At 46.6% G+C, this 140,589-nt stretch overlaps 5 protein-coding genes across 13 annotated transcripts; all 5 read right to left on the bottom strand.

Moving 5' to 3' along the window:
* Positions 1 to 19,044: 19,044 nt before the first annotated feature.
* Positions 19,045 to 26,331, bottom strand: TXN2 (thioredoxin 2). Of its 2 annotated transcripts, none has more exons than XM_040061529.1 (4): positions 26,264 to 26,331; positions 25,668 to 25,852; positions 24,540 to 24,663; positions 19,045 to 19,808 (listed from the first exon to the last, which is right to left on the bottom strand). In XM_040061529.1, exons 2-4 carry the CDS (start codon positions 25,850 to 25,852, stop codon positions 19,692 to 19,694), a joined length of 426 nt encoding a protein of 141 aa, XP_039917463.1. In that variant the 5' UTR covers positions 26,264 to 26,331; the 3' UTR covers positions 19,045 to 19,691. The 2 variants fall into 2 exon arrangements, with proteins under 2 accessions (XP_039917463.1, XP_039917464.1); XM_040061530.1 differs by having other exon boundaries at positions 26,156 to 26,283.
* A 139-nt stretch (positions 26,332 to 26,470) lies between these two features.
* Positions 26,471 to 36,292, bottom strand: FOXRED2 (FAD dependent oxidoreductase domain containing 2). Of its 4 annotated transcripts, none has more exons than XM_040061527.2 (9): positions 35,202 to 35,885; positions 33,550 to 33,801; positions 32,817 to 33,086; positions 31,963 to 32,129; positions 31,163 to 31,328; positions 30,419 to 30,660; positions 29,131 to 29,301; positions 28,320 to 28,377; positions 26,471 to 26,679 (listed from the first exon to the last, which is right to left on the bottom strand). In XM_040061527.2, the coding sequence occupies exons 1-9, from the start codon at positions 35,852 to 35,854 to the stop codon at positions 26,670 to 26,672; spliced, it is 1,989 nt and encodes a 662-aa protein (XP_039917461.1). In that variant the 5' UTR covers positions 35,855 to 35,885; the 3' UTR covers positions 26,471 to 26,669. The 4 variants fall into 4 exon arrangements, with proteins under 4 accessions (XP_039917461.1, XP_039917458.1, XP_039917459.1 ...); XM_040061525.2 differs by lacking the exon at positions 26,471 to 26,679 and adding an exon at positions 36,210 to 36,292 and having other exon boundaries at positions 26,698 to 28,377; positions 35,202 to 35,747; XM_040061526.2 differs by lacking the exon at positions 26,471 to 26,679 and adding an exon at positions 35,994 to 36,060 and having other exon boundaries at positions 26,698 to 28,377; positions 35,202 to 35,747.
* A 208-nt stretch (positions 36,293 to 36,500) lies between these two features.
* EIF3D (eukaryotic translation initiation factor 3 subunit D) lies at positions 36,501 to 43,913 on the bottom strand. Of its 2 annotated transcripts, none has more exons than XM_040062666.2 (15): positions 43,824 to 43,913; positions 43,385 to 43,518; positions 43,036 to 43,081; positions 42,531 to 42,667; positions 42,348 to 42,433; positions 41,809 to 41,881; positions 41,558 to 41,673; positions 41,218 to 41,350; positions 40,598 to 40,745; positions 40,233 to 40,363; positions 39,701 to 39,786; positions 39,345 to 39,474; positions 38,723 to 38,865; positions 37,677 to 37,957; positions 36,501 to 36,656 (listed from the first exon to the last, which is right to left on the bottom strand). In XM_040062666.2, exons 2-15 carry the CDS (start codon positions 43,505 to 43,507, stop codon positions 36,643 to 36,645), a joined length of 1,647 nt encoding a protein of 548 aa, XP_039918600.1. In that variant the 5' UTR covers positions 43,508 to 43,518; positions 43,824 to 43,913; the 3' UTR covers positions 36,501 to 36,642. The 2 variants fall into 2 exon arrangements, with proteins under 2 accessions (XP_039918600.1, XP_039918601.1); XM_040062667.2 differs by having other exon boundaries at positions 41,558 to 41,670.
* A 14,927-nt stretch (positions 43,914 to 58,840) lies between these two features.
* Positions 58,841 to 110,842, bottom strand: CACNG2 (calcium voltage-gated channel auxiliary subunit gamma 2). Of its 2 annotated transcripts, XM_040062364.2 has the most exons (5): positions 110,531 to 110,842; positions 109,849 to 109,994; positions 63,840 to 63,923; positions 59,960 to 60,100; positions 58,944 to 59,531 (listed from the first exon to the last, which is right to left on the bottom strand). In XM_040062364.2, exons 2-5 carry the CDS (start codon positions 109,988 to 109,990, stop codon positions 58,996 to 58,998), a joined length of 903 nt encoding a protein of 300 aa, XP_039918298.1. In that variant the 5' UTR covers positions 109,991 to 109,994; positions 110,531 to 110,842; the 3' UTR covers positions 58,944 to 58,995. The 2 variants fall into 2 exon arrangements, with proteins under 2 accessions (XP_039918297.1, XP_039918298.1); XM_040062363.2 differs by lacking the exon at positions 110,531 to 110,842 and having other exon boundaries at positions 58,841 to 59,531; positions 109,849 to 110,100.
* Positions 110,843 to 124,233: 13,391 nt separating this feature from the next.
* On the bottom strand, positions 124,234 to 135,195 carry IFT27 (intraflagellar transport 27). 3 transcript variants are annotated; one of them, XR_005700703.2, is made up of 8 exons: positions 135,113 to 135,195; positions 131,399 to 131,478; positions 130,277 to 130,336; positions 129,556 to 129,615; positions 128,474 to 128,591; positions 128,035 to 128,144; positions 127,230 to 127,842; positions 124,234 to 127,128 (listed from the first exon to the last, which is right to left on the bottom strand). XR_005700703.2 is itself a non-coding variant. In XM_040063417.2 (8 exons), the coding sequence occupies exons 2-8, from the start codon at positions 134,446 to 134,448 to the stop codon at positions 127,744 to 127,746; spliced, it is 549 nt and encodes a 182-aa protein (XP_039919351.1). In that variant the 5' UTR covers positions 134,449 to 134,453; positions 134,735 to 134,791; the 3' UTR covers positions 124,234 to 127,743. The 3 variants fall into 3 exon arrangements, 2 of the variants coding, with proteins under 2 accessions (XP_039919351.1, XP_039919350.1); XM_040063417.2 differs by lacking the exon at positions 135,113 to 135,195 and adding exons at positions 134,427 to 134,453; positions 134,735 to 134,791 and having other exon boundaries at positions 124,234 to 127,842; XM_040063416.2 differs by having other exon boundaries at positions 124,236 to 127,128; positions 127,741 to 127,842.
* Between the last annotated feature and the right edge of the window lie 5,394 nt (positions 135,196 to 140,589).

The raw sequence follows: 140,589 nt of genomic DNA, 5'->3' as shown, positions 1-140,589 counted from the left end.
GCACATGTACAGATCTGGAGAATGTCACAATCTGGTGTTGCTAAGAAGTCTGAGCTCTGCTTTTGCAAAACTTGAATCCTTAGTTATTTCAGTGCAGATTCATAAATAGAATTTCTTTAGAAAAGCAGCTCTGAAGTGGCTTTAATAGATACACCCATACAAAGCAGCAGCTATAAATGCAGATGAGAGCTTGAAACGTTTTCAGGTATTGTAGCAAAAGGAAGTGGCTCTTTGGAGGCGGGTCTGTAGAAGAAAGTCATGTATGTCTGTGGACTTTGTGCCTCTGAGCAACCTGAATTTTGTCTGCAATTTAAGCACCATGTATTTATCAGCACATAACTTCCTTTTCCCTTTATACCATTTTTTAATTGTACTGCTTCCAACCAAATGCCACATCCAAACTGTGAGAGTGTGAAAGGTGGAAAGCCATCTTAAGAGATGTGGAAGGAGTGAAAGCAAGTGATGTTTCCCCTGAGGGGTGGGAGGGGTGTGTGTGTCAGAGAATAAATGAAATGTGTCCCAGGTAACTTGTCTCAGAAACAGTCAGAAGCAGATGTGAGGAGGAGAGTAGTCCTTTTCTTACAGAATGATGTTACTCTTAGCATAACTACCCAGCTTCTGGCATGGCTGTAGAAAAGGTAAGGCTTAATTGGCTCACTTTCATATGTCAAGAAGCAATTCCATCGTACCCTCTCCATCAGCAAACTGGTTTAAGGTGTTGTCTATTCTACAGATAGACATTTGGTTTTAGTGCTGTGACATAGCTTACCACTGCTCCAGCAGTGATAGTGAAGATATTTGAAAAGTCGTACTGTACACTGGATCACTGAAGAACAGCTAAAAAAAGAAGGTCAAGAAAAAAAGATCAGTTCACTGATCTAGTTTATAGGCCCTCAGAGAGATGCATCAGCACAACTGGGAGGATTAAACTGAGGCACTGTGATGGGAGTTTTTTAAATTGACTTTGCTGATGGAGAAAATTTAAGAAGGAAATATATGTACACCCCAAGTCAGGGGAGGAAGGGAGGAGCTGCACCTGGCATACTCTAGCATCTAAAACAGTTATTCTATTTTTCACCTCTCCCCAACCCTCCACCCACACAGTTCCATGCGAACAACCTGCTGAACTCCTGCTCTTCCACTGTGGTTCTTCCTTCAACTTTAGTAAAAGAGGAACATGTTTTTACTTTCTCAATATATTAATGACAAGATCTGCTGCTAAAAAACCATTTACATACAGCATCTGTGGTTATTTGGGATACCATTCAGAAGCACACTTCTCTACTACTGTACTGCAGTAAGTATATTTATTACATGCCAGAGTCTCTTCTTTCAATAAAATGCAAATGACACCATCTTGTAGAAAGGACTCTCTTGGGGAAGCAGGTTATCAAACAGCTGTGCTCTGGCTGAAGTCATGAAATATCCTCAGATGAGGATATCCTAGATGAAAACTTCTGTCTGAGTCAAAGCAAAACTCTTTTTGGAGCTTGTGAGTTCTTCCAGTCCCTGAGATAAGATTACAACTCCATTTGGCATGGTTACAGACAGCACATTCCTGATCTGACATACTAAGAGTAATGGCCCAGAGCTCTTTACATCCAAGAGGTACCTCTGCCATTTAAATGGAACCACAGTGCTATGCAACAGACATTTTTTAGTTCATTATAGCCTCTTCCAAACTGTTTCCTCTAGCCCCGTTCTCTTGCTGTTCACTATGTTCTATTCAGCTTTAAATTCAGAAAATCTTGCATCCAACACCAGTATACAAAAGGGCCAACACGAATGCAAGCTATACAACAAAAGAATCTTTGTTGCAAAACTCAGATTTGGAATTTGGGTTTCCTGCCTTGTGCCTACCCAGCATAAAATATCATGTAACCTGCCTTTAAAAAAGCACAGCAACTGTTGGGTTTTGTTGTTGTTTTTGTTGTTGGTTGTTTTGGGGCTTGTTTTTGTTTTCTGAAGAAAACAATCATTTTCACACCATCTGCTACACCTTAGCTCCTTCAGTTAATTCAGATAATTCAGCAAGTACAAAATTTTAAGCTTGTCTGCCCTGGCCTCACAGCTCCCTGGTTCAAGGATTGCTAAGGAGCCTTTATTAACATCTCAAATACCTCCTTTTCCTTCTCTTTCTCAGAGGGGGTAAGAAATCCTTCAGATTCCTGAGGTCAGAAGGGCTTGGGGGCATTCCTCCTACCAGAGGGTAAGTTGAAATAATAGCATCCTTCCCTGCCCCTCTGTCACACTGCACCTGTCATACTTATGACAAGCCAGGCTTGGGTGAGGTACCTTCTAAGGAAAATACACTTTAAAGAGACAGACAAATCCATCTAAACACTGTTTAATTCACTCTGATAAGACAGGGCTGTGGAGAGCTTTCTTCCACTTTTACTTATATTTTCCTTCTTTATGTCTCAGGTTGCGCCATGTTTTCACAGAACCAAGAATTCAGTAGCAAAGTGATTGTGCTGTAACAAAAACAGGACTTGGTTCAGAGAAGACGTAAGAGTGACAGAATTTAACTACACAAAATTTATTCATTGTTTTTATTGCTTTTCAGCATCAGTCACCTTTACAGACTTCTAAACAATATCTATCATCTAGCTGAATGTTCACTTCCCTCTTCCTCCACCAAGATGTATTTAGTTCTTCTTTTTTTTTAACACCCTCCTTACAAAAAAAACCAAGAAAGCACCCCTACTTTCAGCTTGATGCTTTTCCTGAGGTTACTGTGTGAGATTCTTCTCCACTAATGGTGCCTCTCAGTTTATCCCATGTCTACTGTTTGTTTTTGGGCTCAGCCTGCTACAGTAATCAAGGCCAAATATTTGCTCAAATGAAGTGGCCCTGTGGTTCTCATTTCAGGAAGCTGGCTGAGGACAAAGTTAAACTAGCTTGAAATTCTCTAGTATGCCCAAGAAATGTTAAGAGCAAGGGATTTTTCCAGCGTTGTAGAAAGTAATCCAGATTCCCACTGTAGCTTTGTTGTGGGAACTGCAGGAGAACTAACTCGTTTATAGGCTGTTCCAATTAAAGACACCACTTCTGTCTGCCAGAAACCAAAGTCGGTCCAGTCAAACCCAAACTTTGCGATCATTCTGTAAGGCTACAACCAGAAAGAAGACACAATGTGAAGTTACTCAAACATTCATTCTCCCTCTTCTGCAAGGCTGAAGCCTACATTTTTCTGATAAGAGGAGGCTACATCCTTTGTGCTTGCAAGTCAGTGGCAGGTCTTATAAACACACCCACAGATTCTCAGCATAACGTATTGCAAGCTCTGTGCAACTGGAGCCAGTGCATGCTTTGCTTAACAACCCCCCTTCTATTTCTGCCAAGATTCCCTCCCACATTAAGGACTTTTTTCCTGCTCCCTTGAGAGTCTCCTCAATTCTCCCAGCTCCTCCAGCTTCCTACTGTCAGCATGGACTGTTCTCTACAGCTTTGCTGGTCAGCTCTGCCTTTGGGAGCATATGGACCAGTGCAGGAAGCTGGGGACAAAGATCTGTGCATTACTCTTTTTCTCAGCCCCGTGTTTGAGTCAGGGGGATGGACCAGAAGAGTGAATTGACAGTGCTGACACAGAAAGCAGAAAATTCACCAGGACTCCCTGAGACATTAGGTTTGAAGCATGTGAGAAATTGCCAACACAGATAGGTGATGTGCCATCACTGTGGGAAGCCTCTTTTCAGATGAGGTGAAGATGAGCTCCATTTAACACAGTCACCCTTCTCTTCCATTTATCAGATCATCGTTTCCTGGGATTACTCTGGAACAAAGAAAGCAACTCACTGGGCATCCTGTGTGATTTTATAACACACCGATTCTGGTCAAAAATCAATAATTCGCTGAGTAGCAGGTTTCTGAGCTGCCCAGGCTAGCACCTGCTCTTGCAATTTCTCAGCTACCAAGAGACAGGAAAGTGTTAGAGGAATCAAACCCACAGGACAGAGGGACTTCTGGAGTTCCTTCATGTGAGGTAGTAACTTGTGTTAGGCCAATATGAAAGGAGTCCTACAAGCACTGCTGCCTTCTGGCACTGGTCCCAGGGAAGGAAAAAAAAAAAAAAAAAAAAAAGAGGACGTTAAAAGGTTTCCTATGGAAGAGAGTATTATGAATATTATTTGGACTTTGAGTTATAAACCCAAGCATGACACAGACCTAAAGCACAAAATAAGGTAGCACTGCTCTCTTCTACCTAATGGGGCAAGTCATTCAACCTGTTATAAATCCTGTCCTCTCCCTCCTTGACTTTTCTATTTGTACATAAAGTTAAAGCATCCTTAAGCCTCTAACTGCTCTACCACTCTCCTGATTACAGCTGCATCTAACACTGAACTTGAAACACACCCCTGTACCTAAGTTTGCGGCTAATTGCGAGACACTGCAGAAGCCTGTAATTCTTTGACTCTTTATAGAGGAATGTACATGTATAAAAGCCTTTTGAGTTTTCATAAGCCGCCCCTTAGATGTGGGATAGCAAAATAAAAAAAGATGAAAACAAGATGCTCACCCGATGATTCAGCTTTCCTGCAAAGTTCCTTCAACCAGCCCTCATAACCCTGAAAATAATCACCCCAGCCCATTTTTCCTGTGGGCTAGAAACACATCGGCAATGAGGATCATAATTTAAGGTATTTTTGTTTCTACTAGGAACTAATGAGAAAGAGCATTACATGGAGAAAAAGAATCATATGCAGAAAAAGAAAGAGGGCATGCATATGTTTGGTATTGTTGGGTTTTAGTTTTTGAGGATTTTCTCTTTTTTATTTGTTTTGTTTTTCGTTTAAGGAATCTTAATTTTAGTTTAGTTTAAATCAGGCTTAGCTTTGCTAGGGGACATACCAGCTGTCTCCAAGCTCTTTTTATGATGATCTCTCTTGTACCTTAATTGAGAAAGCAGGGTGTGGAAGTTTCAACAAAGGCTCCCCTTTGTAGTGTGTTAATTAGGCACAGGAGTTAACAAAACCCCTCAGTTATAAACAATAACCTTTCCCCAGGCTTACTTTCATTTTCCTGAGGTTTCCTTAGGTTTCCAGAGTGGACAAGACTAATTTCTGAAATTAGTCTTCTAATTAGCAAGGGAAAAAAAAAAAAAAAAACGACAAAAAACCCACCCACACCAAACCCAAGCAGGAAAATAAGCAAAGCAGAAGGAAAAACACCACTATAATTAGAAGAACTTAAAGACGCTTTTTTTTGGTGCTTCTTCAGGATACAGGAGACCAAGGTCTTTTAAGTTCAATGTAAAGTCCCCTCTAAAATTGAAAATCTAGATTATGGTCCCCTGGAAGTGACTCTGGGTGTAAATGCCTGGGGATGTGAAAGTACGTGATCGAGATTTGTGTGCCCTAAAATGATTGCTACCCTCACCCCTGCAGGAGGAGGGAAGAGAGGAAAGTGAGAATGGCAGCAGTTTTTCCAGACATCTCCTTGCCTGCCTGTGTCCTGGCTGGCTGCTCAGCATGTGCTCAGCTTGGGACACAACAGCTGGGAAGGGAGCGGTCCCTGCCCTCCTCCCTGATGGTGCTGACCTCACCCTTTGGCACTGAGCTGTCCCCAGGGCAGCACCAGCCACCCATGCACTGGGACTCTCCTCCTCCTTCCTCTGCCTCCTGCCAAGGGAAGGAGCAAACCCCAGGAGCTCGGGGCTGTCCTTCTGCCTCAAAGAGATGCAATCTCGATTATGGAAAACTGTACTATAAGGATAACTGTCATCTTAACACCAAACATTTTCCACCCTGTGTTAGCATGAAACCTCTCACACTGCTGCTCTCTAATCTTGTTTTTTGTTCAATTTCTAGAGAAAGGTCGAGCAAGACACATGAATCGATGGTATTGAGAGAAGCACATTATGATTCAGTCTCTGGTTAGTATCACACTTCTCTTGTTGCCTCTGATAGTGCTGTTTGCCCAACACCTTTACGACATAGAAGGCACCAGATACTCAAAGTTGCCTTTGTGTCCAAGGAGCTGCCCAGAAAGCAGGGGAGTAACATCTGTGTGGGTCAGGGGAAATAGTAGCTTAAGTTACATTCCCAGTGGGGGATGCATAACCCATCCTGCAAGCAGACCTGGAAAAGACTGTCTAGGGGAAATCTCGCAACTCTTAGTGGCAGCTTCCCAAGCACAGCGGTTCTTATTGGGAACTTGCCTCTCCTCTCTGGAAGGGAATGCAGATAGCCTAGGGAAGATAGGCATTCTGGCCTTTACTGCTGCACATCAAACTACTCTTCCTTTCTGTGTTGCAGTAGCACAGACTGATTCTGAAGCCAAGGCCCTGCTGCTTTCTCCAAAGAGCTTTCAAGTTCAGACAGACCAGGAAAACTCAGTGTGAGAGCATGATCAGAAGTGAAGAAGGACTGAGAGTGGCCTCAATGCCTGCAGCAGGCCCCAGGCAGGAAATATGTTCAGGTACTACCCTGACTGACCAGGCAATCAGGGAACTGAGGACCCCATGGCAGCACAAAGCTACTGCACGTACAGTGGAAAATCTTTAAACTGCTGTAGTTGGGGCCCACAGGAAACTTTTGGGAAGTGTGTGCTGGGTCTAAGACAGGAACCAAGAGAGTCAGTGTTTAAAGTATGCACTGACAATGAATTGCTTCATTACTTAGACAAAAATTGAGAAGGGGGAAAGGGATAAAACTCAACCACATCAGGAAACAGGCAAATAATTGTCTGACAGATACACCAGGTCTCCTGATTGCTGGTCTAAGACTTTGCTGCTGCGCAGCTCACAGTGTCTTACTCATCATGATCTCCTTCCAGGAGACATCAAGGCCTTCTCTGCGTTTAGGTATGGATCTCACACAGTGGAAAATAAGCAAACAGAAACATAGGGCTGCTTGCTATTTTTGCTAAGTGTCTTATTTTGCCCTGATCTACTGTTTTGCATTCCCCTCCAACAGGGTTTGCTTACCCCGTCCATATACCCAAAATTGAGGAATGAAAGTGACACCCTTCAAACCAATGAAACTTTTGGCCCATGAGCTGCTGAAGAAAGACACACAGATGGGTGGACCACAGCCCCTCTCCTGCAGCACTTTCTAAAGCAATTAAACAGTCCCGGGCAGGAGGCTTTCTGCAAAGGCCAAGGCAAGGAGTTGTGCAGGGCAGAGCACCTGGAGAAACTGGACCTCATGACCTGGACTCGCACATCCATGTGCAGAGACATGGGATACACTGCCTTTCTGGTGCTGGAGTGGGGAGAGGAGCTCTGGAAGCTGCAGGCAGGAAAAGCCTGACTTGGGAAGAGCTAAGCAGGTAACAATCATACAACTATTTATGGCTCTTTTTTCCTTGTGACAACCGCAGCCTTATAAGGGCAAGAGCGCTCCAGTCGGGGCAGAGCTGCGGAGGTGGAGCCTCCTGGGGCACTCCTGATGTTTGCTCCCAGGCTATCTGCCTGCCCAAGCCGCTGACCTCCTTCCCGGGAAAAACCCTGGGAACCCTTGTTGAATCCAGCTGTTCAGATTTCAAACTACAGAACGCCTCGTCTCCCCTCCCCTTCTCCCCATGCCTCCTGCTAGCTGGAGCTGTGGTGAAGCAGAGACGTCTGCTTTTGTAATGTTGTGGATATCAGGGAGCACTGAGTTGAAGAGTGCCCCACAGCTGACGTGGGAAATATATTCTCGTCTGGTTGTGACAGTACTGAGAATCGGAAGAAAAAAGAAAGAAAGAAAAAACAAACAGTCCTCCCCATGGCCCCTCAGTGCTGTTTGTTGGACACAAGCGAGTGTGTGAAAGGCTGCAGCTGGACAATCTGGTGCACAAACTCAGTTGCAGATCATGGATGTGCTTCAGAGCCCCCCAGTAATTCTGGCTGAGCTTCCAGTATGTGTGTTGGGTTTTTACACATTTCAGCCCAGTCCAATCCACCCAGCTGAACTATGCTGGAAAGGGTTTGCAAATAAAACTGAACATAAACATTCTAAAAATGTCACTGTCATCAGATAAGGTTGCTATGCACATGAAATTCCTGACATGAGTTCATTAAACCAAGGACATGAAAAGTAAGCCACATGCATATGTTGCCTGAGATGGGGAGGAGGGTATGGTGAGTGGAGATTCCGGCTGCAACTTTATTTTTTAGCATTCTACCAACCCATAGCCATCACTCTGGTGTAACTCAATTTCTCCCAACAGGAGGAAAAAAAAAAATTACAGTACCCACCTCCCTTTGTGAATACTGATGTGATTTGGAAAGGAGCAGGAGGCAAGGGTTAGCCATGCCACTTGGGAGCTGTGGAAGGCTGGTTTTCCAGAGGGCAAAGCACACACTGACAAAGCCAGGCTTCAGCAGCCATCACCAAAACCAGTCATATTTAGCACTGCAGGAGGCAGTTATCTCTGTGTTATGAGAGGAAACAGGCACTAAGAGCTTCCTCTATGATACACTTCTCTCATAATTGGGGCTGGCTTTGTCTTGGAGAAATGCCTGGGCTAGATGCTCCTACATGAACTCATCAGTTCTCAGACACCCCAGTTTGCAGAAGTGCCAGATGTAATGACCTTCCCTACCACCTACTGAGTTGTTATAGATCTCACACCACATATTTTAAGAGAGGGTCAGGAGCTGTGAGAGCAGTCTACAGATGGGAGTGATTTCAGGAGATGCCCTCTCCTAAGCCTACCACACAGCCACCCTTTATCTGCTTTCTCTTTTTCAAGAAAGAGGAGCTGTGCACACTTTGCCCTGGGCTGAGCAGCATGGGTTAGATTAACCTGCAAAGGTGGAACATCGTGTTCTCAGCTTCTCAAGGGTCAGGGTTGGCGTTTGACGACTGAGTGAAGCCAAACCAAGTCTGAACTGTCCCTGAAGGAGGATTACTCCCCTCCCTCCTCTGATCTTTACACTCCCACTCCCAGTCTCAGATGACAGACAGCTGATTCAGCTGGAAACAACCCTGAATCAAAAGAAAGACAGATGTTTCCTGTTTGATAATTTCCTTGGTACATTTGACTATGTGCCTGCTACAGAGGTGCTGAAAATGCACAGTCATGAGCAGCCAGACCCACAAGCTGCTCAGAAACTGAGGGAACTGAAGCTTAGTAGAGGCCAGAAAGCCTCCTTTTCAGGGATATTGGGAATGAATTGAATTCAGTTGTGTGGCTGGTCATAGGTGTTCTTATAGTGTCCCACATGCATGTGGTTGCAATCAGTATCTGAATTAAAGAATATCTGCTATCAAATATGTGCTATTACCAAAACCACAGCATCATTTAGCATAAGAGGTAATTTTGGCGGTCTCTAGGTCAACCATCTTCTTGGAGCAGGACCAGCCTTAAAGTCAGATCAAGGTGCTTAGGGCCGTATCCAACTGGGATTTGAAAAACTCAGAGGATGGCAATTCCACCATCTTTTCCCTCTTGTCCTTCCACACTGGCAGTGTGGCTTTACCTTCCACATAACCCCCATTTGGGTAGTAGAAGTCGGTGGTTAGACAGTCCCCGTCATGAGCTTTCTTGTCCCTTTGCAAACTGACTCAGCTCCCTCAGTCCCTGCCCGTGTGTCAGATGGTCCAGTTCTCTTGGGCAGCTTCATACTTCTGCCCTGGAGTTGCTCCAGTTTGTGCGTGTCCCTCTTGCAAATGTGAAGGACTATCCTGAAGCAGCCTGAGGAGCCAGAGCAGGTGTCTCTGCCTCCTTGTAGAAGCTCAAGTTTTTGAGTGTGAGCATTGGGGTGTGCATGCACAGCACCAGCATTTGTCCATGTGTGTACACAGCGTCACAGGGCAGCTGTGCATCCGCCTCTCAGGTAAATATTGACTCTGAAGTTTAGGTCATAAAAATGGGTGCAAAATCACTCAAGGCCCTGGAGCTGTGGTGGTTTTTGTAAGCAGAGCTTTCTTGCAGGTTGCTGTGTGAATGTCATCCACACTGAGTCCCAGGGATGTCTGAGCATGGTCCTGCAGCAGCCCTGAACCTTAGCAGGCACAGATCTTCCTTCTCATTATTGTTGGAGAAGATGTTTACAGTCAGGTTTTAATCTGGTCAGGTAGCTTCTTGATTACTCACTTCTCAGCTATTACTCTGCTTCAGTAACCCTGAAGCTCAGGGAGACAAGGTGTACTAGGCAGTAGCCAGGTCTGGAAGACAACAGAAATAATTTTCTGCTCTGGTGATGTTGCCAGAGGGCAAGCACATCACTGCTTTGATGTCATGAGCATGAGGCACAGCCTTCAGAGCATGAAAAAGAACACCCATTACTCAGGGGACGAAGAGGTGTTTTCGAAAGAGTCAAGTGAAAAGGGACACTTCAAAACTTTACCTGCTTGCTGTCTTGGGGATACGGTATGCAAAGCATTGCATAACTACAAATCAGCAGTGCCTTTTGAAATACTGGGATTGTGGCTTAATGAACAATCCCTCTGGTGTCCTGGTACTGTGGTGTTGGTGGACTGGGCAGGGTGGAGCCAAGGCTGGGCCAGTGACTTCCCCAAGCCACAGAGGTAGCAGCAGCAGGAGAAAGCCCTGAGGCACTGGTTCTCAGCTGGCCACATCCACTCCTCATTTTACTGCAAGAACTGCATCAAGCCTCTGTCATAAGGAGCTTTGGTGCTGCAGCCCAGGGTGCTTGGATGCTTGACACAGAAGGAGAAGGGGTGTTGGGTAAAGGCCTTGGTGTTAATCTCCAGGCTGGAGCTGTAGTCTTACAAAGAAGAGGAAGCAAAGCAATGTAGCTTGCTATTGGGAATGGAGATGTAAATCTGGGTTAACAAAGGGTGAGGGGCTCAAAGGTCTGACCCAGATCAGAGTCAGGCAAAGTTTGTTCCCCAGCTATAGAAAATCATTACAGAAATGCAGTAAAACAAGGTTGTACTACAAGTCAAGGGCAAGAATCACCAGCTGTTTATGTCACTCAGGTCCCTTTACTCTGAAACAATTAAGGGACCGCTTAGGTGGCATGAGGAAAATATATTCAGGTCAGGTTTGAAAGGCAGAATTTGTTCCAGGGATCAACATGTCCTTTTGAGACCCTTTTGTACATCCCAAAAGCAAGGCAGAGAGGTGAAATACAAACTCAGCTGATCTTCCCTATCAGCTTCACATCTGGATCTACAGGACCCAGCTGGGATCCCCTGGGTTGTGTTGGGACAAGAAGCTGTGTCTGCACCAACACCCCTGCTGGATATAGGTTAGAACGTCCAAAATACGTGCACAGCCACCATGAGCCATGGGACCTTGTTCTCTGCCCAGGGCAAGGTGGCCAGTCCCGCCCAGCTTGGCAGCCTGGAGAACCTCACCAAGGCTTATCTGGTTCTGTGCCCTCCTCCCTCCCCAGACATACCTCCAAGGCCACATTTTCCTGCTTCATCCCAAAGGCTTATTTTTCTTATTTTTAAACAAACAGAGTTGTGTCTGTTTTGATTTCTAGAAGAAGGTTAGAGGGAGGTCAGAGCTGACATCTGGGCTGGAGATAACATTCCGTCTAATTAGCAAGCCCTGGATAATGAGGGCCTTCCTGTCCCATCTCCCTCCCCTGATGTGAGAATGCATAGTCAACGCAGGCTGGTGCAGAAATGGGGCAAGAGAACACCCTGTAGGGCACCATTTCATCTTCTAGTGTCCCCAGCACAAGCTCATGGGCTGCTGATAGGTGCCCGTGGGCGATGGCTGGAGGCTGCTCCTCCTTCATTTTTATGAGGACACCATCTGCAGGTACTCAGCCTATGCTGACTCTTTCCAAGGCATTGGCTATGGCTTTCCAAAGTGCCAATGGTGCTGCCATCCACCCTCTCTGCAAAGCAGGGTTTATGGATTTAGACACCCTGGGTGCTACCTGTGCTGCTGTGTGTCACAAGAGAAGACATCGGGAGACACAGTATTGGTGGGAGACAGATGGGATGAGGACAGTGAGGTTCCTGAAGCATATGGCTGGGCTATCTGCTGCCCTTCCCTCAGCCTAGGGAGCCGTACATTGGCAGTTCCGTCCCTGCTTTAGGGAACTGGGTCATTTATCAGGGCAGTGCAGCCTGCCAGGCTGACATGATACAGCTGTTTGTGCACAGCAGTCCCATGAAGAGGAAGCAGCCATGGCCGGAGTCAGCTTTGGCTGAGATGCTGGGCTGGGCGACAAAGGGGCAGAAGTGCTGGGGGACCCAGTTTGTGAGGCTCCTGCAATTTGTAGACATAGCTCCCAGCAGCAGGGCAGGGAGATGCTGGAATAAGGCCTGACTCAGCTGGGACAGAGGCTCCCTGGCTGAATCACCCGAGTGCTGCAGCTCCCCCACTGTGGGCTGCTGGCGCTTTTGCAAAACCCCGGGAGATTACAGGCACAGGCAAGCGTGGCAGGGGCTGAACTGCAGCCAGGCCCTCTCCAGGTGAGATGATGACAACAGGCGCATCCGGTCCATGAAAAACCCCGGCTGGCGCCCCTTAGCAGAGCCGGTGACACACCAGCCTCCTTGCCTCATCAGCTCCATGGCAGAGGGATTTTCTGACAGCAGATTCAGATTCCGCCCTCAACGGAAATGCCACAGCTTGTTGATTCCTTGGAGGGGACGTGACCATCATTTCTGGCCTCAGTATAAAACCCCAGGGAGGGAAACAGGGCTTGGGATGTAACAGTGGCAGAACTTAGCTATCATGACCCCAGCTGCAAGCTGGACAAACGAGGCTGGGAACAGTGCCCTTGGGTCAGTCATGTGCTGCTGGCCACCACGGGCTGGACACAATGTCACAGGGGCCACAGCGTTGTGAGGGAGCAGCAGAACAGGGAGATGACAGCAGCCTAAGGAGTTTGCTTGCAAACATGGCCACATGCTGCCAGTTTCTGTGCCGCAGGCTCCAGTGAGACCAGCAATGATGGGTCCCTCATGTTCCTGCATCCTTTCATCTCAAGGATGCTGCCAGCTTCTGCCTTCATGTGCAATGCCAGACAGATTAAGAAAACCCCAAATGTGCCTCCTCCTCAGAGATGTCAAAAAAATGAGAATAGAACTTGATACCAAGGCCAGGAAAAGGGAAACAAGAAGTAAACAGTGTTCAGACAGGTACAAGGAGGTTGGAATGCTGGGCAACTGCACAGTTTAGCATGAGAAATGCAGTGGTAGGTATGAAGCATCAACCTTTAATCTTGCCTGAACTCTATGAAAAGTTTCCATGCTCCTGCCAGGATTTTAGGATGAAGCCCATGGGACCTGGCCTGGCTGGGAAGGGGAAGCTAGATCCCCTCAGGTAGCGAGGTAAGCTGAAATAGCTAAGCTGAAGGATCAACCCCTTGAGAGCAGACCTGGCAAGCAAGAAGGAGGAATGCAGGGGTTTTGTCTTGTAGCTTCCTGACAAGAACTGGCACAGCCGTAAACACAATTGCCGAACAATAAGGTCTCCTGTCCCAGCAGCTGCTAAAGCTGTCACCTGGGAAGCTTCCTGCAATCAGCCTGTGGCAGGACAAAAAGGAGTTCCCACATGCTTTCCTGCAATTTGTCATATGTCTGATCTCTGCTCTGCTTAGTGCCTGTCATCCTCCCTTCCCCCAGAGCCATCTCACGCTCCAACAGGAGGATGTGATTATGAAGACCAACCTCTGGTGCAGAGCACACTCATTGTTCAGCCTTGCTTCTCCAAGAAGCAAGAAGTGCTCTTTATGACTTCTGAGTGACCTTACAGCCTCTCCTCAAAAAGTATTTCCCTTGGACTGGTTCTGCAGGGACTGGGTGGACTTCCTAGTGCCTCAGAGATCCACAACCCTCTGCAGATCCTCTCTGCCTGCCACGTGTTGAAGCTCCAGGGTTTACGGTGACCAGAACTGGCAGGACACTGCCACTGTCTTCTTTTTCAGACCACTGCACCTTTCCAAGGCGTTAATCTCTGGGTCTGAGCAGTGACATCCTGGATCTCTCCTCACGGTTAAGTATTTTTAGAAAGTTTGAGCTCAGACTATGCAGTCACTTCTGAGCTATGCCAGGACAAAAAGAAAACAACCACTTCTGCCTGAACAATACCAGTACAGAACAAAAAGCCACTGTAAATGAGGCTTTTCGGCATCACTCAAAACTAGCCAAGCTTTGAAAGATGAAACTCGCAGTCAAAAAAAAAAAAAAAAAAAGGTTCCTAGTGAACAAGTGAACAGAAAGAGCTTTGACAGTTTACTTAAAAAGCCGGATTAAAGCAAAATGATGTTATATAAATACCAGCAGGCATGCTGGAGCTTGCATCACTCCCTCTCCATCCCGGCCACTGCGACAGCCAGACCCAGGGCTGGGTTTGTTACCTGCTGCTGCCTGTGCCATGGCCCCGCGGGGAAAACCACGCGCAGGGAAAGGAGCCCTGCAGTCCCTGCGCCCGCGGCTACGGGCGCTGGGGGGAAGTGTTATTGCCTCACGATGGAGCAAGACAGCAACCCCGGGGGATGCAGCTCCATGTGCAGAGCCCGCTGGGACAAACACCCTCTCCCTGACAGCTGTGTGGGACTGGCATGGATCTGCAGCTACGCGGGTGACCAGAGGTCACCATCTCTGGAAAACACCGACATCTCTGGTGTATGTTGTACCCCCTGGGTGACTTGAAGTATTTCTGAGGACTCTTGCTGCAAAAATTTCCTGTTTTTCAGGAAATTGCTCAACCACTTGTCCACTCGTAAGAGAGATGGAGCCAGGGTGCCTTTAGCAGCAGAGCAAAGAGAAGCTTGTAGAGCCTGAGAAGGGTACAGGGAGCTCAGCCTTGCCTTGGGTGGGAGAGCCAGCAGGCTGGCTCCTGTCCTTTTCTGTCAACAGCTGCAGCTGCTGGGACATCTGTGAGTCACAGAAACACTCTTGGCACTTTCCACAACAGAGGGCAAGAGTATGGGAGTAGATAAACATATATTTACATATACACCTCCAGGGACCTTATTTCACAGACCTTATTTCATGCAGGCCATGGAGAAAACCCATCAATTTTAGTGCATTTTTATTGTGTATCATGAGAGCCTAGGAAGTCAGTGTGAGCTGGGAAGTTTGGTGCTTCCCTGTTGCCTGCAGCTTCCAGCTGTCCTCCACTGTCAGGACAGAAGTGGCTCCAGTGTCCCCCTCTGGCCTCTCCTTGTAGGATGTTTCTCTGTCTCACTGCCCACCCTTGGGCAAGGGGCCCCTTGCCACCAGGAAGGCAGCCACAGGGTTTCTCCTCACTCCATTCCTTGGGGTGTGGGTGGACGCATTTTCAATCTCTCTTTGTACGTCTCATTTTCAGCCATTTGGCTTCTCTGGTGTAAGAAATTTTGGGATTCCCCTGCTGCTCCTGCCTCCATCCTTCCCTGACTGATAGAATGCAGAGAGAAAAAGCAACCAGGCATGGCTCAGCACAGCAGCCCCCTCCACACTGCATCCAGCCTGTGGTTACCACTCTCCTGAGAGTTGCAGTCTTTGGGTTTTGCCTGTGAAAGGTTTTATGGAGAAAAGTGTTGCTGAAGTTACAGAGCTGCAGAGGCAAAGAAACCACAAAGCTCACAAGGGCACCCCACATCCTTGAAAAGAGCAACAAGACATGGCAGAACACCACCCCTGTGTGGTGAAGGATGGTGTCCTGGTTGACTGGGATAGAGTTAATTTTCTTCCTAGCAGCCAGTGCAGTGCTGTGTTGGATTTAGTATGAGAATAATGCTGATAACATACCAATGCTCTACTTCTTTCTAAGCAGTGCTTACTTTAAATCAAGGACTTTTCAGTTCCCTATGCTCTGCCAGTGAGGAGCTACACAAGCAGCTGGGAAGTAGAGCTGATCTGAACTGGCCAAAGGGATATTTCATGTCATAGGACATCATCCCCAGTATATAAACTGGTGGTTACCTGGAAGGAGCTAATCACTGCTCAAGGACAGGCTGGGCATCAATCAGCCAAGTGGTGAGCATTTATATTGCGCATCACTTGTTTCTCTTGTTTTCTCCCTCATTGTGTAGTTTCCCTTTTCATTACAGGTATTATTATGTTATCCTTATATTTCAATTTATTTAGATTATTAAACTGTTCTTATCTCAACCCATGCTTTTGCCTTTCCCCCCCTTATTCTCCTTCCCATCTCACCAGGAGAGGTGTGATTGAGCAGCTACCTGGTATTTAGTTCTCAACTGGGGTTAAACCACAGCTTGAGCCGGGGTGTGTTGCAGGGGCAGGTAAGGAGGATAGGAGACTGTGTAACAGTTGATCAAGTCTGGTTTTGGTTTGGAAATGAAGCCTATGGTAGTTTTATCTTATCTTTTTATTGACTAGACTGTTGCAGTTGCTGTTACTTTTTAACTTGCAGGAAACTCACAGCAAGCACTTGCCAGCACTTAGCAGTAGTTTCGAACAACACTGAGCTTATTTAACATTGCTGCAAACAGCCTTGCAGGGCTGGAGAATTTAATTCTGTCTGAATCCCGTAATTTACTTGGATGAGAAAAACGAGGTGTGTGAGGGGAAGCTTAAAGTAATTAACAAACTGTTCGGGCCAACAGCCTGGCTGGGCTGGTGAAAGGTTCTGCCTAAGGCAGTGTCAGTGGGGGCCATTTCCCTGTTGACACTGAGCTGGTCTTTGTTTTGTTCTTCGCACAGGAGGAATCACGTCTGTTGATAAAGCAAAGGATTTACTGGCCAGGTACCAGGCTGAGGTCAGACCTCACTGGAAACAAACTGGCCCAAACTATCCCCTTCAGAGGACCACATATACACAGCCCACTCTGTGCTGCAAGCCAAGCAACCTGAGTTTTCCATCTTCTAACACCTCCAGTAGAGAAGACAGCAAAGCTCTCCCTCCCTCCTCACAGATATTCACTATGAGGCAGAATAGCTGGAAATTAACTTGGGAGCTCAGCAGGTAGGCACAAACATCTTGGGGAAAGGAGCAGCTGTTATGGCTCGATACAAATATAAACCAAACAGAAACTAATGGAAAACCTCTGCTTGCCTGTAATCAGGTGCCTTGGACAAGACTGTGAGGACAGAGGCACTGTGCCTGACCCTTGGGGGAACCTTGGCATTGGGTCCAAAACATGCATGGGGAAGAGAAGTGGGCTTAGCTGAGCATTACTCCCCTTAGGATGGCAGTGACTGCCACGTCCTCTTAAAATAGAAACAAGGAACATTAAGAGTTGAGAAAGCTACTATCAAATAGACAGGCTTGGGTAGGAGAGAGAAAATGCTTGACAGATCAGAGGAGGATTTGATGTGCTTAACACCAAAGGGAAAACAAACTGCATCCTCGCTGGAGAGAGGAAACATTTTCCCAGCTGACATGGAAAGAACAGCTACTGTTGAGGAATTACCCATTGCTTCACCTCCCTTCAATTGGGAAAGACCAACATCACATTCAGGTGACATGAAAATTGCTTTGCAACCCCTCTTTAACCACTACATAAATACAGTGCTGGCACTGCTTCCCTGCTTGCACTGCTTGTTATTAACACCACTGTGGGAATCCCTGAAGCCTTCCCCAGCACCCGGCAAACAGGGAGCCGAATTAAAAAACCTGGCACAGAAAATATCCTTTTGCTCTGAGTCCTGTCCTGTGGTGGAAACCTTGCAAAGTGCTTGAGGAATCTCAAGGGGTCCCCAAACCCCTCCTCCTACTGCCCACCTGTTACACTGTTCTGAAGGAACAACAAAGGAATGTTGGAATCTGAAGGATTCCCACACAGCACCATGTACATGGGTCTTCAGCATTTATCTCAAAGAAACAGTTGTGGCTTTCACATAATGCACCCTTAAGTGTGCTGGCACTTTAACAGCGAGTGACACTTTAGCTCTGCTTTTCCTTAGAAGGAAGCAATCAAATAACTATTTTATACTGCCCCATAATTACACAATGCAAAGTTACTGTGTTTTTTCCTGTTCTGTAGGATGGTAAGGCAAGAAAAGTTGATTATTGTCGGGTATGTGACGCTGTTCCCCTACTTTTCCTGCTTGTGCAGGAAAATGGAGTCTTTACTAGAAGTGTTTACTGAGCAGGAACACTGAAACTGCAGGGGAAATTGCCCAGGCTGAAACCCGAGGTCAGGAGCAGCACAGTCTCTGTGATCTCCCGGAATAAAATGAAATACCGGTTTTTATTGATTGTAACTGACCAACAGTTCTTTGCCAGATTACATCCAAGTGACATCACCTCTAGCAGGGTGCCAGCAGTGAGATCAACCCAGCCCAAATGGGAGGCAACCACCTCAGGAGACCAGTACCACCTTGTGCTGTGGCCCAGGCTCCAGGGTGACAGAAGGAAGTGGGAGCTGTGATGCCAACTAGCAGCACTGCAGTTGCAGCAGGACTTGGATCACCACTCCCCTGGCTCCTTCAAAGGTCATAAATCGTTACTGCAGAGGTGCAGAAAAAAAATTACCTGGCTGCTCATATGCTAGGGAGGTGAAATGGAACAAAGCCAAAGCAGATTTAAGAGTGATGGAAGGAAACAGAAGCTGTGGCAAAAAAAAAAAAAAAAAAAAGAAAAAAAGCCTGTACATAGTTATTAAGCACTTACAATGTTCTCATGCAGCTTAGATAAGCAAGCTGGAATTAAATAGTACAGCAGTCATCAGTGCTGGTGCTGTACTCTGCCTGCAAGCACAGGAGGCTGGGAGCACTCAGAAGCTAGGTTGGCAGGAAGCAGGTGTATGTGAGGAGGAGAAGGAGGAAGAGGTTGGAAAGGCTAAAGGCTGCTTAGATAGAAGCCTACAACCGGCATCCTTAGTCCAATGGTCAGGGCAATTGAAGTCAAAAGCCCTTCTGGCAGGGCTCACCTGTGGGAGCACATTTAATTATTCACAACAGGGAGAGGGAGGCTCTCAGGCTCCACAGACAGGGGAGGGGTGAGAAAAGCACATGGGGACGGAGCACAGCTCAGGTTCCTTGTGTGCAATGAGCAGCTGTTCATCTGTGTGTGAAAGGCGAGTCCTCCCTCTGGCCCCCTGGATCCAGCAGCACACAAAGGGGGTCCTACAGGCAGCACTGAAAGCTCCATGGAAGGAATTCCCTACTTTGTTTTTCAGCAAATTACCTTTTAGTAGGGATCAAGTCATAACCTGCACTTTCCCAACCCATCATTAGAAACTGTTCTGCTGATACTCCCAACTCACCTCTCCGGACAGACAGATTTGTGAGAATCAAGTTTTATTCTCCCAGCTAGACAGTAGTCACTGACTGAAGTTCACTACTGCAGACATACAAAGGAAGATCCATAAAATACTTCTCCCTATTTTCTCTTATAAAATTAACCCATGGATTAATGGGAACCCACGGACTTGTGGAGGAATTGTACCTGTCCCAGCAACACAAGGACAGATGAAAAAAGAAACAGGTTTCACAGACAAGGCAGAGGCATTCTCAGCTTTAAATGAACCCACCCAGGGCAGGTATGTACCATCATCTTGCAGGGAGCAGCTGCCCTCTGCTCTGGGCTATCAGACGTGAGGCAAAGACAAAAACATTCCTCCTCATAACTCAGCAGCAGCAGCTCTGCACGTCAGCTCTTGGCTGATAAACACAGGCTCCTAATCCCAGCCTAATTCCCCGCTTGAGAATAAGCAGCCCTGCTCCTCAGCGCCCTTTACAACTACTGTTGCTCATGAGAAGGGGGAGAAGGAGGAAGAGTTACAACATTTTCCATCTCCTAAAACCACCAAAACAGAAGAAACCCCCGGGTTGTAGAGGGCAGGCAATTGACCTGCCCTCAGCTCTCTGCAGGCAAGGAATGCACAACATGGACATGCCCAGAGGCAGAGGTACAGCCTCCCTTTTACTTCAGGCTCCAATGAGTTTCTTGAGGAATGCCTCCAGCTGATCCTCATCCTTTACGCCCACAAATTTATCCACGACGTCTCCGTTCTTCATAGCCAGCACAGTTGGCACTGCTGACACCTGGGGCAAGAGAAACAGGAAGACAGGTGAGCAAAGCCTGCAGGAAGCCACCTGCACCTGGTCTCCCAATGGAAGTCTAAGGAAGTAGCTACAAGGGAGCTGAGCATGCACTGCTCTAGGGTAAGATGTCCACTTGCAAGACAGGCCAGCTGAGCTCCATGTTTCCCCTCTCCACACTGACTTACACCACTCTACTCAAGACAAGGCTGAGCTACTTTCTGAGTTTAAATATGACAAAATTTTTAAAGACAAAACCACAGTTAATACAAAGTTCCTCTCCAGTAAAAATGCTTCTTCTCCTTCCCTTTTGTCCTATCATAAATAACACATCTCAGACATAATGACCTTTGGACATTTTACGGCCAGGGTAGCATCAGACTTGGACCCGTGCTCTTCTCCAGACAGGACTGGAGCTCTAATCCTACCTGCCCCACCATTGCACAGGCAGATTTCCTGTTCCATCATATTATGGCAATGACAATCCCCTCCAAGCTTTCTTCCTTTCCCACTTCTGTTTTCAGTGGTTTATCTGGTCACAAACCCGTGGTCATTCACTGCACATCCCTGACGATTACGTAGGAACTGAAAAAGTCCCTCTGACCAGAGCTAGCAGGCAGCTGAGCTGCTCTGGGCACTGCTTTTTTAGCTCAGAACAAAGTTTTCTGGGAATTATCCATGAGAACAGTGCTGGAAATGACAACACTCCTCAGGGACTTGCTGGTTGATTGGTGACAGCAGAGACCCCAGGGACATGACTGAAAGAAGGAACAACCAGAGGTTGGAGAGCTGCAGCAATGGAAGATCTGATCACATTCCTGACCCCACAGCTTTGATGCCCTTATCCCTGCAAAGTCTCCCCCCAAAACACATCATGTCCTTATCCCGCCCGCTGACTCTCCAGCCTGCAGGGCCTTCCCATGTGCACTGCCAGCCCTGTTGCCAACAAAGACCTGCAAATCCTCTGGAAACTCATCAGTGGGCTGGCTTTTCTCCCACTGGAGCCTGAGTTGAAAGGGACATTTTGTCTTCCCTTCCCACCCGGTTCCAGCTGGGCAGCCCAGTGCAGCTCCCCACAGTGTCCTTCAGGGCTTGTGCAGTCTCATCTGAAGGGATGGGAGCGTCGGAGCTGCTCAATGCACAATCTTCAGCACCTCCTAGTGACTGCAGGGAGCAGATCCAGAGGGCTTGGGCCCTAGCACCAGCGATGGCGCCAACACATGCCCTTGCGATTTTAGGAGAGATAAAGGATGCATTACACCCAGCTGCTTCCTCCCTGAGAAGGGCTAACCCACTGAGCCTCTCTCTGGTTTGCACAGTGGGTTAATACCAAACAGAGTTGCTCCAGTCCCATCCAAAAAAAACAAGAGCTGGCCCCTATTAGGGCCAGAGTGAGGAATAGGCAACTCTTGGAAGCTCTATGGAGATGCAGCCAGCACCATGTTGCCAGGCCCTGCAGGCTGACCAGTGCACCCAAGAGCTTCACAACGTCTCAATTTCTTTCCCTCTTCATGCTAGTGAGCAAATCCCAAGAAAGAGTGGAAGGTCTGGGGCTGGTGCTGCAGGGCCAGACGAGAACCAGGGGCACGTAACAACTTTCCTCTGCTCATGCAGAAAACATGCTGTTTTTGTCAGCTTCCTTCCTGCCAGCTGCAGCAAGGGTAGCCTATTAATGGAGCATGTACTTTGTTTTGCTGGTTGAGAAGAAAATGTAATGAGAATTTCTAGAATGCAAAGTTGAGGACATTTTTTCTTTTTTTTTTCCCCTGTCTTTTTTTGGGTCCCATCTGCACTGAACCTAAACAAACTTTCCTCCTCCGTGAAGAGCATTTCTACAGAAAAAATCAGTCTGCTTTTGATTAGTGTTGACCACATAAATAAACAAACAAACATGGTCATCCTGGTTATTCCTGGCAACACCCATACCAAGGGAATTCTCTCCCATTTGAAACTTTTATACAAGTTCAGATGCCACACAACAGAGCAGGGGGAAGGACTTCACCCAGGCCTCTGAGTGAGGGGGTAACAGGATGGAGCCCCATTGATGAATGACCATCTCTGTACCTAGCAGCTCTCCTAAGCTGCCCACCCACAGTGGCCAGAGAAGGGGCTGTCCTTTCCCAGTCATCACACATAGAGGCAACTGGCTAAGGCAAGAGATGAATCTAAAGAATTTTAAGAGACTGCAGATAAACAGGTATATTTCTTCTCCCTTTCTGTTCTTGAGGCACAAGGTCAGGAGCTGGCTGGAGCAGTGGAGAAAGGCCACATTCAGAGATGAAAGGTGTTAGATAAAATGAGGAGTCCCCAGAGAAAGCACTTTTCTGCTGGGCATAACAGGACAGGGAAGGGCACTGAGGACATTCCTAGTTGCAGGAAATGCATTCGTGCTTTGTGCTAAGCTGGAATGGCTGAGAGCCAAGGGCAATGGGGCGGGCTGCTTGTATAAAGGAATGCGCCAGCATTCCTGGGCTCTTCCAGGGGGGTCACCCTCCCGGTGCCTCCCCCTGCTGCTGATGAGGACATTGTGCAAGCAGGCAGCAAGCTGGGGGCTGCGTGTGTGCCTGGGCAGGGGAATAAACATGGATGGAGGGAGACTTCCTGGCAGCTAGTGAAGGAGTTATGGGGGTGGCATGGACATTGAAAACCCCCAAACAAAGATTTCCTCGGCGTGCAGACATCTGATCCCCAATGGAATGGCTTTAAAACAAATGTTTTCTGATCTCCTCTAAACACCCCATGTGGTTTTCCCAATCTCTCACTAAACACTCTATTTGGTCCCTCTTTAATCTCGACTTGGTGCCTTCCCATCAGCCCTGACATTTCTCCTTAAATGGCAACTTCCCAGAAGATGAAGCAAAACCAAGCACATGCTCAGCACATGAACCAAACTTCTGCCTTGGAAAGGATGCTCCAAACTACGGAGATCTGAGCAGAAAATTCTGTCAAGGGACAGTGTTTCAGCCACGGGAACAATGGCCAAGACAAGACACACACACCACTCCAAAAGTGGAGGAGGGCCTCTTGCAAAACAAAAACTTCATCATGTTTGTATATAAGGTTCCAGAATGAACTGCTAGAAGCTGACCCTTCCCTGCAGCCTCAGTCCTACCTGCAAACAAACACACACAGGAGGCAGTGCACCCTCAGCACCCATGCAGGGAGGACAGGCAGCACGTCCTCAAACCTGCAAAACTTGTGACTTTCAGCCTCTTTTCACAGACCTTTTTCTGCATGCACACACCCCGCTTGTCATTTTCCACTCATCTGAGATTATCCTCTTGTAATCCCAGCTAATTCTATCTACTGGAAGGCTTGGAACAATACATGAGTTGAGCTAATAATCTCTATTCTCTTTTCCTTAGAGTGGCTGCTACCAGAGCTTTCCCTGCATCTATTGGGATTTACACTCTTTTAGATCATCACTAAAACCACCTCATCCTCTTCAACTTCTCACCAAAACCCTCTGCGCTATACAGCCTTTTGTGCTTTCAGCAGCCAGCACTGCTCAGGAGCCAGCAGCCATCTTCCCTGGCCTGGGGTGTATCTGCCAACATGCCTCCATCCTGGAGAGCACTGGAGGCTCTCATGCTGAGCTTGTGGGAGCTGCAAGTCATGATTGTGGCCACCAGCTGTGTGGGCATGCCACCACAGCACAGGCAAAAAGGTCTCCCTGGGGAAAGAGTGGGAGGGAACAAGCTGTTGCCACTTCCATCTCCTTCTGGCTTGGCAAGGTGTGGGAATGGCACACAGCATCTTCTCCAGGCTCAACAAAATGACAGCTTGCACAGAAGATTTTTCAGGGCAGCTTGAGGAGCTTGCTGTGCTAGCTGTCACCCTGAGAGCAGGACTTCATTTGCAGAGGGGGAGCAGATCCATCTGTGTAATACTCAAATGAAAATGAAGCATTTTTTTTCCCTGTAAAACATAACAGCAGAATGCCCCAACTCCATGGGCAGAGTGGTTGTTTCCAAGGAGAGACAACAGAGGCAAGCAGGGCCCTCAAAGGGCTTTTTGTGTTTCTTAAACTACCTAATCACTGACAGAAGGGACAAATAAATGAATTATGTAAACTAAAGCCATGGCTTTCTCCAGTCATTCTACTCCTTCCTGGGAGAAAGGCAGCACAGGGAACACACCCAGCAGTAATGTCACACACTAGTGCAAGCACCAAGGTTCTCTCCTTTCAAGAGCAGGACATGTGCTCCTGTTGTTTATGTGGTTTTTCTGACCTGGCTTCTACCTGTCCAAACAAAACTCAGCGTGTCTCCTTGTGCTGCAACTTAAGGATGGGGGTGTTATGACCCAGCTAGACATCCTGAACAAGGAAGGAAAAGAGAGGATGGGCTGGTTGCACAAAGAACCGCGTTCAGCAGCACAGCAGAGTAGGGCTTGTAACTTCATGTTCTTGTCCTGCACCTGAGCAGCCCCAGCTGGCAGCAAAATGCTGTGTGTGCTCGAGGCCAGGGAAGTGTTTACACTGACAGACACGTGCAAGGCCTAGAGGACACCTCCCTGCAGAATTAGAGGTGGGGATACTGGGCATGACCAGCGGAGCTGGAGCAGAGCCAAGCAGCAAAAACCACCTACTGACAAGTGACCCAACGGATCGGGAACCTGTAGGCTCTGGGCTTCCCCTCCCCTCCAACGCAGCCGCTGCACAGGCACAGCCCTCCCCAGGGAGGCACCTTTGCACTGCTGGCTAAAGAAAGTCTGTGCTCTTCCACCTCCTACCTCGTACTCGATAGCAAGGTCTGTGTGATCATCGATGTCCACCTTGGCCATCAGCACCTTCCCCTCCAGCTTGGACACCAGCTTCTCTAACCTGGGGCCTAGGATCTTGCAGGGACCACACCACCTGATGGAGCAGGAAGAGAGAGGGGACATTAGGAGAGGCAGGTGCAGCCATGGAAGGCATGGTGGTACACCAGTGCCTTTACCACAATTGCTGTTCCACTCAAGAGCCATCCTGGAAATACAATTCCTGAACCACAGCATAGAAAAACACTTCTCTCACAAAGGAAATGTCAAAGGTTAAGGAAGCTCTGTATCCAGTATTAGGCTTCAATTAATTGTTCTCTCCTCCCTGGATGATCCCAACTAATGCTCACTTTGGTTTGTCAGTTGGTTTATTTAGAGCAGAAGTTTTTTGCCTGTTTTGTGTTGTTTATCCCAAATCAGCTACAACAGGCTCACATAACAGTACTGGAGGACTATGAAAATACATGAAAAACCCAAAGATAATCAGTATTGTTAATAGAGCAGATAACATCTAGGAATATTTTTACTGGCAGGCAGATGACAGTGTTTTTATTGATGACAACTGCTGTCATTGATGTCACATGGCTGTTATTAACACATAAAGGCATTTGCTATAAAGAGCCTCAAAACCATACAGCTTTAAGAAACATGGAATGAAACACCATAACAATGGTGAGGCATAGCAAGTGCAGAGCTCTCAGTACCTGTTAACAAACTTGAATGTTTCTAAGAGGATGTTCCATCTGTGAAGCCAAATAGGGCAGATATCAGAGCTTTTTCCTGAGACACCTTTTGTAGGATGATGCAACACGGGGGCTGGGGTGACACCTGAACACCGGGAAGGTGCAGCTATGCCACCCTGGGAAATGCTTTCCTGGCACTCCTGTTTGACACTGCTGCAGGGTGTGGCTGTGAGGGGAATCTTCATGGATTGAGCCTGACTGGCAGAAGCACTTTCAACAACAGACTCCACACCTTGGGAAGCCCTCAGGCATGCTCCCCTAAGGTGTGCCCGGAGTGCCACCACATCAGGAAAGTCACAGGGACACACCTGCACGGGTAATGGTGGAGAGGGGTGCAAGTGCCACGAGTGGAACTTACTGCGCATGGAAGTCCACCACAACGGGCTTGGGGCTGTTCACCACCCGGTCCTGGAAGTCGCTGCCGTCCTGCACGTTGAAAGTGCTCCTGCGGCCAGCGGAGGTGCCAAAGGCCCTGGAGTGGGATGCCAGGGGCCCCCGCGCGGGGAGGGAGAGCAGCCGCTGGAGCGCCAGCCTCTGGGCCATCTGTGGGGAGAGTGCTTGGTGGGGGCGGTGCACCCCACGGCTGGCCCAACTGCAGCAGCGCCCTGCTCTGAGTCCCCTCGGCGGGATAGTCCCCAGGCCAGGAGGTGTCCAGGAGAGAAGCTTATGGGATAGGACATGGGAATGCTTCCTGCCCCTGTGCCCAGCTCCTGCCTCCTCTCTGCGGCTCCAGCCCCACAGCCACGGGGCCCTCAGCTGGACCCGGCCCCCTCCCCGGTTACAGGAGACAGCTCCAGGCAAAGGGTCCTCGTTTCCCTCAGCCCCGCAGAGCAGAGCTGCCCTCACCGCCCGTTCCTCCCCAGACGCCGGCGCCCCACTGCTCCCCGAGCTGAAGGCAAGAGGGTACAGCCGGGAGGGCCCCGCTCCAGCCCCGGGCCCCCGTCCCGTCCGCACCTTCCCGGGAGCGGAGGTGACCCACACACAACGAACTTCCGCCCGCCGCCCCGCCCGCCTGCGCTGATTGGCCGCCACAGCCGGAAGGCGGCTACCACCGGCCGCCCGCCCTCCCAGCCGATTGGCAGCCGAACCAAGGGCCGGGCACCTCTGATTGGCTGCTGTGCCTTTCCTTTAGGCCATTTCGCTCCGCCCCTGGAGAAGGATGGTGGGGATGTCACGAGGGACAGACCCTGGTTGCTGATTGGCAGCGGAGCTTTCAATAGGCTCAGCCGGAGTCGTGGCGCGTCTTCCGCACGTGGCGCAGGCCCGGCGGCCCTGGGGTTATTCCCGGTCCCGGGCTCTCCGGCTAGCCGCTCTCTTCAGCCTGAGGCTAGGCAAAGGGCCGCGTGCTTCACCTGCTTCTTTAAGCTTTCCTGGAAACACACAGCTCTACAATGCCCCAGACAGCAATTAACTGTGTTCCACAACGCACCCACCCGGGCAGGGCCTCAGGACCAACTTGCAGCCCTACAGTCGGGGTGACCACAAATCAACATGGCCCACACCACCCTCTCCAACTGTATGTGAGCAGGCACTATCTTCCAGCAGCAGCAGCACAGCCCAGTATTCTCAAAGAGACGAAGAACTCACCATCTCTTCCTTGACCTCTTCTCTCCAGCCTCTCCAAGGAACTGGAGTTTTACTGAAACAGCAGCTGAATTCAAAGGATTGGGAGAGCTTTAGGTACATGTAAGGTACAGCCCCCCTCAGTTTGGAAGCAATAGAGCATATTTTTTAATAAGCTAAAGGGTTGGAAAACGTACGGAGATAAAAGCCTGTTCACTTTCATCCCTCTATTTCCTACAAATCACAGGGACGTCATGAGGTCAAGCTCAAAAGTGCTCTTCCTTTGCAACTTCAGGCCCATGGAAGGAGTCCACAGGGAGGTGACAGGCAAGGGCAAGTGGCTCACAGAGGGAGCAGTAAAGTGCAGACAGCCTCCCTGTCAGCCCCTCTAGGATCTCGAGGTGACTGGAGTGGAATAACACAGAGGCATTCTACGGAGCATTTCAACAACATCAATCTTTCTTGATAGGACATAGTGCAAATAGGAGAAATATTGGTCATGCTTTATAAAAGACAGGCTAATCTTCGAGGCTGCTTGGTGGAAGAAGAAAAAACTTGAGGACAGCAGAGCCAAACTCAGTCTCTGTGTCCCAGGCATTCCAAGCAAGCTACTCATCTGTCACGAAGGAAAAAGTCCCTTGTAGTGTTCTCCGGAAAATTATAAATTATCTGACCTATACAGTAACTAAAAAAAAAAAAAATCATCTTTCCCCACTCGAGCTACAGCCCAAGCAAATGCAGGAAAACTACCAGGAAGTTTGCCTGAAGTACCACTTCAGCATTCAATGCAGAAACAAATCTTCAAGTATACACAGCGTACGGCATCCAGGGACCAGAGAACTGGCATGGGGCTGCCACAGGGTGTGAGCAGGTCACCTCCGAAGGGGGACATGACATCTGAAGTTTCCCAGGCATTCCTGCACTCACTTCTGTGGCCTCTCTGTCACTGCAGATATTGGTCAGTGAGATAAACACAAACACCATCTTTAGGCAACTCTGAACTCTGCAAGGACAACATGGGAAGCTCAGCATCACTGGATTTTGATCCCTCACTCAATCCTTCAGAGCATGTTGGTCCTCTTTGTAACAGCAAGATCTGAGCAGGTCTTTGGCAACTCACAATCAGTGGAAAGTATGGGGATGGAAAAGGGACACTGAAAAGGGCAGAATCCTGCTGTGGATCTCTGTTACAGTACTGTCACAAGAGCACCTATGGATTTCAGTGTGGAGCAAGAAAGGTTAAAGCTCATCCTTGGCATTAACAAGATGCTGCAGAGGACGAACTGGTATTTCATGATCTCTCATCAACTGCTCCTGTGACCCATCATGGCTGTCAGGAGGTTTGTCATCTGAAAAGTCTGTGTGAGTGTAATTCTGGAGCAGCCCAGCCTGTACCGCATGGTGCCGGAGCTCCTGGCTCCCCACTAGTCCCTGCATTCTCACGTACCCTTGCTGGCAGGAGGGAGGCAGCTTTTGATGGGTGAAGGCAAACAGGAAACAGGACTCTGCAGAGGAAAGGATCAAAAATTAGAGTCAGCAAAGATACCCTGTAGGGAAATACTCCCATCAACTATCAGGGACTCGTTCAAACCAAAAGGCAGAGAGGATGAGAGAAGATGGCTGGAGTTTCCCATCCGGTACCTTGCCCCGGGTGGCAGCACAGTAATTGACTTAATTCTGCAGAGCTGACGAGATGCAGAGAGGGATCCCCAGTCTGCACAAAGAGAAAAAGGAGCTTGCATCCATCTGGGATCTTCTTTGTGACACAAGATGGCTTCCCTCTGCGTGCCACATGGGTTTCCTGCAGGAGGGTCCCACACCAGTCTTAAGACCAGGAAGGGAGGCAGCAGAGGCTCTTTACCTCTTACATCACAGCACTTCCATTTCCCATGGGAAAGCAACCCAATCACCAGTACATGAAATCTAGTACACAATGGCACAAAGAAGTGTTCAGATAATGAAGAAGAAAGGAAAGCTGCAGCTAGATAAACGATTGAACTAAACATTATATGCCTTTCTCTAAATCCTGGCATGCCTGGGCCAGTCTTTTTCTAATTGTGAACAAGAGCAAGGACTCTTTGGGAATACCACAGACAGAACAACTTTGTACCATCTGGTGAGTGCATTGAGGAGGTGTGACTGACAGTGAGACAAGCAGCTCACCACAGGAAAATCTCAGCTATTTGCAGAGATCACTCCTGGCACTTGTTCCTCACATTCCTCCTCTTCCTGCCACTTCGACCCTGTGCACAAATTACCTGCAAAGAAATTGCGCAGGTCGGTGCTGAGGCAGTTCTCCAAAAACCGCCTCAGCGGCAGGATGTGAGCATTCGGGGCTGTCCAGTCAGTCAGAAAGTCCTCCACAATGTGATGGATGGCATCTGGTCGGGGCAGAGGCCAGTCTGGGTGATGGAGTCTCATCTCACGCTCTGCCAAGAGAACATTAAGGGAGTCTCTTAGAAACAAAATGGCATTAAAAAGAGCTTGGGGAATGGAAGGCAGCTGTGACAACTGTTTCCGCTTTTGTCCTGACCTTCTAATCCGTTACTTTCATTTGCAATCCCCTCTGCTAGCTCTGTCCTCAACAGCCTTGCTATTGCACAGCTGTCTTCTATCCCTGCCTGTAGCATTCCTGTCATTTCACTCCTGTTCCCCCTGGGCAGCTACTGCCAGATGGACTAAGCTGCGTTTAATGCTGCTACCCATCATGCTTATTTCTGTGCAAGGCAAGCTGGACCCTGACCCTAGATTTCTGGAGATGAGGATTTCAACACACTCATTTCCCAAGGAAGGCTACTCTGAGCCTGTTTGCTGCTGGATAGAACACTCCTCTTCAAACCCTTGCCTTTGGCTGCCTCTATGTGTGTGTGACCTCTCAGACCAGGGCCTGCCAGAGAGCAGCTTTCTCTTGGCAGCAAGATGGCCAAACAACAACAGCCCAGCCTCATCTGTCAGGCTCTGCAAAACACCCACAGGGTGTCAGCAAAAGGGAAGAACTGTTCCTCTTTTTGGGCATGGGGAAATTTCCAGCATGCCTGTTTGTTCCTGTTTTCAAATGTAAGGTCTCTGGTACAACCCCCTATATCGGTCTTAACGATGGAACTTTCTTGCCAGCTCTCTGTTGCTACAGTCTGTTAGCCTTCTGAATGTTTATATTCCGTAGTCGAGTTTTCTCATGCTTATAACATAAACAAGAGTTGTTTTTCACATTCCTTTCTGATGAGGGTCAACTGATTGACTTCTAGCCTGGCCAGTGGGATGGAGAGGTGGTAACCTTGTTCTCCAATCCCTGGTCATTGTCCAGAATCTATATATGTGAGGTTATCATAATAAAGTTAGCCTTCTTGCCTTGGAGTCAGTGAGTGTGAGTATCATTTCTCTTCGTGTCCTCTAGCGACAACTCTCACCTTCCTTTTCAGCTCAGTGGTAGGGGGTATCTCACAGGAAAGGGGAATAGTGCTTTCAGGTACTACCCCCACTTTGGCCCTGATTTATCCTTATCCCTCTTCATTTTGGTTGTATCACATAATTAGCAGGAAAGCTTACCTGTTGGGAGGTGTTTGTAATAGTAAATAACAGGGTGTAAAAAGTTGGACTGCCAGGCATGCTGCGCCTCTCCCACAGCACGGTTGTAGTAGAAGACATCCTTGTCGGCCCCAGAGAAATTCCTCCCATACTCCATGATGATGACAAAGAGCCCGTTGCCAGCCTTTCTTCCTGTCTGCATTTCCAGCTCGGCCAGGACTCCAATAGGGTACTCTTCCAGGTATTCAAATGCTGTGGCATTCCTGGGAATTGCAAACACCATCAGAATTTTCCACAAGAGAAGGCCAGCTGGAATCCAACCCACCCTCAGCTAGTCAAGGCTAAAACCAAAAAGTCATCAGATAGCAACTTTGATTGGTCATTACAGATCCGGGATAGACTTGATGCAGAGCTTATAAAGGCGGCAGACACTGTTACAGACACCATTGTTTTCATGGGATTATGGGATTCTCTCTACAGTTGCACTGCTCAAGGAAAGTTCCCCCCTGGGGTCAGTAAAAAGGGCACTACACCTCTGAGCCTAGAGGGAAGGTCTGGACCATTTCAGCTCTTTAAGAGGGAGAAATAGTCTGCACAATTGGGCACCAGTTGCAGCAGTGCTACAGTTTTGGGGTGGCTGCCTATGTGATGGTAACGTCCTTAGGCAGGAACAGCACAGTATGTGTGGTGGCACCACGGGAAACAATGGTAAAGAAACAGAAATGAAATTATGGAGTGCAGCACTGGGAATAATTACTCACTCACTCTCTCAGCAGTATGATGTCAGCCAGGACACTGAACATCTGGTAGAGGCCTGAGGCCTCATTCACCCTCTTGATGATGGAATTGGTCAGCTGTGTAATAGGGTAGACTGTGGATGGCCAGGGGACACCGTGGTGACGGTTTTCCAATAGGCGATGGACTGCACGAGCTAAGACATGGAGAGAAAAAAAGTCAGCTTATTTAACAAACCCAAGCTTATGCTTTAAGAAATCCAATCTCTGCACTGCAGCAGGACTCAATAAACAACCTTTACAGCTCCTCTGTGCTCAGGATCTCCCACCCCAATCACTGGTAACTGCAGTGGAGATGCCCTCTGAAAGCTGATGTGATGCTAAGCGGTGGGGGAGGGGGTGGGGGTGTCCTTGGAGATATTTCATTACTACTCGGCAGTCCTTTAATAAGGATGGGTATACACACATAAAGAAGGAAATTCTCTCTACTGCCCACAGCTACTGGGTTTTAACTCCACAGACCTCTCACCCACAGCCTGTCACGAGGCAGAGCGTCTGGCAGGAAGAAATCTATTGTGTTACATAAATAACAGACAGCAGGCAAGAGAGACACAAGACAAAACAAAGACAGACAACCACAAACTTCATATATGACCCCAAGTCACTTCTTCCCCACTTCAGATGATGCAGCTGCAGCTTGACTGTGTTTTGTCCTTTTTATTGCCAGAACAAGACTAAGGGCAACCTCTTTTCCACAGTAATCTATGGTTTGTTCCTTTGAAGGGCGGAACAATTTCCACCTCTGCCCTCTCTGTACACCCCAGTACTCACTTGTATACCGGAATCCGTGGATGAAGCCCCCAGCAGATTTCCTGAAGTCAACTGAATGGCTAGCAGTGCCAAGAACAAAGAGCCCCCGAGTGCCTCTAGACTCATAGCTGGGTTTGATTTGAGGATACTTCTTAATATTCCCTTTTCCTGGCATCATTCTCAGGGATCTGATATGCAAAAGAGAATAGCAGGCTATCAGGAAGGAAGGGAGTAGAAAAACAAAAAGGGTAATGATACACATTATATTGCAGCCACTGCAAGATTCTGTTTCATACTGCCACTTCCTTCAGTGGTGTTTACTACTAAAATGAGGATTTTTGGAAGAAAACGGTATTCATCTCAAGACAGCCCTGGACAAGATTTAATTATCAGCTGAGCCACTAACAATAAATTTTGGAAGACAGCGAAGATAGCAGTATCATTTCTACTGCAGGATTTACCAAGGTGGAATGAAGGTTGCATCCTCAGGGAATTTGTTTTTGCCCCCAGACAAAACCTTTTTACGGCTTTATCATCCTCATTTCAAAAAACCCCAAACGTTGCTAGCCTTGTCCATGTGATCTGGCAGGTCAGGATGTTAAGTTCTAAAGATACACACTTTTCTGTGTCACTCAGGTCTCACTGCTGCCATCTGTGCAGCCTTAGAGCCCATCACTCATGGGCAGTGACACACACTCCCACTGGGACACAGTCTTACCTGCAGGATAAACAAAGGACTGTGCAGCGCCAAGCAACTTAGAGCACACAGAGGTCTAAACAATGCTGCCAGGAGAAGACCTGCTCTTCCTCTTCCTCCCTGCTCAGGCCCTTCAGCCTAAATACCTTCTTTCATGGAGATCCTGGTTCTCCCTCACCTATTATAGATAGAGAAGTCAAACTTCCAGCCCAGGCAGCGGATGACACGGTCATAAGGTGCACGGGTGGCAAAATTGTCCAGTTCATCCTGAGGGAGGGTGATGGAGTCAATGCCTGAGCTGATGTTCCTGTTCTCCAAGTAGAACCGCAGTGTGATGTGCAGCTTTCCCTTTTTGTCCTTAACAATAGCCAGATCTTCCAGGTCACCCTCCAGAAGCCCATCTAGAGATTTCAGCTGGTAGGTGTCCAGCAGGCCGTTGTTAATTGCTCTATAGAAAAATACAAGAATGTAAAGAAGGGAGGTTCTGTCTTAGCTGCTGAAAATGGGATCATTTATCAGGTGTCAACTCCTCTTTAGTGTAAAGGTTATCCCCAGAGCCTCAGGGCTCAGAGGAACAGCACAGTTAACAGAGCCTCGCTGTCCTTGCAGGACATAGCCAACCTCCTAACTTTCCTCTGTGACTGGAAGCAAGGGAATAACTTGAGAGCCAGTAGATTTTAAAGATTAGAGTTTCCAAGTGGACATGCTTCTATTTCACACAGATCCTAAAAAGCTCTCACCAAGCTTCTGTGCTCAGCAACTGCAACCTGGATTGCTATAAACCTAGCCCCATATTTCCCCTGTGGCCCCCAATACCATGGCACCAGTCCAGCCTGTCACCTGGGAAAGAAGTGATTCTCCTTGTTTGTATTCTGGCTGTGTTAGAAACAGCTACAGAAGTGGTTTCTTACCTCAGATCCCCGACGTAGTGGGTGGCCCACGAGAGGCGCACGCGGGACCGGCTCACCATGTGGATGAAATTCGTGACACCCAGGATGTTCTCCGCTGTCTCAAAGGCCGAGTTCCCTCGGCCCAAGATCAACACGGTTTGGCCAGTGAAGTCCTCCGGGTTGATGGACACAGTCTCGTAACCCTCAACATACTCTGAGCCAGGGAAGTTTACCACATTGGGAACCCATGTCCCAGCAGCAACCAACAAAGAGCTGCAAAAACAGGGATAGCACTAGGAAAACAAGAATTTCTGGAAAGGGGCTCCATCTCACTTCTTCCTCCTCCCACAGTGGAAGGTGGCTGCAGTGTAACCCCCACAATGACACTAGACCAGCTGCACAGGCCATAGTTTCAAAAGAAATCTCTAACTAGCTTCAACTAATGACCCTATCTTCAGGACAACTAGGAACATTGTTAAATACAGCACTAGTCAGTGTGGGTGCTGTACATATGCATCTCCCTCGCCTGTTCATGAATGCAACTTCTAATTGGCAGTATACGTAATACAGCTTCACAGGTTGATTATATGTTGCATAAAAATGACTTTGATTTAAAATTTGAGTTGACATTTGGCAGAGCAGAAGTCATTTTTAAGACAGACAAGAAATAGTTTCGCTATTTTGAAATGTAGCTCCCAGTCATAAAAACATGTTAGCAACGTCACTAATTGTTAACACCAAATAAAACTACAGTGATCTTTTTATATCACTCCGTAAGAGCTTTTACTTGATTTTTAAGGAAGTTTTTGTGACTTAGATGGAAACACCAGGTGGCTGAGGGAAGCAGCACTGCCTGCTGTCCCAGCCTTGCTTACACAGCATCCCGAGAGCAACTCTCTCGCGGTACGTAGGTGTCCGGGATTGCCTTCTATCCCCTCGGAGCCTGCCAGCAGCACGCTGTCAAGTGACAGCCAGCACGACCTGCTGTCGTAGAGCTAAGGCTCTCAGGAGAGGTGAGAAATATACTCCGTATGTTCACACGAGTAACTTTGAGGTTTTCAGGAACGGAGCTCAGTGGCTGAGTGGGATACACACATGTAAATAGGAAGAGCAGAAGGGGAATTCAGCGACCAGCAGCCTTGAGGATTATTTCTCACAGTCCTTGCTCCTCCTCACAAAAAGCCCCACTTTCCTCTGCGCTCCAGCTCTGCCAGCCAAGGGCTTCATTTGTCTGGCACGCATCCCTGAGCACATGTGAGAAAATGGGATCGAGATGTCACTGCACTGACTAGTTTGTAATAAAGGCCGTGTTGGCTGTGAGTTACTCAGTTACAACTGAGTTACTTTTTTCCACAAACAGCAATTATCTAGCGATAAAACAAAGGTAATTTCAAGCATGCCTATGTCAGACCCTGCAGTGACAGCCATCACAGCCCATTTGTGTCTGCCCTCCGAAACTCCTCAACTGCCCAAAGGAAAAAAAACACTGCACATGAAAGGCAATGCCTTCCCAGGAGCAGTTATTCCACCCATCCACCTGGCAATCCCTTAAAAATCGCTCTGATGGCGATTAAGGCTCTAAGAGGCTGTGAAATCTCCAACCTTGGAGATACTCATGCCTCAACAGGGCAAAATCTCTGAGCTGCATGTCAAGCCCCAGATTCGCCCATTACCTGCACTTGTAGTTCTTCCTGTCCTGGTCGGTCAGTAGAAAGTAATGGCCGTTCCAGGCCTGCTCATTCTTCTCCAGTGTCACATGGATGATGGCCGTGTTGTACTGAACCCGCAGCTTCAGCAGGGAAGCAAAGTCCTCCAGGTAACGCACCATCGTGTCAGCGTTGGGGAAGAAGTCTCGAGAGTAGTGTCGGAAAAGCAGCCGCCGGTCGTGGCTGAGGAGCGAATTCCAATCATGGCGGAGGTTGAACTCGCTATTGGACTTGCCCGTGTACTGCTTATTGATGCTAATGAGTTTGCGGTGCCGAGGGTAGAGCGCAAAGAAGCTGCCGGGAGCATGGCTCCGCTCGAAGACAATGTAGTCCCGGCCAGCTTGTTGGAGGAAATAGGCCGCCTGCAAGCCCGCGGGGCCAGCCCCGATGACGCAGTAGTCGTGGTAGAGGAACGTGGCATCACTCGCCACGCACAGGCTGCTGGTGTAAAGGGCCAGTCCCAGGAGCATCCCGCAGACCACCGGGGCCATGGCGGGGCCGGCGCAGCCAGCTCTGAAGGGAAGAGGAGCAGGAGGCATCACCTCAGGGGCTGCAGCCTCCCCACAGGAGACCCTCGACCCCACAGTCCTCGCCCGCCGCCACCCAAACCCGGCCACCATGACTCCCCCACACAGGGTGGGGTGTTGGGGCGGGGCCCCGCTCCCTGCTAGCCAATAACAGCAGGCCTCCCGGGCCTTCCAGCCAATGGGCGCACAGTACCCCCGCCCACAGCACAGGGGTGGCAAGGTGGGGCAGCACCTGTGGACTACCGGTCGTGAGAGCCTCCGCGCCCCATCAGCCAATGGGGACGGGCGGCGCAAGCCCCCAGCCAATGGGAGATGGGGTGCCCCGCGCTGCCCTCTCTCTCCCCCGCCAATACGGTCCCGTCCCCGCTGCCCCCGCCCCCCCCAAACGCCGCACGTGACGCACGGGGCCGCTGCCGGCCGGGCAGACCCGTCCCGCCCGGGGCCGCACCTACACCAGGGAGCTCCCGCCGCGCCGCTCCGGGCTCTGCCCGCTCCGCTCCCTCCTCCTTCCCGCGCCGCCCGGGCAGGGCAGGGCAGGGCGGAGCGGGCAAGGCGCTGCCTCCCGCCCGCCGCGGGGGCGAGCGAGGCGGGCGGCGCGCTCCCCGCGTCACGTGACACCGCCACCGCCGCTTCCCGCCGCCGGCACCATGGCGGCGCGCGCACCACGTGTCCCGGGGGCGGGCGGCGCTTAAAGGGGCAGGCACCCCGACCAGGCACACACGCACAAGCAACGCCGGCATTCGGCAAAATCAACTTTATTCCGCTTTCCCCCGGTTTACGGTCGATGTGCAGCACAGCCGGGGTGAAGGTGCAGTCGCAGCCCACCCCCCCGGGACCGGGGCTGCCTGGACACTGCGGCCCCTCGGTGCTGGTTGCGGGGTTCAGCTCTCTTCCTCTGAAAAAGAGTAATTGAAGTGAAGGCAGTTGGGGACAGAAAAACATGCAAACCCCAAAATTAAACCCTCGCTGTCAAGGAAATGCCACAAGGAACACAAAAAAATCAAGGCTGCCACTTCGGGAGATTATCTTACCTCCAACTGCCTCCTCTCCTCCCCCCAGTTTCCCAATAAACCTGCCCATCATCCAAGACCACACACACTTTTGGAATTACATGATTTACATTCCTGAACAAATTACTCAGCAACCTAACTATCATTTCCATAATAAAATCCGGAGTAGCCAGGCTAAACTTACAGCCTAAAAATAAGCTTGGAGATATATTTCCTACCACAGAAGCAAGACCGCTAGGATAAATGGTTTCCCACTGTCAACAGAGCACACCAAGATCTCACGTCAGGAATCAAAGACGGCTTTAGGCAGGCAAAGGGAAGGCAGCAGTTGTCCACTGGGCACCACTGATCCTCCAAAACTCCCATCCTGACCAGCCAGCAATTGCTCAGCTTCAAGACCCACTTCAGAAAAGCCTTCACCATGTTCCCTCAATTGCGCTCTGTCACCACAGGTTTCAAGTATGTCACCTTATAGTCACTGCCATTTCCAAAACTGCAGTCAAAAAACATCCCAGTACCAACAGAAATTAACATCAACCCACTCCTGCAGACCTTGGGCCAGCTGAATGAAGGGCTCCTTGGCAGGCTTTGGTTTCCCAGTCAGTGCTCTGGACCCGGGACCTTCCCCCCGACCCCTGCTAAAATCAGACCTCAAGTATCTGTACAGAGACACAACATCTGCATTTCCAAATCTCCTCTTTCTTCCAGCTGAGTACTCCCAATGTCACCCATACCATTTCAACAGAGTCCTGTCCTAGGGACCACACATTCTCCAGCCTTGTTCCTCTCCTGCTATTGCACTGGTCAGATCTGGCCTTTTAGCTCTGGTCTTCATCACACATCACCCCTTTTCATCCAGACCAATACATCACTTAAAAGCATAAAGCACCAAGTATGCTACAAACCTTCCTCTTCTTCTTCTTCCTCCTCATCCTCCTCATCTTCATCAGAGCTGAAGGTGCCATCAGGCAAACTGTAGATGCGGATCACCTGCTTGTTGGGGTCCTTGAGGATGAGGTACTTCCCCTCATCCAGCTTCATGCAGATGTCAATGACACATCGCAGGATGCCCCAGGCATTCTCTATGCTCAGATTAATCTGGCTGGCAAATTCATTTGGCTTGAACTGCTGTGTGCCCAGGATCACGTGGCGGGCAGAATCCTTCACGTGGTAACGGGATACGTACCTAGTGGGGCAAGAAATAACCAGAGGGGTATCAGGAGACTAAGCCCAGACAGCAGAACATCAGCAAGAAAAGCAGCATGATCATCTTATTTTTGTTTTCTGGGCTGAAAAATTCTAATACTCCAACACTGAAAGCTAAGAGGATCTGGCTACAACCTGTCAATTTGTAATGCACCTGGAAATCCCCAAATTGGATGGAGCAGTACAAAAGAGAAAGAATTAGCCCCAGAGATAAAATTAAGCAATAGCATGATTAGCTGGAGTTTGGAATGATAAAGATGGAAAAGTATCAGTTCCATGTCTGTGGATGGAACTGAGGGTTGCAGAACGCCTAGAAATTATTCAGCAAAAGCCTCTAGTTCATTACCTACAGTACCCAACTGATTTTAAGCCGAGTTTAAAAAACACTGTGGCCATATCTCCACCCATCACCTAATTTCTTAGTAACAGGGCACTAAGGATCTCAGATTCCTGACAGGCACCACAGTCACTGTATTTATTTCCCTTGCTGGTGACCACAGCAAAGAGGCTGAGAGCCCACGCAGGCCACCTGTCCCTCATGTGTGGGGTCAGTCACAGCTGGATGCTGAGGGGAAGCAGCTTACACCAAGGCTGGTGCACTCACCACAAGTTTCCTTTCTTGGCCACTCAAACACTGGGTGATTTTAGGATTACTCATTCTGTAAATGCTTCACTCAGACACTTAGGAAGTTTAATAATGGAAAATGCACCTGTAAGATATCCAGTGTGAACCAGACCCCCTTACCCTAGTTTAAGATACTCTGATCCAGCCAGCAGCGCACAGCATGTCCAGCGGGCCAACTTGTAGCTGTTGTTCTTCAGCTCCGTGGCAATGACAGCTCCTCTCTGAGAGTCCAGCTTCTGGCGCCAGTCCACCCCATTGCAATACTGAGAGGAGAATCAGAACCAGGGTCAGCCTGACAAGCCAGCAGCAGTCATCTCTTCAGCCATCTTGTCATTGCATAGGGAAGCTGTCTACCCTACGTTACCTCGTCAGGGAACGTGAACTGCAGCCTACAGGGAAAGCTTTTGCACCAGGAAGGGAGAAATACAAACAGCTGGGATTGCTTAACATTTGTGGCACTGGTTAGAAAGGGTAGTTTGGGAGGGAAGAATTCTAAAGAGAACCGTAAGAACAGATTGGCTATTGTGTTGAACACCCAGGGACAAGAGGGTTCAAGCCAGCTACCTCACATTTAGGGGACAATCCCTTCAGCACTGCTTGTCCACCAAAGTTGTACTCCTTGGTGGAAATGTAAGACCCGGGGGACGCCGCCAGATGTTTGTCTCATCTTCCCTGCTGTACCTGGCATGTCAGGTAGCAGTGAAGCAGTTAGAGCTAGCTTGGGGATCCTGTTCTTCCTCACCCTCGAATCCCACTCGTTCAGTGTTTTGATGTTGATGAATGACACTTCTCCATTAGCTCCTGTCATCACACCATCATGCTCACAGCGGACAATGAGATCTATATCGTCTCCCAGCTTCCACCTTCGGTATCTGCCAATAAACAATCCAGCTGATTATTTCTGGTCTTTGTTCTCTTCCAGATCCATGTAAGCATTCAGCAAAATCCTTTCCTCCTCTCTCTCTTCACTGTGAGGTCATCCATGAATCCCTCTCAAGATAAAGCTTTTATCAATAACACTCCCAACCTGTTTTGCCTCCATATCACACTGACATCCTGTCCCCTCGCCAAACCTGGGCATCAGAAATACCAACGTACCTGTATGCAACAGAGGCTACTTCGTTTTTATCCATGTCATCCTCCACAAAGGGGTTTGGGTTGGGAAACTTGTATTTCTCCTTTCCCTGCAGATGAAAAGAGCAGAGCATGTTAGGAGACAACTTTCCTCTATTGAAAAAATATTTTTACAGCAACAGCAGCTGATTTTCCTTATGTAGAGACACATCAAAACATTAAGACAGCTGATGAAAGCCTCATGCCCACATTAGTCACAGCACTATAAGCAGCACTTGTACTGGCACTTAGGCTTCATTAAGTGTACTAAGAAGCCTATCTGCATCACCAATAGGAGTAGAATGACTCCTCTGTGAAATCAAGGTGAAAACCTTTCTACAACAAAGTCACACTGCTCACCAGAAATAATCCCACCTCTTTCAAAACTGAAAGACCACTGATATAACACAACTGTAAATTAAAATGCTTCTGTGTTGTATTAAAGCAGCCTTGGTGAGGTGTATTCTTGAGACTCTCTGAAACACAGATCCCACTATTCATCACTATTTCACCTTACCATTCTCAGACACTGCTGGGAGAAGTTATGATTGATGTAGGTAGCTTCCATGGCCAGGTTGCGAGGAGAATTAAAGGAGTTGCCCTCTTCCTGTGGTGGTTCATTGGCTGTTTCACTCACCGTCAGGAGGTCTGTGGAGAAAACAAGATGCAAGTGGTTATACTTGGGAGAGTAAGTATGTCAGCTTTAGTGAGTTTTTAGCCCCATATCAGAGCAGATCAATACTGAATTTCCCCACACAGCTATTACATGTACTGTAGTAATCAGCTTGCTCAGGAGGCTCAGTGTGGACACCCAAATAAGCATGAAGAAAATTAGACCCTTTAGCAACTTCAACAGAAATTCCTTTCAGGACTTTTCCTCACCAAAATCTGAGTTGTCCCTCTTGTCAAAGAAAAGCTTGGATCCAACTCTCTGGACAATGATGTCCCAGGAATAGACAGAGCGAGTGCAGCTCATCAGTGTGGCCAGGATGGCATCTGTGGCAAACACATTCCCTTGTGTCTTGGCCAGCTGTGAATACAGGAGGAGAAAACTGTTTCAGCAATAAGAACAGATACCCCTTTCCCTAGGCAGGACAAGAAGTACTAGCAAACCAGGTCACTGTTTTCTTCTGCTCTTCTGACTGAGAAAGCTGAACTGGTAAGTACCACATCCACTGCCAGACAATGTGTAAGGTCCTACCCAGCAATCCTGGCCAACCCACACCCACACAAGGGGAAAGACAGAAACTACTACAAAATGTTAATTCTGTTGGTAAATGCATGGTATTCTACTGCCAGTCAGGTCAGAAGAGTGGAAGAAGAACACTTCCTCATCTCCAAAAGCAAGGTCCCAAGCATCAGGTCTCTAACATAAGTTTTTGTCCCAACACAGCCAAAGTACTGGTCTGCTTGTCATTTCAGAATTATAGTTTTTCCTTGGCCAGTGTTCCTAACTCTGCATCAATCTAGCTCTGCCTTCCACCTTAGAAAAATATTGGTACCTTTCGGATAACTGGGTCATCCGTAGTGGTGACGGTATGGAAGATGCGCTTAATGCTCCTCAGGAGCTTCTCATTCCTTGTTGTAATGCGGTCAAAGGCCTTGTCATAGTACTCTAGGGCTCCACAGCACTCTCTGCAAAGGTAAGAGGACCATCTGGATACCCCTCCTGCAGATAACACCACCCATGAACCACACAGGGCCTGCTGGGTGTTCCATTACCTCCCCCTGGTTTTGCACCTCAATGAGAACATTGGGATCAGGCAGGAGGCCCTTGAACTCCTGCTTTCCAAAAATCCAGTCACTTCAAGGAGCAAGCAACGGGCTCTTTTAGGAACTCACATGTCCTGTGGCTCTGACACCTCCAGATAGCGCATTTTCATCAGCCGAGGGAAATCCATCTCCTCCTTCACCTCCCAATCGCTGCGAACTTCAACAGAGGAGTCACGAGGTTTCTGCTGTGCGGCCAGAGGCGGGAACGGTACAGAGAGAAATGGAGACACATCAGGATTTGTGCAAGAGGAGCTGCCCTGTGACCGCAGCCAGAGAAACCTAACCATCAGAGGGGGCACAGTGCTCATCAGTTTGTTTACCTGTGATTTCTGGTCCCATTTCTGCCTCACTCCAAACTGCTTCTGAAACTTCTTTTGTAGGCGCAAACGATCTCTAAAAAGACAAATGTGAGAAAAGCCATGAAGAGAAGTTCTTGATTCCTATATGCCACAACCGTTCCTCCCCTTCCAAACTACTACCAGAGGAGCAGTGCTTTCAGGCACCGAGCCGCTGAAGCATTTGTTGAGCCATCTGTTGATCAAGATGCCTGAGTCATTAAAAAGTCTGTTCTTTGCTCTGAGCAGCTCTTTATATAGTTTTACCTGAAGTACCGAAATGCAATTTTCAGAAAGGATATTCTCTGTTTAGAATGCTACCTTTACTTTCTAAATACCATTAAAAAGTTCCCCTAAATTATTAGGTAGCCATTTGAAATCCATGCTTTGAAGTACTACTGACACCAGCAGAACACTGGACTCGAAACATCCTGAAATTCTTTGCTGACTGTTTGCTCCAGACGATTCTGTTACTGTTCACACACTCCAACCCAAGCTCGGTATGCTTGTTTCTGCAGCCTCACCTCTCCTTCTGCTTGGCACTCTTTGGCAGTGTCTGCATGCTGAACTGCAGCATGTTTCGACGGTCCTTGTCTCTCCGAAGGTTCCTCTGCAGAAATGATGGAAAGAAAAACAGATGTTTTAATTGGGAAAGAATCCTGTGCTGCCGAAGCGCGCCTCTGATCCTGTCTCCAAGAACACGTTACCTGTGCAAACCTCATGCGGTTCCTCTGGTACGCTGTTTTCTGTGTCCGAGCCGTGTCCACCAGCTGGAAGCTGGTCTCATCCTCCTCGTGGAAATAGGCATATTGGCTTCCGCCGCCAAACTGTGATGAGTACTTGTCTTGAAATAAAACAAAGTATCTCAGCACCAAGGTCCTAATAAAATACCCTGATGCTTTGCCTCTTTCTCTCCCCAACTCCCTTCACCTAAGTCTGATGTCTAAATTGGGATTCCTGCCTTACACTTGCATGTCTTCTCCCCCTCCAAACCTCCCTTATAAGCCTGGGTAATAAGACAGTACAAAACCCCAAAGCCCTGAGGACAGGGAGAGCCCCACAGAGCTCTCCCAAGGGTAAAGCATGCTTCCTAAAGTAAGCTGCCTGTCTTGATGAGGTGTGCAGGTAATTACAGGGTGGGTGTGAGACATGAAAGCAGAACAACGCTTGGAAGAAAATAAAACCCAGGAACGGCCAGCAGACTACACGTACTTGTGTATCTTTTATCCTGATACGTGGCTCCTGTCCAATCGGCCACCTAAGAACGAGCACAAACAATTAAAATAAGTATTAACACGACATTTTCCCCCCACACCTCTAACTCTGCGCATGCAGGACTCCCAAGCAGCAGAAACAAACCCTGACATATGCTCCAGGTCTAAACCTTTTGACTCCTATCTCTGCCTGCCAGCCCCGCTAGGTGTTCAGTGTGTTAGGAGGCACTGCCAAGTGTGCCAGAGCGGCAGCCAGGGTAACAAAAGCGAACACCGGAGGCAGCGTGCGGGAGTGGGGGGAGGCCCAAAAGGCACCCCGAGCTCATGGCCCAGCATGGCACAGGTACCTTGCCCAGGCGATCTCCTTTGCTGAAGGGCTGGTAGGGCATGTCCTTGAACTGCTCGGGCACAGCACACGGGCCCCAACCGGAGGGGTTGTCCTGGATCACGGGTGCCACAAACTTCGCCATTTTTTAATTTTCTGAAGGTGAAAAAATGAAAAAAAAAACCCAAAACAAAAACACCTCAAACCCTCAGCTGCCGCACGGTAGGGCACCGAGACCTGAGACCTTGCCACGGCACAGGCCACCGCGAAAGGAAGGCGCCTCCGCCAACCAGGCCCGGGGAGGAAGAAAAGGTCCCGGTGGGCGCTGCGCTCCCGCCGGGGAGGGGCGGGGACGCGGCCCCACCGGAACCGGCAGGGCGGGGCCCGGGGGTCTCGGTACCCGCGGGAGGTGCCGGCGCGGCAGGCGAGCGGCTCCGGGGCGGTCCCAGCGCCTCCCTCACCTGCTCGGCCCCGGCGCGGCCCCGATGGCGGCGGATCCAGCGGCGGATCCGGGAGCGGCTCCAGCGGCGGCGGCGGCGGGCGGGGAAAGGGCCGCGCGCAGCCCCGGCGCGCCCTTTGGCGTCAGCGCCGCGCGACGGCAGCGCCCTGTCGTAAAAGCAGAAAACCTCCAACCACCCGGGAAAGCGACCGACGAGCGCGGCTGCCGTAAAGCGGCAGCGGTGTCGCAAAATGCAGACTAATCAATTTTTCTTAACAAAATATATTCTTTGATGTTTGATCTTTGTGTAGTTTCAACTCTGATCAACAAGAAAAGACGTTTAATCTATGAAACAGCAGCTAACAAACGTGAGATTGTGTGCGTGGATTGGCCTCTTGCAGACCGGATGAAAAAACCTATTTTGGGACAACTGACGTTTACAGAAATTTCGTTCCTACTTAATCGCCACTTAATAAGGAAAAATGTGCAGGAGTGGAAGGAGAGTGATGCTAAGGATAGTGTTAATTTACCCTGTTGATTAAAATGTTTGAGTTTGGCTTTTAAGTGTAAAAGCTGGGGGTGACGTGTGACAAAACCCACTCACTTTGTATCCAGGTGTCATAAAGAGGAAGAAAACTTGGCTTTCTATGTGTGCTGAAGGCTCAGCAGAGCACAGCAGCTCAGACGATGGTGAGATTGGAAACACCTCCAGTGCTAATGTTGGCTAAACTTCTGGAACTGTGGAACTTCTCTTGGCAGACGAATTCAGCCCTATGGTAGGCAAATGCCTATTGGGAGTGGTTTTGGTGTCAATGACTTGCCCTTTTTTTTTTTTTTTTTTTTTTTTTTTTTTTTTTTTTTTTTTTTTTTTTTTTTCCCCTCTTGTTAGGAAAATTAATCCATGAACACCAGAGGTTTATGTCCAAAAAAGAGACAGAGGAGTCCTTTTACAAATTTTCAGAGGACGCAGCCTCCTTTTTATCCTCATTTCCCAGCTGCATTTCCCCTCTCTCTTTCCCCATTGGCTGAGGTACTTGAGAGGGACAGAATTCCTGAAATGCCTAAGACCTAAGATTCCGCTTTTAATGTATAACCCCCCCCCCTAATTTTTAATTCTTATGGGATTTATGGGTTTTCCCCATTGTTACTTTTATCTTTCAATATCCAATTTCATTTATAAACAAACCTACAGTTTGTTTGTAAAGGCAAATATCTTATTTTCCATCCATTAATCAGTAGAATCCTTCCCATTGTTTCTCTTATCTCTCAGTGCTAGTTTTATCTGCCCGCAGACCCAGGATTGTTTGTAAAGACAAATCTTGTCATCCTCTCACTCTTGAAAAACTTGAGTTCAACTTACTTTACAAATCATGTATTGGAAGAATATTGATCCTCAGCCTAGTCAAATACAGATTTCAACTATTAATGTGCAGTTTCCATCTGGTAAAGGTTTGCTTTACAGTGATGGAGTTACTGTGAGGTCTGGTTGGTAAATTCCTGTTTTTCCAGATGAAAACGGATATGGAGGTTAAGAGATGACTTTGATAGAGAACAGACTTACAGGACTCTGGACAAGAAATATGTCGATGAAGTCACATGCTAGGACAGGAAACATGACTAAATGGTGTGCCTCTTCATTTTCTCACACACAAAGCTTCTAAAAATAAAAATATATTCCAAACTCTGCAATGATTCTGTGGCAAATCAGGTACTTTTCAGGCTGTAGTTGTATGATCATTCAACCAACTTTTTGTTTTTAGAGGGTGTTACAAAAACCACTTGACTTTAAGAGTTAAAGATGTTTGAAGAATGGGAAGTTGCAGTTGCCCTTGCTGTGTTCACAGTGTGATATTCAAGCTTTCTCATCGTCCCTGACGGCTTCCCTGGGTCAGCTGGGAGGCAGACCTTGGGCTGGAAGTTGGATTCAGCCCTACGGCCTCTCCAGGAGACCATGAGCCAGTGATTTAATACAGCAGTACCTCGGGTCCCTGTCTTTGTAATTGGGATAGTATTTCTTCTCAGGGAGTGAGGGCAATAAATCATAAAATCCCAAATGTTTTCATGCCAGAGTGATTGAAATTTTCTCTACCCCTAAAAAGTGCAGGATCTGGCTTACAAATCTCTTCAGCTCACAGGCTAAAAAACTCTTTAGAGAATTTTACTGAGTATCTTTTACGTAGGAAGAGTCTAGATCAATATTTTCCAGGCAGAGAGGTTGTGCATTTCCTCCTTTATTTTCCACTTGTGATTCCTCCTTGAGAAAGAACCGAAGTTGCAGCGGTCTTTGCTTTGACAAGACACCCTGCCATTAATCAGAAGTGGGATTATTAAAGTGCCTCTTTCCGCCAGCAAAAAAATTCCACTTACAGAAATACAGTTTATAAAATACAATTTGTAACTGTCTCACCTAAACAGCCTTTTTGGAGACAAACATCATTAGTGCTGGAAGTGCCTCGCTGGTCTCTTGCAGTGGCTCTGTGGGATCCCAGCTCCAAGTGACCCCCCCAGCACCTGTCCCTCGTCCCCCCAAGCTGGACAATGGGCTCTATGGGCTCAGAGGTGTCGCTGGAGGACACAAACAGAAATGATACTCACACTCAAGTCATCCAGAACAAAAGAAGGGAACTTTATGGAGATGACCTCGCTTATATGGATTCTGGACAATGACCAGGGATTGGAGAACAAGGTTACTACCTCTCCATCCCACTGGCCAGGGTAGAAGTCCATCAACTGCCCCTCATCAGAGAGGAATGCCAAAAACAGCCACTTGTTTATCTTATAAGCATGAGAAGACTCCACTACAGGAATGTAAACATCAGAAGGCTAACAGGATATGGCAACACAGCTTGGAAGATGGTGAGGAAAAGAGGAAGAAGTTCTGAAAAGAGAAATAGACTTAGGAAAGAATTAAGAGAAATAGACTGATAAAACAAAATTCCATGCTTTCCACAGTTTCCTCTTCCCTCTTGAGTCTGAATGAGGTACATGCAAGAGGACGTCGTGCTGCTGCTGTCTACCAGAGATGGCAGATCATGTGCAGCTTGGTCTCAGCCCATCAAATTTCCTTTTCTGGTGACACAGTTGGGTATAGGTGTGGGTTGGAGGAGACAGCATGCATAGGGGGTGGCTGGTGCAGATAAACACTCCTCTGGGCACGGATCTAACCTTCCATTTTCTTAGCAAGGAGAAGAAGAATTCTATGAAAAAAAAAAAAAAAAAATCCAGTCTTAAGCAGGGGAGATTTTCTGCCACATTTAGAATCATAGAGTGTTAAGGGTTGGAAAGAACCTTAAAGATTCTCTAGTCCCAACCGCCCCTGCCATGGGCAGAGACACCTCCCACTAGACCAGATTGTCCAGGGCCTTATCCAACCTGGTCTTGAACACTGCCAGGGTTGAGGCATCCTCAACTTCCCTGGGCAACCTGTTCCAGTGTCTCATCACCCTCACAGTAAAGAATTTCTTTCTAATATCCAGCCTTAATTTCCCTCTTTCAATTTGTAGCCATTAGTCCTTGTCCTATCAGTACAATTCCTGATGAAGAGTCCCTATTTGGCTTCCTGGTAGTCTCTCTTCAGATAATGGAAGGTTGCTATGAGATCTCCATGAAACCTTCTCTTCTCCGGGGTGAACTGAACAGAACCAACTTTCTCAGCCTGTCTCAGGTCAGATTTACTGGGAGAGAGATCAGGTTTGCCTTGCTTCCCAGTTCTCACTAGACACTGCACCTCCTGTGTCCTGCTGGGGCCCCACACGCTGCTGCTGCTGCTGCTGCAAACAGTTCCCCTCCTGGCCTCTGGTTTCCATGAAAGGCATGTGAAATACGTTGCTTCCTGGAAAAGTACCTCAAATACACTTGCCTTGCAATCATTTGATCCTTGATCCATAATTTCAGTTCATCAGTTAATTAGTCATTTAATCAGTTAATAAGACTAATCACTCTTCCCTGGAAGATGCTCATGAGAAGAGCCAGGATAAATTCCTCCCATCTGGTTCTCCTATCTTCTCTCCCACTTCTCTGGCTTTGGGCTCTGTGCTGGTGTAAGCAGGCCCATAAAAGAGGGGCTCATTCCAGCACCTTAGATATTCCAGTCCAAAACCTTCTCTGCTACCTATTTCCTCTGTGGTTTGGGGCTCGCTGGATAGTTTTCACCCCGTGGGCTGGCGTTGTGTTGAGCAGGCTATTCCTGCTGAGAGAGGATGATACACAGCTCAGGCAGTATTACCAGGGGCTTGGCAGGTCTAAGTGAAGGAGAGCAAGTTCAAGCACCCAATACATTAGGGGCCTTTCCTAGAAAATAGATCACCTCTGCCTTGAAAAACTTTGGAAAACCTTAAGACGGGTTGCTTTCCAGCTTGTATGACGGTACTTCCAATCAAAGAGGCAGCTGAGGATTGGAAGACTAATGTTCACATTAAAACACCATTTTCCAGTAGTTCCTTTTCTCATTCTTACAAGAAATGCATCAAAAATAGACAGTTGGGTTCCTTTTCCTCACTAAAGACCAAACACACCGTATGCCTGTGCCATATGCTTAGTCTTCACTGCCCTGCACTTCTTGACAAACCCAGAAAACAAGGGAAATCGTCTTCAGCCTTAACACCTTCCCACTGCGGGGAAGCCTGATGTTCACACGCACCTCCTCAGGTCAGATTCCTCTTCCGCAGTCATTGTCACCATGTTTGAAGCAGCAAAACTTACTGCTGGCTCCAGGGCTTTTGTTGTAACCAACCTGGGCCATGTATGAACTGGCTCATGCCCCGGACCGATATTCACAGGCTGGGAAGCCCCCCTTTCTTCCCTGGCCCTCCTCTTCGCATCCCATCTTTTCTGTGGTGCTTCTATCTGCCTCCCCAGTCTGTTCTCTCAGGCCAGGTGATTTGCTGCAATGCTTGGCCTCCTTTTTAAGAGCTTCATTCCTTTCACTGGTGTCCTGGTTGCTGAACTATAAATCTGCCTCCTTGTGTGGTGGTTGCTCACCAGCTTTGTTAGGGAAATTCTTGATTTGATTTCCAGGAAAATTCTTGATTGGATTTTCAGGAACTCTGGAAAAACGGCCATAAAACGGTGTTACTGTGTACGCGATGTGAATATGATTTTTAATTTGCTGCCTGTGCAATCTAGTGGAGCTGGGAGCAGGTGGCACCTGGCAGATTTGCTGCGTGTGTTCAGACCAGCCATGTCTGTCCAGTAAGGTCCACACAAGGAATGCGCTGAGTTTATTATTCTTGGTAGCAGACAGCTTTCACTTTCTCCTCTTCCTCCTCCTGCTGTGCTGAGCTCCCCCTTGCTGCTGGGCTGGATTGTCCTGTCCTCACAGACAGACAGAAGCTGAGCAAGGGCAGACTTACCGTTTTTAAACCATGCTGCTTCTGGAGGCTGGGCTCAGAGCCTGACCTTGCTCTGTCTTGTCCTTCCATGCTACCGGGAAAAGCCACAAACTTTTGGTGTACCCAAAAATTGTTTTTCCGTAAATTAGAGCTGGTTCTTGCCTGGTTTTGACTATTTTTGCCACCAGTGTCAGAACTCTCCCAAGTTTCTGTAGCTTTGTCCATCAAGGTCTAGACCACACAAATCGCCGAAGAGGCAGCGTGTGTGTCATGCTGCATTGTCGCCCTTGGCTGCTGAGCACTGCTCTTTCCAGAGCTGCACAAGAAACCCAGTCCTGCTGCCTCCCCTCAAACTGTCAGCAAGGTTGTCTCCTTTGATCTGCACTCAGTGCTGGATTTTATCCCAGCAGCCAACAGGCTAATTCCACAAGTTTACTCTACAGAGCTCAATTAGAGCAGCTGGCGGCAGCAGCGTCCCTGCTGGCTCCAAGCCTGCATCAAGAGAGGAAGGCTGGTGCAGTGGCTGGGGTGTGAGCTTGGGAGTCCACAGGCTCAGCTGTAAATCCCTGCTCTGTAGCTGTTTTCTAGGCCACACGAGTGAGCTTCTGCAGTGGGAGCTTGTCTCCTCCATGCTCTCCAGGGAGGGACAACATTCCCTGCCTGACAGGAGTAGATATAAGCTGTGGTGAAGGGAAACCATGTCAACAGAGGTTGCTGCATCTGGGAAATGCTGCACAGATCCAGCCACATCTACAGTGGGGAGGAGGATGGGGCCCTGGGTAGCGGAAGGTGCAAGCACCCACTGTCTTCTCACCACTGAGTTAGCAGTTTGCTTTTCAGCTGCGGGAGCCCTGCTCCTTGCCTCTGTGATTAAGCAGCGCCTGAATTGTATGCAGCACTGCCCTCAGAATGATCTCGATGTGAGCAGAGCTATGAGCAACATGGGTTTTCTTTACAAGGGTCCCTGCCCAGCACAGAAGCACCCACGGTTATTTCTTTCAACATTATTAGTGTTAGAGTAACTTCTCTAGTTACTCTAAAAATTAGAGTAACTAGTTACTCTAGAAAAATTAGAATCTTCTGGGGCTAAACATGCTGTGCAAATGCTCTTGCCTGGCTGGTCTCTTCTCTGTAAAGCTTAATGTTTATGCCAGCCAGGAAAAGAGGTCTAAGCAGAATATCAGGAGGCAGAAAAAGAGTGCAAGCAATTTCTGCTAGGAAACACAGTTGAACCCTATTTGCACAAGACCTAGTTTCAAGGCAGTAAGGAACCAAAAGCAGATGCTACCTACGTATAACATACTGTTCCCTTCCCGGGGACTGTCAAGAAGGTCCTCACAAAAGAGAATAGCATCAAGGGATAAGCTGCAGCCCAGCAAGCCCATGGCTGCCATTTCCTCCTCTGCTCCTCGATAAGTCAGGGACAGGGCTGGCCGACACGCTTGGCCGCGGACAAATGTGCCTCTTGGGGTACAGGAAGTGTGGAGGGTACAGTGAGTACGGAGCCTCGGGGCCATTCCTTCCTCTCCTCTTGAGCAGATTTCAGCACCATCTGCTCTCTTCTGTCTTTAGAGGAGTCAGCCGGGTGCTTTTGTCCCTTCTGGCAAAGCTGTGTTGCGTATGTCCCCCATCGGGCGTCAGGTACCCCGAGGCAGCTGGGATGGATGCGCACTCTCAGCCTTGCTCCAGAAAGCTCCCACTGCAGCAGTCCAAGGTCTTTCTTTCTCTCCTTTTCCCTGTTAGCAGCCTGTTCCTCCGGATCAGGCACTTCCCAAGGTCACAGCTGACTCCCAAGGTCAGGCCCAAGGCTGTGCTTGTGGCCCCTGCTGTAAGGGATGGGAAGGGATTTGGGCTGGGAAGGAACCTTTTCTTCACCCCTTTGTCCCCAAAGGACCCACAAGCAGCACCAGGCACTCGAGGGAGAGTAGCAAGGGCAGAAGGAGACATGGGGCAGCCATGGGGCTCCCTGACCTGGGAAATGCTCCGTGGAATTACTCTTTTCTCCACATGTATGAAGTATTAGTTCACCAAACAACCCTTGATGATCCCTGGCTAGGCACCAGTCAGAGCTGCAGATTTTGGAGTAGGAGAAGTGGGGGGACTTGCTGATGATGGGCAGCTTCCTGGGACATGCTGCCTCGAATCTCAGGGCCACACCAAGCTCACAATAAGAGTTTTGTTGTCTGCCCTCCCCTCCTAAAATAATACCTGCCTCTGTGCTGGCTGAAGCCCGTCACAGGTGGGACTAAGCTGAACCCCCAGGTAAATTACGTCCTTGTGTCCCCTCTGAGCTGCTGTCAGGAGAGGGGGAATGAGGGAAAGCAGGTAGTGAGGAGCCCTGGCAGAGTGGAGACGTCCGCTGGCCACCCCTGTGCACCAGGGGTACACCGGGCAAGGGTCCCAGCGCTGCATCTTCCCTGGAAGCTGTGGGGCTGCTCCAGCTCGGCACGGAGCGGCTGTGAGGCTCCGCTGCTGTGCCTAGCTCGTCCCACGGGATGGCACTGCCAGCTCAGGAACAGGCAGCCCGGCTGGCGCTCCTGGCAGGCATAAATGCAGCAAATTAAACGGTGCTGGCAGATTCTGATTGACGGGTCCCTAGAGAGCAAAGTCCTTGTTTTTTCCATCCCTGAGGGGATGAGGAGCAGCAGGAGGAGCAGCAGCAGAGAAAACCCTATCCCAAGCTCAGTACTTTGCCCTTGTGGCTCTGTCTCTGGGAGTCAGCCCATAGCTGCGTATCTTGACCCCTTTGCCGAAGCCGCGGGTACCGGGCCAGCCGGCTCTTCCACTGCGGGCGCTCTGCAATGTCAAGAGCTGACCGCTGCAGAGGATGCTGAGGCTGCCGACGTCCAGCCCTTGTTGCGTACATGAGCCATGGCACCCTTGTCGTTCTGAGCACAGGGTGCAAGGCCTGGAGGTTTTAATAAAGGGCAAGCGAAATGAGGCCAGCAGGGTTTGGCGTCATTCACACATTACTCTTCTCCACGATGTAAAATTGGCACAAGTGACAACACTCTGCCAGAATGGTTCACGTCTGTGTTGGCTCTGCCAGAGCCAGGTCAAAGCTGGGATTTGCAGCCAGGAAGATGGAGGCAGTCACCCAATTTTTGTTGCTGCAGTTGTGGGAAGCAGCATGGCCCACTGGGGTCCTGGATCCTCTGTCAGGGTTCTCAGTGCAGCTCCGTGTCTGGCAGGTCCTCAGTACCTCAGCTGAGGTTGATGACTTTAGTAAGGTGCAACCACCACGGACACTGGGACATCACAGACGTTCTCCCTATCCTTGTGGGCACGGATCCCCAGCTAAAGGTCTTTCTGTGACCATGTCTGGTGACAGGGCCCTGTTCCCTCTCTCGGGCTGACGGGGAGTTTCTCATCTCTGTGGGGTCATCTTACTTGCACAGCTACTCTGGAGCTCTGTGGAGCCAGCAAACTGCGGAACAGGTATGCTTGGCTTGATCAGAAGTTCTGTAAATGCTCTGCCTGGGTAAGGAGTGCATACTGTACCACGTGTGGTCCAGCTCCATGCCTCAGCTTGAGGGGTGACTTGCTTCCCACTCTTGGAGATAAAACTCGGGCTGGTGGCATTTAATTCACAACTGCTTAATCTGCATATGTCCTACTGAAATTTTATCCTCCATCTGCCACTATTCCGTACCAAAACTGTTGCCTCTTCTTTCTATCTCTCCGGAAGGTGTCCAGAAGAGCCTGGGTAGCTGAGAGGAGAAGGCCCCAGCAGCTGGAAGGCACCTAGAAAGAAGATGCCAAGATGTCTGGACCCATCTCTACCTGTGGGGATACTTGCAGGACATTCAGATAGCCTATCCTTTGCCATCCTTGCAGCTTTAGTTGTGTTGACTGTATCTCTTCACAGACCCTCCTTGTCCGTCAGCTCTCCATCTCAAACCTTTCTGTGTCCTTAGCCTCAGTGCTTGGCTTTCGGAAGGCGAGCTATGTGGCTCTCTCCTTCCCCCATGGCAATACTCACATACAAGCAAGACAGCAGGCTTGCGTGTCTGACGCTTGGCCTCTCTCTGTAGTCATCTGGCACTAAAAATTATCTGCGGAGAAAAACACTGGGCTCCATACCTGGGTCTTAATATCCTCCCTCACCAAACCATAATTACTAATTACCACTCCTGGGTGTTTAAACCATTTCAATGATGCAGTTAAATGCCCGACATTAATTTAATAGCCAAGTATCTCGGTTTCCCCACATGAGGAGCTCTCAGAGCATCTTCCACTAAAGCAAAACGCAGCCAGCTCTGGCTGTGGTCCATGTGAGTGAGGCAGCAGAGGAGCAGCAAGCACATGTTGACAGCAGAACCACACACGTGAGGGTCTGGGCATTATCAGTAGCCAGTGCTCCCTTGCCCCATACCATCCCACAAAGGGAATCCCCTCTCCAGCCATGCTGTGCCTCCATGGGATGGAAGATCTGGCACCACTGCCAGTGCAGGCCAGCATCCCTTGGGCAGTGCAGGCCCTCTGGAGCTCAGATCCTTTGCCAGAGCCATCTTTGCAAATTGCTCTGTTTGAATAGGGCAGCACTCTCTCTGCCTGCCTGCCTTCTACCCACCCCTGGTCAGTGTTTGAGAGCATGTCCTCAGGTGTGGAGGTGCACGGTCCAAAAACAACCCCTTGCAGGACCAGACACTGCATTCCTCTGGCACATGAAAGCAAGCAGTGACCATTGGCCCCAGAGAGGTCACGAGACTGGGGCGTGACAGGGACCTGGCTGAAGGCATCGAACCAGACTTTGCCTGATCCATCTCCAGTCTGGCTGTATTGCAAGGGGCCTGCTGTCTTCTCCTTCCCCACTGCTGGAGCTTGGAACTGGGGCAGGAGCTTTTCCAACCCAAATATTTTAACGGACCTCTCAGTCATGAGTCTTTGACTTCCCTAAGGCCTTTCAGTGGCTCAGTGCAGCGGAGGAGAAGACCCTGGTGCCCTGCTCACCCCTGGCATACTCAGGGCCTGGCAGAGCACACAGTGAGCAGTGGGAAAGGCAAGTACATGGCATGGGGAGCACTGAGAACTAGGAGGGATGCAGGAAAACAGATTAGAGGCTCTCACCTACCTAAGTGTTAACGTGCCTGGGGAGAGATGGGGAATGAGAGCTTCTGCCCACGCACAAGTCGTTTGCTTTCGATGCTGCCCCTCTAAGACATCACTTAATATGACATTAATTAGTTAATGTTTGCAAAGTGCTTTGAACATGAAAACTGCTGGATAAGTGCTGAATATTAGTACTAATTATTACAGCATTGAGGCTGGCGCTGTCTGAGGAGCATTCCCCACACCTAATTTCAGGCTGGTGCTGCTTTGCTGCCTCATCCCATAAAAGCTAGACAGAGAAGGGGAGAAGCATCTGCATCCTATGAGGAAGGAGCCCCTCATGGAGTTTTGCAGAGTGGGCGAGCCATGCATCCTTTCACTCCAGGCAGGACATTGTGTGAGAAGCACAGCCACATCTCCCCAGTGCCTCGCTGGCATGGGCGAGGATGGAGGACCACACTCTTGCCCCCAGCTCTGCAGCAGGCCAGGACTGGAAATGTCACAGGGTGGAGGGAGGAAATGCAGGGGGATTCCTTCAGCTTATCCCACCCATGCCTGAGCGGAAGCACACAGCATTGGTGGAGGCTTCAGAACCAGGCAAGGAGATGAGGAGGAGGTGAGAAGGTTTTGGGGTCTGTGCACTAGATGGGGTGGGAAGGCAGCTGCCTCCTATATGTGCACGTAGCCAGGCCGGGAACTCCCTGGTGTCCCCTAGACAGGCTCCTGGCCTGCTTTGCTGCCTCTCCCCTCCCTATGCCCTCCTTCTTGGTGAGGCTGCTGCTGGGAAGGGTCCCTGGAGGAGAAGCAGAAATGGGTCGGCGGGTGCCCCCAATTACCTTGGCAGTGAGGCGTCCTACCAGCTGGAATGCCGGGGAGGGTGTTAAGTGCTACCAGGGGCCCAAAGAAGAGGGATGAGCTGCAGGAGGTTGTGCTGGAGGGGGTGCAGTGAGGGCCGGAGTGGGGACCCACTGGTGCTGGCCAGGGGATACAGATGCTGAGCACAGGTATCAACACGTGTGAGGTACATTGGGCAGCAGAGAGAACTGCAGTACTGTGACCACACTGTGACCCACCAGTGTTTGCTGGGACTCCTGGAGCTAGCTGGGCCTTCCTTGCTGCTGCCAAATTAACGCCCCTGGTTGCACCTGCTCATTCAGCTCTAGGTCTCACGTCTGCTGTGGGTCACACACAGAGAAGGTTTGTTACTCAGGTGGCTGTCCTTCCAATGTCATCCCTTCGAGCTAGTGGTGATGGAATCTGGTAGGGATCCTGGTCTGCTTCAGAAAGCCATGGAGGGTCTCACAGGAAGTGAGAGCCCAGTGCAGGGTGAAGGGAATTTCACTGACGACAGCCTTGCTGCCAATGGTGAACGGGAGGTGAGGGGACGTGCCAGGAGCCTAGTCCCCTTTGCCTCACTGCTCTGCTGCCACCTTACCTGTTTCTGGGTCTGCATCTCCAGCTGTTAGTTATTCCCCTGCCCCTATGCTCCTACGCTGAGCATTTCCACCAGGCACTGCCAACCCAGCTACTGAGGAAATTGCCATGGAGGGCTGAAGAAAACCCCAAAACAATGCTGGGGTCACTTTCTTTTTCCTTTTTGAGCCCTCCAGTGTGTATGAACTCTGACCTTGCTGGCAATTCTTGGCTTGCCGTGAGAGCTGCTGTCTTCCAATAGGAATTGGAGCATCAGCCTTTGCGGTATCTTCACCCCAGGAAGAATGGAACAGGAGGGGAAACTAAAGAGAGGCTGGAGGAGATGTTTCGGAGGTCAGCAGAGAAAGCCCATGTATGACTTGAGTTTACCCACACTTACTTAAAGTAAAAAGTTGTGGCAAAGCCCTCCTCTCTTGCCTTATCCATTCCTGTATCCCAAAGACCATCTTGAAGTAAGACCATCCTCTGAATTGCCAGTGAGGACCAAATTCTCCACATCAGTAGATTCTCTTGCTGGGTTTTAAGGTACACTACAAGCCACCCCCCCCCCCTCCCCCAATAAATCCACATAAACGAGGACCAAGTTATATATAAAAAAAAAACTTTATTTCATGTACCAGGATTTTTTTTTTTTTTTGTCATTTTCTCTTTTTAAAATTTTTTTTTCTTTTTAACAGTCTGAAAAAAACCCACGAAATAAAGAAAATGGAGGTTGGTTTCTTGTACTGGTTTGAGCTCGACATGAGCAACACCCTGGGGGAAAACTTCCCCGCCAGCCCTTGCCTCCTGCACACGCTTTCCCGGCGCTTCCCCCTTCCCGCCCGGCCCCAGGGCGCGCTCAGCCCTGTGAATGCTCCCCAGCTCCGAGCAGCGTTGGGTGGGGATGGAAACCCCAACGCCGCCTTCCCTCTGCGTTGGGATCTGGGGAACTGGCTTTAACTTATTCCTCGGGGGGCATTTGAGGGGGTGGATGTCCCCCGTGAATCGTTCTGAAAAGGCTGGGGGGCCACGGGAGGGGATGTCAGCAGTGGGGAGGCGTCTGAACACCCAGCCAAGGCGCTCGCATCCAGCTTTTGCCCTGTAATGCCGTTTTGGGGGGTGCCCCGTCCCTCTGCTGCCCCCCGCCCTACCCCAGAGCGGGGAAGAGGGGCTGAAGCAGCCGTGGGTCGGGAGAGGCAGGGAGGATCCGGCTGCTTTAAAGCAGAACCCCCGCTGGGACCCGGAGCGGGGACTGCGCAGCTCCTAAAACTGGAGCAGCAGGAATGGGGACGGAAAAAAAAGTCGAAAAGTGGGTCTGAGCTGCCGAAGGGCTCAGCGACCCCATCCCGCAGACTCTGGGCTTTGTGCCTGCCGCGGGCGCTGCTGCTCTCGGGGGGCAGCCCCAAAGGGCTCCTGATCTCGCTCTGGGCTGGCCGGTGTCTCCGGGTGTCACAGAGGCACCCCGTCACCCCTGCTGCCACCTCCCCCATCTCCATCGGCAGCGGCTCTCGTGGAGGGAGCTGCATGAAAAGCTGGCACCCCGGTGCCCGCTTCCCCCGGTGGCAGGGAGGGACGGGACGGCAGCCAGGCCGGGGGGCCCGGGCGGGTGAGGGGACCCAGCTCGCCTCGCCTCGCTGCTGTGGAGGAGACCACGGCTGTCGGAACCCTTAGGAGAGGGCGGGGAGGAGGACAAAAACCCGGCGGGCATGGGAATACCCGCTGGGCTGGCGCCTCTCCCCGGCACGGCTGCTGGGGCTCGGGGTCTGTGGGATGGGGCCTGGCAGGCTCGGATCAGCCTGTGGCCGGCTCGGGCCCGGCTGGGCTGGCTGTGGTGAGGACGGGAGCCAGCTCGGGGGGCGGCTGGGCTGCCGTACCGTGCCCCTACATGGCTGCAGCCCCACTGATGTGACCCAAGGGGGATCTGGGCAGATTTGAGGGGTGCGTGGCCACCCTGGGGAGCCTCTGGAGCATTCACAGGGGAGCATGCGCCCGCCAGGGCATGAGTGTGTGAGCGTGGGCACACGTGTGCGTGAGTGCTGTCCCCCCCACGACATCCCAGGTGTGTCCCCCCCACAGCATCATCGCCCTGAAAGGATGGGAGCCCCAGCTGCCCTCCACCAGCCCACCCACCCTCTACCTGTGTCTCCTACACAGCTCCCTGCTGTCCCTTTTCCTTTTTTTTTTTTTTTTTTCACAGTTTAAAGCTGAAGAAAACAAAAATTAAAAGAAAAAAAATTACTATCTGTTCTTCTTGCAAGTAAATCCACTTATTATATTTACATTTATTTATAGTTGTTGTTTTATTTAAAAAATTGCCACTTTATTTTTTTAAGAAACCTCTTTTGTCCTTTTTTATTTTATTTTATTTTATTTTTTTTGTCTCTACGTGTGTGTCTTTATTTACTGTATCTGTGTTTTGCAGTGTCACCATTAACCCCAGAGTCCCCAGGGCTGGGAAAGTGGGGACCCCCCTGGGGACACTGTGGAGCGGTGACTCAGCATCAGCTCCTGCACTCCCTAGGGTCACTCAAACCCCTGTGGACCTGTGGAGGATGAGTGGATCCCCACAGATCCCAGGGGAATGGAGTGGCTCCCCATGGGTCTCGGAGGAACAGAGTGGGTCATGGCTAACTCTGGCATCCAGGATCCTCCATAACTGGCCCAAGGACACTGAAGTCACTGGCAGCTGAACCCCCATCCCCTGTTCCCCAAGAAGACTGTGCTGGCTTAAAGGTAAGTGGGAAACAAACGATAAAATAAAAGAATAAAACCTCCCAAAATTAAAAAAAAAGCTGCCTCCTCCTCTTCCTCCTACTTGATTTATTGTCGTTTGTTATTTCTTGGTTCCCTTTTATTTTTTTTAATCTGTTTTTATTAAATGTTAAAATAATGGTACATGGGAAATCATGCATTTTCTTTTAAATTTATTTCTATTTTTTAAATCTCTTTCTCTCAGTTTTAAGGTTTTTCTTTTTTTTTTTCTTTTTTTCTTTTTCTTTTTTTTTAAGATTTTTTTTTTTTTTTTCCCCACTGTTGTCTCTTTCCTCATATTTCCTTTTCATTTGTTTGGGGTTTTTTGTTCACTCGCTTGTTTGCTTATCTGCTTGTTCCTTTGTGGTTTGTTTGTTTGTTTTGTTTTCAGTGGTTTTTTTGTCTTTGTTGTTGTTGTTGTTGTTGTGTTTTTTTTTTTAATTTTTTAAATTTTTTAATTTTTTTTTTTTTTTTTTTTTTTTTTTTTTTTTTGCATTGGGAAGGTCCCTACTCCACCAAGGGGCACTTCCACCTCCTCCTTCCCCACCCCCCTGCTGCCCCCTGCCCCCTTCCACCCTCCCCACCCTGCAGCCCACCCCTGTCTCCTCCTGCCCGTTCCTGCCCCATTTTCAGCTCCTGGTGACGGCTTCATACCGGGGTGGTCCGGCGATTGGCTGTGTTGGTGTGGATAGAGTCCTTGTTCTCTTTCTGGATACAGTTGTGAACCTGGAGGAAACTGTTATCCCTGTCCGAGTTGTAGGTGGCGGTGGGGGTGGTGGTTGCCTTCAGCGGGTCCCTGGTCAGGGTGTACATCGAGATCTCTGTTGATGGGAGGGTGTTGAACCCTTTGATCCCGACGGGAGAGGCATCCCTGGAGTGTGAAGGCTCGGTGGAGCGGGAGCTGGAGCGACTGCGTCTCTGATAGCGGTACCGGTAGCTGGGGATGCGGGTGATGGCGGAGGACTGGAGGTAGTCCGTGGCACGAGCGTTGGCACGCAGCTGTTTGTGCCTGTCTATGAACATGTGGACAGCCAGCACTCCCACCATCTCGGCTATAATGAAGGACAGGGCCCCAAAATAGAAGGACCAGCCGTAGGAGTAGCTGTTCTTCTTGGAGTCACTCTTGGAGGGGTCTCCAGCGTTGGCTGATATGTATACGATGATTCCAATTATATTACTCAGACCTGCGAGCCATCCGGCAGGGGAGAGAGAAGGAGATGTCAGGAAGATCACTGTGGCAGTGGTGGGGTCTGTGGGGTTGGATCCCTGCCCATCCCCTCCTGGATGGGCAGTTTTCCTTGGGAAACTCAGGCAAAACCCTCTTCATGTGCCTGGTGCTTCCCTGGACTGCACTCTGGGTCCCTGAGAGATGTCAGATGTTAGGGAAATTCTCCCTCTGTCAGTTCCCAAGCAGGAGGAAAGCCTGCAGGGTTAGCAGGCAGGATGGAGAGGCATCCCTGTGATGCTGCTTTCAGCCCAAATAAGGCTTATCAGGGCTGGGACATGCCACACTCCTGCCTAGGCAATTGTGCCCCTGCAGGTGTCCTGGCTGGGCAGCCCCCCGACCCCTGGAGCCCACCCCCGGGGCATCCAGCCCTGTGCACCCCTTTACCTGCAGACACGAAGAAGATGCCGGCACTAAGGATGATGTTGTGTCGGGTTTTGTAGAACTCGCTGGCTGCAATGCAGAGTCCACCCATGAAAAGCAGAATCACACTCAGGATTGGGAAAATACTAGAGGCTCTAACCGCCCCTGCAGAGGAGAGAGGGAGGGCAGGGCAGAAAGAACAACACAGGTGTGAGAGAGAGCAAACAGGGGCATGGAAATGGTGCCGGAGTGTGGGGATGGGGGCATGTGAGCACAGTTTGTGGGTGGGGGTGAAGGGGAGAGACAGAGGGCAATGTGTGGTAGAGGAGTAATTTAAGGAGAGATAAAGGCATTGGGGGATGGAGAGAGGGAGGAAAAGAGAAACAAAATGTGTCAGAAAAGGAATGGTCCAAAACAACTCTCCCATGCCCTGGCCACTGCTGCTGCCACAAAGCTGGTGGTTCAGCACAGGGAGGCAGATGGGGTTGTGGGGCTGGTGGCTGAACTGGGAGCCTGCCTGCAACATCTGTGCCCCCTCACGCTGTCTTTTCCTATCTTTTGGGGGGACTGTGGGCTGGAGGGGGAGCCCAGGCATCATGCAGCTTCTCCTCCTGCAAGGCTCTGCTGCTCAAGCCTGCACTTCAAAGAACAGCAACCCAAATGCTTCCTGCAGAGCTGCCTAATCTCGAATCCTCCCGAAAGGGCATGAGCATCTCAAGGAGATGTTTTGGTTTTTTGTTTTTTTTTTTCAGGGCTGAGAAGGAGCTTGTGGTGCCATGCACTGCTCTGCAGCTGCAGTGAAGCCTGAGAAGAAAAAGTCCCAGCCTGTGTGCTGAAATGCGGGGCTTATCCTAGTGATTAAATGACTGGGCTCCTTCCAGAGGGCAGTGATGGGTTTGGATGTGCCAGCTCCCACACACGCACACTCTCCATCGATCGATATGGGAAGAGCTCAGCCAGCAGAGGGCAATGGCATAGATGCACAGATGCACGTATATGCTCATATGTGCATGCAAAACATACCCCAAAGCTTCTGGGGGCCTGACTTGTGTTCACGCAGCAAAAGGCCAAATCTGTGTGTACGCACACCCACGCACACAGGCATGCACGCACACACTGCTCGTGGGTGGCTCAGTGGGAGCCAGCACTCTGCCTGAGTCTGCGTTGCAAATATTCGTGGGGGTTTTTTTGTTTTGTTTTTTTGTTTGTTGGTTTTTTTTTTAACTAGGAAGGCCTTCTCTCCTCCCTTCACAAGAGAAAATAAGCTGTTAAAGTGTGAAATGAAGCCTTGCTTGATAAAGAAAGGTATCAGACGGGCTGGTGCAATTCTGCTTGTGGAGCAAAGATCTGGAAGGGGGGATGAAAGCTAATCCTTCCTTGCTTGCAAGAATGAACCCAATGAAGTAAATGCAGGACTTTTTCCTAAGTGAGCAGAGACCCCGCTTCAAAGACCCTGTTGGCCTCTGGATCCTGCAAGGCACAAGCAATCAGCTCTTTGAGGGGGGGCCTAGCCCACTGCTTGTGCACAGGGAACGCAGAAGGCAGGGAGAAACCTCTCTTGCTTGCTTTCCAGCTCTGCCTGGCTGTGCTTCAGGGAACAGGGTAAGAGTAATAACCATCTTAATAGCTTCTGGAAAACAAGGTGGCATTTGACGATGGGAGGCTTAAATGGCAGGAAGCAAACGTCAAGCAGACACCCACTGTTGAGAGGGTTTCTAGGGGGGTGCTTGGTCAGTCCTGCAACTTGGTCCTGACTACATCAGTTTTATCTGAGTCTTAATTCTGAAATTCACATCTGTTGGGAGAACACAAAGCTGCTGACTGACATGGAAAGCTGCAGGTGTCATGTGATGGAGAAGGACAGCAGCCTTCCTCAGCCTTTCAGGAGGACCATGACAGCAAGAGACGGGGAGAATGTAATCCAATCTTCCTGGCTCCAGATCCTGTGGCCTAAAGGAAAGGGGCTGGTTGTGTATGCTCCCTAAACTCATCTGTGTCTGCTAGCAAGGAAGCACAGGGATGCTTCTACTTCCTGTCTGATAACCGACATTTGATTTCAAAAATGCCTTACGTGGATGGCTGGCAGAAATAATGGCTATGCCCTTCTAGCCAGGCCACAGACACTGTGCCATTGCCATCCTAGTCCCCTGGGGCATGAGGGAATTGCCTACTCTGGTACTGATAAATAACTTCCTAGCTGTTCCTGATGGTACTGCCAGGGATTGCCCATGCAGAGCACCCGGGGGCTCTGGTTTGACAGAAGTTCAGGGAAGAAGCTATTCAGTGGGGTCTCTCTCCAGGCAGGTCCAAGCCAGCAGAAATCCCAGTTCCCTCAGGAATGACCCAGGTCTTCCTTTATTGACTTGCCAAATCCCTCTCTGAACCTGGTTCTTTCTTAAAAAAAGGCTCAACCCTGGGGACACTGTCAGATACTGACATTGGGCCAATTTTTGTCTTCAGATCTTGTCCCCTCTCAACAAAGTCATTCTTCTTGAGATGTTTGGCCCCTTTCCCCAACTCTTTTTTCTGAAGTGCAATTGATGCTGCAAGCAGCTTCCTTGCTCCCAAGGAGCTCTGCAAGGGCTGGTTTGCCCTGAGAGGCAGCCTGCAAACCTTTGGCATCCCTGTTCCAAAACCAGATCAAACACCTGTCTTCAGTTCTGCTGTTCAGGAGCTGTGCAGCAATTAAGAGACCATGCTGCAGAAAGGCAGCTGAAAGAAGCAATCTCCCTTGGTTATTTACAATTTACAGTGGATGAAGGACTGTTTGAGAAACCAAGAGGAAGCAGCATAAGATCTGCTTCTTTTCACATACAAATGAGCCTCAGAGATCCTAAATTATCTCTCTCATCCCTGCCGCAGGGCTGGGTCTCCACATCTGGCTTGGAGCACACCCGGATGACAAGGAGCTATTCTGAAAGACTCCCGGTCTTTGGAAGCCTCTGGTGATTAACCTTGGAAGGTCAAAAGCACTTATCTCAGATTTCTGTTGGGAGAAGATCTCATGATGTCAAAAGATGTTGGGTTTGTGGAGGGAGGGCAGAATAGCAAGGCGGAGGCCTAAAAGGCGGAGTGTTCCCTGTTCCGCTGTGCTAAAGGAAGAGTAAGCTCCTGCCTCTGGGGTGCGTGGAAATGCTGGCTGGGGAGGGCAACCAGGCAGGGCAATGCATGATGTGGATCTGTCCTGCTGGCCAGGGTGCTGCTGCGCAAAGTGGTGTGAGCTTCACTCACATCTCAGGCTGGACTTGGAGCTCAGGTGGTTTCATTACAGACATGCCTTGTGCCTAGGGTTCAGCACCTCTCCTGGGGGCTCTGGGTGCGCACCAGGTCTTTCCCTCAAAGGGCTCTGGCTGTCTTTATTCCTGCTCCCATCACTAAAACCAGCAAAGATCAGATCTGCAGCCTCGGTAAGGAGGCAGTGTTTGGGGAAAGGTGAAGACAGCAATAAGAGCTAATCAGACAAAATACAGCTAATTTAAGTCAGGTGCCACTGGAGTATTGGATAAGGAAATATGAACTTCCTCTGCTTTAGGACAACCTGCACACTCACACACACACACACACACACACTCACACACACACACACTACCCCAGCTAGGCCAGTCTGACCTTAGGCCAAATCAGCAGCTTTTCAGTGGATTTGAATTAAGAGTCTAATTTTATACCACAATTAATTGCTGCTAATAAAAAAATGCTATTGGTTGTTACTGTGAGTTTGAATTTGCACTGTCTCACGGGCAGGGTCCCTGGGAGATGAGAGTGGAGTAGTTTTTAGGGGGTGACAAGGATCTAGGGTTTCCACTGAGCCTCACAGATCCCAGTATCTCCACCACCGTGTTCAGAAAACAGAAGGCGCCCGACGCTTGCACCTACGAGCCATTGCAGAAAGAGCCTGTGGACTTACGGAGGAAATATTCTGCTGTATCGGCTTCATAATCTGCATCCTCAGGGAAGTGATCGATTTGCTTACACAGACCTTTAAAATTCCCTAGGGAACAAGAGAAAAAAAGAACAAATGAGAACACCAAAACCTGCCTTGCAGGAACAGCTGCCCTCTGCGTCACCTTTTGTGCCTGCCTGCCTTCCTCCCAGGCAGCATTCCCACTCGTGTGTGCGTGCCTGGGAAATGCCCAGGGCCTCTCCTTGCACGCTCGCGCATGTATCTCCCTCGTATCCGCACAGGAATGTGCAAATTTGCTGTCAGGATCCAGCCTGACGCCCACCAAGCCCAGGGCTCCTCACTCCGGAGGAGAGCACCAGAAGCTCCGTGACTCTTGCCGCAGACAGGCGGGAGAGCGCTGCCCGCCTCTGAGGGAGGCGGGATGCCAACGGGAACAGGATACTGGGCAAAGTCCGGGAGTCAGGGTCCCCTCCCTCAGCATCCACGGGCGGAACTGTGAGTTACATCATCAGATCTCAGTGTTTCCCCTGGCCTCGTTGATCCCAGCAGTGAGGGGATCAGGGCAGGTGTGACTTGCAGAAGTGTTTGTCTCTCTCAGCTGTGAATTTGCTGCCCTCTCATTCCGTGGGCAGGATACATCCCTTTGTTCTGGTTCGGTGTGAGAACAAAAGCCCTTAATCTGCTTTCTCCATATGACTCCTTGTTTTTTGCATACCTTTGTCATGCCTCCTCTGGTGTTCTCTCACAGACTGAGGCTACAAGAAGCTCGGTTGCAAGTGTGTATACAGCATGACAGCAAAACACCCTTGTGCTGGGGGAGCAAAATCTTCCACCATAAGTGAGGGAAGCTGGGCTGGACACAGTTCCGTCACTTATGGTGCATGTACAGGGCCTTCTGCTAGTTTCAGTCATGGGGCACCCTTTTTCAGACACTCCATGACCAACAAGCCCATCCCAGCAGGGGGCCAGTGACATGTTCCCAGTCTTTTTTTAGCTGGGATGTCTACCATACTCTTATTTTCATCACTCCTATCTCCTCTTGTCATCAGGAATACCACTCCAGAGAGTGATATTCTTGATGGCACTCCTTAAGCCACATCATAATTTTCACCAAGTCCACTAATTAATTAATATATCAAATGATCAGGTTGCCCATTTTTGTACAGGGTTGACCATGTGAAAGACAATTTCATTATATCTCCTGGGGTTCCCACAACTTTTCTCTCCTATTCCATTTCCCTCTAGATAGTTGCACTGACTGGCCATTAACACAGAACTGATGGACATAGTTTGTCCAGAAAGGAGAAATGCATTGTCTACATGAAGTGTGTGGGTAGGCAGGGTTATCCTGTGGTTCTCCTCACCAGGTGTCAACCAACAAAGTGGCTTAGACTCATTGATCCCTCAGCAGAAGCATTTGGAGCGCAACCCAGAAGAGTGACAAATGCTGTGGCAACCTGGGTAAGCCTCCTGCCACCCTGACCCTGAACCCAGCTTCTGGACCAGCTGGGTGTGCAGGGCAAGGGGAAAATGAAGCCATCACACTTGAGGCTGTTGCCTCTGGGAAGAGCAACAGAGCTCTTCCAGACCAACCCCACCCAGGCTGAGAGCTGCAGTCAACCACGTCAGGTCCCCAAGTCATGTCTCGGAAGGTCTGTTCCAGGTGAATTGGAATGATCTTTCAGATATTTGTGAACAGATGGAAGAAGGACCAAGCTCAAAGGATTCTCCTTGAGTTTCATCTTGAGCCCAAACCTTGATGGATTAATGTTTGGGATGCTTTGGGAGGCAATCCTGTGTAAATAGCTGAGTAAATGGAAGGCAGGTAGGTGGGTTCCTTTATGTCAACCCCCAAGTTTGGCTTCTTCTGCATCCGTCTGGCTTGTATCTGATACCTCCAAGGTACCTATTGCATCTAGTTACTCATTGGAAGAGCTTGCATGAAGAGACTAGAGACAGCAGAGAGGAGTGTGCATGTGCACTAAGAGATAAGTAACAGGAGAAGAAAGTAGGAACAAAACCTCTCTGTGTAGCTCTGACATACTATTCCCACACTGAAACTGTGGGTTATGAAAGGTTATTAATCACCCATCCTCAATCCAGTTACCTTGTTCAAAAAGTGTCTGCTTCTCAACCACGGCTTTTCTGGAAGGAAAGCTTCATGGCCAAGTAAATTGCCTTGGCACACTTCCACCCTGCTACTTGCCCACTAAAATGCCTGTGAGGCAGGCAGACACAGCATGAAGGGGGTCCTTTCCCTTGCTTGCCCCTGACTGCCTGGGGCCATCTGCCTGTGACAGATGAGCAGCTCCTCATCCTGGTCCTTTGGCTGCTGTCACTGTACAGTGCATGTGAACACTGGCAAACTCTGGCACACTGGGGAGGTCTCCAGCTTCAGATTTCAGTTCCTTGCCCAGCGGATCCTGAACACTGAGTTCCTCCTGCCTGTGCATGCTGGGGGGAGCAGGCAGAACCTGCATACACCTCCCAGGTGATGTTCCTGGCACACGGCCAGAGCCTCCCAGTTGGAATCAGCCAGGGAGGGAAGACGCAGTGCATCTGGAAACCCCCTCACTGTGTGACATCCTTTCCCTGCTTCCTTTTTTCTCCCTCTCCCCCGCTCTGTTTCTTGCTGAATTTGAGGCTGATTAATTCCTCTGTAAAGAATTGTGCTGCTTGGAGAAGATGCTGCATCTGGTGCAAGCTGTCTTTTATACGGACTTGCGTGGGATAGCTGGTTAGAGGTTCAGCCGCTTAGGCAGGCTGAGGGGGTATGCAGGCTCTTTGAAAATCCGCTCCTGGTGCTCAGTGTCCTAAAGGCTTTGCTGACCTGGCTCAGCAGGGTACTTGGCCATTGGAGTGTCCAGCCTTGGCTCGCTTAAAATGCTGTGACATTGTGGAGCTGCCCTTCTATGCAGGCTGCTATGCTGTGCCAAGTTGATTCCCCTCCCTGGATCAACCCTACCAGGATTCATGAGAGCAATGTTGGTTCCACTTTAGTCCCTGCTTTGTCTGTGTTCAGCGGAGTGCTGTGGGTTTGGATGCTGACTGTTTGCCTGTGCTACCACACCCTCTCCTCCAATGCCTCCTAGCTCCTCTGGGCGATAGATGGAGAAAGGATGCAGAATTTAGGTCATTAATGCGCTAACTGGGAATATAAGAGAACAAGATTCTGTTTTCGCTCTGCCACAGGCGTGCAAAGTGGTTAAAACCACTTCTCTCTGCCTCAGAGTCCCACCCTGTAAAATGGGCATGACAGCACTCCTCTGCCTGGTGCTGTATGGGGACGTGTTAAACAGGGCATGGCGTGGGTGTGCTGGTGCCAGTGGCTCTGTAAGGGCATGGAGTAGGTGAGTGATGGATGGCAGTGGTTCAGAAACCTGCTTGGTGTGGGGAAGGCCTTGGTGTCACTTCTTGTGCCAAGGTCATTCGGCAATTCTCTGACAGACATCTGTGGCCTGCTGAGATGGTACAGCAGCTTCCCTGGCACCTGTGCTGGTGGAAGCATGGAGGGGGGATGGAGCAACTCAGCAGTGCTGCTGAGGTCTGACACAACTGCCTTTTCTTGTGCTGCACCTGTGGTCTGCGGAGCCAGTGAGAGCCGTGTTCCACCCTGTAGTTAATACTCCTGAACACTTGAGCAAGATCAAATCATTATGTGGGAGAGCATGTAGGGCTCTGAGAACCACCCCCAAGGAAGTAAGAGCAACATCTCCTCTCTACTTAAGTCCATTTGCCCTTCCCACTTTTCCCAACTCAAGGTATTTCATGCTGTGAACCTTCAAACAGGGCACGTGTCTCTGTCTTCTCCCATACGCCTCTCTGAGAAACTTAAGCCACATGCTTCCACCCACTCCCTGTAGCTCTCCCAGTGCAGTTTGGGCTCTCCCCTCATCCTTGCTCATGTTCACCCATCAGATCTTTCTCCTGTTTCTCAGTCCCTCTCATTCACGACAGCCACCTCCTTCTCTCTGGCATATCAGTGTGGGCATCCTCCGAACAGCCTACTTCGGGATGTGCAGGCTGCAAAGAAGGTGGGGATGAGCATCAGCCTGTCTCAGGACAGGAAGGCTGCAGATGCCCAGGTTCATGGGAAAGCACAGAGCAGTCCCCACATCCCTCATGTATTACCGGGAGTTGTTAGGCAAGATCACCACTGTTTGCTTGTTGCCTGCCCAAACTTTGGAAAATGCAGTTTAGAAGAGCCAGGATTGGCACAACAGGCACCCCTCCAGTGCCTGGACAAGGACAGAAGTTGCCCTGTTGGGTCTTTAGGAGCAGAAACAATCTCTCATATTGCCAAAAGGGTCTAAATGTCTAAGATGCCTAAAATTCAATGTCTACTGTGTGTTCATCTCTGAGAGAGACCTCCTCTGGTGTGGCAGGATCCTTGTTTGGGTATAAGCTGTCTATACAGGACAGCTGGCAGCCACCAGCCCTGCTGCAGCAATACTCAGACTGAGCTACCCGTGATGAGAACCCGGCTCAGTATTGTTGGTGATAACAGTTTATTTTTGTGCCACTTTGTGCAGCACTGTCTCTCAGAAGTCTTGCTTGCCTGCAGAGTGCAATCCATTGCAAAATAGTAAGTTCCAAAGAATGAAAAGCTACTCCCTTCCTGCAAGATAGGAACACTTTTAAATGGTCAGGACCGTACATCTGAAAACTGTGAGCCAGAGGCAGAGGAAAAGACATCCAAAAGGAGAGAAGCAGACAAAGAGGGATGAGAACAGAAAGACCTGTTTTCCCAGAATGATTTGTGATATTTCCATTTATGGAGAAAAGCAATCCACTGAAAGCTTTCCTTCAGTCTTACTCTCTAATTTAGCAGAGGTTTTGGCATGATGGCTTCTAGAGAAATAAATAAAGGGGGCTGGATATAGCTGTTGTCTCTAAAAGCTGAGAAAGATGGCTTGCTGTTAGCCAAGGATTCAGTATCACTTTCCGTCACACGCTCCCTGTATCGTTTTAGGCAAGCCACTTACTCCCTCCCACCTTCTTTCACTCAAAGTAGGAATAATGGTATTTCCCTGCCTCAGGAGAGTAGGTTGAGGATATTTGTATTAAAAATATGAAAGTTATCAAACGCTGGACCATTTGGGCCAGATAATTCTTCCCATCATCTAGTTCAAATGTAACATGCTCATTTTTGATATGACCTTCTGTGCATGAAGGCTGTGCAAAGATGACAGTTCTCGGAAGTTCTCACTTGTGCCTCCTGCCCTAGGAGTAAACTTGGGTGCAGATTAAACCGTTTGCTATCTGCCCATGAAAGAGATATGAGAAATGGCACATGAAGAGCAGGTAGTCAGACACAAAGGATTCTGCTTCAGGATTCTGTTTCTGAGCAGTGTCCCTTTGGTACCAGGCGGTGAAATGGGGCTCAGAGCCAGCCTCTGGGCGATGAAGACAAATTCCACAGCTACATGGCAAACTGCTGACATGCCTTTCCTGCACACAAAAGTCTTCCAAACCAGGAGAGGAGGTCTGCCATCCCTGTCAAAAATTGACACTGATGACACTGGGTTGTTAATGCCCAACCTGACATGACTGCAAGAGGAAGGAGTGAGGTTTCACGAAGAGACAAAGAGCACAGGAAAAGGCTTTTGAAGGCATTTTGATTGCTCTCCTCCCTTCTAAGAATGAAGCACTTGAGAGCACACATAATTTGGGGGGGGGTTGGGAGCTGATAAAAAGCATGGTGGCAGGGAGAACAGACAGTGCTTGTGGGCATCTCCTTTAACACACCTGTGCTGACACTCCCAAAAGAAAGACTGACCCTTCAAAAGGGCTCATTATCCTTCTCTGGGAATCTCTCCATAGATAGCACCTTACAAAAATTAGGCCATCTTTTCACCTGCCTCAGTATGCAGGTTACAGGGTGTAGGGTTAAACCAGCAAATAGAGCACAAGGGATGGTCATTCTGGGGCTGGAGCAGGTGCTGCTCTTGCAGCTCTGACCCTACACAGTGCTAGGGTAATACCTTTTGACCCAGCTGGGTAATTTTAAGACTGAAGAGTGCTCAGCCGTCATTAGGATCAAAGGGTTTTTCCACTACAAGGTGAAGATCAGTGGGACAGTAAATGTGGTCTGTGGAGTTGAGCCTGGGACAATAGCAGAGATTCCATGGGAACTACAGGCCATCAAAAATCTTGCCACCTTTCTGACAAATGCAGTGCACCTGCTTTGATGTGGTCTTCTTCAATGCAAACACACAGCAATGCATATGTTAAAAATCCCAAACAAAACCCTAGCAACATAACCAGAAGGTTGCATATGTAATTCTCTCCCTGGGGAGAGGATAAAAGAACAAGCCACATTTGACTGATATCAAGCTCCATCACTTAATGTGCCACTGGAATTCATTCAGATATTGTGCTGAAGAGGCCTGTAAAAGAACTGGTGCAAAACAGAAATTGATCTTATAGTTATGAAAGAATATCTGCCCCTGCCTACAAGATAGAACCGTTGTACCAACTCTCCTCACCTTATTATTAATAATCATGTTTATTACAGCTTTTGCCAAGGATCAGATGATAAAAGGAGTTGCAGTAAAAATGTTACAAGTACTGTCTTACAGACAACTGCTGCCTTGATGAGCACGGAGGAAGAGGGATATCACAGCACATTAGCAATGACCAAAGCTACAGCAGTAAGATGGCCTGAACATACTGATTCTGGGGAGATTAATTTATTCAGGAGATGGCTGGTAAACAGGAAAAGAAATGCAGACATAGGTGGGAGAAATAAGTGGGAGAAGTCAGTATGGAGTAGCATTGAGATGATGAGGTGGAAGGAGAGGAGTATAGAGAGCTGCCAGGTAGCACCAGGGAGATTAGTCCCATCCAAACCAATACCAGTCTCCTGTTCTGCCTTTTTCAGCTCTTCTCTTCACTCTCTGCACTCTCTGCAGCCATCCCTGACAATCAACTGACAAAGGAGAGGAGGCTAATGGCAGAAGGGTCATAGAATCATTTAAGATGTCCAAGATCATCGAGCGCATCCTTAGACTGATCACCATCGTGCCAACGTAACCAAAGCACTAAGTACCGTGTCCAGTTTTTTCATGAACTCTTCCAAGGATGGTGACCCCCACTTCCCTGAGCAGCCCTTTCCAATGCTTAACCACCCTTTTAGTGTGATGACTACACATGTGCTGCTGGAGGTGACTCAGGTCCCTCCTGTAGAGCCTCAGCGGTGTGGGAGTGTAGGAGAGCACATCCCACCCCATGTTGCCCGTATGGTGCCTTGTGGAGCGCTGTTGCAGCACCCAAGGGGGCCTACGTTGTGCTAGGGCTGGACTCTGCACTGCTGTCAGCCTGGAACTGCTTTGCATCTTTCCTTGGAGATGGCAGCCTCCTCTCCTTCCCACCCTGCTCAGTGCTGCTGATGCTGCGTGCTGCGAAGTGCCCATAGACTCTGCCTCAGAGCTGGCTACAGCTATTCCATGTATGTGGGTGGAGATGCAGTGGTAGCAAAACCTATTATTAAGATTATATATGAAGATTTCCATTTATAAACACCCTGATTTTACAGAGTTGTAACTTTCAAAAATATCTTTGCTGTGGCTTGATATTTCCTGTGCTTTGTCACAGGCAGAGAAGTGAGATTGGCTGGGAATAGTGGGCAAAGGCTCTTGAATGCATTTTGGTGCAAACACAAATCCAGCACGTTTGAGCTTTATGAACTGAAATATTGCAGCTGGCTGGATTTCAGGGACTGCTAGACATCTGTCCAGGTCACAGATGAAAAATCTCAACAGAGCAATAATAAAAATAATTTTAAAAAATCCTTTTTTGCAGACACCCAGTACAAACATCTCCCATGGTAAACAACTGCCTCTGTTTTCTAGATTTCACCAGAATCTAACCTGGACTGAATTTCTTCTGAAGATAGTACTTAACAGAAAAATGCACCAGGCTCATCTAAATCACTGAAAGCTGTGTGTAACTGTGATCTTCCTAATGTTCTGTTGCTCACATTTGCCTTCTGCACTGACATTGCAAATAATTTTATATGCATGTATGTAGCAAATTAGTGATTTCATTTATATGCCAATGAAATAATTTGATTGTTATAATTATTTTTTTCCTGTGTGATTCAGTGAATGGGTAAAGCATGAACAATATCTCTGCTTCCTCAGCAGAGAGATCAGAAACTATTTCTACTGTTGTTACAGTGACTAGTGTCACTCTAGGAAGGAAAAAATGTATGAACTTTCAGGCTTGCAAGCGCTGTACCATTTTTCAAGGTATATTAGCTGAGTTAGTAGAAGTACTGCCTTTGCCTTGCAAGAAGAGACAGAGCTAGATGTGAAATGAGCTGGGAACCAGAAAGAGAATCGAGAAAAGGGCTTAAGTGGTTATGCTCAGATGTGATAGCACGATGTTGGGTTTCAAATTCAAAGAACATAACTTAAGTGCTGGACCTGCTGTGGTGGAGGATGGAAAAATAAAGGCAGAAGTTGATCAGGACATGCAGAAAAGTCCAAGCAAAACAGGAAGGGCAAGTGAAAGAAATCAAGAAATTACAAATGATTAAAAGAAAACCTATCAATTTATAGCAAAACCATTTATATGTGTGTGTGTGTAACGAGTCAAATGTGACACTACAACTGTGAGCCAAGTGACAGGAAGGGTGATGCAATTATCTGCAGTGAGAGAGAAGTGATGTGCATAAGGTGTGGGAGGAGATGGGATGCTCCATAGCTACCACAGGCAATCCCAATCCATGGCTGCACATCCAGATGTGAGAGGAAGGAAGACACTAATGTAAGACTGTATGGAAGGGGGTGAATGGGATGGAGGAAGTATTTAAGATCTGGCTCTTCCGTTTTCTTTTTCTTTCCTTTTTCTTTATTGTTTCATGGCAACAATATGTAACTGGGACAGTTTTGCATATATGGTTACAACATCAAACTCTCAGAAATCAGAGCATGTAAACAATATTCTAGCTGGATGAGAACGTAAGGACTGAACCATCTCAAATTTGATCTCAAAGACCCAGAGCTCAAATGGGTAAATCTTTCCCCAGAAATAGGTAGAGGAAAGCCACAGGCTATAAAATTTCTGATTTAGTTCATCCTATTGTGTTGCATTTTTCTTTTCAGATGTAACTGTGTCACTAACCTATGAGTGTGCATCAGGGGACATAGCCAGGCTCACCTTGTACAGTAGGTCATGTTTTGGATCAGCGATGAGATTGTAACTCTAGTGGTCAGTGGAAGTAACTGTGCACAGACATGGATTTAATAGGCAAGAAAAGAGGGCAAACCAGCCCTCCTTACATGGTGAGAAGTGTCCTGCACAGCCTGGGATGAGCCACAAGCTGTGCATTACTCAGTACAGACATGAGCTGAGCCCCTAAGTCAGCAGGAACCAGGGCTTGGCTATTCCCAAACTCCAAATCTTGAATCTTGCAATTGTAATGCTGTGTTCACAAGGATTTTGAATGCAATTTCCTTAGTCATTTTTAAATTATGAAGGAGGAGAAAATGCACTTCAAATCTTTTATCTCCAACTCCACATTGCATTTGTCTCTGACATATCCAGCTGGATCTATAGGGAGATGCTGTCCTCAGTTAAACTGGTGTAAATCTAGTGTGACTCTAAGCTGCTCCTTCAGCAGTTAGGGCCACAACCAAGAGAGGAATTAGGTTCACAGCTGTTAATTAGCTTATGAAGTATGTGGTGTGCTTTCGGGTCCTTCAGGATGCAAAGCACTATATAGAAATTATTATTAGTTATTAATAACAAAAATACCCAAGAACCCCAGGGAAATAATCCAGAGTGGAACAAGTCAATGACAGAGGCAGTTTTTAATCCATCCTTCCTCTTCTGCGCCACTTAAGCTCTCCTCTCCCTCCCTTCCAAGGCTCCATGGAGGAAGGGAGAGCCCACCATCACACGTGTTTAGCAATCTGGCAGTCTCAGCGAGTCTCCTGTGCTCTCCCACACAGCATCATCAGCCTGCAGTAGGAATTGTGAAATCTGTAGCAGAATTGACACCCAGCAGTAGAAATTTTGGGGAATCACAGTGTGTGGGAATTCCTCAGCTTGCCTCTCATGGAAAATTGCAACCCTGCCCAGTGGTCTTCGGGGCTTTTCAGTTCATTGCTCTCCTTTCCTCTGAGAAAACAACTGAGAAGGTAGGCACCACTTGCTTTCTGTAAAGGTCTCTAGATGGGAACTGGGGGTCAATTTGTTTTGTCTGAGTGAGAGAGAGTGGCTCTACTGGAAATTCACAACCTGTTCTGGCCATTCCAGCCCAGGAGATGAGTACGAAGTATATTTCAGGTGAGAAAGTAGAACAAGGGAAGGGCTGGACTTTCTCTAGTACTTTTTTACCCCAGGGAACCCAAAGCCTTTCGTGCAACACTGACAGAGGTCCTCCAGCGTGGTGGCTCTGCAGATGAATGTGGCAGCCGTTATGTGCTCACTGAGCGCGCATACACTTGCCCTTGGAGAGTGGAGGCAGCTTTACCCAGGCAGGGAATACTGGTTATCCCTTAGTCTGTTCAGGAAGTGTGCTGGGATTTTTGCTGTCCCTTCAGGCAGCCCACCAGAGATGGCCAGGAGGGAACTGGGCATCGGATTTCCTTGGCAGAAAGCCCTGCTGACTGCAGCATTTCAGGTTGAGCTGCAACGTGCAGGGCCATGCACTCACACAGCTTTTCTGCCCCGTGTCCTTTCTGCCCTGGAATGCATCACCTACAAATTAGAAAATGAAAGCCCTGAGGAAGAGGTCAGGACTTTCCAATTTTGCAATTTCCTCTGTCAGTCACTACATCTCACCCTTCAGCACTGGTGTTTTGGGAGAAGCCCAACCCAGAACAGATACCCTGCCATGCTCTGGGGACACACTGGAATAAAGGGAATATGAGTGTGCTGAAGCTCTTCAGGATGTTCGCTCCTAGTGAATCCAGTCCTGACCTGGATGTCACTCACAAAACTATCCAAAGCCTCCCAAATGTTCCGAAATCAATAAGGAATAAGGAACACGAGGGAAAACAGGGCAGGAAGAGCAGAGGACTGATCTGATGTATAGCAAGATAGCTGAGGAGGAAAGCCCCGGTCCTTGCAGAAAGGGTTAGTCATTGTTACGTCCCTGACTTGACAATATCTTCAGGATGGGGACAGCCTGCATTGAAGTCCCTTCCCAAATCAGCCTGAATGCAGAATCCAAACGTGGCTTAATATTGTTTCTTGCATTTCCTGGCTATGCTAGGATTCAGGATTTGAAGAGTTGTATGGATTGCATGTATGAGTTCCAAAACATTTTAGGCTCATACCTGCCTCTGCTTATTTAGGTGCAATTGCTGGTAAGGCAAATCCAGAGTAACAACCAGACTGCTCTGTGAAAGCTGTAGGAAAGCATTGCCCTCTGTGCTGAAAGAGCCAGGACACAGAGTTTGTTTTCTTACACATATTATGCTTATTTTTCACTTGGGTCACTGGAGTTCAAAAAATGTTGGTAAACACAACTTACATCCCACAGGGCCATGCAGGATAACTGTGAGTCTGATCAAATTGCCTTGGCATAGCTATGCTGAGTCTCCCAATGCTGAGACTCCCAATGTCTCCAAACAAGCTATTGCTGTACTAACTTGCTGCTTTACTCATAATCCACATCAAACACTGGGTGTTAAAGTAGATATTGAACAGATTTGATTTTAGGTCCCTTTCTATGCAGCTGAGCAAAAAACAAATGCCAAGCCTTGCAAGTGTTGTTAGCTTTTACAGGCTACTATTAGAACCTTAATAATTTTATTATTGTTATTTCCTCAGGGTTGCGGGTACCCCTGTGATTTACAAAAAACCAAAGTGATTTGGCCCTCTCCTGAAGCTCTTACAACAAAAAGTAGACTTAAGCACAGCACTGAGCTTATTTAACAAGCAAATACTGCCAGCAGGGTGTTTGGAAAATGGAGGTTTATAGCAGCCCAGGATCATGAGACATTTGCAATTGTCTGCACATGTATATCCTGTTAGTTTATGCTGGCTTTTAAAAAGAAAATCGTAGAGGCAAAAGGTGTACTAGATTTAGGGATGATGCCTGCAAGAAAAACAAGTGGAGGTCAGCGAGGGAAGGATAATTTGGAAAAGGGAGGCTGAAAGGAAGGCTGCAAAGGAGGAGTGTGAATCTACCTGTGGCACAGCCAGGGAAGGCACACAGGGGAACAGGTACTGCTGCTCAGTCATTATAACCCTTTTGAAGCTTGACTGCAAGTCGTGCTGCTCCACCAATATTTTTTCATCCACTGAGCACACTAATTTATTACAGAAGAGTCTGTAGGTGTGAGCTATGGGCTAAGGCTAATCTCTGAAGCATTTTCAGCTACTCTACACGTAACATTACTCTTGCGTCCCAGGGAGGAGACTATTCATAATGGAATAAAATTTACTCACAATACTAGACTGGGGAATATTATTTCTAATGTAATCTGGTCCAGTTACACTCAGTTAGAAACCTGAAAGGCCGTTTCAGGGTTTTGAATCATGTCCAAGCAAGTACCAAGCCACCATCTATGTCATGGATCGTACTACCTGGAGACATATGCAGCAGAGCTTCTTATACCAAATTGTACCTCTGTACTCCCCACCTATACCACACATGGAATAACGTAGGTCTCAAAACTGGAACTTACCTGCATTAAAGTCTTTAACATGAGAACTTGTCTCCTAAGACTACCAAAAGCCAAATCCCTTTCATATTTGCCCACTTTTCCTTGTTATCATCAGGGAAATGTTATCAGCTCTCCACTGAAATCACTGATATCACTGGAATCATCTGAAGTACCAGCCCCTTTCTCAGTTTCTAATTTACTGCTATAGCTGCACCAGTCTGTGAAGTAACAACAAAAGTTGTACTGCATCTTAGATCTTAACCTCATTCTCTTACCTTTGAACTCAGTTGCCAGACAAGAAAAGTGCCAAGATCAAAGAACAGCAGCATCTCAGCCTCACTGTGTGTTTGTCTCTCCAACGAGTAAATCCCTTTTATTTTGTCTGTGGCGCAGCCATTGCTGAAAGTCTTTCTTTCTTGAAGCTGGTCAGCGTTTTTCAATGATAATTTCTCAGAGGGGTGCAGGGACTTTGACCTGGTCACCTGAATCCCATGGGGAATAAAGGGAATAGCTGAACTACTGGCTTACCGATAATTTCAGTGCGTCTAACTTATGGTTTTGGTTTAGACAAAAAAAGGCATAAAAAACTATCCTTTTCCCACCCCAGTGTAGAACAGGAAATCTTAAAAATCCAGAGCTTTGTGGGATGGGAAAGTAGTTGTCCATGTTTTTCCAGCCAGGTCTCTGCATCTGCTTGACTTCATGTCAGCTACCATGCACCTTACTGAGCGTGTTTGCAGCTTGTCTTTGGGTCGTGCTGGGACAACCGTGGCTGCTGAAGGCACAGCTGGCCAGCTGTTCCTTGGGCACCACTTGGCCTCTTTACTTACAGTTGCCACACCTCAGTATACTAGTCTGCTCCTTCAAAACTGACCTCTGAAATACATTGTGCACCAAGACCTCTAGATCATTGCGGCCTTGGAAGGTGCTGGCCTTGGTTTTGTTGAGCCAACACTAGAGTCATGTCAGCCTCAAACATGGAATTCAGTCTGTGCACTAGTTTCCGGTCCAAGCTGTCTCTCATGGACCCCCTTTTATTGAACATCTAAATGAGTTTTGGCCAAGCTGGAACCAAAACCATGCAGGTTTTCCTCTTGTTTCCTCTGTGACCTGACGTAACAAATGAATTGTGCAAATGCCTCTTGAGAGCTGCTGTCCGCTCCTCCTGAAGGGCTCCTCACTTTCTGTAGTGCGCTTCACTGATGGATGTGTCAGAGAGAGTATGAACGACTTTGCCTAACTCCAGGATCCTGTAACGACCCCAGCACGGGAGATTCCCCTGCAGGGGGTGGGAGGGGTGGGGGTGTGGAGAGAAGAGAGCATTTCCTGACAAGCTGGAAGCCTTGTGTAGAGCGTACCTGTGGAGACTGGCAGGGAAAGCAAGCAAGCTGGGACTGGATGCCTTCCAAGCATCAGAGCAAAACTGAGTCTCTCAGTGGAGGATGCTAAATTTTGACAACAGGAAAGAAACAGATAGACAAGGGGTGAGTGGGAGGGGAAAGCCTTTCCCTGATAATGCTGTTTGCTCGTAGCTTTAAGCATTATTATGTATTTCCACATGCCATCATGTGTACACAGCATTTTACTGGCAGCTAAACAGGCAGAAATTTGTCCCCAGGATTTTGCAATACAAAGACCCCCACATGTGGGGCACTTGCAAGTGAGGACACCCAGCTCTTCAGAAGAGGCTCTCAGCAGCCATTAGGCAGCAGCTATGAGGCCGGGATTCTGCTCCTGATGAGGTCAGTGGGAAACAGAGGGGACAAGATTAGGCCTGAGACTTGCAGAATGGAATCAGAGAAGGAAGTGCCTGGCTTTAGCTGTGTATCTCTGAATCATTCCTCATTCCAAAGATGTAATATAGTAAACAAAGTTAATATTCAGAAGGGGCAAAGCTTGCCAAGGGCATAGGAGAAGTGGAAGTCATTAACGCAGGGAGACTAACTGCAGTAAATGAGTCCTGAGGGCAGGCATGAGGGAGGTGAATAAGGTTGTTCGGTGGAAGGAGGGGAGAGGACAGCAGGAGAGGAGGAGCAGAGTCGTTGCTGCAGGGCGATGGAGGGGGCTGGGGAGGGGCAGATGTGCTGACTGAGCACCGAGTAGCATGGGAGAGGAGACAGGGAGCAAGCTCCAAGAGAGCCACGTGAGGCCTTGAAGATGAAATGAGAACTAACTTTGATGTGGAAGGAATCTGGAAGTCAGCACAGGGATTCAAGAAGAGGGAATGACACAAGTGGAACAGCAGGTAAGGAAATGATAATGCAACTGCTGCATGCTGGGTGTTTTAGTGTGAATATTAAGCCCCCCCTACGGTCCCACTGGGCCTCTCTGGCTCTGAGAATTGAGCAGGTTTGTGCTTTCATGATCTGGCCTAAGTAGCTGGGTAAAACATTTTCCCTATATTGCTTTTGCCTAATCAATCATCCACAGATCAGGAGTGTTCACTTGTAAGGGGAGGCAGTGGCAGGGAGAGGGCTGTCTGTGAGTGGTGGGATGGGTGCCACCAGAGCAGCAGAACAGCGTCACTGAGAGGCTGAGGATCTCCCATCACAGCCCAGAAGTTGTAGGGTGCTGAGCATTTCTACAGAGAGAGAAGCTTTGGGATTTCCTCCAATCTCATGACTTCCCCAAAAGTTGATCAAGGGGACAAGCCCAGCAGCAGAGCATTTCCCACATTCTGCAGGTTCCAAAGAAGATCAATACCACTGTCTCTGTTGTTTATTACATCTTCCCTAGGTTGTGTCTTATCAAGAGTGTTTGCTGCAGGACAGAACTGCCAGAATAAGCAAGAAACTTTCCTGTTCATGTGGCTTCTTCTGGGATAAGCTGCATCTCCCATCTCTGAAACCTTGAGTAGATTCTGTTTGGGTTTTTTTAACAGCTCATCTCTCCATTCACTTTTGAAACAATTTTTTACATGTGAATGTCCTCTATTTTCTTACCTTCCATGATATTTTAGACTTCTTAGTTTTTAGCTTATTGTTCCAGATCTGGTGACTTTCTTCCTGCTGCCCCTTCCTCTTTCTTCTCCTTCTTTCTCAACTATTTGCATGCACTTTCTAAACTTCTGGGACTCAGTCCTAATAAAACCAACTTTTCCCACCCTTTCCAGTGCTGCCTTTTTTCATTTGTATCAATCCCTGTTGTCTCTTAATCTCAGAATTACACTATACCTTTGAATCCCTTCAAGCATTTTTCTCATATGCCCATTAGTGCTCATCTGCAGTTTGACTGGCTCCCTCCTTTCATCTCTCTGCCTATCATGGAACTACCTGCAGTGCTAGTTAATCTCCATTTCTGTCCAACACCATTAAAAACCAAACCTAAACCTAAACAAAATCCATTACTTCAAGATCTTTGTCAGGATGCTTTAGCAAGTCTCTGATGGTCAGTTGTTTGGGTTATACTTTTAGGAACATCAGTGTGAATCCATCCTTCATATCTACCAGAAGACTTAGGGCAGCTTATCAAGGATAGTCTTGCTATTTCTTCTGTTTCTCAAGTTGTATTAGCCCTTCCTCCCTGTTACTGTCACCACTGTTATTCCCAGCACACCCATGTTGTCTTCACCTCCTAGCTCTCTTCCAGCCAATATACTTTTTCCATCTTTCAGTCACAGATTTCCCCAATTTATATTGTTTAGACTTAACAGGCCCCTTTCCTGAGCCTTTGTCATGCCTTTCCTCCTACTCTCTTTGCAGCCCTGGAAACATCTGACATAATTCAGTCACTCAAGAAAACAATTGCTTCTCTTGACCCTGGTACCTCTCATTTAGGCCAATCTCCTTACTCCGTCTTTTTACTTTACTCCTGTTTCCAGTAATTCCATAGCTTCTGGTACTCTGCTCAGCTCTTTGAAAAGAAGCCATTATCTGCTGTGTCCTCAGGCTCCTCCATCGACACCGCCGTTCCACTTAACAAGCACCCAGAGCCTCCTTATTCTTCATAGAGCACTTAAGAGAGTCACTCCCTGCTATCTCTCCTACATGATTGTCCTCATCCATTTTCACTCTAGGTTCATGCAGACCGCAGTGTAGGAATCTAATGATCCCCTCTGCTAATGATGCCTGGTCCCATTTCTTTTTTTACCCCGTGGCAGCCTTGTGAAATGGTTGCCCACTCCATCCGTCTCGAGGTATTCATTGTGATGAAGACACTGTCGTTTCTTAGCAACTGCTCAACTTTCAAATGGTTCTTCAGATGGGGATGCCTCTTCTGTGCTGGGATCCCTTTCCCAGGGATAAATGATACTTTTAATCTTTTTTTTTTTTCTTATAAAAATTATAATCATACCTAACATTCATACTGCTTTTCACTCTCACTCGTAGAGCTCAAAGTATTTTGCAAAATCAGTAAGCATTGTTTTCTCTGTTGTAGAGGCAGAAAAGCTGAGTCACAGAGACACTAGGGCCAATATTTTCATGTGTTCATTCATTTTATGCACCTTCATTTCTGGGAACCCAGTTTGAAATAACTTAACCTAATTGCTTTGCTGCAGGACATGAAAGGGAGCAGTAGGTCTTGAGCACCTTTGAAAAATACAGAATAGAACAGTAGGTGCAAAATATCTCAGATGAGGCACAGAGAACTGAGTACCTATGAAAATGTAGTTGTATACCATCTGATCAAGACCACAAAGAGCTCCCTTACTTCTGACATCAGAGCCAGAGACCTCTATTCATGAGTCTACTGCTGCTTCAGGGTCTTCTTTCTGCCTTAAGTGGTGGAGAGATGTGATGGTGCAAAGCATCAGAGTATTTTAGAAGTTTCAGAGTAACTCTTCATACAGTGACATATCCATACCTCCTAAATTTTTTTCTTTGTTTGTTTGCTTGTTTGTTCATTGGGTGTAGGGGTTTCTTCTTTTTTGGTTTTTTTTTGTTTGTTTGTTGTTGTTGTTGTTGGTTTTTTGTTTTGTTTTGTTTTTTGTTTTGGTTTTTTTGGGGGGGGGGTTTGTTTGTTGGTTTTTTGTTTTGTTTTGTTTTTGTTTGTTTTTGTTTTCCATATGAGGAAAGTAGAAAACAACCCTTTCCTACAAGAACTGGTGGACTAGTAGCTAGACGCAATATTGAAATGGTGGAAACTGTTTCAAAATTCTTATCACCCAGCAAAGACTTCACCCTGAACTTCTTGCATTCTAGGTGAATTCATTAAATATTTGGTTCTTCTGACTGCCTCTTCTCCTTCACTCCTTCTGACCAGTGAGTCCATCTCAAATTGAAGCAACCTTTTCCACAGAAACTAGAAAGTATGTTCCTGCAGAGTGTCAACTTCGACAAATTGCCATTCACAGACAAAAGATATGTTCCAGTAAAAAAATTCTGTGAGCTCTATCAGCCACATTAATGACAACAGTACTCAAATACACACTGTTTTATAACTGCATTTCTTGTCCCTGCTTACCTGCAGTCTCTCTGGCCTAAGAAGGTTTCTGGATTCATATCAGCTTTTCTCAGCTAACTCCTTCACGGGTAGAACAGCTCCTCTTAATCTAAAATGCTTCAAATAATCAATATAATTTTTCTGTCCCTGTTTGAAACAGATTCTGCATATGTTATGTGATGGTTGAGGATCAACTCAATGTGAGCCATCAGTGTGTACACTCAGTGAAGAAGGCCAAAGGAATCCTGGGCTGCATCAAGAGGAGTGTGGCTAGCAGGGCAAGGGAGGGGATTCTCCCCCTCTGCTCTACTCTTGTGACCTCACACCTGGAGTGCTGCGTACAGTTCATGTGTTCCCAGCATATGAAAACATGGAACTGTTGGAGCAAGTCCAGAAGGGGCCCATGAAGTTGATAAAAGAACTGGAGCACTTCTCCTCCAAAGACAGGTTGAGGAAGTTGAGGCTGTTCAGCCTGGAGAAGAGAAGGTTGTGTGGATGTGTGGAGACCTCATTCAATTTTTCAAATCCCTTTCCTTTATTCTCCAATCTGGCTTGTTCCAGTCTGTGCCATTACTCAAATTTCTCTGCTAGCAGGGGTTTCCCTCAGTGTCCCACAGCTCCAGATGTTGACATGCCTTTTTCCAATACTGCTTCCTTTGCCTGGACTAACATTTCTCTGCTTTTTGAACACACACACTCTCTCTCTCTCTGTCTTGTTTCAATTGATAACAGATTTATTTTTCAATTTTTTTTTTGAACTTTAGTCCTGGGTTTTTCCACTGTGAACCCAAGCCAGCCTGTGTTTTTATAGTACTCAATACAAATGTTACAAAATATAGGATTGGTAAGTAATATAAAACTTCAATTCCATGCATGATCAACAGAAAGTCCTTATTTCTTTTGAAGAGCCTGGGGGATATCCACTTCCTCAAAACCATTAACAGTCTCTCCTGTGTGTTTTCAAATAATTCTTGAAGGAACATAATAGCTTCCCTTAATTTGTTTGTTGATTGACTTTTTTTTTTGACAGCACAAGGGCAATTCAGCCTCTGACTTGTTTGTTAATCCATTTGTGCCAGCATGGCTTTAAGTGTATGAGATGTGATTTTCAGTTATTTTCTAACTGGAGACATGTACTCAATGACTTTTACCCTATGCCATCAACTGAAAATGGAAAATATTTTTTTCTGGTTTCCCCACAAAAGAAAGAATGTGACAAAAATATGCCCAAAACCCTGGATGCTTTTGCAGCTTTTCCCTCAGAAAAAAAAATTCTGGTAACAATTTGGTAGTTACTTTAACTCATTAGTAGTAGTGTCTCATTAGAGTGAATACTTTTTGGTTAAAGAATCAACATTTGCTTTTTACAAATATGTTCACGTAAATGTTGCTATTTGAGGGAAAATCCATGCCAGTAAATATGTTTCTGGAACAGTCACAGAAGGCAGACAAATGGAATGGGAGCACAATTGAAGCTAATTTGTTTAAAGTAAACTGAATGATCATACACAAATATTTTGTGTGATATTTACTAAAACCTATGTTCTTGCCCATCTGATGACAACTATGTAATTTTTGCAAAGTAAAACAGGTGCATGAGAGCCTAACCTGTCCCTTCAAATGGTAGGAATTAACCAACACTGGGAGATGTACCATGCTGAGTTTTTGTTTAAAGGGTAGTCTTAGAGGTTAGTCTTAAAATTCAGGTCATACACACTTTTCACTCCAAATGCATGTATACACTCAGCCAAAGTTTGAATGCATTTACAGAATCCTTCTTTGATGAAGAAAATGTGACTGCAGAATCAATACTTTAAGGTTAATGACAGGCAGAGGGTATGAACAGCTCCCTTCTTTTGGTGGAAATATATCATCTTTCTCAATTATTGGGCTGCCCAGCTATGCTTCTTTCCTTGGCTGCTACAGGAATGCTACTGCTGTAACACAGGATAAACTTACAGGTGCTATTTAGGAGCACTACATCTCTATTCTGTTCACTGGACAGCAAGGGACAAGAGTAGAGGAGTCCAGCAGTAGTTAAGGTGGTTTAGGATATGTGAGTTAAATGCATGTGGGAATACACAAGAGAGAGAGTAAAACAGACTTAATTAGCATGGCTAGTATGATAACCGAGATGCCATGGCAGGAACAAAGAGAGCCTTGAAGATTACAGAAGATAGGATTAGACCTGTTTACGGGGAGAGGGGAGATTCAGTCAACGCTCTGCAAGCAAAACATGTTGTAATGTATGAGTTGTCTGTATGATCTTTTAACCTAATTATTGTAGTGGAAAATTATTAACATTCCTGAAATGATATATAAGCTTTTGGGAAACCTGAGTAAAACCAAATTCTGATCACCGAATCAGTCTTCCCGTCTCTCCATCAATCGTCAATACATGCCGTCAGGACAGAGAGAAAGCTACATTATAGCAGCTCACACTGCTCTGGATTCATTCAGTTCAAGCTGTGAATACAACCAAATATATACACTTTGCTGGCATTTTTATTAGTTACAGCCTTCTATCTTTTCCATCCAAGCCAGTGAAACAGTTGTGTAGCTTGCTGGGTGAAAAGCCTTTGCTCTTGAGTGGGAAAGTCCTGGAATTATACAGATGTTTTACACAATGAAATGGCTGCAGCACAAAGTAACAGCTCTGGATAAATAAAGTTGGTATAAGAAATTTATGTTGTAAACATCTGATGAACTGTTCAGAAGAGAGATGACAGGGATGCCAGCGTTGTCACATCTAGCTCTGGATCAATCATATCGCTGTACACCATTGCATGCCTAACATATAGATTATAAGCCAGCTATGAACTGATGAGCAGCCCTGGGAATCACACATATTCCAAAAGGAGCAAACCACCAAGCGCTCATCGTGGTGCATACTGATAAATGTGAGCAAAAAAATCTGGGCCTGTTTGCGGATGCCATATGACCAGGTTCCTCTGCTACACAGCATTAGGTTTGGAATACAGCATCTCTCTCTAACATAGCCCTGTTTCCTAGCTGTCCTGAGAAGCCAGCTCCAGGCAAGTGGGATTAAAGACGCACTGATATGCACGTGAGCAAGGTGGAGGTGACAGTAAAGAGGAGATGGCTGTGACCAATGCAGCCACTGCTATGTTAAAGGAGGAAGCTTCTGATCATACGAGAGGCCCGAGTTGTTTACCAGGGGTCTGCCCTGGTTTACCAGATTTGACTGCCCTGACCAGGCTGATCCAGTGGGCAGCCTAAAGCCTGTTTTTGTGTGTTTATCTAACATGTATCACAGTAGGAGGTACTGCTTTACGAAATACAGTTTCTAATTGCAACCCAGGGTTTTCCAGACCAGTGGCATTGGCTAACAGACATTCACGTGGTCCCAGATTGCTTTTTACTATGTTTCTCATCCTCTCATTTATCCAATAGACCATTGAAGTATTGAGCAGCTCTGGCTGACACATTTTTGCAGCTCTGAGACCTACAGCACATGATCCTCAGTATATGGGGACGATGATCTCTTGTCACAGTAAGGGAAAAAAGAGTAGTTTTTTATGAAAACAGCTGAATTGGTTGGTGTTGCTGTTAAAACTTTCTGTCTGCTCAGCACTGCATGATGAGAGTTGTATAATCCTTGAGCTGTTGTGCAATTTCCCAAGTAAGGAGCCAAATAAATGGCATTTCATTATGAGGAATATTTTTTTCTTTCTTCTTCTTGACAGGACATTATATAGTGGAGGAGTTCGAATCTGGTAGCATCCATACTGACCAGAGACAACTTCACTGCCCCTGCTCCAGGACTCTGATGATGCGGTATGATACGGTGATTTATCCAGCTAGCCCTTTGCCAACAGTAAGCAGTAAGTTCCTGTTTCAAGCATGGAAGCCTGTAAGAGTTAGCTCACAAAGAGAAGTCCACCCATCCCCAGGACAGAGGGGAGTCCCCTGTGCATTTGACTTCAGGGACTAGAAACAGTGTGCATGGGCTTTCACCAGCTGGTGCAGAGGCATCAGATGTTCCCATGGGTTCAGAGCCTTCAATTTGCACACAGTGAGCTCCCAAGAAGCTTGATTCTGCAGAGCACATATCCCCACATCTCTTACTCTCTGGCTACTCTTCATTACTGTGATAAGGTAGATGGAACACTGCTATCTCTTTTATTGTGTGCACACCCAGGAAAAGCCATGCAAGGTGCTTCCTTTTGCTTTCTTACAAGCATGTGGCCCAAGCCGGGCTTAGAGCTTATATTGATTTGAGATCCAAGATGGTCTATTTCCAGTTCTTGATCGGTACCCGCAGGGGACTGCCAGAGTGAGGAGATGGAATAAGTCTCAAAGGTGTGATGCACAAACCACTAAAATGGAAATATAAATTTTTTAAAACCCATATGACTCTGAAACTTTGAGCATAGCTGTTCTTCAGTGATATACCACATTCCCTTGGAGTTCTGCTGGGATGTGATATCCACAAAACCTGGCCACAGCTGAGTAAAGCCCTCAACAGACTGACCTGGACTCACACCTGACCCTGCTTTGAGTAGTAACTTGGACTAGAGAATTTGTGAGGTTCCTTCCCACCTGTATGCTCTAGTTATCCTATGATTCAAACTCAAATACCACACACAAATGTCTAACCAACCTTTTTTTTTGACTGATACCCCTTGCGCTGTGTCTAGAGGGTGTATATAAACAAGCACGACTGGAGGTGGAAGTCAATGCTATGCCATTGCAAAGCCTGGAAATAGTGATTCAATACATACACAACGTGGTAATGACCAGACTATAAAGACCTATGCAGCAACTCTAAAATTTCATTCTGCCACAGGATCCAGCTGCTGAAATTTGTGTTATAACTAGAACTTACAAGGCAAAAAGCAACTGAATTGAAAAAAAAAAAAAATACAGGAAAAAACAGACTTTCTCAACATGTTGACAAATTTCTGTTACTGCAACATATATTAAAGTAAAAGAAGTTTCCATGCTAAACATAGGAAATGGATGAGTGCTCCAGCAGATCCACCCCATTGGCTGGTCATGGTGTTCTTCAGAACTGGTCAAGTCTCAGAACATTTTGGGATGGAAGCCCAGGCTTCACATAAGATTTATGATGCATTATTATTTCCAACTTACTAGTGCAACTGAATCAGAGAAAAACAACTGAAAGTGAATTCTAACTCAGGCCAGGGATGTTTTATTCAGCTTGGGTTGACCATGGAACTCACCACATTTGAGAAGAGCAGGAAAATTGGAATCCCAGAATCCCTATGAAGCAATCTCAATGGCCAAAAAACAATGCACTTCACTGCATGTTGCTGCATTCTGATGGGAAGTAAAAAAAAATGGCTCATAGTTTACATGAAAGTGCAGCAAGAATCCAGACTCTATAGACTTCTAAAACCACCAGTAAACCTCAGTCCTTCACCTGGGACATAAATTCCCCTCAGAGACATATTTCTGCACATGCACTCACTGTAGAAGACAGAATTTGGATTATCAGTTTTGTCCCTTCTCCAGTGGGGCTTGTGCAAGTTCATTCCATTACTGCGCTGATGAGACTGGTGCAGGCAATGAGGTCATGACTGCAGTTACCTTGGTCCTTCGAGGGTCTCTGGGGAATTATAGTCCTTTTCTCGAGGAATGCAGCTGCACACTTTCAACCTGCATTTATCTTACAAAGCAGTGTGTCTCAATCTGAAGTTCTGCACAACAGGATTCCTCATAATGGACTTGACAAATCTGGGGCAGTGCACAGAAAAATCTCCCTTCAAGGGAACAGGTTCAGGTGCACTGACACTGATTTTCACTCTTCAGCAGATGGAAGGCTATTTAGAGGTGGCACACTGAAGATGGCATTATTTGCCAAGATTTGCATTCCAGAGTTTAAAGGAAAGGATCTGTCAAACAGAGAGGTTATGCTGGTAAGAAACTCCTGGACCACTCCATTGCATCAGGAGGAGGGAATGATCAGTGACCTTGAGCAGATACTTCGGTAATGGGGGTAGAGGCCATTGGTAAGACTTTTTTGTACCCGTGGAATATGTCCAAGGAGATATATGAGGTGTGTCTAAGGAAAGAATCTCAGGCAAAACAAGAAAGTGTACAGCCATCCAAGCATCAGGAAAGAGGCTGACCTGACAGACTTGTTTGTGTGTGCATGGTGAAGATGAGCTGCCAGGGATGGCTGAGCACATTCTCTCCCTGAGGATTTCTAGATGGGATTCTCAGACTGGAATCCATCTCCCTGTGTACTCACTGAAGCATATACCAGTTCCAGACCGTGTTGCCATGCTCAGTAGCTTGTGGGAGAGGAATAGTGTAAAGACAGTCTTGCCACACTGGACTTAAGAGGTTACTCTGAGAAGTGGGGGCATGTCAGGATCTTCACTCCTCTGCTGCAATGAGGGAAATGTCCCATGCAGGAATAGAGTCCCGGGGATAGGGGTGTATGACATAATAAAGCTAAGATGCTAAGATGACCATACTTCAGCTTCTGATGAATGGGAAAAAGAGAAGAATGAACAGGCTCTTCCTTTTTTTGTCCTATCCTGCTGTTGTACTCTCTAAGGCTGCTGAGGTATTGCTAACTCATTGTGTTAGAATCTGCTTGTTAACTCTCCATGGAGTTTACAAGAGGAGTGAGAGTGCATTTGGGAAAGGGTAGAAAGAGAGACAGTATGGAAAAGACCTTGGAAGGAAAGCCAAGGACAAGCAGATACAGTCATGATACTTTGGCTGGGACATATATTGAATAATACTTCCGAGTTGCCCGTAAAGTCAACATCCTGGCAGAGGGTGGATCTTGATGCTAACTCAGCATTTGTATGCTATGAAGAGAATACCATGGGGACTTAGTCCATTTTCCTCATTGAAATGATCAGCTCAACTGAATTAACTTGGTTTCCAACTCATTCAACCTTTATCATCCTCCTTTGAAGTTCTCCTTCCTCATTCATGCTGTAATTGTGCCCTGTATAAAAAATCCAATGTGTCTCAAAGGCAGCTGGAGTACAAACCGCAGAAGGGACATGGAGGTCTTTTATCCAGGACAGACCTACACCGAAAATTAATCCTGGTTTTGGACACAGTAATAGCTCTCAGATTAGAGAGACAGAAGAAGGTAGTGTTGCTGGACTGCTAACTATGCCTCTGCTTGCTGCCCTTGAAAGGGACTGATTCAGGGGACTTTGTTCACCCAGACTAAAATAACTGTGGAGTTAAAGGAAGGTAGAAAACCTTGTTCTGATATTACATAAGCACATCATGTAACTTAAACTAAGGGATCAGTTCAACACTGTAACTCTGAGCAAGCATAACTGTAGTGAAATAAAATTGTTACAAGAAGGAGTGAGAAGGGGTTTAGAGACTGACTTTTCTGTCATATCTCTCGGGAAGAAAATCTCAATGAAAGCCACCAGTATTAATGAAAGCCAATTGGAACTTGATAGGAATTATTTTGCTATTTTGTCAGCGTTGGTTGGAACACAGGGATTTAGGAAGATTTCCTTTGTAGAAGCACATCTAGGAACACTGTGCTGTCTCCTCTGAGCTGTGAGAGGCACAAGCCTTTGGGAATTTGTATTTCTCTTAGGATCTGGTTTGTATGCAGCTTTTCAGATTTTCATGGAAGACCAACAAACCCACATTACTGGCATCTGTTAATTGAATGAGAACACACAAGCCCAGACCCAAACCTACATGCCATGAACTAGAAGGACAGAAGGGAAATTCAGGCTGCCTGAAACTGCAGCGCCTCTTCTAAAAGTTGTCCCCATAAACAAATACCTTATCACAGTGGGGTAAACTGCCAAATCCCAAAGAATGGGCTTCAAGAAAGTCCTTCTCAGGTTATTAAATGTGTCCTATCAAAGAAATGGCAAACGAGAAAGTAGCTTTTGTTTTCCACAGTCATGATGTGTCTAGGGACTGGAGTGGTAAGGGGGCATGGTAAGTGGGGACCAGCACAGTATGTAGGGTCCCAGAGAATGAAGCGTGCTACTGTTGAGTCATTTCCTAACTGCATTTGCTGGTATTGCACTTGGCTCTGACCAGAGCATTTCATTGCCTGTTATTGGAAGCACACAAACATTCTCTCCCACTTGAAAGGAAGGAGACGGAAGAGCTCAGCTGCAGTGAAGAATAGAGAAATCAGAGAGTTAGGGAGGGAGCTGTGAAGAAAAGAGCAGGTACAGTGCATGTCCGATGAGGTCCATCTGTTCCTCATTAACCAGATGTCTCCCACCCACCTCCTGAAGTGCCATTGACTGCGTATTGTCAGGACAAGAAGGGGATAACAATGCCACCATGGTGCAGACATTCATATACCAACAGGAGTCCTGCCATGCAGCCATCCCTCTACTACCCTTCCAGATTGGGTGACAAGTCCCTCTTTTTCATAATCAGCTTTTAAACAGTTACATCCTCAGAAAGCTTTTTGCATTATAACTGCCACGTGTTTCATCTTGCTCTGAAAACGGCAAGTTATTTCAGCCCACTTTACCAGAATCAGACCTTACTTCCTGTAAGTATGTCACGACTTCCTGCAGCATTTAAAAGAGAGAAGTGAATCCTTAGTTTAAAAAGTGATTTCTGCTTGCCAGACTTCATCATTTTAAGAGTCAGAGAGTCCTTGGATTCACACCTGTATACAAAGTACAGCAGTAGATTTATGGACAATTCAACCTACTAAAGATTATTTAGAAATGCAGGAAGAAGCATAAATTACTTTCTCTATGTTGTTAGCCAAGGATCATTTATAATAAGAGCCCATTGAATCATCCTTACTCCAAGGGTGATCTGTGCAGTGGTCCATGTGTGGGCATGTCAGCCCACACAGGAAAACTCTCTCTTATTCTCGAGGCGGTATTCACAGCCTGGTCATGGCAAGTCTTCCTTTACCTCCATATCCCTGATGAAAGCAAAGCACTCTGTCCTCAACCCACTAAATCATTCCACAGCACAGCTCATAAATTGTAGTGTGCAAATGGAGCATCTGCTGAGCTGCAGCCACAGATAATGTGATGCTTTCACCTATTTTCCTTTGTAAAAGCAGGCAGGCTACGCTGTGCACTGGGCCCCTGACTCATGTAACAGCTAGAAAATAGCCTGTGTCTTGATCTTGTTACTTTGCTTTGAGCTCCTGCACACTGAACTTGAATGGCTGGAGAAGATCTGGGTGGGCATGTGTCCTCCAAAAGCAGCAGCTCTGAGCCCTTGCCAGACGAGGAGCTGAAAGCCTCAAGAGCTTGTTGAGATAAATATCTGTACCTCTTTCAGAGTCATTGTACTTAGTGAGCCTGCAATGCTGCAAGAATAGCACTAGGTTTAAATGTCTGTTGAACAGCTGGTGCTGAGCCTCATGTTGATGTGAGACCTCTGCATGAGCTGTGCACTCTCCTTGGTGTCATGATGTTATTACATTGCTGTAACTACAAGAGCAACTCTAGTGTGGATTCCTGCTCACTGTGAGGCCAGAATCCTTCAAACATCGACAGCAGTTGGTCCTTGAACCCTGGCGGGTGATGACTGAGACTGCACACGGGCAGTGGGATTGCTGAGCCCCATGCACGTTGCAAAAAGCTGAACAAAGACAGGTAAGGATGGAAAAGAATAAAGAAAGACAGTTGGGGGCAACATTGTTTTTATTGTTTTTTCATGATTTGGTTTTCCTGAGAGGTGATGGGTTCAGACATTATATGCAAATTTCATCTTTATCACAGATGTGTTGCATCTGGCAGTAACTATTAGTGAAAATGTAAGCTTTCATGATAGGTTTCTGTGAAAGGCTGTACTTAAGCTACCTGGGGAAGTTCTGTGAGCCTGCAGGGAGAGGCAGCTGCAGTAGGAGGTCAGGTTCTCTGGAAGGAATGGTCGATAGAGCTCTTTACCCCTCAAACATCCCTGGAGATGCCCAGTCAGGTGTAGTGCTTTTGTCTCTCTTTACACTCCAGAGTCTAAAAGCATGCTGGAAACCCAGCAGCTGGATTCTGCAGCAGCAATCTGATTAGTGTCCAACAAATTTGGCTCCTAGCCAGGTTTGTGACAACCTGATCAATCAAATTCAGAAAATCCCTTTTTAGCTTCACAATTGACATTGGGAAAGATCTGGGAACATGTTTGGGAATTGAAGGCACCTGCTGAAAGTGAATAAAAAAGAAAAAAACCCACAGAGAGGCAGGTGGAGAAAGAAATGAATGGAGGATGGTGTGATTATTCCATGTGCTGGTGTTTGGAAGAAAGAAAGCCACCTAAGATGCCAAATCGTGTCTTTGCCTGCATCACATGGCAAACATGAGACTGCGCTGTGATGGCAGCTTAATGTGGATGCATTTCTACGTCTTGCTTTTGCAATAGGAAAACACACCTGAAAGTTTCTCCAGGTCACTTACAACTGACATGGAAAACCTGAGAAAAAAGCTGGCATCCAGCAAGACATGGGAAAATATACCCAGAGTGCCTGTTGTTGCTATTAAACACCGTCTGTCACGGCCCTATGCAGGAATTCAGTATTGGATTCTTTTTATATCACAAAGGCTAAATGAAATAATCTGTGTCTTATCCTCACACGCATCATTGCTGAACATAAGAATTAGTAATTCATGCTCACTTGTAGTAGCCATGAATTTGACCCAATATGTCATCTTCATGCCTTATTTTCCTGATACTTCTCAGGACTTAAAAAGCATGGATTTTATTTTTCTTTTTCTCTCTTGCTCTTTTCTTCTTCTCACTCAAAGCATTGTAGAATTGGTTTGTTTTTTTAATAAAACCTTTTTTAGGTGCCAAGTAAGCCTGAAACTGCAGCAAGAACAATACCCCAGTGTTCTCTCTTTCCCCTTTGGTTTTTACAACCTCTGAGTATCAATCAGGCATTGCTTTGCAGGGAAGAAAATGATAATAATGGCGGACTTAAAATATTTCTACTGAGGAAAATAAGAGTTTGATTTCAGTTTCAGAGGAAATAACTTTTTTTCTGCCTCAGTCACTGACTCTAATAGAAGACCAGCAAGATCTGATGTGGCTCCAGCAGAGAATTCCTATGTTCAAAGGATCTGGGAGCTTGCAAGAAGTACTGTAGAGTTTGAATTGCCTCTAATATGTTACTGATTGCTATCCATGACATTTCCCTCGAGCTTTAGAGAACATCTGTGTACTTCACACTTAGAAAACAGTCAATATCCTTCTGTGGTGTGGTAGGCAATGGGGCCAGGTAAATAGCACTTTGTAAAGGAGGTGGAGTGATCTGATGTGTCTTGGTGAAAAGTGAGTTCAGCTCTGCTGCAGTCTTTGTGTATACTTGGCTAATCACTTAACCTTCCCATGTCTGAAATTTTCCACTAGTAGAATGGGCATGGGAGCATTTTCCTGTGCTCCAGGGACACTGAGTGATGGAAAGCATCAAGGGGTGAAAAACCATGCTCTACCAGAATGGCTTCTACTGCTCTGAGCAGAGGACAGCAATCACATGCATAGGAAGCACAAGCTGAAACCTCATCCAGCAGCGTTGGTTTTGCTGCTGAAAATTTGGACATTGCCTTCAGTACTTCATCTATTAGCCTTTGTTTACCTGACCAGTGATGACATTAGTGGGTTTGGAATGTCATCTTGATTGGCACCAGTAAAACTTTCAAGCCACGATCTGCCACTCTCTGTTCTAGAGGGGCCATGTGTGTCATGGAAAATAAATTTATTTTGAGGGGTTTCAAAAAGTTATCGAGGCTATTCTTACATCCCTTTTCTGCAAAAGTAAGCATTACTTACTACTCAGTTAACCACACAGACCGCACAGGAGGCCATAATATTCCTTAAAAAATCCTAAAATAGTTTCTATATGCATAAAAATGTCAACATTTTAAACTCATGCCTTTCGAAGTCACTTCTGGAGGGAAGCTGTGGATTTCCAGCTTTCTCAGTGGTGTCTGAAGCGGGATGGTTGGTGTGGGGGTTAAAGGTGGCTTTGTTCTGCATTTGTGTTTTTCTAATCACCAGACCAGAAGAGATTGGCTTAGTCTCTAATACAAGCTGGAATACCTCAAGGCTGCTGTAACATATACCTGACAAATTCCTAACTGAAAACAAGGGATCACTGTAGCAGGGGACTCCTGGAACGTGATGTCTTTTAGTGTTTGTCCTTTGGCCACATCCCCTCACTGAGGGAAAGTTTATGCATTTCTTGGCTTTATGGGAGTTCCTGATAACAGGAATTTAAACCACCAATGTGCAGCAATGCCAGCACAGGGCAGCATCTGACTCCATGGAGTCAGGCAGCAGTAGAATTAACTGAAATAGCATGATGCTTTCTGCTGAAAAAAAAGAAGCCACTGCCTCAAGACTAGATCATTTTAGGCCTTGGGCAGGTGTTGTTGTGGAAGGCAAAATCACAAATGTCACAGTGTCTGCTTAAACTAATAAATGAGAAAAATGCACATTTTCCAGGGAAGAGGTACTTCAACCACAAGAAGTAGGCTTAACCCAGTGCAGTAGAAGGCTGCACAGCAAACCCTTCTCATCATTCCCCTGATACACTCCAACAGGGCTCCCAGTGAGTTCAAGAGATGGTATCTGAAGAACCCAGCATGACCTCAAACAAACCTGTGTGACACAGCAGTACCTGATAGAACCAGCACAAAATCCCTGCGATAACCTAGCATGACCCACAAGACTGAACCTGTGACAACATTTGATTTATGGCAAATGACATGGATTTAATCATTCACTGGAGAATGCTGAATGACGCAGCACAGCGTTGCTCACTGTGGCTTTACTGAACTGGCACGCTCCGATTGGCTTTGGGAACACGCCCATTGGGTGATTCATACAATTAAAGAGCTGCCAATCCTCCCAACACTAATGAAATGCATTTCTATTTTACTGGTAGCACTTTCTAGCAACCCATTTAGGCTTTTCTGCTGTTCTCATCACCCTAAGGTATGAGCACATCACAACTGATGGACATCTGGTTTGCAATTGAGGTTAAAAGGAAAACCTGGTTCCAGATAGGATGGAATTGAATAATTCATGAGTTTATAAGCAGAATACAAATATTCAGTCAGATAATTAATTGCTATACTGACTTAGCACGGATTGGATGATGTGCCCTCACTTTGGGAGGGGGACATATTAACATTAATCTAGGAATGCTAAGAACAGTGTGTTCTAAGTAAACCAGTGTTACAAAATTGTTGTAGTGTATAAACTACATCTCAAATGCGGTTTGAGTTTTCCTGCAGACCGTGAGAAAGGCACTGTGGTTCTTCTCCACTGGAAGGAAAAGTAAAGATAGCTTCAAGGTGCACAGCAAGCTGCCAACTAAGATCACTGATGTATGAACATACTTCAGCCAGAGCAGGTGTATAGGGCTCAGTCCTCAAATTCATTCCAAATTGATTCAGCCCATTTAATAGCAGAAAACAACAAATAATTTTGCTTACATTCCATCTGAAGACATTCCATATATAGGGGAAATCTTGGATGACATTGATTAAGGGATATGTGGAGTCTGCTTAAGACTTTTCCTCTGTCATTCTGGACCAAGTATGATCCAGATATGCTGGAAGATTTAGTCTGTCTAGGACAGCCAGTAGGGTCTGTCGTGAACTGAATTAGTTCAATAGTATTCTGTCAAACCTCACAACAGACCTAAATTTCCTATTAGAGACTCAGTTTCCCTTACTTCCTTTGGTCTAACACCCATGAGGATCCAGTTCACTTCCTTCCCTGCATGAAAATGAAATCTTCCCTCGCCATGGGGTCTGTGCAGACTCCCCACTCATTTTTTGCTGCTGTACAATTCAAAAACATATTCTCCCTCATTCACTCTCCCCAGCCTCCTAATCTAATGCCTTGGTGTTATCCTGATAACAGCATGTAGAGATGTGAACTGATCTGCCTCCCATCTTGTCACCTTCTCTCACATATCCGACCCAATTCACAGGGTCTGATTTTGTACAACTATGAACATTTAGTCTTGAAAATTGATCACTGGCCCAGAGGCTAGATGTTTGTTACCCGGGAAAAAAAAGGAGATGACGTTACAGTTATTCTTATTTTAGGTCCTGAAAAGGGCAGGAAGTCCTACTACATTAGCAGTGAAAGGATCAAGAGTGGCTCAAGAGGGTCTTGGCAGGTTCAAAAAGTCACAACATTTGAAAGCATAGTCCACATTTGATCACCTATCAACAATTTATCAATAGCTCAGTGATTAAAAACAAAGCTCTTTCACTTCATTAAACACATTCAGTGCTGTTTTCTCTACATTCTAAATGGCTGAACTGATGTTCCAGTGCAGCCTATTTTTAGTCTTTCTGATTAGTTCATTATTTAGGAAAAGCTACTGACTGTGTATCTGTTGCAGAGATCTAATTCTTCATGTGGATCCCAAGGAAGAGAGCAGCTTCATATAAGTCTCCAGAATTTATTTGAATGTGGGTTTGACCACTGTCCCTGCTGTGGTGCAGCTCAATTAAGTGATGAGCGTGAAGCTTTCCTCTCCTTGAGCCTTCATTTTTGTTATGGGAAGAAGCCCTGTAATATATTATACCCTTTTTTCCCTGAGAAAACGAAGATCTAGATTGACAAAACTAGCAGTCTCAGTGAGAATTAAACAAGATACTCAAAATAAGTGATCTCTTGGGTGTCTGAGTAAATCACCACCTCCAGATCAGATTTCATTTATTTTGAGAACAAACTATTTCTTTGCTGGTAAATCCTGCAGTTTTGTCATGAATCCAATGAATTTTCACTGGTAAGTGACAACCCTAGAGACAGAAGTGGCCGTGTATCCCCAGGGCAGTTACCACATGGGCAAAAGCATTCCAGCATTGCCTCTTCAGCAAGCTTCAGCCCTCATGTGAAAGGACAGGATCTGCAGGTCACATGGAGATTAGTCTCTGTGTCCTTCAGCCATGCTTGCTAAAATGTCAAAGAAGAAATCCAGCTGTGATAGTGTCTCCTGGCTCACTATTTCTCAAGCACTTGTACACATATCTTGGCCAAGCTCCATTTCAGAACCCCAAATAATACAATGGCCCTCCCATAGGAACACAATGAGATGGAATCATTAATTTCTTTCAGACCACCTGTGGTTTCCAAGCATGGGGGAAAGCCCCTCCAGTCACTTAGGCATGCCTCTCTGGGAATATGGGGATTAGATTTGGACTGAGAACAGAGAGAGGATCTTACAAGTCCCCATGGCACAACTGAATGTGACCTTGCATGAGTTTTGGAATCTGCACACCTGAGTAAGCGCTGCATCCTGACAGCTCTCAGATGCACATCTTACTTGTCTGCGCAGGGCACCATGCTTGAGTAGCCATCAGAACTTGAAACACCTAAGTTAGCTTGCTTAGGGTAATTTGGGATTCTCCTCCTGGCACTGCCTGGTGCTGGGCAGGCGGGCCGTGTTCTGCATTCTGCTCTGCCTGGAGAAGGAGATGAAGTCAGTTCTAGGTGTAATACCCTCTTAGTGATGTTAAAAGGAACAACACAGAAACAAGTTGTACACATTTGCTGTCTTATGTTTGCTGCCTTTCGTATGTCATTTGTCATCTTAGAGTGTCACTTCTTTGATGTATGGGCAACAGTTTTGTGTATGCACAGTGTCTAGCATAAAGATGTTTCCACCATACATGAAGCATTTTTTGTGCAGCTGCAATGGCACCATGGCAAGAGAAGGTAAAATTCTCAGAAAATCTCCACTGAAGAACAGTAGCTGGAGAGGAGCATTAAGCACTGGTTCCTCTGCTGTACCGAAGATAATCTAGCCAAGCCATGGGTTCTTTGCCATGAAAGCTCTACCCAAAGACTCCATTAGGAGGACAAATTCATGTGCTTCCAGGTATGAGACCAGCAGAGAGCCTCAATATATGAGGTGGCAGTGCCTGCCTTTCTTGGCATCACCAAGTCAAGTCTAAAATTTCATGCTCCAACTAGTTCATTTCTTTCCTTTTTCAAACCTTACTGCATGGAGCCAAAACCATAGGTCACACTTTACAAATTGCTGGAGGTCCAAGGCTGGTTGGTCTGTGTGATTAATCCTGCCCAGTCTTTCTATGTCTGAACCCTTGTTTCTCCCATGGACTGGGGCAGGAAGGAGAAAGAGAGGGCTGTTAGTGGTGGCAGATGTTGGCATCATCAGGTGAAAATCCATCCCATTCCATAATTCAGAGAAGGTGGATGAGGAGGTCTGTCTCCACATCCATCAGCTCCAGCTGATACTTCTGCTTCTCTCAGCAACTCTACCTCTGAGTCCCAGGATTTCTTCTGACTCATCTTCCTCTTTCAGACCATGTATCTCAATTATCTCCTTCCAGCACTGACACTGCGTTCCTATTACCACCTTCCCTTGTCATGCTGTGGCCAAGTCCTGGGTCCTCTCTTCCCTAATGTTTCCTTCTGGCCAACTGTGCTTTCCAGCTGTCACAGACCCTTCCAGCCCAAATGTCCCTCTGTTTCCAGCATGCAGAGATGCTTTCCTCCACAGTTGAGTCAGTTTATTCCCAGAAACAACCCATCCTTTCAGTTTCTGCAGAAGAATAAAAATCCTCCCTGGTCCTGGTGCCTTTATATTGTCACAATGCTCTTTCTCACAGTCTTGCTTTGCTCTGAATGCTTTCCCCCTCACTGTTCCTGTAAATGTGGGCCAAGCTGTAATGATGCAGCACACAGAAAAACACCTTTCTCCTGTGATCTTAGACAGCCCCTGGAATTATTTCCTGGAAAGCCATTCTTGGCCTTTCTGAGTTATGCTTTTCTGTGAACAGATGGACAAAGTGATGGATGAAGAGGGAAGAACGGAACAATGATTGAGAAAGAGTTGTGCAATGATTAGGTGCTCACCTAAAATTTAGAAAAATTGTCAGTCCCATGCATTTTCCTGTGCTGTGCTGCTGTTTGCATTGCAGTTCTCTTGGCAAGATAGACATATTATTTTCTCTTTTGCTCACTTTCCCAACAGCAAAGCCGCTGCATTTCTCTGCTCTGCTCTTGGCAGTTGTTCCCTTTGAGACTATTGAGTACAGTTCCAATGGAACCCTCAGCTAAAGGACACTGTGCAATGTTGAGCTCCAATTGTCTCCAGCAGCAAGCCTGTTCACAGCTGCTCTGTTGTCCCAAACCCTTGCACATCATGAGACACCCTATAATCCTCCCAGGCTTCCTCCTAAACTCTCCTATTGAATTTTTTTGTGTATTTTCTCTTCCTTGAAAGAAATACATGGCTCCTACTTTTGGAGACACAAGGGCAACAGGAGAGATTAAAACAACTCAATGTCTGGAAGACTTTGAGGTCTAGCCCACTTCCAAGCCTGGAAGATATGAAGGAACCTAAGCCTGGTTATTTCTTGAGGGAACAGCTACATGTCTCCACTTCTGTTATTTCACAGGTCAACTTATAATTTCTCTCTGTGCTGCATACACTGAGATCATAGGGCTCCAGGCAGGCATTTTGAGGAATATCTGGGACAGAGACTTCTACACCAAACTGCAGCATCCCCCACACCAAAAGCATGCACTGCAGTAGTGCTCTGAAGCAATCGGATGAGAAAAGAGGCTGGAGATAGCTATTTCTGGATCTTTCCTCACTCCTGCCCAAATGCATTTCCACAGTGCATTGGGGATCTCAGTCTCTCACTCAACTGTTTCCACCGGACACCAGCACCTCTTGCTGTCCCCAAAATACACTAAACCAGCTCTTCACCCTGTTTACAATGTTCCTAATGTCTGTGGCCAATTAGAAACTCCCAAACACAGGGAAACCATCCATCCTGTGGTTGTGAAATTCAGTAAAACTTTATAGGGGCTCTGACCTATTCCCTGTACTTGATTTCTTAGTCTCTGAATATTTGATTTCTGCCTCACTCCCCCCTGCCTTCAGGCAGGATGACATTCTTTTCTGCTCAAGTCCTTTCAGGTGCTATTGATCTTGAAGCTCCCCCAATTACAACCACTTTTCTTCCAATGGTGACACCTTAAGAGACAACAGCAGCTGCCTATAAAGGGCCGCTGCTATCTGTTTCATTCACTCCTCACTCAAAAATGAGCAAGAGAAAAATGTCTTCTTTCATGATTCTGCCACTGCCCTTCAAAAACCCATGACCCTCAGCCTAAGGAAAAGGGCAATGCTTGAATCTAAAATGAAGCAGCAGAAATTCTTGATGATTGGTCCCTTGAGACCCTGTACTCTGAAGGCAATTCTGAGGGGCATCTACATTTGGGAATGACTCCTCATGGCTGTCTGAAAGGCAAAAGTCAAAATCAAACCACTTCATCTCAACCACCAATCTTTCATACCAGTCGTATCTGAAAGGAGATGCACATGGGCACACACATATTTGAACAGACTTAGTTGTGCATCCTTTTCCACCACCTCTCCAAAGAGGCTGAATGGGATGGGATCAAGGGGACTAGCTCCTACCCAGGAGGACAATGGGCTAGAAATGTAAAGGGAAGAGCAGAAATGTCATCGGGGTTAGGACTGAGGGAGAAAAGTGCAGACATGAGAGATGATGTGGAGAAAAAGGGAAGAGAAGGAGAAACAGTGAATTCTGAAGAAGAATGATGAAGAGAATGAAGAAAAATGGAAACCAAAGGTTAAAAAAATAAATGAACTAAGAAAGAAAAATATTATGCAACATCCTCAGGAAGAGATTAGGCTCCAGGAACCGTTTCTCAGAAATTTACTGTTTACAATGGACAGGTCACAGTAAGGTGAAGAAGTCAGCAAATAGGGTTGGATGAAAAGTCGTTTGATTCACAGTGTTCTGTGATACTGAATGAACACAACCATAAACCTGGGAAATATTCAGTGTTCAAGTATGATCCATCTCACTGCAGCAACACTGGTGATGTAAAGAAGACCTGAAGAAAGAGAGAAGTTCTCTGAGTGATAGCAAATTTAAGAATGAAATGTTGTTATGAAGGAGTGGGAGGAGGAAAATAAAACAAGCACTAAAAAAAAAAATATCATGTTCAGAAGGAGAATGAAAACTGAGAAATAGGAAGAGAAAAATCAGAAAGGGATAGAAAATCCAAGGAACGGAGGTGGATAGTGTTATTCTTTATTTGACAGAATGTATTCTTTATACAACAAGCTAAATCAGAAATTTATAGGTGTTTGCTTCTAGCAAAAACACACATCAGAAAAATCCCTACCCATGAATAGGATGACATTGCATTCTCAAGTTTTTGTATACCATCCTCATTTTCTGTTTTTCACAGCTAGAAGATAGGAGTATATGCTCTGAGGGAATAGAAAATGCAGGGTAAAGTCCATATGCTTCTCTGGGGAGTTATAGATTTGATAGGAAGCTGATATAAATGCTTTAGTCGCCTGTGCCACAGAAACAGAAGTGGATTTCACCTATCCTGCAGGGCTTGGTATGAAAACTCTGATTGAGTAGTTTGGAATTTTATGGGAGAGCTTTTCTGTAACACAAGGAGAATAAATGGGTCTGGGAGACAGAAAGCTGTCAATAAAAAACAGAAATTCAGATAAAGATAGAAATGCAGAAAGAAGAGAAAGGTGAATTCCAGCAAGTTCATGGTCACCTGCCATTTTACACACTCATCCATCCAAGATGAGGAATCTGTAGGAGAATTTTTGCCCCACAGGAAGAGCAGCCAAGCTGAATTTTTCTAATGAGGGTGAAAGATTATGAAAATGGGAATAGTTAAAAAAGGAGCTGTTGGACTTGGTGAACAGCTGGCATAAATAGCTGCAGAATCTCATTACCTTTCGGCTGTCACACCCACATTCACTAGAAGTGAATTTAGCCCCTGGTTTTGTTGGGTACGTCACTGGCGGAGTGGAGACACGCGGTGACCTTGGGGGCATGGATGCTTAAAGCATGCACAGCCCTTCCTCAGCCTCGGTCTCCCCTTGCCTACACGGGCAGCATAAGCAGTGTGGCTCCATCTGAGTCACCGAGGTTACATCAGAGCAAACAAGGGGAGAATTGGGCCTCCATCTCTTGTGCATAGAAACGCTACAGTATTGTATGTTGTCAGATGCCAGTGCAGTAATCATTTCCACGCATATAAGAGAAGAGAGACAACCTCCTTTTTAATTTAGTTGTGATAGCATCAAAGAGACCCAAAGCCTATTGCTTTCTGGGAAGCAGGGACTTCAACAATAATAATTCTTTGCACATATATAGCACCTTTATTGCCAGCTACTTACTTTATACCCTGGGGTGTGAAGAAAAAGGACTCCACTTAATTCCGTATGCTCTCAATTGCTCTCTATCCCAGATCTTTCTTAGCAAAATATGATAGAAATACCTAAACTCACTGTTAATTTGTCAAATTAGGGCAGTCATTGACACCAGCAGAAAGGCAGGCCTAGCTGGCATCTTACATTGCAACTGCACAGCATAGCATCTAGAAACAAAAGAAATTCCAGACTACGTAAATCTGAGCTCTATTTAATCCCTGACAAATGTTTCAGGGAAGAGGCAAGAACCACATGGCAGTCAGATAGGGGATAGACTGCCCTTGTGAAATGTTATTCTAGTTTTTATGGCGACTGGCTTAATTACTGAATTACAAAACACCCAAAATGCTGTTCACATCCATTAGGAGGATGCTTAATTTTCGTGAACTCTGTCGTAAATGCCCACTTGCTTGCTAAATGTTGTTAAAATCTTGGCCATGAGAGCTCCAGTGGCAATGAGCTCCAAAGCCTTGATATGCATCAAATGAGAAAGCTTTAACTGGGTCTCCCGTGACTCATGTCAGGTCGTCTTGTCTGTGTGTTACAAAATGGGGAAATCAAGAGCTACTGATCCAGCTTCTCTAGCCCATTCATTATTCAACACAATCCAATCACTTTCCCCCTCATTCGGCTCCTATCACAGGCAAATATGCCTAGCCCTCATACACAGTCTTCCCTACTCTTCCTTGTGCCTGTACTCCTTTCACAAACCCTATTCTGACTTTGCAACACCTCACCCTTGGATGGCCCTCGCTTCTTCACTCTCTGCTATCCCCTTTGCTTTACTCCTTATGCTTGGGGACCTGGTGGTGGTGGGTTTTCTGTCTGCAGCCATGTGCTGCAATGGACCATTAACAGCAGCGTCCTTGTTTCTGGCACCCGGTGAGTCACCACGGTTCATGTACGAGCCCTGCATGGTACACAATCCCCCTCTTCTCACCAGCCAGTGATCCCCTCTGCCCCTCCTCACTGAGGTTCACTCAGGCAACCATGAGGCTTTGAGCCCCCAGCCCCATTCGCTTTCCCACCTTAGGTATTCCTGAGAATCTCAGAGAAAATCACTCCTCTGAAAACAGTTCAAAAAGGACGACTGCTTGCTGAGACTCTTCTCCCTGACAACCAGAGATCCTTCCCTGTAGTGCATGACAACTACCCCAGGGTTATGGCTTGAGAGACCCCTGTTTTCCATTGGATGCTGGCCTGATCCACGTCTGAGGGTTGCCAGGGAGGGCATTTAGGGCTGCCATGAGCTCCTTCCAGCCCAGTTGCTGGCTGCACGCAGATGAGCCAGCTCATCAGCTGAGCTGCCAGTGAGCCCTCCGGCCATGGGAGGTTGGAGGCGGCAAAGTGGAGGGAGGTTGGCTTGACCACAGGCAGTGAGCAATGAGGGGAGCAGAGGGAGGGGCTCGGGTCTCACCCCCCTCAGAGGTAGCTGGGCTGCTGGTAAGAGGAGACAGCGACAGCAACTGGTGTCATACACTGCTTTGAGGAGGGGGCACTGGCTGGAGAAAGGAGGAGGGGGGAGCCAGAAAGAGGTTGGAAAAGTGTTTATTTAGAGCCTACAGGCAGCACAGCTCCAAAAGAATGGGGTCCTTTAACTGGAGGGGATGACTATATGCAAGATGGGGTAAAGGCAGGGGGAAATGATGGCAGGGAGAAAAGAGGATAGAGAAATGCGACAGCAGGAGCAAATGGGATGGAGAGGAGCAAGGACAAGATAATATAACAGAGGAAAGAGCAAGGGGGATGGGCCTCAGAGGACTTGGAGACAAACAGGGAGAAATAATGAAGGAGAAGATGCTTTTGAGAGAAAGCACAGAAGAGACATAAAGATGAAAGGGAAAAATAAAGAGGAAAAACAGGGGAGGGAAACGAGAACAAATTGAAATGGAGATGGATAGAATGAGTCAAAGATGGAGGGTGAGGAAAAAGCTGGGGTCATACAGGCAAGGGGAAAATAACTTTTAGGTGCATTGTGTTTACTTTACATTCTGTGTATACCTAACCAGTTCTGTGCTCTGTGTTTCCCCTGCTTGGTGGCTGCTGCCTTGAATTGGGAGCTGAGGGGGGAGGACATGGAGCAGGAGCCCTGCTGTAACCCATTTCCCCGGCAGCAGCCCCCTTCCCTCCTTGAGAGCCCTCTGCAAGGGGGAAGGGTTCGTGCCCATGAAAGGAAGGCAGCAGCACACCCCCTGACAACGAGTGCTATATGGAAGGGAGAAGCAGCGCAGAATGGAGCAGCGAGGGCTCCCCCTGGGATAAACCGGGTATGCTTGATTGGGAATCTGCTCTTAAAACAGGGGCAGGGGGCAGAGCCATCTGAGAGCCTGAAATGTTCCCTGCTCCCCCCGGCAACCTCCTCGCTACTGCTTTTAAATTAAATAAATATGGAGATTCTGCTGTCAAACCTCAGTGATTCTCCTCCCCCAGAACTCCTGCTTAGATCATACCAAATTGCAACCAAGTGAGATGGGGGCTCAGAGGGCTGCATGAGGAAAGGGATGGGTTAAAAGGGAAACATTAGATAGGAATAGCTCCTGGTCTCTCTGGCAAAGAGGCATTTGTTCTATCTCTGTGTAATTTCTTTATACATTACTGCTGCCACACTGCACCTCCATGTCCCTCCCACTGCATTTCACTCTCACTCTTTTCAGCAAGGCAATTTCTGGTGCATTTCAGGACAGTATTAACCCATTCCTCTTTCTCTGTCAGCAGAAAGATTCATAATTTAAAAGCAATTTAGAAGCCTGTTCTAGCAACTCACTAGTGAAGAACAGCATTTCCTTGTCAAATCTTACAAAGGAGCTGAGCTTGCAGGTCTCAGCCCCTCAAATCCCTGCCTTCTCTGTAACTTCAGTCAGGTGTGAATTTAAGCTGAGAGGAGAGCCAAACCCACCCAAGTCTGGGATCCTGAGTAATTCTTCCTCACCATCTGCCACCCCACTTCTTCTTCACCCAAAGCCTGTCCAGCTCTGAATCCCCTTTTTTCCCCAGCAGATGCAACGCCAGCAACAATCAGCTCTTGTGCCTGGTCATTTCCTCCTGCTGCATCTCATGGCTGGGCTTGGGGGATGCTCCTGGTCCTGAACTGTGAAGACATGGAGACCCTGATTTAATATACTGCTACATCCACTGAATTTTCAGAAAAGGCCTTGGATTAGGTCAGCAAGGCTGAAAGGAAAGGAGCCTTTGTACATTTGTGGATCCTTGGAAGTAGGACGGCAGGCAATTCTGCAGAGCAAAACTAGAGACACTGACAGAAACAATGGCTGAAAGAAATAAAATCATGAAAGCTAAGAGGAAAAGCAGGGAAAAAAACTACACATAAAATGGATGTGAAAGGAAAGAGGTACACCAGGAGCAAACAGCAGTGGGAGAAGGCAGTGAGAGGAAACAACACAGTGCCAGAGCAGTCTGGCAGAAGCTTGTCCACTGCCTGTGCCCTGCCTCACTTTGCTGTCAGATCTTCATTTTTGCAAACACTGAATCTGCACTTAGCTCTCATGCACTGTTCAGATATAACAAGCTGGAAAGGGAACAGATCAGCTCATCAATTCTCCTTGGGAAGGGTCTCTAGGCAGGAATTATTTTCTCCACCAACATCCATTCAATTACTTGCCTTCACACCGGTCAGATCTACAGGGATGTCTAACCCCATGTGCATCACTCATGCCTGCCTGCCCTGGACTCTTCTCTCCTGTCTTCTCCAGATAAAAGCCTCCCAGACCTATCAGTTTCTTAATAATAATGACAACATGACAAAACCAATAACCTACAGATATAAAATACATTTCATTTGCTTGCTTCATGAGACCCTGATAAGGCATCGTCCCTCACTTTTTGAGATCCTGTAGGAGATCTACAGGAGCTAATGAAAGAATTGGACAAGGCATCAGTCATAATAAAAAGTGGTTTTAAAACATTCAGTGCCAAGATGGAATTAAGCTGGAAGATCCGCAGCCATTTCGAAGTTGTAAGAGGTGTACCATCCATGTGGGGCATGAGCTTGCAGATCTCAACTGTTCAGTGTTTGTGTGTGTTTTGTGCCTATACAGCTAAACATCTGAGAAAAAACATTTTTCTTGAAGGGCAGAGACTTTTGAATGGCCCAGAGATATATTTGGACAACCCCAAAGTCTGAGAGAGAATCATCTGGAGGAAGATCAGGGAAAAAAGTCAGAAACATGATCTGCAATAATGTGAACTGACACCACCTCTCTGCTTGAGTCCCACCATGAAGCAGGGGCTCACTGTAGGACGCAAGAAAGGGGGGAAAGAAATCCCAATAGAGGAGGAACTTCCCAAATTACTTCCTAGAAGTAATCCAAAGATCTGAAAATGCTGACTGAAAGTCCGTTGTAGCAAATAGAATGACTGAAGAGAGGGAATCCCAAAAATTGAAAGCCTGGGGATCAAATTCTCCAAGAGGAGCTCGCAATCCTGAGCACACTGTATCTGTGCATACAACCTATGATAAGTGCTCACATCCATTTTTGCTACTGGATCTTCTTGGCCAAGAAAAGAAAAGACAATTTAGCATGATAACTTGAACGTGAGGTGTCCACCATCTCTGACCGCCTACAGTGTTGACTAATGCCAGTGTTCCTCCACGTTTCCAGAAATGAAGCAACATTATCAGAGGCTTCCTACCAGTAGCAGATGGCAGTTTGAACTCCTTCTTTGATTATTTTCTTGTTGCAAAGCCTCCTGCCCTCCTCTTCACTACCTCCCCTCATCCTATATACCTGCCCTGACATCTACTCCAGGCAGAAGAGTGTCTGTCCCACATCCTTTGTCAGGTGCCTCTGCCACTCCGTGGGCAGGCTGTGCACAGATCAAAGGTTTTTGTCCTTTTTACAGCCTCCTGGGACCAAGCCCTTCCCTCCACAAATCTATGCACTCTATGTATCTTGGGGGAAAGCAGCCTTTGCTGCATCTTTCTCTCTCCTGTTCACCAGCAGGAAGCTTTCACCAGGGAGGGGGAATCAACCAGGGACACCGTTCTGATTCCTTTTGACAAGAAAGAAGATAACCCCCCACTGAATTGATCAGACCTGACAGTAAGGACCCTGCCACCCAAGGGCTGGTGGGGATATTTGGCTGTGCTGTCCTGGGACCAAGGGAAAGCCAGCTGCCACCCCATGCAGGCTGTGGGGCTGCAGGAAGCCGAGCAGAGGCATCGCAGCAGTGGCAGTGCCAAACCTATGCTGTGCCACCTCACAAGGAAAACCCAAGCTCCGGCCCTGCTCAGCGTGTGCCCATGGGGATGGTTTTGCCTTCTGCTGAGATGCTCTTGCAAGACTTTATCCAAGTTTTCATGTGACCTGTGCCTTCAGGCAAGGGATTGAGAGCTGGGCTCAGCTCCCCTGTGGTGCACTGCACCCCCCTACCCCACTTGCTGCTGCTGCCCGTCATTTGGGTGCTGGGGGATTGGGTCAGCCCACCCCTCGTGTGTGGGGTGAGTGAGATCACTCAGCCAGGAACATACAGGTTGTGCTCAGGCTGAAATTCACACCGTTCATGCAGGGCTATGGTTTTAGCCCGCTGGAGAGCATCATCAGGGAGGTCAAGGGACCTGGGCTGGCAGGACAACATTGTGGGGGCTGGGACCACTTCAAAGCTTTTACTTGGAAGCATCCTGGCACATTTTTTTGCCATGCAAGCCACTTCCCAACAGTGCCTGTGGGGTCCTGTCAGATGTAAAGGAGAAGGAGCCCCGAGCTCCTCCAATCTGACAAACCTCACCCGCCCCTTCCTCCTCCCCCTCAGACCGCGTCCCTCTGGGTATAGCTCTGTGGGCAGATAGACATGATCTGAATTCACTGCCTCTCCTGGCTGGGGTCCTCATACCTTCTCTCTCCACCCCAGCCTCTCTCCGCCTTCCAGCTTGGGTGCATGGCTCAGGAAGGGAGTTCATCCCCACAGCCTCTCTTCCCTGCATGGCTTTGCATTTGGGCTGTTTTTTTTTTTTTTTTTTTTTTTTTCCCTTCCCTTCTCTCTCTCATTAATTTTTAATTAAGGAGATGTCTCCTTCCCTGGCTGTAATGAATATCTCTGTGAGAGGTTTTTCATTTTTTATTAATATACACCTCAATATATTTATCTATTTGCAGGAAATCTGTGTGTGTGTCTGAGCAAGTGTGTTTAAAACATCCCCCATTAATTTACTGCTATTGATTTTCTGGCGTGGATACAGCATATAGTATTCAGCATAGAGCTCCTCTGCAGGATATGTTAAAAGGCAGCAGTTTGGGTTGACAAAGGGCACTAAATGCAGTATGCGTCAAATAGACCATCGCTCAATGAAGTCACTTAGCTATTCAAAACATGTCCAGCCATCACTCAACCATTTGCACCAAGAACGGGGAGGGGGGGAAATTCACGCTTCTTCCTGGACACAACCATTTCCAAGCAGCAGCTTTAGCTTTCTTTGGTGAGAGACATCAAAACATACATAGTTTATTTCCCCCTTCCCCCGCCTTCCATTTCCCAGAGATGGGTTAAGAAAATCAGTTCTGCGGTACCCACTTGCCGTTCTCTCCCGACAGGGAGCTCCAGGCACACCCAGCGCCAGTGGACACCGGCAGACACTGATCTTATCCCTGGATGTCCATGAAGCCCCGGCAGCCCACCGTCCAGCTGGGAGCTGATTCACAAGCAGGGCTTTCACAATGGGCTATAATGTGCGCTCCTGTTCTCTCACTCTCTCCTCACTACGTGTGTAACATAAACCACGCATTTACATCGGTTGCCCCCCTCCCTCCAGCACAGGCTGAAGACCACCTCCCCAGCCCAGACGTACACCAATAGCAGTACTCAGCAACACATATTTAAAAGTGAATCCCTGGCCCATCTTTTCTTCCCCCCTCCCTTAAGAACATCTGATTCCAGAAGTTGGCTGCAGTGGTGTCTCTTCTGTCATCAGACATGTCACTGAGTTGCCGTTCAGTTTCACCACATCAGACTTCAGCTGATTTCTCCATTTAGAGACTCTTTTATTTTAAACCTTTACCATAAACCTTAAAAAAAAAACCAAACAAAAAAAAAACCCCAAAAAACAACCCCAAACAACACCCCCACCCCCCCAACAAAAAACAAACTGGGGAAAAATCCCAGCCCCAAACCAAATCAGTCAGCAGCCAACTAGACCCCCCTGCATCCAGCCCAGTGAGATGTGTTTGCCTACAGACATTACAAAATGTTCTGAACTCTGTTTGAGACGACTGGTATCATTCTGTATGAGACATTTTGGATATAACACCATTGCTTCCCTTTCTCTCTTTTTCCTTCCTAAAGTGAACTAAATTTCATCCAAAGTGCTTTGCAATCACCTCCTCCCCACACTGACCCTTACAGTCTTGTTTTTTCAAATAAGCCATTTGCAAAGAGCAATTATTTCACTCTCTGGTTGCAGCCAGAGCACAGCAATAACACAGCATTTTGGCATTGCTTACCCAGGCAATACAAACAAGCTGAAGACAGGGAGACTGCACAGTTGCATTTTGAAAGGATCTCTCGGTGGTTTTATAACACACACATTATTCCAGTTGGAGAGAGGAAGTGAATTTTTGGTGAAGGTGGGAGGGGGGAGGGTGGGAAAGAAAAAAGGGAGAAGGGAACAGAACAGTGAATGTTTTGCCTGTCTCCTTGCCTCTGTGCTCTGAGTAACTGAGCCCACCACTCTCAATCCACTGCGAAAGGAATGAAGTGAGAAAATGGTGGAATGTGGAGGGATTTATTGGGGGGAGGAGGGAGAAACGTGGGGTGGTGGGAGAGGAAGGGATGGGGGGTGTGGAGGTCCAGAATCAAATACCTTCCAGGCAGCAGGTTCTCCATAATCCAGAATGGGTCATGACTTCCTCGTTCTTTTTGCTGGTTTCGTTCTCACTGACAGTTTTAGTCTTGCAAACCCCTCTGGAGTAAAGCCAGTAGTCGGTCCCCACAGCTATGGTCATCAGGCTGAAGGCAGCGAAAGCACCAACGGTGGTTAAAAGCATCTGAACACCTCTGTCAAAGAGCCCCATAATTCTTCATTATACAAATACCCAACCGCCTTCTGATTCTTGGGGTGTGTGTGTTTAATAAAATAAAAGAATAATAATTCCGACTAATAATATAATGGGTATAGAGAGAGAGATAGATATCAAAAAAGGGAGGTAAGAAAGCCCACGGAAAAGAGTGTAAATTAGAAAGACCACACGGGAAGAGGCTTGCCTTTTAAATCGGAAACGTTCTGGTTGAAATATAAAAAAAGGAAAAAGAAAAAAAAGAAGAGAGAAAAGAACCAAGAAAAACCAAACAAATAAAGAGAGAACCCCCCCCAAAATGAGACGCCTTAATCCCTTTTTCTAAAATTCTGGTCTCCAGTTTCCATATGTAATGGCTAATTTGGAGATGGCTTCCACAGTGAACAGGGGAGCAGCAGCAGCATCCTCAACACAATCTCTCATTATCTGGACCTAGACAGTTAGAGACTGTAAGAGCAGAGATGCAACCTTCAGTCTTCTTGCTTAGCTCTGCAGCCTGCGCCATGAAAATCCTTTTCCTTCCCAGTTATCTTCCTTGGGTTTTTATTTTTTTTTTTTTTTTTCCCGGCAGCGGCAGTCGCTCCAATCCTCTCTCACTTTTTCTTGCTTGCTTCTCCTTCCTTTTGCTCGCTCCTACCACCAAGCCAGAGCGCCCAGTATACTGTAAGCCCTTGATTTCAGCTGAACAGGTGCCGAGGTCTTGCCTCCCATGGCTTTTCCGCACAGCCGCGGTGCTCGCTCCCGGCGGAGGTGGGCGAGGAGAGAGGGGGGCTCCTGGAGGGGGGGGGGTCGTGGAGGGGGAGGAGGGGAACGAGCGCGGCTCCCCTCCCGGGCGGGGGGCGCGGAGCGGAGCCCCGGCTGCGGCACGCCCTGCCCCGCGGCGGCCCCCGGCGACTCCTGGGCCCAGCTACCGCATCAAGCCGGCGGCGGCGGCGTTGGCGGCGCGGCGCCGGACGGCTCCCCCGCGGCGGCGGCGGCGGTGTCGGCGGCGGCGTCGGCGCCGGCCGGCGGTGCTGCAGGACAGCTCCCCGGGTGGCGGGGCGGGCGGAGCGCTCCCGGGCCGCCGGTGCTGCAGGACAGCTCCCCGGGCGGCTGTGCGGGCGGAGCGCTCCGCGGCCCGCGGTGCTGAAGGACAGCTCCCTGCCCGCGCCGCCCGCCCTGCCCGCGCCGCCCGCGCCCCAGCATCCGCGGGCGGCGGCCGCCCTGCTCCTCCGCCCCGCTCCGCTCTGCGCGGGCAGGCACAGGCGGCGGGCGGGCGGCGAGGGGCGGAGGGGGCGGCCTGCCCCCGCCCTGCGCCTCGCCCGCCGCTGCTGGCGCCGGCGAGGGTCGCTTCCCCGGGGCCGCCGCGGAGCCCGGGGGAAGACGGCGCTGGGGCTGTCCCTCGCTTACCGCCTTTCTCCCCCCCACCGCCGCCCTCCAGCTCGGCCTCCTTCGCATCCCCGCCGTAGGTGCCCGGAGCTGCGAGTGCGACCCGCACGCCGCAGTTAGACCCGCACAAAACTTCAGTCAGCCGTTTCACTCCCCAGGAGGCAGATGAAATGTAACGTGGAAGGGTAATTCAAAAAATAAGCATGTGTTTCTGCTCTTATTGCTGTTATTACGATTTTTTTAGTGCTTGCTCTTCACTCTTCTCGGGTTTGCTGCAAGTTGCGTATGTCTTGGTGTTGCTCGTTTTCCGTCCCTCTGCCTCCTCCTGACCAGTGCTGCGTGGATCCCTGTGTTCTTACTTTGTCTTCAGGGATTTCAGTGAAATCCTAATGCCTGCTCCAAGAAGCAGACATTTTGGGAAGATTCTTCATGAGAAAGGACTATTTATGATCATTAGTACCATTTTGTTAAGGAAAAGAACCGCCAACATTGAATACCTCCACCCCCTCAACCCTGGGAAAGCAAACCACCTTTCACATCCTCATTTTACACAGAAAGATGCATGAACTGAATGGATGCAAACTGAAATCTATCACTGCTTAAGTTTTCTGTGTCAGACACAACCTGATAGTACAGGGAACACGTACAAAATTGTGCGATACTGACATCTAAGTATGTCATAATCCTCTCCCTTTTCCTCAGCAGTATCATTACACCAGGTTAATTACATTAGTCACCTCCTGATTCTATACATGTAGCTGCTCATTAATGCAACAATCATGAAGAAAAGAAAGAATCTAATTCTTGGTGCTACCGATTTTGTTTCTCTCTGATCAGATCCATTGTTCAGTGAAAAATGAGACCAGAAGATCTGCTTTAGGTTCACTGCTGTTCTATGCAGGGCAGCAGCGCTGGGGGGAAAGGGGTGCTAGGGAGTTGAACCGGTTGGAAGGCTTCAGCCATGCTGCAGTTTCCTAACTCCAGTTATCTCTTCTCCCTGCTCCCTCTCTGGGTGCAGACTGGGACTGCCCTTCCAGGACAATCTGTCCCAGAACTCATGGACATGAAGGGCTCTGTAGCAAGAAGCCAGGGGGCCACTGGCTGCCCTACAGACCCTTGATCATTTCCCCCATATGGAGGGCACAATCCAGGTTGCCCTTATAGCTGAGACTGAGGTAGAGGTGTTTACTAGCAAGCACTCTTGGTGTCCAGCATCAGCCATGTGCAAATCACCACCAGCAGGCAGAAAAGGCCCCGGGGAAGGCAGCAAAAAGGGAGAGATGGTAGGAGACAGGGTAGATTGAGACCAATATTGAGAAATATTTTTTTGTGGACACGGTACCTACTTCATCTGGGGGAATCCTATCCTTGCCCTCTGCCATTGGAGCTGGGGGGGGGTGTCTTCTTCTGTACCCTTGGAGCTGCTGAACAGCTGGGGATGAACAAGCAGGCAGGTGCATACTGTACTCTGCAGCTTTAGTACTCTGAGTATGGCCTGCTGCAAGAATGTGGAGGATGGTAGTTTGTGGACAGGCTCTCTGAACTGTTGTCCTTGGTGCAAAGGAATTTGAGAGGCAAAGAGATGTGGAGAACACTCCATAGCCGGTGGGGGATTATGGCTCTACAGGGATGACCTGTGTTGAGGAGGCTCCATGAGGCTCTTAGCTGGGAAAGCTAAGGAAGATCACCGAAGGACCTCTCCTCCCCTTATATTTCGCCTGAAAGAAGGACGGGGCCTTGAAGAGGGAAGGCTAAAGGGAAGAATAAATAATTCTTGGGGTTCTGAGCATTTTCTTTTTGTGTTAGTGGTTGTTACTTTCCAACCTCACCCCAACATTCAAATCTTTTCATTTTTCAAAGGAAGATAGAAAGTCTGGGCCAGGAGTCCAAAAGATTCTGAAGAAGAAAAATCTTTATTTGGCCATTCTTGCACTTAAATCCATCAGGCAGAAACATCTCATGTGTGGACAAGGAAACCACTCTGGAAATCTGGACCTCATACTTCCGAGGAAGGTTGGCTCCTCAGTTACTCTGTGGTGTCAAATAGTGTATTACAGCAACAAGAGAAGGGCATGTTCTCCCCAAGGAAATTGCCAGTGTAAGAAGGCCACGTTTGCATGGTGGTAATTTCTATAATCTCTGGCTAAGAGGAGTCAGACCTATGAGAGCTCAGCACATCTCAGGATGAGAACTAAACATGGCTTTTTGCCTCACACTTCCCCATTTCCAGAAATAAGTATTCTCCTGCTACCCTACTTATATACTCTTAGACCATTCACAATAATCCCTCTACAGTTCTAAATGCCACAGGAGAAGAATGGAACAAAGGCAATGCAAATGCCAGATTGTCCTGTGTGACTGCTTGTGCTGTGGTTATATGTTGTGCTGTGATTTCATCTTTCCTACAAAGAATCATTAAAAATGATAATACAAGACAAAAATACAGAATAAAACCACCGTGGCAGATTTTTACAACAGTCGCATCTTCTGAATAGTGCAACACAGAATGACATCTCTAGAAGAGTAAGGAGAGAGAAATTAATAGTCTGGAGGAAATAGAGAGATTTTAAATTACATTTTAAATTACTTGAAATGAGAAGCTGATGAGACAGGGAGCCACAGGAAGTCTGCTTCCAATGGCAAACCAAGAGTGCTGCTATTTGTGGAGAGAAGGGGCAGTACTGTAGGAAAAAAAGGGGCACGAGGAAGATGCAGGAAGCGAGATGAAGGACACAAAGTCGGAAGCAACTCCATGGGATGATAATGAGACTGAATAGTGTTTCTGGGTTGAGTGCTGCAGTGGAGCTCTTTGGCACAGAGGATAAAATCAAACAGCGATAGTGTATAAAAATTGGATCTAGGAATTTTCATCCTGGGGAGGCCAGCTGAGAAGGAGCTGTTGTAATGAGATGTAAAAGAGACAGAGTTGATGCAGCTGCATTTGCAGGCAGAGTAGAGGTGTTAATAGGGAAATGCACCAGCAGAGATGTTAGGAAAAACAAACTGGGGTTAGGGTTGTGATCAGAGAACTGGAAGCCAATGGGGCAGAGAAGGGGGAAACGAGATATGGTGTATAAAGAGAATTAAAATTTAAGATATTTCACTAGAGAAGAAAAAAGTCACATATCTGTACTATTAGAAAAGCAGATGGGGTGATCAGAGCAGTCATCACTGACGTCCAAAACTGAGGATCCCAAAGCACTTAAGAAACATTATTCACATTATATCTACGTGCTGGTCGTTTTCTTAGACCAGTTCAACAAACTAGCAAGCCATGGAAAGAAGATTTATGGGTTTTGCCAGAGAAGGAGCAAGTGAAGGAGCTAGAGATGGAGATGATAGAAATAGGGAGATAAATGCAGATGGAAAAACCCTCACTGGTCCTCTCTTCTTATTTTCAGGTTAATGTAACTTGAAGATGAACAACACAGTTTAAACATCAGACATTCAATACTACAGCAAAGTCATCTTTAGTGTAACCCTGTGACCAGAAATTAAAGAAGGGAGATATGGTAGTCTATCAATTAAATGAGCAGATTTCCATGCAAAATGGGTGTGGGTGCTGCCTTGAGGGTGCTTGGTGATAGACAGGAGTGGACTCTGGCAGGCACCAAGTATGAGGTTCTACTGCTGTCCCTCAGTTTCTCACTTATGTCCTTTTCCAAGCTAAACCTTGTACAAATGGTTCATTTAGCCTCACAACATTCCTACAAAGTAACGTCTATTAGTTTGCAGAGGCACTGAGGCACCAAAAAATCCAGAACATACTCATAAAGCACACAAAAAAGAAAGTGTTTGTGCTGATTTTAGTGGGATCTGGGTGCTCTTATGAATGCATTGGGTACCCATGGGTACCTGAGATAACTGTTTCAGATCAAATCTTGAAGCTACAACTCCTCTGCTTTCCATGTGAGACTTCTTTTCTCCTTTTTCTTATACAACATTTTCTTCCATTGAATGGTATATTAGAAGATGATTGGAAACAAAAAGTGTCCTCTCATGAGACCTGATGGCTGATTTCCACCCTCAGGAATGCCTTCCTTCTCTACTCAGAAGAGATAGTTGGAGAAGACTGAGATACCCAGGATGAATTTTCTGCCATGATGAGTTGCTGGGATGTGAGCTGTTTTGCCTCCCTTTCTCTTTCCATGCTATGCTAAGGTTTGTATGTACAGCAGCCTCCTAATCAATAGAAATAGAAAAAAATCAATACCTGCAACCCATTAGCTCTAACAGAGGGCAGGCTGCTAACAAGTCATTCTATCTGGAGTTCTAGTATTTGGTAAAGCACTCTCAGTGAGGATATATATATATATATATATATATATATATATATATATATATATATATATATATAAAAACAGACAAACCAAATATGACTAGCAGAGTATATAAATTGTGAGAACATTCTCCCTCCCACCAGCATGTCTATCTCTATGTATTTACATAAATATGCTAAACTAAAGACACTCTTCCCCACTCAGATGCTGTGCCTCATGCTTATCCTCTCCAGAACATATTTTTCTACACTTAGTCTATAATCCCAGGCTACCTTCATGTTGGACTATCTTGTGTATAAATAAATACATGCCTCTATACATCTTTACCTCTTCATTAACCATACACCATAGAAATCCAGCTTATTCACAGGCATACAGCCACTGTTTCTCCTTGCTGTATCCCCAGATTCTCCATGGACATTCTCTTTCTAGTTCACATTTGTATCCAAAGCCAGGCACAGACAGTTCCCACTGACATCTACATGCAACCCTGAAAGCATTCTCCAGGCCACAGAATTTGGTGAAGTGTTTTTGGCACAAGTTTTGTAATCAGAATGTGCTCTAGGGCCTAAGGCACAGGGAAGACTCTCTGGAACAAATCAGAGAGGCAATGGTCTCACTGCCCATTGTGCCCGAAATATCGGCACCAATAACTATGTTGCCCCCAGTAAAGCCTTTGTCCATTTATCCACTGACTGTAACTAGATTAGACTGTCACTCCTGATTTGTATCTCATGGAAGGGGTGGTTTCTCCTAGTCAACTTCAGAAAGTCCAAATTAAAAGCAGTTGTCATTTCTTGGCAAACAGTTTTATGAAACTCCATTGAGGAAATGTACATGGGCTCTGGTTTGGTTCTTAAAAAAAAAAAAAAAAAAACAACAACGACACAAAACCCTGTTTCCATGTAAACATAGTAATCAGAGAATTGCAAAGAATAAGTGAAAAAATAGAAAGGCCTTACTTTTTTCTAAAGGCATTCAGAAGTCTTCTTGGAAGCATCAGTGCAATGATAAATGCTGAAGTAAAGGTGAGGCGTACAGTGAGGATGGTTTGTGTTGACACTGATCGATATCCTGTGATATCAGTCTTCCTTTCAGTGTAAAGGGCACAGATGGGGACAGACAAGAGGATCTTGTGCAGCCGCATCTATTCAGTATCATCATTTAAAGCCACAATCCAGCCCTAATGGGAGCTTTTGCCATCTAGACCTCTGCAGCCACAGAGGGATGTCTGGGGTTTCCTCCATGGACAGACTTGCTCTCCTGGCTCTAGCGGTACTGACGCAGACAGTAATGCAAGACAACTATGCAAACTTTTATGTTTAGGATACCCTGAGCTTTTCTTCTGTCAGACAGTTTAGGGTATTGGGGCAGGAATATTGGACATTTAACTTCTCTGATGCTCAGTAGTGTATCAGGGTTAAAAGGATTCTTGAAGGAACATCTCAAGAAAAGCAAGAGAAATGGTTATTGTTCAGGATAGGCTATTTCATTACTCCAAATTTTCAGAGGGACAAATCAAGAGCAGCACATAACACAGCACCTATTCAGGAGTTCTGTGAGTTTGCATTCTAAGAGAATTCAGACTCACCATTGACCACTGATGCCAGAAATAGGCTACCAATTTTAATGTGAGAAGGATTTACTTCTGTAGTCCCACATAGTCAAGGAGGCATCCCACGAGATGTAAAAGCACCTAGGACGCTGTTTCGGAGCAAGTACATCATGACCATGGAGCTCTTGTATTGTATGAATTCCTAGGATTTGTTTTTACGTTACCATCGTAATGGTTTAGGATCCCCTAAGTGCATTTCTATAGAGGAAGTAGGTTAAACACATCAGATTAAGCCAGTCAAATGCTAGACAGGAGCATTATGGTGGTGCATGGAAGAGTATTCCATGGATAGAAATTGTCAAGAGGTGGTATTCTCTACCTTGGGAATAAAGGCCTACTTTAAAAAAGGAAGCAAAACACATTAAGTCTATTTAGGCTTCTAATTCCATGTTTAGACAGTGAGGAACTGTCCTGATTTTCAGTTGTGCTAAGCAGTCAGCATCTCACATCGAATTTAGAGAGATGTAGGGGCTCCAAATACCTCTGAAAATCTAGATTTCACAGTTTTGATGTTTTAAGGAGCTTTGATCTCATAAACCAACGAATTTCTTAATATAAATTATTTCAGTCATTCACTGCAGCTACTGACCACTTTTGAAAATTTCTAGGAATGATCAGAAAGCAGTGTTTACTTAAGTGGTGGCAAATCATGGGAAGTGAGGAGCCTACTGCAGAGCAAAACGATTCCTAACAGTGCACTTGGCTCATACAGCTCCACCAGACCATGCTCAGGGCCTTGATGATGCCTCTCTGCCACTATGTGGGTCTCTTTGGCAGCTGAACCCAGCAGAAACTGACCAAGCACTCCAGCTTGCCCTCCAAGATTGCGGGATTATGGTTCTCCTTTGTGCTTCTCTAATTTGTTTGCTTGGTTGTTATCCTCTTTGACACCAGTGAGCAAATCTGGCAGAGGGCACAGGGAAGCATCTCTCAGCCGTGCTCTGCAGTCCATAGCAGAGACATGGAACATACACAGCACAGAGCAGGAGAAAAGCTGTTTTATCCCTCGGCTATGGGGGCGGCTGGGAGATGAGCAATCCCCTGTGCGGAGCTGGTCCTCCTCCCATGCTCATCGCTACCGCAGTCTCTGACAGGACCCTTTGCCGGTGTCTGCTAGATAAAGCTATTCATTTGCCATCTTTCCGCTAGCCGGTCTGAAATGACAAAACACTTCTCTATTTCACAGACCATTGGGACTCTTCTCTGCAACTGACCTATATTGGTTATAAGCTTCATTTGTTCTGGCCTGCACTCCTCCCTCTTCTCCCACATGGAGCACATGCACTGCTCCTCCCCCTCAAACAAACACCTTTACACATCCAAGGACATTGTAAAAATAAAATGATCACAACCTGGCCCTCTGGGAACCTTGGTTTAACAGTTTGTCCCACTCTGATGCCAACAGAATTCACAACCCAGTTCAAGGGAGACAGACAGTGAGTGAGAAAGCAGGCAGACAGGCACAGACAAAAGGAGATGGAGGAATCGGGGAGAGAGAAAAGGAGCAGAAGGAAAGAAACAGGGCTCCTAGTCTAGAACACAATAGAGAAAGGGGGTCTGAGTTACAGGGACAACAAAACACTTAAAATTATGACAAATTGAAGGAAGAGAGGAAAAAATAGATTAAAAAAAAAAAGCAGAGGAAAGTACAGAAGAGAAAAGAAATGGTCAGAGGGAAGATGGGGAGGTCAAGTCGGGCAACAAAGCAAAGTGGTGTCTGTGAAACAAGGCAGAAGAAATAAGAAAGTGCCTGTGAATCTAGGCACTACTTTTTCATGTCTCCTTTTCTATTGTGAGTACACTATGAGGAAAAGGGCAAGAAGAAAGGGAAAGGAGGATAAATAAATACCTGAGCTGCCATCTTAAACAGCTTCTAATAGTCAAGCAGATATGCTTGAAATAGGCAGTCCACAGGTTGCGAATGCTCAGGTACAAATTGCAGTTCAGTAGGTAGGAAACAGTCTGCACTAGAATAGTGGCATTTACATTCCTGGGTCCACTGGGTCTCTCTGCACTGGCAGCGAGCCCTGAATGCATAAAAATGCTTCTGTTTAGTACTGGGGAATTGTGCTCTGATGGCTGCCCTGCATCCTCTCTCAGGTTCCAAATAAGAAAACCTCAGCCCCAAACATATGAGTGCAGTTAGTTTCCCCTTTTTTTCATACAAATCCCTTCCTCCCCCACTGCCTGATACCAGCTCTTGTTTGCACTCCAAGGGCTCATCTCTATCTAGCCTTGTTCTTTTGTTGCTCTGCTTTCACTCTCCTCTTTCCTTATGGCTCCCCTTCCTCACTCCCATTCATTCAGCTCACCCTTACACAGGCTTATATAAAGAGACACACACACAGAATTTATCTCCACCTCTGTACTTATCCACTTACCTATGAGTGTAGTACCTGCCTGGCACACGTCTCTCCCACAGACAATCCATTGATTTCCACACTAAAACCCTGCCAAATCTGCCTGTATTTCCTTCCTTCACAGCCTTTCTCTTGCTGTCCCCCAGCCAGTCCGTTTCTTTGTCTCTCCCTGCACAGTTCTTTATGTTTTTGCCTCTCTTCAATCCATTCTTCCTTCTCCCCAACTCTGCCCATCTGTCCCTCCCTCCCACAGCTCTCTCCAGCTGATACACATGCACCCCAGTGTCTCTCTCCCCTTCTCCCCCTGCCACATTTCATTTCTTTGCGTCTCCCACGCACCCAGGCCCACACTTGCTCTCTCCCATACCGAGAGGAAGCAGCAGCAAAGAATTTGCTGCTGACCGCTGCATTGCTAGGAGGCAAACACATGGCTGGCCTTGTGCAGGCCAGTTTCTGCCTGAGTGCCCCAAGTCACATATCCCCAGCATCATCTCCAGCACTGGGAAAACAGATGGTATAATAAATGAGCACAGTCTGATAAAAGGAGGAAAGGGTGCCTGCCTCAGATGCTCCTCACCCGCACAGAGACACACATCTGACATGGGCATAGCTCTCTCACTCCTATACCAGCCCAGCTTTGTGCCAGGACTAGCCAGCTAAACAGGGCACAAGCTCTTCCCTGGCACCAGATGGAAAGGAGAGGGGTAGGAGAGGGTGGTAGTGGATAGAATGACCAGTGGCTATTTTTCTGACTGCAGCTTCTAATCCTGGAAAGCAAAGTACATGCAAGGAAATAAGCAGTCTTAAGGTCATGGAGAGGGCTGGTATCATGGGAGGTGTAGCAGAATTGTGGGAGCATATAAGACCTCTGCATGCAGAGACAGGAGTAAAAAGACAAGAGGCATGGACTGGGAAGAGGAATCAGATATCAAAACAGCGTGGACCCAGATGGCATTCAGGGATCACTTATCTCTCAGTGAAGAGGGTAAGCCAACCTACTGGCAATCTTAGCTGTGAGGGCCATCAAGAGCAATGACATATTCTGCTGAAGGGCAATAGCCCCATGCCTCAAAAGGGACAGAAACCAGAGGGCAGGGTTTGCACTACTCTGCTTTTGCTCATACCGGAATCATCCTCCTGTTCTTACCCAGTTCCATGACATTGTCCAAGAATGCTCCTTTACCTCCTCCACTACCTCCCCAGATACCTCCATCCAGAGACTTGCAGCATCCTTTCCTCTGCATTTACCTGTTAGAAGAAACCCATACTTGTTACCCTTTCCAAACCCCCAGAATTCCTTCCTCATCAAATATTTTCACATTTATTGCAGCCTCTCTTTGCTGACAACAGCACTGAAAAGCATTATTTTAACCCTGCAAGATATCTTTCCTAGATACTCTGTTCTGCTGTGCCTACAAGCTGATTTTATACCTGATGCTTCAACTGTAACCTGAATCTCAACACTTCCAGTTCAGTTTTATAGTCCTCAAATCGAAGCCACCCAACATCACAGAAACAAAGTCCTAGATACGGCCCACAAAGGGCACACATAACTGTTAGGCTAAGAGAGAGCAACTCTTCACAGGAATCAAAATGAATTCGCAAAAGCAGAGATGGGAAACCAACACAGAAAATATTCCTCCCATCCTTTATGCTGTATGAACTGGTCATGAAGTTTCTGCTGTGAGATATCAATGCTCAAGTTGTAGTGGGTATTTCTGCCTGGTCAGGTGGAGGTGCAGGTTCTCTTTGTCCATTCCCTGAATGGATTCGTGATGCAGCATCATTAGGCATAAATGTATGCATTGCTGTCCACTCTCCCCCTTCCCCCAACCCCCTCCAAAAAAAAAAAAAAAAAAAAAAAAAAAAAAAAAAGAAAAAAGAAAAAAAAAAAGAAAAAAAAAAGGAGGTTTAAGCAGAAAGGTGATGATACTTTCTGGCAAAGGAAAATAGAGATAGAGGAGATAGCACTGGAATTAATTTATGTTTTAAATGTGTTTATGAAGTTGTGTGGGTACCAATCGAAGATATCAATTTCCCTCCACTCAGAAATTCCGAGAAGAGCAGTACTCAATTATGAATTTCCAACATCTCTTCACATTCTTCCACCCTGATAGTCCGATAGTGCCCTCAGCATACCTACTCTATTTTTTCTGGTCTCACCTGGATACGCTGTCTCCAGCCACTGCTGCTCACAGCATCATAGCTTGCTGTTTTCACCTCCCCACACTATTCCTAGGTTTATCATTCTGGATTCTTGCTACTGCCCTTTCAAATTCCAATGTCAACCTTGTCACACAGACTTTAACTCTTCCTGCCTTGTTCTAATGCAAGCCCTACATCTTCAACCTAAACTGATGGCTACCAGTGACCTTCCTAATCATGGCTCTGAATCCCCCTGTCTGCCCTTGGCCCTGAGAGCTTGGCCCTGAAAATCTCCTTTCAGTTACTTATTCTCATCACTTGCCCTTCCACCTGCAAGGTCATCCAGCTCTACCCTGTATCCTCATTTTCCCTCACTGGCTCATGCAAAAATTACTTTTTCTCCCACTTTATTTCCATACAGCATTCTAAAAGACAGGAAAAGCCTTAGGTTTTCCCACCCCTAAATCCCACCCTCGCAATCTGCCTCAGCAAATCCTTTGGGATCTTCATGAAGGAATACAGACCTACCTATTTCCTACATATTCCTGTTCCCCTCCTGCTCCTGAATTTCCCCTGTCTGTGACACAGAAGTGGATAATTTCTGCCTTTATACCCTTTTCCTCACAGTCTCTAACTTGCAGCCCTCATATTGCCTATTTTTCTTGTACTTGTGCAGGAAGATTACAGGCTCCACATATCTCCAACTGATGTATATTTGGCTGGAGGGAAATGCATCAAGCTGACCCCATCCCTGACCCCAGCTTGACATGTAGGGTCTGTCACATTTCCCTTTTAAACATTCCCAGATTAAATCTCAGAGACCCAGGAAAGGGAGCAATTCTAAGCTTCTCTTGACAAACAGCTCTAGGGGAGGAAATATGTGAAGCCATGACGGAAAAATTAAAGACCTCCAAGGAGTAAAAAAATCTTACCAAAAAATCCCACCAAAACCTCAGGTTAGAAGAGAACAGCTAATGTCTGACAAAGTTACACTGCAGTGAGCTCTGAAGAGCCAAGATGAGGCTGCCAGACTCAGCTGGTGGTCTCCTGCCAGGAAATTACACCCTAGACTGAGCAACATCCCCATCTCTCAGGTGACTTTGACAACACCTAAAGAGCCCTGAAAAGACTCAAGACTGAGTAGCTCTCTTCTTCCTCCCTCCCCCAAGCATTGTTGTTCTGGGTCAACAGAGCCAAGGGCAACTGGTACAGAAGACATTGTTCTCCAGGCAAAATGACAGCAGGAGGAGGAAATAGGACATGAGAAGTAGAGAGATGATGTGCCCCTAGGCCGAAAGAGATATTGCGGAGGCCAACATGGCCCTTGAAGTGCTCCTGCTCTGACTCCACCTTTGCCGCAGAAGGTCTGAGAAGTCCTTCAGCCCTAGGTTCCAGAGTACCATCTGCAAGATGGGCACACTACTTGTTAAGAGCAAGCAGAGGTGGATATCATCCATCAAGGAGCAGATCTGAGATAGGAAAAGGACTGAGAATGCATGGGGAGAGAGGGGTCCCATCACACAGGTATCAATAATAGGGATGTCTTCCCACTACTAGCAAATAATCTGCCATCACGCTGCTGACTTTGTGCAGGCAGATGAGACCACAACTGCAAGCAACTGCCACCTGAACATCATAGATTCAGTAGTTATTAAAAACAGAGCACAGCCTTGAGTTGCGTAAGAACCCCCACAGATCTGCATAAGCAGCAGCAGAAAGCAGTTGCTGCCTCCAGAACAGAAATGCAGTGTTTTCCCTGCTGTCAGCACCTGCGTCAGGCTCCCAGTTTCTCTTGAGATACAGCTCTTAATTGGGATAGATTGTACGTTTTCTGCTGCAGCCCAGCCCAGCTCCCACTTTAATTGCTAGTTTAGGACTTAGCCTGTTTTGTGCTTTCCATGCTACTTCTTTCCTCACTTAATCTAATAGAATTATAGAAAGTATTGCTGGGAGGACCTCAGGAGGCCACATAGTTTATCCTTCTGCCCCAAGGCAGTATTTCATTTTCAACAACATCATGTGTCTTTTGCTATCAGGTCAGATCGGTCCAAGATGTATAGTGGGTAAAGAAATTAAGCTTACCCAGGGGAGTCAATTGGCATAAAAGACTAAATCCAGCTCCTTTAGTCACTGAAGTTATATCAAAAACAACCCTGGTCCAAATGGTTTCATTTATCAGATCAGTCTTTTAAAAGATGTCCTTTCTTAAGTTTAAAGTCTTTAAAATGAACAAATCTCTAGAAGAAAATGTTTTGACAGACCCATTTCAGTATATTTAATGTTTCATTATGAACAGCAGTGACCACTCCATTGTTAAGACTTAACAGATCTTATCACAGTGTGATCAGCTTTGAAACTCCTATTAATTCCCACAATAAAACCTGATCTTTCTGGAATTTTACATCCTGAATTTCACTCCGCAGTAGACTATGTCCAGCAAGACAAAAAAAAACCATTAAAGCATCTTTAATATAACAACTTTACACAAATGAATTTCCAGTAAAATTTCAGAATGTCAGACAGCTTCTTAAGGCTTTTCCTTCCAAGACAATTTGACTAAAATTTCCACTTTTGTTTCCTTTTCTCTATTAATATAAGAAGAAATGTCTTGCAGCCATGAGAATAGATAATGCAGAAATTAGAAGGATTAAAAAAAAAAAAAAAAAAAAAAAAGAAAATCAGCTGGTAATGTATCAAGCTAAGTAAAGCAGGGCACAAGTATAACAGAGATGCTGTGCAGACCCATGAGGACCAAAGGAGAGGTAAGAAGAAGGGACTTCAGGGAGGAAAGAAATGGTTTTGTCTAATCAAACAAGCAAGCAGGAAAATGAGCTACATATCTATTAAAACCAGTTGAAGGCCTGTTTGTTTCCTTTCCCTTTTGAAACTTCAGTTCTGGTTGAGCTGGGTCTTTTCTGTGTGGTAACACTCGTGCTGAGCACCGGCAGCATTGCACAGCTGGACAAAGCAGGGGAGCTGTAAGAAGACAAGCTTCCTGGTCAGCAGACAGGCTGTCTTCCTCCACTGTTCTCCATAGCATCTGTAAATCACTGTGGATTTGGATGCTAAGCCTATAAGCAGCAAACACGCATCCTCACTCTACAGACATAACTGCCAGTTAGTAAACAGATAAGAGAAACTTAATATGGCTCCAGACTCTTACCCGTCCTTCTGGACCAGCTCACCTACCACCCTGAACTCCTTCACACAGAGACAAAACAATTTCCCACAATCTTCCCATGTTTTCTATCCCCTCTTCACTCCTAGCCTCTACAACCAAAGCCACAATTTAGCCAGGAAAGTAGCAACAACCACCACTTGCATCAGGGTGGTATCATACAGCACATTAGCACATTGAGATTGTTATTGTCAAACACACTATTTTGAAGGACATTAAATTGTGTTCCACATTAGTGCTTGAAATAGTCCTGTAAAAAGCAAGTTGGACAACATGCTTTAGACATGACTTCTTTTCTAATTGTAGTTGTGGCCTGTGGAAGAGGGAAAGGGGCAGTGGGTGAATCCCTACTGTTAGCTAATTAGATCATACATTTCCTCTTTCAGGCAATACATCTTTCCCTGCATGGGCTGCATTTTTCTCCACTAACTTCTCAAAAGCAGCTTCCCTATAAATCACAAATCACGACTGCAAGCATTCCCTTAATGAGCTTCTCCAGCTTTTGCATTTATTTTATAAAACAGCATTCACCAATCTTCATCTTAGTTGTGCATTTAGAGTGTTTATTTTAAGTTATGGGAGGTCCTTCAGGTGCAGAGAGATGGACTCCCTGGTTAAAGATGGCACAGAATTCATTTTATTACCTATTCCCAAGGCATTCATCCCCCCTAGATACACCATGTCAGAGGTGACATACACTTTTGCTATGTTATTTTCAATGTGAAAAAATATGTGTCTTGTTTTGTGATCACATAGACAATAGAACCAGGGGGAAATGAGATCCCAAATAAAAACAGACCTTCTTTAGATCTTTAACTAGATAAACACAGCACTCAAAATACCATTTATTCTTACTAGTCTGAGACACCAGCACCTGCAAGCAATAGTCTGTACAGCCTCTGTAAATCAACAGAAAACACACAGGATTAACAAGACAACCCATGTAAGATACAAATGTCAGTAATGCTAATCCAATTCAGAAAAGACTGAGTCTTCTAGCTGCCCTAAGTTCATGAAAGACTCCTTCCTTCCTTGGAGAAAGCAGGAAGTTTCCCAGCTTGTTCTGTCATTTTTGAGTTGGCTTTTAGCAAAAGAACCTCTTGTTTTCACTTCTTGTAGATTGAGCTCCTACTCACCCTCTTAACTGGTATTCATGCTCCCTAGTGAGCTCCCAGCATCAACACACTGTTGCCAGTGAAATGAGGTCAATGCTCCTCCAGATTCTTGAAGTGCTTCATAAACTCTGCTACAACATCTGCATCCATATTTCTTATGTTCAATTTAATGTACTTTTCCTAGCACTGAGCATAAAAATGATTATAAAGTACATGTATAAAAGTCTTGAAACACAGATTCCTGAAAAGACTGCCTGAAAAATCACTCAGTGCTTAGTCTCTCCAAAACTCAGCTTTCCTTGCACAAGGGAGTCTACCATAATCTGGAAGATAATGGTTAAATTTTTGTAACTCTTGGTGTTAGGCTCAGTTACAAAGCAGTAGCTTACCACAGATGCTTTTGCATACTGCATTAGCAAAGACTCTTACACATGCAGCATCAATACTCCACAGAAAAGAGCAACTCTTTCTAGGCTTTTACCCCTTCTAATATGAAACTTCTAGCCAGACACAGCTGAGTCAGAGTAACTTAGCCAGGCTGTCTTTCATTTCCTTAGTCCTGTTTCCACTAGCAACATCAGAACTGTGGTCTTTTATCTGAAATTCAATGACAAGCAGAGAGAATTTAATAAGAGAGCTCTGATTTTGAGATTGAGAACTCAACCTAATCAGAACAGTATTGCCAAATTCAGCTGACAAAAATGACACAACAATACGTAAGATGATAAAGACACGAAGAATAAAAGGTATTTTTCTATAAGTCTTAGATTCATCTTTAGACTAGGAAAGGAATTCTTGCAATTTGACTCCATTTTGCAGTTAAGCCAATTTGGATGTGCCTGCAGGAAGCCCTTCCTGCGCCCTTCGAGGGAGGTGGCAGCTCTGGACAACTCCTGTGACCCGGGACCAGCAGAGGGCACTGCATCACCAAGTGACAGCGGATGGACGCGACACAGCTCCCAGCAGGCAGGGACAGCGAGCCACGCCGAAGGAAAGACACAGATTCTGGGAATTAGAAACGTGCATTAGTCACCAGCCTATCAATCCTACAACTGATAAGGGCAACACTGTTAAAACTCCAGCTCTGAGCGCTGCTGGAAACACACCTAAATCCAGCTCTGCCTCCACACATCTCAGTCTCCAGGTTGATTTTAGGGCAATAAGCCCCCTCCTGAAAATGCTTTCCAAGGGGTCGGGCCAAATCGGTCCTCTGCAGTGTATGTATCAAGGCTGGCTTAAGTCGCAAAACATCCTATCAGCTTCCTCTCTACTTTTCCAAACCTCTAAATCCTTGCTTATAGCAGCAGGAAGTCAGTTCAGACAAAAAGATATCAAAGCAAAGAGCTGGCAATTTCCATTCTGTCCTCCCCTTTTACTCTCCGCCTCCTTCAACCTAGCAGACTTTCAATGAGCAGAGAACCAAGTTAGAGGACATGAAAGGAATGCTGAGGTAGCAGCTTCGGAAGAGTGTCTTTCCACTTGCTTATTTCTAGTTTATTTTGAATTACCAGAGGATGACCATGAGGTAGCAAATAGATCATATTTTTTCTTCTCTCTGTATTCAGTCCAGAAGGATTCTCAGTACTAGAAGAAGCTTAGTGGATAAATAAATCATACCAGTCAGGCTAGTGAGTGAAAAGTTTCTACTTTCTCTTTGTACAGTTGGTGGAATAACTTTGCCAGGATGTGGAAAGGGGCCTCAAAATTTTTCATTTCCTTCTGTAAAGAAATAAGAAAGTTGTGAATTGCAGATGGAATTAGCATTTTACTATTTCTGCTCTGTTTCACCAAAGAAGGATTAAAACTTAGTTAGATGGGGAAGAGAGTCCCCAGTTATCTTTTTCTTCCTGAAAGAGAAGGTAAGTTTACAAACATCCCCTTGCACAGATGGTGAAAGCAGCAAATACTCACCACTGACATCTCACAGTATTCCAGGCCATGTTTCTCAGCCCACTCCTGTGCTTGTTCCTGCTCCACAACTCGATGATCAGTTAGGTCTGTTTTATTCCCCACTAAGACACCTACAGAAAAAAAGACACAAAACAAAAGAAAGAAAAAAAAAAGACCCGCTCATCAATGCTGACTTGTAAGCCATAAAAACTGGAACATTTTTGGAAGCAGCTGAAAAAGTTGGAGGTGTGGAGAATAGTCTACAACTACCTAGAAAAGATTCAAAAAAGGAAACATAGTCAAGCCTTATCTGCTTTTTGATAAAAGCAAATGGGTTGGAGGAAGCCATGTCTGCCCCCGAGTTAAAATAAATGCTCTATTCCACAGCTCAACGGAACCAACCGCTGCCACACTGTCATACAAGAGGTGAGTAGATAAAAAGAATCACACCCATTCTTACCTGGGATGTGCACCCCAACTGCTTGAGCCTTCAGCTTCTCCAACCATTTGTTACAGTTGTCGAAGGATTGCTCATTAGTGACATCATACACAAGGCACAGGACATTGGGCTGTTCCCACTGCACAGCAAGAAAGGAACACTGTCAGCTCTAATGAAACTGATGTGGTCAACAGACAGGCTGTAAGCATGGCAAACACAGCTGCTAAGATGAAAATAAAAACCTAACACCTAGGAATCCTTTGCCCTGGCTGAGGTTTCACATTTCAGTTGACCCAACTAAATCACTGACATTGGGAGAGGTGGTCTTGCTTTCCTCCCTAGTCCTGTCTGTGCAGTTCTGCCCCTTTACTTGTATCAGCTCTGGCACTCAACTGATCCCTGGGGAAGCTGATTTTTCATGCTGAATCAGCACAAAATTAATCCTACAAAAAAAGTAGAAAGGCTTTCTTCCAGTTCGAGAAGCTTAGCCAGCTTCTAGAGAAGTCTCTTGCAACTCCGATCTAATGCAAGTGCAAAAGTGGGATCGCTTGTGCGCTCAATGTCTTGTAGGCAATGAACCCTTAGGTTGACTTAGCCATCTTATGAAAGCTCACATCAGTTAACTGATTCTGCTTCTCAAAATGAGATAACATGGGAGAAACAGGAGGGAACTGTACAGGAAAGGTGTGAATATTTGAAGGAAAAAACCCAAGGGCAGGATTATGCTCAAGGACAAGAATGAATCCTCTTGGATCAAACACATCACTGTAACACAAAAAAATTCCCACTGTTGAAGCCGCAGCAAAACAGATGTTTTTCTAAGAAATAAAAATAACTTTAAACAACAGTACACAGAAATTCTCAGTTTAAATTCCCTATTTCTTTTGTAAGAAAACTGCCTATCTGCTTTCCTTTCTCTGGAAAGTATTTCTTCTGGTACTTACACAAGTTTTAGAGAGGTAGAACAGGATACGTTGGCAACTGAGGTAATTGCTCCCATTTACACTAAAGACAAAGTTTGCTACATCTGCCAGACTGGGGAGCTCAGATCTTCAAAGCAAAAGCACTTCTTTGGAAGCAGAGGACTGTTACATAAGACTTACCAGTTTGTCCAACATTTCAGAAAATAGATCTTTTCCTGCCGAGTCAAAAATGAAGAATTCCTGAAAGCGGAAACAGAAAGAAGGCTCTTGCCAAGAAAAATGCAGTGTAGGGAAAGGTTTTACTGCAACTTGTAACTCCAGCATTTTATTCAGTACAGCAGTGTCATGTCCCTAAGGGACAAATTCCCTGCACTGAGAAAACTCCAGATAGTATGAGAAAATACATAGCCATTTTTCAAGTATAAGCAGTAATAGAGTTACTTCCAAGGCCCCAAGTCTAGTTTCCATCCCTACTGGAAACAGAATATGTGGAGTGGGACAGTAGCCTTTTCTACTTAAACAAAATTATATACATTCCATTAATGGGAATATAGGGCACTAAGGAAAAATAACTAATAAGCTTTGGCTTTGGTAGCTCCAAGAATCATGTGCCCTAAAAGACAGAACAGAATCTCAACAGAGCTGGCAATAACTTTGGTTTAAAATGTTGTGTTGCATACAAGTATATAAAAATTTCATTTTAAAATTAATTTTTTTAAAAAATTTCATTTTTAAACTAACCCTGGAGTATTAGCAATTTTACATGACCAACCTCATTTCCTTAATGCAGCTTAATTGTCCTATGAACATGCATAATGATCTTCCACCAGAATGAGACTCGTGTGGGGCTTGAGCTCTGGATGTCTCTTTCTGACACAATTTACGTCACAGAAAAACTCACCACGCTATCACTTGTCTCTGGAACTGATACAGCCTTGACCAACAGTTCTATGCCCGCTGTCTGTCAAGAAGAATCAGGAAAATGAGGATCAGGAGAGTTTTTAAGAGCCTATCCAACTGCATACCAACCGTGCATTGGATTGAGGCAATTCTTGTGAATCATTACAATTCCATCAAACACAGACTGCTGGAAACTCAGCAATACTCCTCCTAGCTCTGGTTACCTAATCTCACCAATATGTCAAAGACTCGTAGATTTGCTCAGCTGGGGGAGAAAGGAGGAGAACCAAAGAGATTTGCTTATATACAGCTCAGAGTATTAGCCGAAGTCTGCAGGACTACACTCACTCTCACACTCCTGCTCTAATACATGCCTTAGAACATTTTGCACTAACCATGTGATGAGCTAACATATGGGACTGAGATTATTTGTGCTTTTTCAACCTTTTATCTTATTCTGCTTTGTAGCTCATTTGTTTGTTCTATTTCTATCCTTAAATTCTCGTTTCCATGAATAAACATATTTTAGGGTTTTTTTCCTCCACACTCATATTTTCCTTTCTTTACTTTACTTATATTTACTTTTATTTTTATCCTGCTTCTGATTAGTCATCACCATTGATTTTACACTGAAAGACTGCAAACTGTATCCTCTTCAGACTGCAAACTGTATCCTCTTCATCTGGGAAGAGTTTCTGCGGATTATAATTATCTTGGGGCTATGCAGCACATCTTGGTGTTTGCACAGTGATAAGTGCACTGTCCACATGCACATTTAATAGTTGGAATTAAAAGCGTTCTCCTTCAGCAGTGCTTTTTCATAGAGTAGTCCCTAAAGAGGGGAGCTCTCTAACACCACAAAACCTTATGAAAACATTGGTTCAGCAGGAAAATCACAAGATTAACTAAATTATTCTGCCTTAAGTTTCAATATCAGCACCTGCATAATGCAGACTTACAGAAAGTTAAATGTTTTCTCTTCAGAATCTAGAGTGTAAGAAAGAAAACCCTCTAAGATCCCACCTTGAATGCCTCAACTTAAAGTCATATTTATTTTGTTCTAGACCTCTCAGTTCATCTTAGCAAAATTTTAGAGAGCAGTCTGAGCCTGTTGTATGCTTACCAGTGTGTAGTTCTTCTGAAAATGAGCCCCATCACTTCGAAACATCTGGGCTAAAGCACTCTTACCCACAGCTGGATCTCCTGCAAAACCAAAAACATAAAAAATATTTTTGTTTCATACTAGAGGATATTATTTTTCCGCAGTTCTATTACTCCCACATGTTGTAAGAGCCTAGATGCTCTAACTCTGAATACAGGCAACTTAACTGTCACATGAAGTACAAAACCATCTAAAAGGTAATACCAACACGAGGAAATGAATTCTGCCATTATGCATACTGGTGGCTGACATCTGATTTCTGACCTACGCACAACAGCAAAGGACTGCCAGATCAGGGTGGAACTGCTGTTTGTTCTAAAATTCATGCCTACTCCCCAGTCCTTACCTAGGAATTAAAATTTCCCAGATATGTTATCATGTAGAGAAAAACTGCAATGTGATAAGGGACTGGGCTTCCTTAGGAGGCTGTTTCCTCTCCTTAGGTTACCCATTTCCCCAGATTCAAATCCTTGTTATATACTGAGGCAAAGCTGCTTAAGCTGGTAACATTTCTCAATGAACTCTTCTTGCTGACCCTGCTAAGAGAGCAGCTCTTGCTGACTCAGTGCTGCTGGTGGCTCATTAGTTGCATCCTGGGCATAACAGAAGCAAACGTCAGAGAGAAAGCACATGGCTGGAGAGAAGAGCCTGCTGATTCATCCCTGCAAGGAAGGAAAAGCAAGGGGCTTTGGCTTTTGCTCTTCTAGAGCCAAGGCTTTCTGATCTGGCTTTCACAACAATTTAGGTAAACCTGGCAGCTGCCTGCTTTGGCCTGCTCTTACAAAACTCTGTGAGATCCAAAGCAATCACGGGATCACAGAATATGCTGAGCTGAAAGGGATCCACAAGGATCACTGGGTCCAGCTCCTGGCCCTGCACAGCACATCCCCAGGAGTCACACCATGTGCCCAAGTGTATTGCCGAAATGCTTCCTGAACTCTGTCGTGCTTGGTGTTGTGACCACTTCCTTGGGGAGCTTGGTCCAGTGCCCAATCACCCTCTGGGTGAAGAACATTTTTCTAATATCCAACCTAAAGCTCCACTGACACAACTTCAGGCCATTTCCTCAGGCTCTGCAGAAGTCACATATGGCCATATTACTACAAGAAAAAAAACCCTAAAACAAAAGTCATAACCCTTTCTAAACAAAGACAATGCTTCCAAAGAGCTTATAATTTCTCCACATAATGTCTTGCTAGCCTGGATAGTTAAAAGGACAGGAGCCAGTAATTAAATACCTTAGTGGTTCAAGCTTTACCCTTAAAGGAACACTCATAACATCCAAGCCTGGAATACAAGACTTTCACATTATGTTGTTAATAAATAAAGCCAGAAAGGAAGTATTTGACACTGTGTTGTTAATGGATAAACCTAGCAAGAGGTATATTTTTTGACTCTATTACAACGTCCTAAAGTAATTTTGAAGGAAATTGGTAAAGCTCTCTGCTCACATACTATTACAGAGGAGGAAGGGTGTTTTGGATATTGACAATTATCCCTAGATGCATTAACCAAATGCAATTCTTGTTTAAAGGTTTTTAGCATGCTTGCTTACTTTGAGCTGAGTTGGGCTCATAACATTTAGACAGGAAAATCTAGTAAGTCAGCTTATTTGTTCTCTGATCAGTTCAAGCTTGTGCGGAAGACAACACTCTGTTCTGAGTGGAAGCTATTCTGTATTTCAATAGACAATTAGATCTGTCTTTGTAAAATGAGATAGAGAGGCACACATTGCTCCAAACTGTGCAGGCATCAGCCAGCACAAATTTTTAACTAATGCATTGCCTTTCTTTCATTTGACAGCCCCAGGTGTTCTTTCCCTCTTTTTATTCTTTGCCATCCTCTTTAGTCCATCTCATCAGTACACTTCCTCAAAGCAAGTGTCCTTGCCCTTTTCAGTTTAGTCTCATGTGCCAATAGTGCATCACACAGTATATATTCTATCCTTATTTCTGTTTTTCTGCCAGAATCGGTAGGATCTTTCAAAAATGCCTGCTACTGCCAGTTCTCTCTACAATGAAAACCTTTGTGTAGTGTCTTCATAGTAAGCTCAGACAACAGATTTTTTTTACTTTTGTGGCTGTAAATGACCCTTGAGATAACACAGGAATTGTCTTCTATTGTTAATTTAATACTCTCTGTTCTGCTAATAAAAGCCCTTTTCCCTTGTTCTCTTTGACCTTGGTGTAGCTCCCAATTCTGTGTCACTGGCTCTTCATAACCACTTCCTTAGGTCCACAAGAGCTCCTAGTTCCATTTCTGATGGCTTTGCTCCTATCTATGTAATTGCATTTTCTTGTTCCCTTTAGGTTGTTGTGATTACTCACATTATAGGTCCTTCTCACTACAGTGTTTTTTTCTGCAACAGAGAATCTATTTTGCCTGATCTGCTTCAATAATTTATTATTTTTAATAATACATGGATATTCTTGCAGCACATAGGAGAATGACATACGGGATAGGACATTCCTGTTCTCTGTGCTGCGAACAGAACTGAAAAGGCTGCTCCAGACCCAATAAAGATTAAGGACATAAGTAGGTCATCCAAAGAAAACTTATGGGATTTAAAATGGTCGTGGAATTGGTTGTGGCCTTTAGTAACACTAAACAACAAAACTGGATAGATTTCAGCAAAGCCAGTATATTTGGAGCAGGAAACTTCCAAATTGGAAATGATGCCTACTTTTCAAGTGCAGAAGACAGGCAAGATATTCATGCTGTTCACAGCACTAGAGATTAATTCTGCCTTTGCCAACGACCACATCTGGCTTTGTGTGAGTTGATGGTCAGCTGCTTCTGAGGTTAAAAAAGGCAAACATTTTATTCTGGATGAAATAATTTGGAACAAAGAGTTAAACCTGGGAGTTGACTGCACACAAAGGTTCTATGGATTTCTGCTTTTGGCTGAGGCTGCACAGAGTTTCAATGTAGACGGAGGGGAAAAAATAAAGTTTTTTTGCACAAAGTGTTAACAGCCAGCTGTACTTACTTTCAACACCTCCATAATCCATCCCGACTAAAAAAAAAAAAAAAAAAAAAAAAAGGTGTCTTCACCTCATTTTTTTCTGAGGTCAGCCTCCAAATTGTTTGGGGGAAAGGATGCCACCGTGAAGTGCTCATGCTTCATCCCTTTAGTCTTTGTTTAGGCTTTATCCTTCTATCATACTCTCAGAATCATCTTAATTTTTGACATGAAATTTTCTCATCAGCCCAAAGCAAGACTCACAAATGAGGCAGGACTTAGCCTCCTTCATTTCCCGCTCCCTTCATTCTTTCTCCCTTCATCTCTGCGCCCACCTTTCCACACTGCAGAAATACTCGGTTTTCTTTGGGTTTGGGGTTTTCCCCCTCTTTTTTAGACCCTGTCCTTGGATTTCAGCCGATCCAACTACACCTCACACCCTCCCTGGGCACTGCCCGACTCCACGTGGTAGGCGGGGGCGGGCTCCGAGCGCTAAGAACACACGACCTCCGCCGTTCCGGTGCCCGGGCAGCCGAGGTTCTCACTTCTCTCCTGTCGCCTCTTTCCCCACCTCTTCTCCGGCGGGGCGGCCCCTCGACGAGAGGCTGCGGGAAGACGGGCCGCCTGAGCTGCCGGCCTCGCCCCACCCCACGGCGCCCGCTCTAGTCCCCTGTGGCCAGCGGGGCGGATGGGAGCGGGCGGGCCAGACTCACCTGCCAGCAGGCACTTGGCAGCGAGCTTCACCATGGCGCCGGCCCGGCACAGGCAGCGGCGGCGAGCCCGGACGGCGGCGGCGGGGGCCGCGACCGCGCGGAGCCGCGGCCCTGGCAACCGCGCGGCCCTGGCAACGGCGCGACAACTTGCCCATTCCCATTGGCTGCGAGCCCTGCTCATCAAAGCCACCCACGGTTATTATTGGTTCTCTCGTTTCTCCTCTCCCCCAGCCGTGCTGTCAATTAAAGCAGACGCCCCGCCCCTCCCGGTGGCGCCGTGGCGGTCCAGGCGGCGCTAAGGGGAATTCTGCCTGGCAACTAAGGACGTCATCGAGACCCGGCTTGTTATTGGGTAGAATACAGAGGGCCTGCACCTCGGGCCTGAAATGACCCTCTGGGGGCACGGCAGAAAATGATAGAAGTTACGGGCAAGGAACTGCGGTAGCCCCAAGGCGGGGAGAGAAGCCTCCGCTTCCTGCCTGTGAGCCCACGGAACGCGATGTTCCGTGCGGAAGGGCCCTGGGTTCATGCGCCGTGCTGCGCATGCGCAGGGCCAGCTCGGCCTTTGCGGGCCTGCGCCTCCCTCGCGCCCGGCCCCGGCTTTTGGGTCACGCTTCCCTCAGGGCTCGGGGCGGGAGTTGCGTCGGGTTTTGAGCTTTGCTGCGGCAGCTTCAAAGTCGGCCACGAAGCCGGGTCAGCACGGCGGGAACAGGCGGTTTGTGAGGCCGCTGTCACCCTGTGGGAGTGGAGCTGCGCTCGTTCCCTTGCCGGGCCAGCAGCTGATCCGCTCTCCTTTCCTCCAGTGCACACTTTTCCTTGTGTTTGGCCGTGTTAATGTACTCACGGAGAAAGTTCTCTTGCTTGCTGATTTCTTAGCTGCTTTGTCCTTCCCCCCCGCTTCTTTGTTAATTTTTATAGCCCTTCACACTGCAGTAGGTTAATTTGTTTGTTTTTTCTTATTTTTAAATTATTTCTATGAAACACTCTCTTGGCTACTATTGAACTATTTACATGCCCTATTTTTGCTCTTTGAACGGATTTTCTGTCTTCCTTGAGCAGTCCAATTGAGTGGATTTGGGCGGGAGCTGTAAAAGGGTACCATGAAACTTCCTGGGTGTTCCCTTCATTGCAATCTCTTTGAAAGATCTGTGAAAGCAGATAGTAGAAATCCATACCTTTTTTAGGGTATAAACTTCGCTTGGCTGCACTTTGGATTGTTCATTCTGGAACACAGAATGTGCTTACTATGGAAAGCAGTGAGTAAGCTTGGGAAGAACAGAATAATCAATAATGCATCTATCTGTATTTGGGTTATAACATTGGACATTCCAAAGGTCGAAAATGAAGTTTTCCAAGTTTTATTTTAATGTCAACATTTTATTTTAATGTGACTGCTTAGAAGGCAGCTCTTTTACCTTTCTTGGGATAAATTACCTTTGACATATCTAGCCAGGCAAGCAAATAACATAAAATTAACAAGGACCTATGGCTGAATCAAAGGATTCTTCTATATGCACGTAAAATAACATTGTTTTTGTGATAAAAACATGAAGGGGACTTCACTAGCCCAAGTGACAGACTTCAATTGTAGATTATGTCTTGTAGTAAAATACAGGGCTGAAGTCACTACTGTTCCTTTAAAAGGGAAAAGAAAAATTAATCCCAGGTCTCATAATTATTTTCCCTGTTTTCCATCCCCAATCCTCCATCACATAAAACAGATATGGGCTATTGATGTTCTCCATCACTATATGTCTAAATAGCTTACCTCCTCTTTCATATTTTCCGCCTTCCAAGAAATTCACTTGTGTCTGCATTGTTCCATTTTTGCAATATTTGCATTATCCTCTGTTGTCTTTCTGTAATATTGCTCCAGTTTACTGACAGGTCTCCAAGCAAAGGCTTTGAGGCTCCATTATGATGTATTTGAGGTTTATTGATTGTGGCTGCAGTGTGGTGGTATCCATCATCCACATCCCAGTGGCATTTTACACTGGGATTGCAGCAATGGAAGGCATAGTTTATGTTGGAAGTGAGATTTTCATTGCTACTGAAGACTTCTGCTTGGAATCTGGATATCTCATTCTTGCTGCTTTCATATTAGCACCTTGTTCCTTTATCCCATTCCCTCATTTCCTACCTCTGCATGCATGTGTACGCAGAATTCTTGATGGACTTGTATCCTCTCTATGTCTTCTGTCCTTTTACCCCACAGTATTTTTGGTTTTTTACCCAGTCTATCTTTTCCTCTGCCTGACTTCTCACAGGTATAAGGCAGCAATGGTGGGACTGCATCTCCAGCAGGAGTGGCAAGGAATTTCAGACACCAGTTTACAATGGGAATTAAACTGAGGTCGTGCAGTCTTTTAGACTGAGATATGGTTGGTGTTCCAGATTCTGTCAGGCACTGAATATGTCACTTCATTGTCTTCTTCACAGAGCATACCTGTTAAAAAGTGATTTTTTCTATGGCAGAATTCACTAATATTATTAGGACTTTTTTTCACAGTTGTTCATCTATCGATGCAAACATTCTGGATATTTTCAGAACTGAGCAGGTTACAACCTGTAACTTGAACCTGCTGCCTGATAAAAGCTCCTGAGGAAGGACTGTAGCTTCCTTTGGAGTAGGCAGTGCTTCTCCGGAGGGCATTAATGTTTACAAAAGGGAATTAGTATGGCCTTCTGTAAGAAATCTCTTAAATACAAAGTATTTCATCTGTTCTTTTTTAAATCTTATGTTACTACAAGGAAGTAGTGTGACAAAATGGCATCAGAAATATCTTGTGAATGAATATTCAGAGTTCATTCAGCTTTTTAAATCCACATAGATTTTTATATGATTGACTATGAATGTTTACTGGTATGTCTGGAGAGCTGTGAAAACTGCAAGAAAGGATGTGTAGATTTTTTTCTTGTAGATTTCTATTCTTTACACTTCCCCCATGCTGTGGAATAAATAGATACTCCACCTATTTTGAGGGCTACTTCATTTGGCATCCCTCAAACCCAGCTTTTATTTCTCTTCGGAGTGGGGTTATTAGCACAGAAGTGAGAATTTGGATGCTTTCTCTAGCTCTGTTGATTACACCATTATAGTTCAGGTCTTCAGATTTTGCTGTTTTGTGGTGGGGGCTGAGACACAGATCTGAAGGCTTTTTGGCTGAGAGTCAGTGCACTGAAATGTAAGATGATTACAAAATGGTTGAATCAGCTAAAGGATTTGTTTGCAGTTACAAATCAGCCCTTCTGACTGATCTGGCATATATGCCATTTGTTTCTGATGTACTCTGTTGGGAGAGTGGAAGTTAGAAATGGATGGCCGTTGTGGCATCAGTGGAAAGTGGTAAATTACTAAATGTAGAGCAGGTACCTCTGCAAGATGTAAACTTGGTTCGAATACACTAATTGTAACTGTTATGTCCTGTCTTCTGATGAATATGAAAGGAGGGAAAGATTTCTCAAGCATGCATTCAAATCCATCAGGATGAAGATAAATAGAATTTACAGAGAGTAATTATTCTCCATATGTCTGGAAAAGTTCCAGCTTGAATCTTTATTTTCTTGTTTGTGCACATGGAAGCTAGAAAAACTGCTAGGAGGAAACCCTGAAATCTTTATTTAATTTTTAATAATACTCCCCAATACAGTAGATGTTGGGTTGTTGATCAGGGAGCTGGAATGTCACACAGAAAGTTGTCTGGATCTCTCCACGGGGGAGTGTCTGTGACAGACTGAGGCCTTACTGTGGCCTTGTGTGTGGCCTGAGCCTTCTGAGCTGTGAGCACTGTTATCGAGCAATCGCGTTGTGCTCTCCTGCACAGGGGGATGGGATGCTGGGGAGGAAGCACCAAGTGTGCTTCTGCACCCCAGTGAAGGGGTTACTCTGTCAAACAGAGAATACATGAATATGACGGCTTTAAATGAGCTACCCACAATTCCAGCAAGCCAGTCATTATGTGCTGATGATGACTACGATAGCAGCTGGGGATCTTTTTTTGGATCTCTAGCTGCTGTCTGCTTAGAAGGCAAATGCTAGGCTTTCACTATCTTATGTTAGAAACTGCAAGATAGATTACATTCAAATAATGAGATTTATTAAAAAATAGAAGTCAGTGTTTGGGTTTATATCCTATCTTTTTATATCCTATCTGTTTAGGTTTTGAATGTTCAAAGTTTTCTCTGCAGGCATGGTGGCCCTTTTCTGAAAACTAAGATTTAACCATGTGACTCCAGGACTTGGAGGTTTAATGGAGGAAGGAGAAGACAAATATTTGAGACTCCTAATTAAATTTTCAAAAGTTTATAACACTCTGTTTTCTATTCTCTTCCCTTTTATAACATACTAAATATTGGTGCACCAACTTTTTCACCTTAATGATGTCCATTCTTTTCAAGGTCAATTTATTATAATGGATTTCTATTATAATAAAATACTTTCCGCACCTCACTCTAATCATCCCAATACTTCCTGCTCTGGATTTCCTTTTCCTGAGACCCCAAATTTCAATGCTGTTCACCCTCTGACTTCTGTCTCAGAGCTCTCTGTCCATTTACTTCCTGCTTCAGAAGCCGGGCTCCTGCTCCTGCCTTCCCAGGGGTTGCTCACACCAGCTACTTCCTTCCCATTTGTGGCTGAGCCTTGCTGGTCAAAATCTTTGTGGCTTTCTTCCTACAGATGTAGGGTCTTGATTCCTGCTTCTGATGAAGCCTTAAACTTGTGGGCTATGCAGTGAACTGATAAAAATTCTGAGGGAGAAGGATTCAGAGCTTGTAAAAATAGGATAAAAAATTACATGGGAGCTCTTCATTGTTACTTGTTCGATGCTTTGTATTCAACAGACTAGATGGAATTTCAAGTTAATTTTGACCTATCAGACCTTCATTGGGAGATAATTTAAGTTCTATTGTATCAGTTGCCTTTCGAGCATTCAAAATGAAGATGCATTTGAACAGTAGGATTCTCAACAGCCCAAAGATAGACTCATGTAGTCTATAGGCAAATGTCTCTTAAGACTCTGCTTTGCTAAGAAGGCTCTCACGTGTGAACAAGGAAGTTAATATATGCAAAGAGAACAGAAAAACACTGGCTCTAGTAATGGAGGTTGTTACAGAACATAATTGAACACTGACTGCAGCAAAGCTAAAAGGAGACTTGCATCACAATGACAAAAAAATCTTTATTTTTTTCCCCTAACCTCTGATTTCAGCTGTCTGACTAAGAGCAGGTGCTGGGCAATAGCTCAATTTCAACAACCCATTGCAGCTGAAAGAGTAGATGCAATTGTGCTGTATCCAGCAAAATTGAAAATTGCTTTAAAGGAGAGGAATGCAAATGTTTTTAAGACAGAAAATCTTCATTCATCTGCAGAATGAAGCATAAAATTAGCACAGCCTCATAAATTTTATTCCTCTTTATAAAGCAGTAATAACTGTGTGATAATTTGCTATTTCTTATATATTTTAGTATCTTTCTA

The sequence above is a fragment of the Hirundo rustica genome, chromosome 4 (genome assembly GCF_015227805.2).
Source record: "Hirundo rustica isolate bHirRus1 chromosome 4, bHirRus1.pri.v3, whole genome shotgun sequence".
NCBI lineage: Eukaryota > Metazoa > Chordata > Aves > Passeriformes > Hirundinidae > Hirundo > Hirundo rustica.
This window is presented reverse-complemented; position numbering and strand designations above follow the sequence as displayed.

Bases quoted from the DNA above. Each gene is read 5' to 3' on its own strand.
- TXN2 (XM_040061529.1), bottom strand. From the start codon at position 25,852: ATGGCCCAGAGGCTGGCGCTCCAGCGGCTGCTCTCCCTCCCCGCGCGG. The intron at 24,664-25,667 runs GTAAGTTCCACT...CTGCTCCATCAG, and splicing joins GTGGTGGACTTCCATGCGCA to GTGGTGTGGTCCCTGCAAGA. The intron at 19,809-24,539 runs GTAGGAGGTGGA...CTCTTGCCCCAG, and splicing joins ACCTTGCTATCGAGTACGAG to GTGTCAGCAGTGCCAACTGT.
- FOXRED2 (XM_040061524.2), bottom strand. From the start codon at position 35,854: ATGGTGGCCGGGTTTGGGTGGCGGCGGGCGAGGACTGTGGGGTCGAGG. The intron at 33,802-35,201 runs GTAATGGGCGAA...CTGTTTTTGCAG, and splicing joins AGGAAGAACTACAAGTGCAG to CTCTTTGTTGGTTGCTGCTG. The intron at 33,087-33,549 runs GTAAGAAACCAC...ATTTTTCTATAG, and splicing joins CACTACGTCGGGGATCTGAG to AGCAATTAACAACGGCCTGC.
- EIF3D (XM_040062666.2), bottom strand. From the start codon at position 43,507: ATGGCGAAGTTTGTGGCACCCGTGATCCAGGACAACCCCTCCGGTTGG. The intron at 41,882-42,347 runs GTGAGGCTGCAG...TTGTCTTTTTAG, and splicing joins AGTGCCAAGCAGAAGGAGAG to AGATCGTTTGCGCCTACAAA. The intron at 40,364-40,597 runs GTGAGGAAAAGT...TTTTCTCCACAG, and splicing joins GAGGGACAACTCAGATTTTG to ACCTCCTGACGGTGAGTGAA.
- CACNG2 (XM_040062363.2), bottom strand. From the start codon at position 110,059: ATGGGGCTCTTTGACAGAGGTGTTCAGATGCTTTTAACCACCGTTGGT. The intron at 63,924-109,848 runs GTATTTGATTCT...CTTGTTCCCTAG, and splicing joins GAGAACCTGCTGCCTGGAAG to GGAATTTTAAAGGTCTGTGT. The intron at 60,101-63,839 runs GTAAGTCCACAG...TCTCCTCTGCAG, and splicing joins TACAGCAGAATATTTCCTCC to GGGCGGTTAGAGCCTCTAGT.
- IFT27 (XM_040063416.2), bottom strand. From the start codon at position 135,146: ATGGTGAAGCTCGCTGCCAAGTGCCTGCTGGCAG. The intron at 130,337-131,398 runs GTAAGCATACAA...TCTTCTTGACAG, and splicing joins TTCAGAAGAACTACACACTG to ACAGCGGGCATAGAACTGTT. The intron at 128,145-128,473 runs GTAAGAATGGGT...TTTTTTCTGTAG, and splicing joins AGTTGGGGTGCACATCCCAG to GTGTCTTAGTGGGGAATAAA.